Below are 144,179 nucleotides of genomic sequence, written 5' to 3'. Positions count from 1 at the left end.
TGTCAGAGAAGTAGTCAATGTTAAAGATGGCCTCTGGGTAAGGGATGTCATACTTCGCAAGGTTAGCATAAAGACCCGTCCCTGGTGTCCTGATACAAAAACAACCGTTAGCTGAGTGAAACAGTGGTTCAGAAGTGGTTTGAATGTTTTGAGCATCCACCTGAAGTCTGGTATACCGCTGGCCGTGCTGATACCTGCTCCAGCAACCACCACAATGTTTCGAACCCGGCCCAGCTTCATCAGCCGGCCGACAGTTTCCAAAGCCCCGCGCGGGACAGAGCTGCCAGACGGCGAGGAGAGGACGGCTTTGGTGCTGAGAGATGGACTCTTCCCTTTCCTAAAGAGAAGGGAGGGAAAGGCTAGAAAAATGTACATACTAAAAATAACATTTTAAAATATGGAAGTTTCCTTTGTTAGTTAAAGTGCGAAGGAAAAATAAAATAATGTTAACATGTTTTAAATTCGATTTAATGAAACCATGTTTTACGAATGCTGGTTCTTGCTTGGATACGGAGCTTTTGTTTGCTGGAAAGCCTAACAGTAGGTCGTGGTGTCTTACCGTGCTAATGAGGCCTGCTGTTCACTCACGCTCATGAGGCTGAGGTCATCAACCAGGCCTGAATCTGTGGGTTTAGAGCGCTGACATTCCTGAGGGTTATTAGAACTGCGAGTCACCCTTGAGACGCCGAGTGGAGCGATTCTTCGGTCCCTACTCGACTTCGCCTTGCTCATGTTCACACCTGGAAGGGGGCATTCATTTCTGTTTACTTGTATAACTGTATTTGATTTGCATTGTATAAACATTGTCTATACCAGAACAAAACACATTTCTCATTTAATTAAATAATCAGTCACCATCCATTACTGCCCTTTTAAATTTTGTTTAAGGGAGTCCTGACACTTTTAAACCATCTGAGGGAAAAAATAAATAAATTATACATTGATACATTTTATATTCTATAAAACAGAATTTTGAGCAATTTAAGCAGTTATTTGTAGACAATGACAAAGAACATGTATCTTGTAAACACTGTACGTCTTTAAAATCAGTTCTAATTAATTGCTTGTTGCTATTTTATATATACCTTTCCTAATTAGGTTCATTGCAATATTTACGAGTAATTAAAATCATAGCAGAGCTCTGCTGTGTCCTGCCTTTGGCTGGCGTAAAGCTACAATATATTAAGCCCGTCAAGCCCCAACAAAGCTAATGGTTGTAATATATTTAATGTGTCCCTCCACTTTGGTTCAACAGCCCACAGCTGTGGCAGCTTTACGGCTCGGGGAAGGGGTACAAGAGATGGGGAGGGGGGGTGAAAGTGTCCAGGATTGACAGTGTGTCAACAAACCCAGCTGGAGGAGAATGGAGGAGGCCATTTAGACCAAAAAAAAAAAAAAAAAAAAGAATAGAGATAGATGATGCAGAGGTAGAATCCAATAAAGAGAGTTTGTGGGAAGCAAGAGGTGAGGAAGATGCCTGGAGCCACGAGAGGCCATTTTTCAAGCCTCTGACGTCGCCTAAGGATGAATGACGAATGACTGGGACAGAAAGACACAGAGGGAGAGAGAATAAAAGGTAAGAGGAGTGGATACAAAGAGGTACATCCAATAAAACAAGGCCTGCATCACAGCATACAAATGCGATAAGATGGGCCTTTCAACGACAAACCTTATCACAGCCGAAAGAGGCACAGACATCAGGTCAGTGTCCAGACTGATAAACAACTACAAGAGTGAACAAAATCTGGCAACCTGCAAACCAAAACACTACAAGCGGCTATAACTCGAGATGCAACCGAATGAGTCATTTGTTGGTTATTTAATCTTTTTAGGAGCATCAAGGCTGGCCCTTATGAGATTCCCCTCTCCCACCTCCACTGCTGTAATGTCTACTGCCACAGAACTATTAAAAACAACAGGGGATGGAAGGTCACTGCCTTTGTCTCCCTGCTAAGCAAAGAGACACTGCTGCGCACATCCAATATTTCACAGCTGAGCTTATTAAGACTCGCACGAACAGCATGGAGATGTCTGCGCTACAACGCGTTTCTCTGTTTTGTCACAACCTGAGACTCTTAAATGCATGAAAACTTGCCTTAAGCGTGAAAGAAAACCCTTTTCAAACGATCAGTTTCACAAACAAACAGCAAGCTCCAGGCAAAGTGAATTTCACTCATGAAACACATTTCATGACTGAAGGACATAAATGTTCTGAACCGAACATAAAACAAAATCCTTTTAATTTTATGCGATGTCAGCAAAGTGATGTCTCACTTTGAATTGCTCATTTTAATATTTTTTTCCCCTCCAAATGAGTATATATATTTTTTTCTCTAATTATATTAATATTTAAATTGGATCAAAACCTTTTTTCAAAAGTTGTCCTAAAACCAAAATGATGTTCTTATCTTTTCGACTGCATGTGTGTGCATGTGTGTGTATGTATATATATATGTGTGTGTGTGTGTGTGTGTACAATTTAAAAAAATTGCGATAATATTGTGTTAGTTTGAAATTACAAAAATGATCGATTTATTATTAGCAGCTAACAGCTGGATTAATTACTTTATTACGCAAAGTTGAGAGGAAAAAAAAGCAGCAAAATTGGGGTTGTGGGGGCAACATGCAGACAAATAAGCAAAACTCTCGTCTGTCGTCTAACAAAGACTTCACTAATCATAGGCGCAGGGGCTTCACGCCAAAGAGGAGGCAAAAACCAACACGAGCGGTGGTGTGACTGAAACCATGGAGAAGAGGTTAGCAACGGGCAGCCAGGGCAGGAATGAGCTGGCTGTCAGACTCAGAGTTAGTAAGACAGCACAGAGTCATTGTGCTGATATTAGCACACATCTCTGGCCTCTCACTGCTGACAAATTGAGCTTAATTAGTTCAGCTGTTTGATGAGAAGCAGCTAAAAAAAGGACTAAGATGGTATGGAATGTTATGCTTAACCATTTCAGTCATTTTTAATATACAGGAAAGGAACACGCATTATTAGACAAAGCCTCTAGATCCATTTTAGCGCTTGAAGGTATTTCTCGAACACCAACAGCTGATTTTAACATAAAACAAAAAGGTAAACATACACTTCAATTCAGTTTAATCTGTTCGCTCTTGTATACAGCTAGTTTTTGATGTCTGCTGACCCCTCTATGCATGATGTGGAGAACCAGCTACAGTTACAGAGTTAATGGATAAGGGCCTGTCATATAGCGCCCCCTGCTTCAAAACACAGGCATGGAACCTACGTTCTTTTGAACTTTCTATTCAATCGAAAAATCTATTTCAGACAAATATTAAGAATTTATACTCAAATAAGCATATCAGAATTAATTCTGAAGGATCACGAAGACTAAAAAAAAATTCAGCTTTGCCATCCCAGGGGAGAAAAAAATACAAGAAACCCATGCTGCCTTAGTAACCATAAGATATTTAATCTTAACGAGCCCGACATTTTAAACGTTAGCGCACATACAACATTATTATTATTAAAACATCAAAATACCGTAACCACTGTGATTCAACAGAACGACCCTCATGCAAGTCATTTATGCACGAAATGAAGACATTTGCTTATTATTTTGTAGTACATGGTCTTTTCTCTGATTTTATTAAAATGAGACTGTGCTGAAAACAAAGTCACAAAACAAATAACAACTATTAGAACAATATCCAGTAGGATTAATGTTATTAAATGCTGCCACTCAGTGGTCAAAGTACAGCACAATGAGGGAGCAGGTTGGGACTAAACTGTGACAATATATAAAATATTTGGGGATAATCATTTCTGCAAAGCAATATCTCACTAAAATAATACAGAAAACCCTTAAAATATAATAAAAACACATAGGGCCACTTTTCATACAACAAATAATAATAATAATAATAAACAACAAATATATATATATATATATATATATATATATATATATATATATATATATATATATATATATATATATATATATTTATTTATTTATTTATTTATCATTTTCTTTTTTTTGTGACATAAAGGCAAACTACATGTAAATTTAAATGGGTTTTTCCTTTTAAAGTTTCCATTAATTTGATGTTATTTACAAAATCAAACCAAGCAGTGGCATGATAGTACCCAGGGTTGACGAAATACCTAACTGTTAATGTTAATTCACAATTATTTAGGCAAAGGCCCTAAAGTCTGATGCGTTTTATAATAGATTAATATTAATATGGCGCATTACCACAAATATGCAGAGCATCGCTTCAGGGTGCGTTCTTTATGTCGTAATAGTCATAAGGCTTTGTTACTCAATAACCTGCACATTCATACACTGTGTGATAAGTTGCAATTGATGCATTCAGCAAAATGATGAAGCGCTGCATTAAAAAAAATATGATCTCACATCCGAAGATGCATATTGCTTTAAACATTCAATGTGGCGGCCGGAGAACGCGAGAACTTGCGATTTTGCTTAATAACTGGAAATACGCTTTCCAAAGGTTAAACGCATCTAACGTTAGCATACGAAGCCAACAACTAAGTAATTAGTTACTTGCCTCTGTATTTGTTTACCAGACTGAGGAAGGAGGGAAGACAGTCAAAACGAACAGCGGCGGTTCGACGATATCCCTCGCGACAGAATAACAGACCGGGAACCACAAATACATCAACGTGATATCTACTCGAAAATGAATGTCATGTTTGATTCTATGCAAGTCCTGCGTTCCCGCAAAACATTACAAGCCGCTTGACAATGCAGGAAGTACGTCATTTTATGAATAAGAGCGGGAAAACATCCCTGTTACAGCTGCTGCGGATCAACAGCCAATGGGAAATGCAAGACGAATTTGTTTTAATAATAAAAAAAATCGTATTGTATGCGGTCCACAGTTTACTCATGTTATTTAAACAGTTTATGTCTGTACTGAACAGCACTGGACAAGATTTCTATGTATAACATAACAGGTCTAGCGAGTGTAACGCTATTAGACGTAACAAATAAAATATTTTACATTTTAAATGTTATGAGGGATTAATATTAGAATGTATAACACAGTTATCCCCTTCAATTGAATTTTCTCATTATTATACCAAACCCATGACATTGTCAGTGTGTCCACGGTGAAGAGTACAATCATTCATATGCTTAAAAAAAAAAAAATTAACGATGAAACAGATCTTTTTTTATGAAAAGCAACAACAAGTAGTTGTTTTACAGTGACATGCATGTTTCATGATTCAAAATTGTGTCCCCACTTTTTGTCAACACCGTCAGACATTCATTAAAATGTAATAAAATCAGGTAATATCAGGGGCAGCTGTCACTCTAAAGGACCTCCTTGCCACAGTTCCCCCCTGCAGAGTACATCACTGACAGGCTCTGCTAAGATTCATAGGTTTAGAATATTTTAAATCCTAATGTTAATATTAGTGTTTCACAACCATGATATTTCAAAACCATCTTCTAATTTCTGAGGAAATAATTTGAAATATTTAGATCGTTTTTTTCCCCCTGCAGCAGGTTCAATTAGCATCTAGCATCAGCAGCATTTGCTTTGTGAAAGAAATGGAAAATTTGTCCACACCGTCAGATGTTATAGCTCTAAATGTAGCTTTATAAACAATAACATACTCACTCTTTGTTGTTTGCTTTAATACAGTAATTGATTGATAATGTATTTGAAAGTTAAATGACTATAAATCAGTTTTTGTCACCACCTGCCAGATGTGTCATCTCTGTCAGATTAATATTTTGATAGTATTTCATTGTTATATTTTATATTAATATTCTTAATCAAATGTGAAGCTGTCTGCCAACATGGCAATGTGTGCTAAATTGTTAAAAACGTCTTGAATGCTGTTAAAGACAAAGTTTAAATATGTTACATATAAGATGCATAAATGTAGTTTCTTTTGTCTGAGTACAAGGGGTTTTTTTGTTTCAGTTTTGCACGCTGTTTTGTCCTGCTTCTCTAGAACGATGCAAAATTCAGATTCGAGAACTGACTCCCTTTTTAGTTCATGAGTAAATTGTTCAAAGCCCACAGAATGTTAAACTTGAATGACATGAAGTGGAAATCACTGCAAATGAAGAAATTGAACAGCCAGACAATTACAACAACTGGCATCCAGTGGTTTCATATCGAAGACCTTTGTGCAAATAAGTGCTTTTCCACAACATATTCCAAAATTCAAATAATAACTATTAAGTAAGGAAATGTTGACAACTTATTAAAAATGAAGAAAAGTAACGTGGTCACGAAACAGTGCAGGATATCATTCTGAAGGGCTTTATTTTGACTAAATGCTTAAAGGCTGATTGTAGGCTATGTACATTATCCCACGAATATACCTAAATATATATATATGAAATATTAATCTAAAAATAATTATTAGCATACTTGTAGAGAGCATTATCTAAAAGCAGTCATTGTTGCCCTATTATTCAGAAATATTTCACTGTTGAATGCTGTGATTAAATAACGATGTCATAATATGACATAAGATGACAGAAATACCATATATGTCCATAATGAAAATTGACATATATGGTATAAAAATGTTTATGGGTAACTGAAGTTTTCAAAAAAAAAAAAAATAATAAAAATAAAAATAAAATAAAATGTAACATTAACATTGAATTCTACATTATGTTAATTTCCTTTAACCTCAAAACACAACACAATGAAAAGCTTAATTTAAAATACAGATTAAACTCATGGGAAAATACTCATAAGCACAGCACATTGGGCCCTATTTTTTGACATTTCTATTTTGGGCCACAAGGCACAGAATTTATGTAGTTATCGGGGTAGGCTAAATATTACTTTGCATTTCTGTTACAGCTTTGCTGTCTGTCCTGAGAGGTTTTGAGTTTTAACTCAAAAAAGTTAATTGATTCGTGTCCATCATCAGATCTCAATCAGTGAAAAACAAAAAACCTCACACACCCTTCATTTTCACCATACTCTACTACACACAGTCAGAGTATAGTGAAGTCATTTCACACACAAGAGGGGTGAGAAGCAGAAACGTCACTTCCTCTCCTATGTGTCCACATTGGTACGTGGTTAAAAACAGCTAGGACGCCACGTACACATTATGCAAAGATAGGTCTTTATAAGAAAAGTCTTGTCGGGTCGCAGATCCATCGTAATTTTAGCGTGCGTCTTTCTGAATCGCCGAAGGGAGCAGCGTATTTTCCTTTGAAACAAACAAGGGGTGGAGACAGAAGTTTCCAACTTCATCTGCAGAAGTTTAGAGAAGCAAACTCGTAAAACTCGTAAGTATATACACGACAGCTGGTAAGGTTTTCATTCTGCGTGTTTTCCGAGGGGGTTTGGGTTTTCTTTTTTACTATTTACTATATTATATCATCGGATGCACAAGTTATATTGACTCGGTAGACAATGGCTGAATTGTCTAATGCATCTCTTACCTAACGTCATGTCGTTTGATGGGCTGCCGTCTTATTTTCACGCAATCATCTTCAAAGCAACATCTGCCTGTTTTTTTTAGTTTCCTAAATCGAAGTTCCTTTCGCTGGGTTAACATGTTTTCTTCGTGTCGTAAAGGTTACTATATAGGCTCTTGTTATTGTTCTTTCTCACCTAACGTGTACGTGTAGTGTGAATTGGAGTTAATACATGCCCAGATTATCACTATTATTAATTATTACGAGGGAAAGAAAACACTTCTCCCATAAGCGCCACGTCATATTTAGAAACATCTAAGGTTTATTACGATGTTCGGTTCACGAATGAATCATTCGTTTGTATCGTTTTAATGAGTCGTTTAGAACTGTTCACAAACTCGGATAAAACGATTCCCTCAATCTTCTTCTTTCGAAATGGTAGACTATCGTGTTTCACACTCAAAGGTATTATGTTATGAGAAATGTTGCAAATGAACTCACTGCAAGTATGTGTGTGACTTGATATTGCAGTTTTACACATACTAGTAATCTAATAAATGAAAAAATGTAAACGCGCTAGCTATTTTTGCTAAGATTTAAAAGAGTCGATGAATCTATTCTTGCTTTCGAACCGGTTCTTTTAAATGCGAAAGAATCGATTCAATGATACGAGTCTGACCTTCCTTTACTAAAGTTCGCTTTAGGACAGACTTGATATTAATAATGCTTTGGTTCGTTACCTCATAAAGCTGACCCAAGACCCTGATTCATTCACTCGTTTCCACAAGTATAGTTGTTGCTTACGTGTAACACGTAATAAAATACAGCTCAAAATACAGCTCTATTTTATCTTTATTGTCCATGGTAATGTTCCTTTAGCTACTTTAGACTTCAGGACAGTAAATGATTAAATTGGATATTGCATTACAGTGTTTCATATTGCATCTGCTGTGTGCTAATATTTAATTATGATTTCTTAATTACCCAATAATCTTAATATTACGGTTTGATAATGAAAATAAGGATTTATAATTTTAGTGTGATAGTCTGTTATCTCGTTCAAATTATTGCTTCAAACTATTTTTAAACTTTGGTATGGAGAATCTAATGTGCAATAATTTTATTTGAGCTTAAATAGTCCAGTCTGTCTGTTTGTAATGCTGACAGGGTGTTGCAGGTTGCTTTTTGTTGACAGAGTAAACTGGTCCGCCTTGTTCTGTGCCAGTGCTTTTTGGGTTGAAGCCCATGTCTATTGCCAACCTTTCACCTTGTTTTCTGTGTCTGGTCCCACCCTAGATTCTTGATTCTTTGAAGACCATTTCATATTTCTTCTGTGGAAAATGAAGAAGGGTATTCTAAATGCTGCATGTTATTGTTTTTTTTTTTGTTAATGTAGAGTAAAAATGAGTGAAACAAACCAGGAACGGGAGGAGTTGCCTGCATACTTGAAGGATGAGCCTCCTGCAGGCAAGTTATGCTGACATCTTTATTGTGAAAGTGACTTGCAACAGTCATTTCTTTTTGTGACAGTCAATCTTTTTATCTTAACGCATTCATGTCAAATGAATCATTTTATACAGCTGTCCTTAGTACATCTTCCTGCAAGAGAATGATCATGCTTTGTGCCACATAGTGGCGCTCTTGCACAATCCAAGACTAACACTAGGCCATTGCCCTATGTATTTTATCATTTTAAAAAATATACGTGTGTGTGTAATATATATATATATATATATATATATATATATATATATATATATATATATATATATATATATATATATATATATATATATATATATTACTAGATTTGGTTATAACATTATAAATATGCTCATAGTAATGGGTCTTGGTTTTAGATATCAGATATGTATGACTGGTATTGCTGTAGACAACTAAATTTCAAACCAGTGGCATTTATGTTAAGCACACTTTTCAAACAAACATGTAGCTAAACACAGTAACTGAATTTGAATTGATACAGTGTTAAAAAAAACTGGTATATGATAAATATCCCCAAAATCAACTATATTTTTTTCAACCATACTCTAATTGTTCTACTTATTGTAAGCGAAAGCTTTAAAACTATAAATGATTAAGTACTCATTAAATGTGGCTAGTATATTTAACTGTATGAAATTTTGTGCCTAATAATTTTTTATTTTATAAATGGAAAGTGATCACTTTATGAAATTTAATCTTATTAATCACTTTAATTAAAATGTGTAATTTTATAGTTATTCACTTAATATATTTACATTTTATTGAAATCAAAATGTTTAATTGAAGTATGATATTATACAAAATAATTACTACTTTGTGCTAGACATAAAAATATGTCTAGCACATTTATTGGCGCTTATAGAGTTGTTGGCTTCGTAGATTTTAGTTTTATTAATTGAAAGTGAATGCTTTCTTTGAACTATGACTATACTATGAATATATACTTTTTTTTTTTAATCAATGAAAGTGAAAGTGTTAATTAGAAAAATAGATTAAATTGAAAATAATTACTATACATACTATACAGATATTAAAATAATAAGGCTAGAATTTTAATTGCGTAAAGTTCTTCACCTAATAAATTATTTTATTTATTGAACATGAATGCTTTAAATATGGTTAACCTTTGTGATTTATATAGGTTTTCATCTCTTTTTCATCTCTCAATTCATCTTTTATTTTATTTTCATATTTTTTTTTTAGACAGCTTCTCCTTTGTCTTATCTTCTCTTGTGATGTTTTCAAAATTAACATTTAATTTTCGATCCCGTAGATGCCAACAAAGACCATCCCCAACCTCAGCCTGGCATGTTCTCCAGGGTGGCCGGTGGTCTCTTCAGTGTCACGAAGGGGGCCGTTGGGGCCACAGTGGGTGGAGTCGCCTGGGTCGGAGGGAAAAGCCTTGATCTCACGAAAACTGCTGTTACCTCAGTTGCAGCTGTTCCAGCGATGGGAGTGGGGCTCGTGAAGGGCAGCGTGTCCGCCGTGGCTGGCGGCGTGACCGCCGTCGGCTCCGCTGTCGCCAGTAAAGTTCCCATTGGCGGAGGCAAGAAAAAGGACAAGTCCGATTGAATCACGTGGCTCGAAGGTACTTTTCTCAGAGGCGTCTGCATCATGTCGTCGTCTTTGACTCCAGAGGGAGTTGAATATGGAGTTCACGCTAGGGTTACGAGCATATTTGGACCATATCTGTGAACCTGACCGGACCAACAAGACGACATTCGCAAGCCGGGTGGCCTTCACTGTTCTATAGGAATATGACATTAAGTGTGTGTGTTCATATTCAGAGTCAAACTGTTTGTGTATGAAGTATTAAATATCTGACCGGAGGTGGATGCGTGGACCTCTAAATGTTCCGTTTACGCTTTACTTGAGCACACACTTGTGTCTGACTGTACACACAAAGAATCGCATGTTTTAAACACACCTTACAGTTGAATTGCTCCAAGCCGCTTGTAGGGATGAAGATCAATCAAGTGTCCCTCTAGGTGCTTGGGGAAGGGGGACTCACACTGTAGGGTGCTGATGGTGGTGCTCCATCCATCTGATTGATTGTTTGTGAGATTACTTACTTTGTGCCTCTGGGGTCCGTGCTGAACTTCAGTGATCACTCTGTGTTCCCCTGAAAAAACTGAGAAACCACAAACACACACACACACACACATAATAATATACAGTCCCACGTTGAGGCCTTGTGTGTTTAGATTTTGTCAAAAAACTCCAAAAATTACAATTGTGAGCCGTAAATCTGAATGCTGATAGTACTGCATTTTTTGGGAAACGTGCATGACAATCCCCATCAAAACGCAAGTCTTTCTGTTTTGATGACTGTAGCTGTATTCCAACACCCAGTGACATTTTCTTTGTCATTTTTTCTGTGTGTCATTCCATCTGTCCTTTCGCTTCTTTCTGTTTTTTTTGGATGTTTTGTTTTATGGGCCAACAGAGAACCACATGAGGTGGCAAAGTACAATACAGTATTTTCTTCTGTCGAGTATTTGTTTTCCCTTTACCAAAGATTATGATTGGAAAAAAAAAGTTTTGAGGTTTTTCTTCTTTTTGTTAATATTGATATGCAGTATACTTTATGCTATTCAGTGTACTCTTTCATTTTAGATAGATAGTTATCAAATGTATCTTAATGTTTTGTTGTTGAGACAATCCATATTTCAGTGTAATAATGTGAATTCAAAGGACTTAAATAAAGAATCGTGGCAGTTGCTTCAATGTTAACTATTGTGGAACATTGTGTTAACATTGTGGACAATGACTATGACACGGCAACAATATTGTTGAAATCACATTAAACTTGTGTATTTATTGTTAACTAAAATGAATAAAAATCCTTTCTTTAATGGAAAGACATCTTAATATGAATATCAGATAATAAAAAAACAAGTGTTGCCATGGCAAAGAATTCATTTTAAAAAAAAAAAAGCTAAAAATGCTGCCTTGACCACTGACTGAGACAAGATGAATTTAAAATGAATAAAGCTAAAATAAAAATAAATTAAACTCTATATGCAGTAGTCAGCGTTAGAAGTGGATCAAAACCTTTCAAATTTTCGTAAAACCAAAACAATACCCGTTATTGTCTTAGGACGACTTTGATTAACTTTTATGATCCACTTCAAATACTATGAATACTATGTCATATTCCTGTAGCACATATGTAAATTAAACTGAAAATATAACAACAAAAAGCTAATATTAAATATTAATAAACATTCATTCACAATACTGCAGTTGTGGATGAATGTAAAAATGCAATGAAATTCATCCCAAATAAGTCTGCTGGGGTTCAGATAGCACTAGATACTGGAATGTGCCATTGCCCTATGGCCTCCAAACCTCTTGGCCTGAAATTGCTAAAATACACAGCTAAGAAAAGTTACCCAGATACTACTATTTTTGCATTAAATGTTAGCCAACATACATACATCCATATATATATAAACATATGGGTAGTTGATGTATCAGTGTAAAACAAAACAAAAAAAAAACCCTCATGCTATTTGTGCTATGGTGTGATATGCTATGTAACACCATATTTTTATTTGCAACAATATATATATATATATATAGTTTTTCTGTGTGTGTGTGTGTTTGGATGAAGTTGAAGCTGAAGCAGGACCAGAACCCATCAGTGAGGTGAAGTGAAAGTCAAGTTCTTCCACATCAGACTCAATAAACTATTGTTTTATGGACCTGGCTTTTTGCGCAGGGCAATGCTGAACCAATTTAACTAAAACATTTGTCTAACCTATTAGGAATGGGCATAGCTTCTTAATTAAAAAAAATACAGGATCTTTTTTTTTTTGGCCATGCAGTATGAACAGCAAACAGATCCATAGCCTTCCCTTTAAAGGGCTTGCTCTATTGCCCCAGAGTAAACCTTAACCAATGCATCAGTAAAAAGAATCAAATAAAACAATTTGGAACACAATATGTCCCTTTTGTGCAAGAAAAGTGATTTTTCCTTATATGGGTGGCTGTTCCTTGCAGGGAGAAGTGGCGGTAAAGCCTGTCAATGGTGAACAAACTCTTGCAATCAAGTTCCAGTCCCAAGGTCATGCCGGATGTCAGTGTCTAATGCTTAGGGAATGAGGCGACAGGGGTCTTCCCCACTCTGTCACCTCCTGGAACAAATTCATTCCTCACACTCCTGCAGCTTCTCTTTCAGTAAACACTTTAAATCAAAAGCAGACAGTCAAACTCACACTGGAGGAGCCGCAATCATTGACTTTAGCCTGTTGATACTGGGATGGTGGAGTTATGAATACCCTGTGAAGGACACAGAGTGTATGTTTTTACTTATTTGTAGTCTGAACAGACATAGGTGTCAGTATTGATGAAAGGTTTTAGTGCTTGGGCAATGAAGGTTAAAGGGAAATCCAATGCATCCAGACCTCAGATTAAGAGAAGACCTTGTGGCTATTTCCCGCCATAGTCTTAAAAAAAAAAATACTGCAACGTCCAAGAAAGAGCCGCGAGCTTGAGCCGCCAACAGTGAATCTATGGTGACAGTGCGCAGAGGGAAAGAATTAAACATTCACGTCCCGATTTTTCTTTTCTTTTTCAACACATCCACTTACAAACTCCATGATTCAGGCAGCCTTTCAGCAAATCAATAATGAGCCTGTATGTAACTCGCCATGAGCTGAAGGGGCTTTACACTTCAAAGACCAAATATAAGTGGTTGAGTTGTTACAGGAGGTGGTGTAAGTGCTTTCCTGGACTTTAAATAAATAAATAAAACACCCCTGACTGTTTTCAGAATATACTACACTCTATATGCTTTGGGGGGAAAAAAAGTACAATTCAGAATGCTGTCGTTTTTGTTACTTGCAAAACCTTCTGAAGTACGTTTCAAAAACTGATGCCAGATGAGAATGAATACTGTTTTCATGTATCATTCCCATCAGACAAAAACATAATCTAATCCTTCTTTGGAGGAGCGACATTTTCTACTTATATGCTTATATATTGTACTATATATGCCTGAATTTGTGACACCATAGGTGAGATGTTATGAAAAATAAATGAGCATAAACCTTTTTTCCCCTTACAGTGATATTTTCCTCATAAATAGTTTTTTTATATAAAACAAAAAATATATATTGAATATTCAGTATCTATTATTCAGCATTTATTAATTGTTTGATAATATTATATATTATTTTAAGACATTTTAGTATGTAGTTTTTATTTTCAGATATTATTATATATTATTTGAAAACATTTTAGTACAGTAGCAGCATCATTTATTTGATTTCAGTTAGCTGCCAAGGCAACATTTTGAATTTTCATTTAGTTTGTTTTTGTATCTGTTATTTAAATTTAATTGCAGTTTTATTTCAATTACCAACAATGTTTAGTTTTGATTAAGAATAAAAAAGAAAACATTCTCCCTCGGAGATGATCAGATTACAAACAAAATCAGAACGGAACACTTCATGTTAACTAATAAAAATCTCTGCATTATTCATTGCCACCATTTTACTTTGTTCTTTAGCTTTAATACCCACGTCTTAATGAATAAAAGCTTTCTTTCTTCCCTTTGTCACACTCTGACAGATGGATTGGAACTTTAAATCCTTCAGGCTTTGAAAGGTATTTAATCAAATTCTTTTTTAAGATAGCTTTTGATACAAAAAACCTGCAATGAGAGAGATACAAGCAAAATGACACCAAATATATATAAGACACAACCAAAAACGTACTATAATTGACAGAGTGCATACAGATTTCGACACTGATAATGATATATAATTTATATCTGTTTTCCTTTTTTTGAAAAGCGACTGCTAAAGGATTTATCACATTGTCAACCGTGTTTAGCATCAAATACGCAAGACATACAGTAATCTCTGTCGACATACGCATCCACCCATTCCACCGAGATGCATCTTAGTCTTCAGGCTCAGCATAAGGACTTCTGAAAGATCAATTACAGTGGGCGAGCAAAACACTACACAGGAAATTGAGGAAAGCATAATTTATTTACATGTCTGCTCTTTGATTAAAGTAGCCTAAAACAACAGGCAGCATGCAGGGAATTGATTTTTTTTATTTATTTTTTTATCATCTCTGTTTTCAACCAACAGCGCAAGAAACAATCAAAGAGTTTGCTTGGCTTTGATCTAGAAAATACATATCATGTTTTCTTATCAGAGCATGGCTGTCTAGAGCAATGTGTTAAATTGCCCCAAAGAAAGGGGATTATCAATGATATGTGGGTGCCTTGTTTGTTCTAAACTTCTAATATTTAAGAATCGTATTTAATGAGATGGCAGTGCAACTGTTTAGGGCTTTATGCAAATAAACCAATTACAAAATTACAAAAACCAGCGTTAATGTGAGAAACTGTAGAAGAAGGTCGTTTTTTCCTCTTGCGATCAGTGCATTCGTCTTTAAAGAGACATCCTCGTTCAAACATACAGGAAGTGTAAGAATCAGATTGCTCATTCCAGCATTAATGAAGCTGTTAATGTGAATTTGACAGTCCTCAGTAACGATCATGTGGGTTGCTGGAAATGTACATACCTTCAGGGTATTCAAGATGGAGATGAGTTTGTTTTTGCGTCACATGACTTGCTCACCACTGGATCCTCTGCAGTGAATGGGTGCCGTCAGAATGAGAGTGCAAACAGCTGTCAAAAACATCACAATAATCCACTAGTCCGCACGACTCCAATTCCATTAAATAACGTTTTGTGTAGTGACAGCATCAATCACCATGGCAACACTGTATATCAAATCACTCATCTGTCTATTTTTACTCTCATGCGACTACGCAGACTCGCTCTCTATTGATTCATACTGTAAAAATGTACCACAATGCACTATTTCATTTATTCATAAAAGCTTTAATATAATACACAGCACATATAAAATTAACTGACTGTATATTATCACTTACATACTGAATATAGATACTGACAATAGCAGATAAAATGTATTAAAGCCTTATGATCACTATTAGATCAAACCGAGCCTTAATGCATTCCGTCTTTCGGCTTTCTGCAAATGTCCATGTGTACTGCATTCATTATCTAAGCACTTAGAGGCTAAATCGAGAAAGCATGGTAAACAATTCACTGAACGGTAATGGAGCCTATTAACATGCTGCAACATCGTACAGTTAAGGAAACGGTTGTGAAGAAATGCATTTGAATGGGTTGTAAAAAATTTCGAATCATGGTAACATTAAAGGCCAAGAATTTTTTTTTAAAACTGTTTGCATACGGTTCTTTCTGGCCCTCGAATCCGATTGGCTAAGAGACTTTTCTTTCCAGCAGTGTGATATTCTAGTGTTAACAGAACACCTATTCACTGTATTTTGCAGTTTGCAGTATTTCTTACAGGTGAATGATAGATGCTCAGATACATTATAATTTTCTAAGTGTACTTTTGTTGTGTCATGGAATGTAGTTTTGAGAGATTTTAAATGAGAATGTAGTTGTTTAGACTTCATATATGCATTTTTTAAATAAAGGTCACATCTATTTGAAAGTTTGATGTGAGTGTGTCAGCGGCTCCAAACTAATTCCAAACACAAACTACTTTATTCCAAATCTCCAAAGGACCTGACAATTTAGTTTGTCTGAATACATGATAAGTGCCAGCTCCACAGCAATGGGTTCTTGCTATTGCATCCAGTGCACATTAACTTTTATCATTTCTAAGGACCGTTCTGAAATAAATATAAATGTCCTCTGTGAATGCCCTTTAAATCTTTTCAGAGTTAGTAAGAATCTCTCTTTTGCCACCAACAGTAATACAACAAGAAGATATAAGGATGCAACTGAAACCCAAAGGTATAGTAATGTACAGACTTATTGGACTAATTTTATTTATGGATATGAGATTTTTGACATCTGCATAGTAATTGAGTTATGGAGATTCAGCAGCCAATTTTCTGTATTGCAAGGTGCCTTCCCGTTATTTTCTCTTTTTGTTGTTCTTGTAATCAATTTTTAGCTAATCCAATTTGGCATCTCTGGTTCAGTTCACATACTTTAATCTGTTTCAATTATGGGCACTTTTATGTCCCATGGGTCGATCTTTATTTAAACTAACATTTTAGCTCTTTACATTTTGTTATATGAAGGTGACATTAAAAACAAAAATAAAATATATAAGATTTTTTATAAAAAATATATGCCATATGTCACATGTCATAGTGTGGTTACCTTGTTCCCCAGGCTCCTCTTACTCAACTTTTCCCTTTTCTCTCATTAAATATATGTTTTTAGTTGAGTGATGGAGGCAAGCTCAGGCCAGATGTCCTGAGGTTTGTACATCTGATCGGTCCTTTACATCAGCTCTATGACTCAGAAAGCTCCTCAAAGTTCAAGCTGTACCTGAGGCTGCAGAGAGCCATGTGCTAATTATCTGAAGAACAGGATTAACCTGGTCACAAGGGTACTTCACTGATGTGTTTTTGGTAAATTGTGGTTCTGCTATGGATGTACATACACTACACGTCATTTAGCGTATGCCATGCTTTTGACTTATTACTTATGAGCTTCCACCAGCTCCCATGCGGCTTTTAGCAATCTTGTGATGTTTTTTTTTTTTTTTTGTCATTTTACATTAACTCAGGTGCTTTGAAAAGCATCACATCCTTGAGAACTGCTGGGCTTGCTCATGAACCCCTATTTTTCTGCAGAGCTCTGAAAGGGAAATTCTCTTAGAGCTAATGGATTTACTTATGCAGTACACAAAAGTCTGGGGCGTAATATGATTTTGTTGGGGTCATCACTATGAAGGAAAAGAAAAACGCTGCCAGATCCTTTCGAAAACATCTCTGCATATACTAGTAAATGCTAAAAGCTTTGAGGTCTTGAATGCAAGACGTTTCGCTATAAAAATATCTACATATTGTTCCTGCATTATACCATTATATATATACACACACACACACACACACACACACACACATATATGTATATATAAATTAGAAGCAGTATATTCCAGCTTTTCTGAAGCAAGAAAGTCCTCCCAGAAATGCTAAAAATATATTTACCCCTAGGCCACCAAAGATTTAAAATAGATACAATAGAGTTTTTCAAAATTATTATTATAAATTTAGCGTTACATGCTCACTAATGGATCCACTGCAGTGAATGGGTGACATCAGAATATGAAACAGCTGATAAAAACATCACAATTAATCCATGACTATCAATGTTTTGTGAAGTGTTTTTGCAATCAACAAATTCAGGCGTTTTAAATTTAAACCATTGCTTGGGACCAAAATATGAGTCCATAATCCATAATAATAAAAACCCATTGCCAGTTGTCAAAATGCACTAGCATATTTGTTTTGGACTATTTTTAAACAGTACTTAATCTATGCCCGTTTCTCTTTTGAGAAATCAGACAAGATGTTATAACAGACATTGAGTTGAATGATTTGAGTGTTTCTTTATTACAAACATGGAGCTTTTATCTTTACCAGACATTAATTGATGGACTGGGGTTGTGAGGATTACTTGTGGATTATTGTGATGTTTTTATCAGACTCTCATTCTGACGGCACCCATTCACCGCCGAAGATCCGTTGGTAAGCAAGCGATGTAATGCTGAATTTCCCAAACTGCATGAATGTATCATGTTTATTCATGGACGGCATGTCAAGACATTTTTTCAACTCTTCTGTTTGGTACAGTGGCTTTTGGAAGGGTGATTTACTTTAAATAAATGTTGATGTCAAAGCTTTTGCTATTTCACATTTTTTTTCCCCTCATCAGTCTGGAAGTGGAAGTGGAAAACAGGATAAGTCAGAAAGTGTTGTGAGCAGCGGGTGACTGGGCAGCTCTACTGTCTTAATTGGGAGGAACAGCGTGTCTCTCCTAAAGCAGAGACAGGAGAGGACAAGAGAAAGACACTGACACATGAATGACAGAATCGTGAGTGCAAAGAGCCATTCATTAAGCCTACCTAAAGCTTGATGAGACTGCGCAGATGTGCTGATTTGCCATCTGTTCACTGTCCCTAGTATAATCTTTAATCATTAAAAAGAAATTCTCTTTGTTTTTAATCAGACAATGCAAAAAAAAATCTAATAGTTAACAGTAGGGGGAGCAGGGGTAATTGTAGTCTTCTTTTGTGAATAATTTCAAGTGACCAATCAGTTTCTTTTTGGAGGTTTAAGGGCAGTGTTTTTCTGAAAAAGAGTATATCACAATTATGGTCTGACCTGGCAAGAATTCTCCATGAACATTTGTACAGAAAACAGCAGGAAAATGACTGGAAATGCAATTCTTCAACATCATTTTTGACATTCATAAAGATACAGACTATTACATCTGAAAAATGTATATTAAAAAGTTTGTAATAAAAATGTAAATTTTATATATATATATATATATATATATATATATATATATATATATATATATATATATATATATATATATATATATATATATATATATATATTTATTTATTTACTTTTTATTTATTATTATTTTCTTTTGGATTTTTTGGTCACAATGCAATAAAAAGGCATGATTGTGAAGTAATATTAGAATTTAAAATAACTCTTTTATATATGACTATATTTTAAGATGCAATTTATTTAAATAATAGCAAACCTGACATTTTCAGCAGACATTATTCCAGTTTTCAGTGTCACATTTAGTATAATCATGTTGAAAAGTCTTTTGAACAGTGAAGTCTTTTGTAACCTTACTTAAATCTCTTTGACATCACTTTTGATCAGTTTGATGTGTCCTTGCAGACTATTCTTAAAAAAAAAGAAACTTCAGAAACTGTGTTAACAGTGTTAACAGACTGACTGCTCTGAGCATATATGATAAAAACACCCAATATGTATTACTTTATCTGTATCTGAATTAAGTTCTAATTTTAAGCGATTCACAATATCATATGTTTGAGGCAATACTTTAAAGCTATAGCAGTAGCAATAGCAGACCGCTGTGTAAAACTCTCAGACGTATTAAAAAGATTCTATGCCTCAAACTTTCATATACTTTTGAAAAACCAGCCTTTAGTTGATCCTGATGAGCGCTTGCTGTAACAGTTGTAACATGATAGATTTCTTCTTTCGTGAGGAGGTTTGGCGTCGCAGCATCTATGCTTTCAGGCGGAACATTAAAGAAACGTTCTGCCGGAAATCCTGTAATATTTAACCAATCTGACGACGATTTTGAAACTCCTGAAGTGCCATATGCATCTGACATTTAGCCAACGGTCCATGGTGTGACGTCTGAGGCTGAGACTAGGTTTCTCTTGACTATCAAAAACACATTCTGGCAAGTTAGGATGGAGGTTTGTAATTTTAGGTCACTGGTTTAAATATCCAACCCACATTCTCATTGATTAATAAAACAACAAAAATCTGAAAAATATATCCACATAAACATAACAGCGTGACCTTTTCAAAAACCTTGACAGAAGCACAAAATATTGATTAAGACTCTATTGATTAGGATTGTTCTTTCCCTCAAATACGCTGTGGAAGCACAACGAACCAGACATTAAAATAATACATTTCAACAATCTTACTTCTTCCGATTGAATTCCTTTTCTGCCGTTGCATGAATTTAGTTTTTTGTATTACCAAAACCATTTATTCTTTGTTCCTTATATTGAACGATTCAAATTTCCATTGATTTTAAGCAATGAAACAGTATAATACGCAGCAGCACTGAATGCAATGCTCAAGGGCACACAGATCTAGCTTGAATATGGATTTGAGGGATCAGGGCCATGTCTCTCAGTGGAAGAACATTGCTTTAGCATTTTTGTGATAAAAAAGCATATTCAGCAGTTCTAATGTATTCTTATACTTCTGTATATTTAATGGCCACTATGCTTTCATAAGCAAATCATCAGTCTCCTTTTGGGTAGAAGTGACTAGATAATGACTAGATAGTTGTCATACCCACAAGGGGAAATGAGCAACAACAGAAGACTATGGCACATGTCCCAGACACATAAAAATGTTAAAAAAAGGGTTTAAATAAGGCTTTTAAAAATGACAAAACTGAATCATGCCCAAACTGATCACATAAAAGCTTGGGTGGAAAGTGAGAGAGTTGTGTTTTGTTTCATATACCATGTCTTTCCATTGATTTTTGCCTAAATCATGTTGTCAGAATGGAGCAGCAGCATTTAATCTTTCCCATTACAGACAGGCTTTGTTTTTAAGAGCCCTTTCATATACACTTAGATTCAGTCCTGTATGTCCTCATATGAGCCAATAAACTTCCCTTGATCCATTTAGCTCCATTAGTCACTTGCTAGTGAGCTACTGGACAAAGATACCCTCTAAAAAAGCAGATGTCCATTTCCATTTCATGACACTATCAGGTAATCTGGAAGGATAATAGATGTGTATTTATTTTTAGTTCAGCATTTAAGTATGAATCCTAGGCTCAAATTTAAGAAGAGAAAGGAACTGATGTTCCTTTAATTATTCAAAAAAAGGTTCAACCTGATGTCATAAAAATATGTTTTTAGCTTACTGCATGTTTTGCAAAGAGAAAGGTCCACTGAGTGGCACTATAACACAGGTTAAATATGTAAACCCTGGCACAGATTTATTTATGTTGATATAGGTACATATTGCTTTGTTTTTATTATGTCACTTTTGGTGCCAGACCAGGTATAAAAGGTCACATCTTACAACAATATAGCACTTTTTAAATATAAATGTTTACAAAGGATGAAGTGACATTTAATACACATATAAATTCTGACAAATACGATCCATTTTATGTACAATATCAATTAATATCCTTTATTAGATACCATACATTATAATGTAAAGAAGCAAACTTATTGAAATTATTGATACTTATTAAAATAATAATACATTTTTATTTTATGATATTTACACCTGCTATTTTCAAAATATATTAAAAACTGTACCGATATATGGTGCATCTCTACCCTAAAAATTTACTGTGTTGAATTTCTCCAGAGCTGCAGGAAAATGATGCAACGATAGCGCTGAATGGCTGACGGCACCACAGAAACAACCTTTTCCTAAAGGCAGAAAAAAATTATGTCTGTTTCACCCTTTCAAGGGTCTTTGAAAATATTCAGGCACTAGTAAAACACCAACTGTAATATACTGAAATATTTTTGTGTTACATAAAAAAAAAAAATCAACTGAAAACACACATATTTCTGAATGGCCATAAAAATGATGATTTTTGCAGCCATACGTCGCAACAAAGGTTAAACTGGACCATGCTAACCAGCCAAACCTTGCACTAGTGCCATCTAAACAGACACTGAAATAACAAACTGAGCGGGAACAGATAAAAAGAGACTAGCTCAGGTGGCTCAAATTAATGCAATATGGCGAGAATAAAGTAGGTTCACTAGTCTGGAAACCCCAATGAAGCCCTCTGTTATCGAGCACAAAAGGACCAGAGCACAATAAACTGGGTCCCATAGACCAAGGTGTGTCAGTAAATTAAATGAGAGTTGGACTAATTAAATGTGCCATATGCTCTCATGCTCCTAAAATGGCATATGCTCTGGGAAACACTTGTCTGTGAGAATGGAACACATAACTGTGCTCACTGGCGTATTGGGAGATTTAGTTCACGTGATGTGCATCTGGTTTTAACTGGGTTTGGGGGAGAAAAACCAAGAAGCTGTGATGTTGGATGAGCCCTAAGCCAATAAAACTCCATTGGGAATTGATCACATGATGAGTTTACGGCTTACATCGGAGATCTGTTTTGGATGAAACTCATGCATCAAATGCTGAAAGTAACAATAAAACAAATGCAATAGATCTTGGATTTCTACATGACATGCATTCAATGCTAAAAGTAGAGGCAGAGTGAGCAGAAATCTCGATCACTTGAGATTTTTGTGAAAATATCCCTCCAAGTAAAGCACGCTCTTACTTGCTTTTCAACGTAGGCTAATTAAACATCACTGCCTCAGAAGCTCCACAGAACATCAATTGTGCCTTTGTTGTCAGTCTGTCCTTTCCAACTAACTGCACTGAAGCTCTGGTAGTCTGGTCGATTATGTTCCCATGTACAAAAGCTAGGCTTCTCAATCAATGAGCTATCTAGCTCAGATGCATCAGATGGGATTATCAGTGTTGGGACTTGCTTTGAGCCAGCCTAGAGTAAATCCTAATTAATGGCTGGCTTTTAAACAAAGCTTTTTTGAAGGATGATCAGATACAGAGGATATTATGATTAATGCACGGTAAAACAAACTGATTTAAAGTCATTTTTTATAGCAGGGCTGCAAACTCTTGAACAGGCTGTAAACTTATAGTTCAGGTGCACAATTAGCTTTAAAGTTTATCGTGGTTTGAGAAAATGGATCAGAGAACAGCTATTTGTGATGCTGGAAGCTGTGACTAATGAAACAAAGTCTAAAGCAGATGGAGTATAAATATTCAACGGAATCTCTCTGAAAATGGACAGATATTCAAATGATCTAATTAGCCATATATTAAAACAAACATCATAGCTTCTTCTCTCTGTCACTGCCTTCAGCTTGATATATTTAACTGAATATGCTTATAAGCAGCTTTGGTACACAAGCACACTCTCCTCATAGATATAAATATAGATAGATATATACGCCTATATCTTATCAGCCCTCTTGGAGTGCCTTTTGGACAATTCGACTTGGAAGAACTAACTGTTTATCCAATAGCAAATCATCTCAGATATAAACAAACACTGAAGTTTTTAGAAAAAAAAATATGACCCCATACTCAATCTGGTAATCATTAGAACCAATAGAGAAGTCTGTACTTGAACTATGAAGGATTACTGGCCTATTTTTGCCACAAAGCTGGTCCATATCTTTAAATCTGTCTGAATCGTATGTCATACCCTCCACAGAACAGACTGCAGAGATAGGAATCATTCAAAATTTATCATAACAGAGCTCTCTGATTATATTTACGGAATTCAATTATTCTGACACAGACAGATGGACTGCTTGTCCAGGAGAGGCCTGTCATTTGTTACCGTCAACAGTTGTGTCAGGCTGAAGGGCTTCTGGAGCTCAACTTCTGCGGCTGCAAACAAAAGAACAAAAAGTTCATTCAAATGAAACTAATCGAATGGCTAGCTGATGCGGTGTGCCTAAATAGTATATAAGCTCATATTTACTGTAGTTATGTGAATTTTCCATACCCTAAGATGTCTAATTGTTTATTATAATTAATGTCGCCAATGTATTATTCACTGGATCTCAACTGGAGGAAAGCCAAAAAATGGGTTGCAGATCTTTTCTAATTCTGTTAATAAAATACAATAAAAATTTAATTATGTAAGTGTATATATAGAATATCAAACTAAATATATAAACGTTTAAAAGGGAAGAGGATTGCTTCCCAAAACTTAAAAACCAATATCACTCTCACACAATCTGATAAAAACACAAAAACTTGAAGCTGGATAATGACACTGTTATGTTATCTAAACAATATCAGAAGAAACATCTATAGAAAAATGAAAAAGGTACTGGTCATTGTGAAAACTTTTAAAGTGATTTTATAATTGATGAACTGCAACTAGGCAATGATGTGCTAAAAATTCTTTTAAAAAAACACTATGCTAACACGTGATATGTATGTAATAAGTTTTCACAAAACTCATGTTTTTGTATTTTACTCTCAGACAATAATGGTATAATTTTCCCCCATTTGCAAAAGTTTGCATTTTCAGGCATTAAGCAATTTTTAACTAAAAAGGGTATTGCCTTAACAATTATTTTATCTTCTTAAAATGAGTTTATAAATCATTATATACTATATAAGCATAGTGCACAATTTACTGTAGCTTACACTCAACGGCATTTGAGAACGGATATTTTACTGGTTTGCCTTCCAGCTCATCGGAGGTCAACACCCTTTAATGGATGCAGCTAATAGCAGGTGCTTGAGGACACCAAACAATATACCTTCTCATAAAAGAAATCCCATTGGGCTTGATTATAAATTATTAGTGGAGTTTACTGTCCTCTAAAAGGCTCAGGGAAAATCCTAGCTTGACAGTTTCATCACCATGACTGTAGATATTACTGTAAACCGGTTTATCTTTTTGTTTAAGTCCTGGACAGAGTCTTTGGTATTTCCATCTCAAGGGCAAAAGGTTGTAAATGTGAAACATGCAACATGGGAGACAAAAACCGCATTTACAATGCATATATGCTTAATTTGAAAAGACCTTGAAAACTTAACCATAAAAGATGTCCTATATAATCAATCTAGTATTTCACATCACCAATAGCTCCCCCAGAGATACATTTTAGTCTGAGAGTTTTCCTTTCTCGCGTGTGTATATCATCTGGGCTAACACACACAAGGTAAATGTGGACGAAAGTCTTCTTTGAGTGAAGTTGTGTGTTGACGTCGAGGCTGAATTATGGATGAGTTCACTCAAAAGATGAGTGCTGTATGGAATTCATTGTGGATTTGCTGACAGTTCTGGTGCACCTTGATCCAGTGGGAGAGAGCGAGAGAGAAAGAGAGAACAGTTGGGGAGAGAAGTACTGTAAATCCTCACTGCTTCATCATACAATAGTCACTGCGATATAGTGCAAACCCTTCACTAGTCCATCCGATCGTTTTATCCCCTGTGGTGCATATGTATGGTGGATAAAATAAATCATAAAAAAATGATAATGCAGTGGAATAAACAACACACACAATCTAATGTGATCTCTTCCCAGTACATACCAGCCTCTGGGATCCTTCCGCTTCTCCACATTCATCTTCATATACAGACGAAGATCATACTTAAAGCTCATGTGATACAGTTCAGTTTAGAAAATGTACAGTAGTGTATATTCCTTGATAGTACGAAGTTTTGGAAGTAGGAAGATTAGTTACCACTTGTAGCACACTTGAGCCCACTAGTATATGATAGATATACTACAGTAAGTATACTAGAAGTATACTACAACTGGGAACAAAATACCTTTTATATGAGATAAAGCATGTAAAAAAATAAATACAAAAACAATTAAATATATTGCTGAATGTAATTGTGGCAACAGTTGTCCCAACATAAAATTGTGCAGGTCAGTGCAGAACTTCAACTGGGAAAATTTAGATGCAATGAGTCACTTGAAAATATTAAGCTGGGAATCAAAATGTTTTTGTTTTTTTACAGTGTATACTCATTTTTAGTATGTTAAGTACAAAATTAGTGCATGGAAATAGAGCACTGTAAGTACATTATGGAAGTGCAATTTTTTTGCCTGGGAAGTCACAGTGTGTATATCAAAATAGATGCTAACAAACAAAGCTGTGTTTGCCAGATGAGATCACCATAGCAACAGTACGCTTCCATTCACTTTTCATTGACATAAGCAGGATCAAGATTCAAGCATGACAAGTACTTTCATTACTTATATATCCCTTCTATCATAAAAATGTAAGCTTTTTGTCTGTAAAATGTACTTGTAGTGTGCTAAGGCTGCCATATAAAAATGTGTATAGCACAACGTGATACTTGACTGAAAATGACATTTCATAATTTTGTAGAGATTCATTTATAATTAATTTCATTTATAAATTATATTTAAAAGGTTACTTGTTTGTTGTATTTCAGTGCTTTCACACAATCTGTATTGTGGATTGAGTATTAAGTTGCTAATTTGTTCACTTTCTTTGTAATGTAATGTCAATGTTGATTGCCTTTGTTGAGTTACATCTGGTAAGTGTTGATATATTTGCATTCCTGGTTACTAAAGTTATATTAGAAGAACTACTCAACTCACCACACTAAAACTTAATTATTTATAAAAGACTATACTGTTTCTGTAACATATATTATAACAGTTGCATATTATAGACTGCAAGCTAGCCTTTTTACATGTAATACAGTGGAACTAATTTCTCTGTAACATCATCTGGGAGTCAATTAATTAAAAGTAAACACAACTTCCCAGCCAGAGGGAACACTAATTAGCATAATGGACTTTAAACAAAACTCTTCACAGTATTTTCCCACAATGCAATGTCATTGTTTTTATAGCCTTACATTCAAACTATGAATACAATATTTTATTGCAAGAAATCTACCGGCAATAAAAAACCCTGGCTATTTTTACATCGTTCTGTACAAAACAACATCAACAAAGACACCCAAGAATATCCAAACAACAAGAAGTGTGAAAAAAAGTGTAATATTGGAAACAGATTGACTGGTATGCTGTCAGAACGCATTGTCTCACTGCATGCTGCGGTTCACAATCATATGACGCTTGCAGCATATCTATTTTTGACACAAAGTTCATGGTATAATGGTCAAAATGAAGCATGAGTTACTGCTTAACCATGCCCTTTGCTGTAACAAATGCACATTAGTGCTTCTAAGCTAGCAATACACTGACAGATAGAGTGAAACACACTAGCTACTGTATCTGCGCATTTGAGAATATTACGGTTTACAAATTTGACTTGTGGGCAATCATCTTTTCGTGAAGGAAAAATTGTTTTGAAATGCCTAGAATGTGATTTTTTAGCCAAAATAAAGTGTGGGAGGAGTGAAAGTGAGGGTGCTGGGTTTGCTGAAAAACACTAACAGAACAGATGCTAAGTTTGCATAGTCGTATATGCGCACGCAAACTCACACATGCGCACATACATACACCTACACACCCCTTTACCGCTCGGTCCTGTGCTCAAGCTGCATTTCTTCCATTCCTGCACTCAGTTTCTCTCCTTTTTTAGCAGTCAAACATCATGCACTCCTTCTATGGCCCTGGGCCCACTAGAGACTATAAAAAGATACAGGCTCATGAAATATAGAGAGTGTTCGGGATTGAATTTTATGGTGCCTATTACTGCAAATTGTAATATGGCTAATTACTCCTCGCCGTGTAGGATTGCTTCAGCAATTGTCTCATGCCCCCATCAGACGAACTTTCAAGCAAATGGCACCTGAGGGGCGTCAATTGAGCATTTCATTATTTTAATTATGTAGACTTATGATTTACCTTCGCAGACGGAGAGAACAAGGCAATTTGAAAGTCTTTCGTTAGGCTATGCTTCCCTCATGGGTACTGAATCCATTTGTATTGCTTTCCAGATCTACCGATTTGTTCTAAAAAGGAGGCAAGCGAGATAGATAACACAAATAATTTTTCTCAAAACTACAGAGAAATGGTCTGAAGATTATGTCTTGGCCATTCATAAATTACACATATTTTTATTTGTACCCTGCTCGTATATTATTGCCTGCACAGTACTTGTCAAATCAGTCTTTGTGAATCACAGTGTTAAAGACAGTTAGCTTGGAGAGTGATTCATCTTAAGTTTTACGGCGGATATTGAAAATCTGAGAGTGAGATGGATGGAGATGGATTTTCAGACCGCTGTGATGGAGGGAGCAGAAAATATTGGATTTATTTCAGAAAAGTTTAGGATCGGTTTATGCCTTATCGTTTATTTCAATAAAACATGGTTGCCATGTATCTATATATTTAAAGACTGAACAGTTTGGTCCAAAAGCCTCGAACCAAATTAAAATAATTCTAAAAATGTCATGTAAAATTTTGTGTGTGTATAAACTATAAACATTTTTCTTGTTGGTCTCACATCTTTGGACCTGACTCAATGTGTGAGGAAAACTGACGATTTTAACAGATGGTTTTTGCATTGGCATAATTTCAAAAATGATTAGAAATCAGGATTAATATTTAAGAGTCTATAGCACAAAAAAGCTAATTTTTTACACATTCTATTAAATCACAAGCTGCGAGCGAAGAACAAAATAGCCTTTTTAACAGCCTTAGTAATTTTTATGTAAAAGAAAATGTAAATATAGTAACTTTTTGAGCAGCGACAATAGACCTGTATAAGATAAAGAGCATTTATCTCTGTGCTACAGTTCTCATGTTCATGATTTCCGCATCAGACTCATTTTCCTTTCCCACAAGCCTCCGCCTGACCTTTGTGCGATCATTTTCTAAGAAAAAAGGGGTCATTCGTAGAGAGCAGGTTGATTTTTTCCTCTTTTGTTTCTCTCTTGGCAACCGAGCATATGCTAGACTCTTGACCTGTGGCCACTTTACTTCCATCTTTTCATGCTAATACATTACTCACATGTACAAAAGCACACTGTACACCCCCACACGTTGTGGATTTGCTCTGAACATCGGTTACTGCCATCCTCAAAGGTCTAAATTTGTCAGCGGGGTTAAGAGGGACAGAGGGGGCTGATATTGGCTGTGAAGAGATGGGCGATTAACTGTGCGGCTGACTCAGGCGGCTGGTGTCTTTGTATGTCAGGGTGCGATGGAAAAGCCAATGAAACAGTTCTCAGAGGGTGTCATAAACTCTGCTTTATTGCCGGTTTGTGTTGCCTTTGCAGATTAAGTTCAAAGAGAGATGGCTTCTCTTCTCCCTCCATCTTAAATCCCGTTTCTATTGAGTTTCTTCTATGGATATATTCTCAGGGCCTCTGAGAAATAACCCTGCAGTCAGCATCTGCAGGGCAGAGAGTGATTGTAAATGAGGGAGGATTACTCCCTCAGGGTGCTTTTAACCCCTTGGATTCTGGGTAGAAAGTATGTCCTGGCACAGAACCCAGTAGTTACATTTACTTGGGCTTTCTTTAGAAGACAGTGACTCATCTCGCAGTATCCGTGTGGCAAGGTGTTTTTGCAACCATTTACTCGTAATGTCTCTCTTGAGCCAGACTTGTTTTTTTCTTTACCTAAAACTGGAAGTAATAACACTGTGCAATAATATTGCACTGTCATGAGAAAATCTAATTTTTTTTCATGTCACTTTTATAAGTAGACTATAACGCTGGGGAGTAACCAAGTAAAATAGCGAATAATAGCTAATTAGCTGTATTTTTCGAAAGCGTGAGGCTGATTCCCTGCATTCAAAACACTTATCTGGAAAGCAGCTCATTTGTAGTCTTACAATTTGCTACATTGCTGTTGTAGCCTATTTAACCCAAAGCAATTAGAAAATAGCGAGCAGAGTTTCTTGAAAAAATAAACCCACCTGAGATGTGCTTGATCTCACTTTTCCGTCATGTTTAGCACTTGTGAGTCTTACTTAATCAGTTCATTTGGATTCTCAAGCTACACATGGACAAAGTAAAAAAACAACAACAATTTGTACGTATTACATGAGTAATACATAAGAGATACATGAGTATTTAAGAGCCAAAAATCTTGGGTTTAGGTTTGTAAAAATTTCAGAGTTTGTTTTTTAAGTTTTCATCGTTTTCAGGCAGGTTTTTGAGCCTGTAAGTCACTACTTCAAACCACGACTCGTGACTTTGTAGCGTTCCAGGAAAGTAACGAGCTCAAGGAATTGTGGGAGCTGGATGTATGACATACTTATCGTTTCAGACACATAACATTATGTGTGTATTATTTATTATTATTATTATAAATGTTTTGTAACGTTATATTGTCCTAAAGTCTATCCACCTGCATAAACACCGCAACCGAAGGAGCTGCCATTGTTGTTTCATGGGATATCTATGCGATGTCAGAGTTCGGAACTGGGAGTACATCAATCTAGTACGAGTTCACGCTTTATTTGCACGTCGTATAAAAGACCCCGGCCATGTTTAAGAACTACGGACGGTAAGTGAAAGGGGATCAAATGTCTCGTCAATCTTTAGCTCCGCCCACACAGAGCACCTCCAGGAAATAGGTAAAGCTGTTAAGCTGTATCTTTCTTTTATAAATATGATAAAACTAAAGCATTTTTGAGATATTAAGTATGCAGTACTGTTCTATAGGTACTCAAGATTAACATTAGATTAGGTGAAACTGTGTGTGTTATGCCCCCTACTAGCTCAGTATTCTAGGAATAATTTTCAGATGCTGTTTGCACTATATATCTTTGGAAAATTAAATATTTCTGGTGATTTTGTATTTATGTCTTTGGAAATAGCCTATTTATCATCCCAGTGCTTCATCAATTAAATATGTTAATGTCAGGCATCCTTGCAGTTGACAACAAAAAGAACTGACAAAAAGGGAGTCTGAATTACGGCCACGTCCCTTGGTAGTCACTTTTGCAATTTTCAAGCTAAAGCTGGACTGCTGACGTTGAGAAGATGATCAGCACTTCACCAAATGCTCCAGCCTCAGCAGAACGCCACAAAAGTCAAGTATTAAAAGGAAGTGGAAAACTGATGAGAATAGCAAGCCACAGAGAATACCATACAGCAGCAACAACAACTACATCAAGACTAGTGCTTCAGATTCATTTCCATTTGCCCCCAGACCTGCTTAAATATTGATACCACAGGTCAATGTGTTCATGTGTATTACATAGAAAGTGTACATACAGACAACTACGCACTCATAATCATCATTAGTACTGCTACAATACACCAGCTCCACAGTGTCCCACATTATTCTGCACCCTTTTCCATCAATAAATAATTTTCCATAAATAAATAATTGAATGAAACATACAAACACATTATATCATTTTGAACCACCAATTCCAAATAAATGAAACAATATAAAAAAAGGAATACATTCCACCATATAGTTTTCCTCTTTTCTCTGCATATTTATTAATTGGCAGTGCGGCTGAAGATTTGCATTTAATCATTATATACCTGAGATGAAGAACTGTTGTTTACACAGCATATTTCCAATATGTAATTGAGTTGGCGTTTAAGGGCATTTTTCACATACAAGTAATAAATTGCTTAAAGGAACTAGCAGAACGGCTTGAGCAACAACACAAATTTACAAAGACATCCTGAAATGCAAGATTATTTTAAGGCTAAACAGTGGCACAATTTAATATTCCCAAGCCTCATAATCTCTGTATTTCTATGCAACACATGTATGAAATGAAATTACATTTTCATTACTTATTGTCAGATATTTCAGCTCAGACTTCCAAAATATGATGTGTTCATGGGTTTAGTAATTTAATCCATGATATGAACTAAAACGGTAATTAGCAGGGCCACATTAACCCAAGGGATCACATGGGCTGCAGCCAAAGGCTCAACCTCAAGGGGGCTCTGTGAACAAGAGATAGCATATTAATTAAATGAGGATTTTGATTTGTATAGTTTCATATCTGTTATCCACAAATTGTAAAGTGGCTGCATAGCTCCAAAGTGCTTTTCCCAATGTTGACACTGCACTTAGAAATAATCACTGACTCTGACTCACAAAGCCATCAGAGACAGATAATTTTTTGAAGTTGTGCCTTGCAAAAAACAACAACAAAAAAAATAATAAAAAAATAAAAATAAATAAATTACAGGACTTCAGTGGATGGAAACGCATTGAACTGTCTGCCAGTGATTTAAACTGAACACGACCTTCTGTGTCGACTTGATTTCATTAGGGACTTTGCTTTTAAAAAGAACATGGAAGAGGGCTTTTTGATAGCGGTGTGTGACATTTCAGTCATTTTAGATCTCTGTTTGACTGTTTATGGGCTTGTAAGGACATATTCACTGATAAACATTCGTACTTAAGGCCATTTAAGGGCTCATCCAGACGTTGCATGCTATTTATTTGATAATTTTACCAGCTTCGGCATTCTCATCAATGGCATATCTGCTGTGCTTTTTGTCAGTGGTTCTTTGGTCACATTAATGCACATTTACAGGCTGAAAATGGTGGGCCTGGGTGCTCATACTATTCCAAAGGCCCGGTTCATGAATATTAAATTTTCATGGTTAAAGCGATAGTTCAGCCAAAAATTTTAGTTTTTTCCCACCACAGAATATATATATATATATATATATATATATATATATATATATATATATATATATATATATATATATATTAGAAATACAGTTACCAAAACATTTTAGTTACATTTGACTTCAAATTTATGGGCAAAAATCACTGAGAATTGAAAGTAAGGGAATAATTACAGAATTATTTTTTGGATGAACTAATCCTTTAAGGAAAGGTACCAAGCATCATAATCAAAACCTAATTATTATTAATGAATAAGATTTTCACCAAATTATGATCTATAATGTTGCATTTACAGTACATGGCATTGACAGTTGGTATGCAAGTTGACAAAACAAACAGAAAAATATGAAAAATTCCATAACAAAATGTAGTTTGTTGGTGTATCCACTGAATGCAACATAAGCCATGAATTAGTACTTTGCTTAAAAATGACCTTTACCATGTCCTGGGCTCCATTAAACTTTTTGTTATATTCCTCAGTTCATCTACAGACTGAACAAGCTTATAACCTAGTAGAGAAAGAGTTCTGTTACAAAGAGATTGAACTGTCTTAACAATGTCAATGTTTAGATGTACTCTCCAGCTCTGAGCTGTGGCTTTCGAGTCTCTTGTAGTGGAGTACTTATAGTTCCACTCTGAAGAAGATGGGACAGTGCCATTGGTGTTATGAGCAACCCATGTGAGGACTCTTTGATGCAGGTCCAGCCCTAGAAATCTGTATATCTCCTTGGCCTTTTGCTCAGGATTCAAGGCCAAGTCTTCATAGCGCACCAACAGATACCTACCCCTCAGCCATGTGGGTTTCTGCAGGCTGGTCTCCACAGAATACTCAATATCTCTGCAGGTTCTCGTTATCTGCGTCAGGTCCACGTACCGTGGTTGGCGGCCGGTGGCGTTCCAGATCTTCCAGGCCCTGAATTTACCAGCAAAAGCAGTCATGCGGGAGGCGAGAATGGCTCGGGGGTCTCTCACCAAATGGACGATGCGCAAATCTAAACGGGGGTCTTCCGACAGCGTACGTAGGTCGCCTATCTCTGGGATACGAACTGTTTTTATGGCCACGTGGGTTCGTGCTTGGCAAGCCTGAGAGGCTAGTGTGAGGTTCAAGGCCTGGCATTTTTTCGGGCACCAGACTTCATCCGGTTGGCCTGCTAGAATCACCTCGCCACCTTCCTGGCAGACAGGTGGAGTGCACAAGGCGTGACTGGAGCTGCGGCGGAAAAAGGCCCCGGTCACGTGATCCTGCGGTTCGGGGCGAATGTAGCTCTCCAGGAAGCTGAAGTCACAGTTGTAGAGATTGAGTAGGAGGTCTCGGTAGGCTCCCAGAAGAGCTCTGCCATCCAAAGCCCTTTGCATACGACTGCTAGAATTGGTGAAGGCCTGTTGCACGTGGAAAAGGGGCTCAAAAACATAAAAAATGCCAGGATGTTGATTGAAAAGTTGTCCGGTAAATGAGGATCCACTGCGGGTTTGCGCAAACAGAAGGATGTGCTTCCGAGAGGCGGCAGCACTAGTCTCATCAGGGACACGGCTGTCATCGCATAGAGATTTCCATCTCTGCTCTGGGGAAGAGAAGAAGAGAAAGTGAGATAATACTGCGCTCTGAAACCTCAGAGGACATCATAAGGCCACAAAAGACCCAATTAGTTCAGCTTCATCTTTAATCAATCATTTATTTGGGTAGGAAAATACCTGGAGCTGTAATTTAGGGGGAAAAACACAGTATAATCTCAAGAAAAACTTTAATAAAGTCCAGTGCGATTCAAAAACCTTTTCTGCCCACAGAGAGGAAATGTACAGCAGTAGTAATGTTGTTTTGAAGGCTTGGATTGCCTCCTTCAGTGGTGGTAATCATTTCACCATTTTGAAGCAATATTTGAAAAAACTTTATCAAATTGAAACATGAACAATGAGTACATTTCTCCACATATGAAAAAAGATTATGTGACTTTTGCTCAAAATGAACAATTACTATATATAGCAGGAGGGTGGGAGAGACTGATAACGCTTGTAATTATGGCTGATGAGAGACTGATTGCGCGTGGCACATTAGGTTGTGCGAGTCGACGCTTGCTGGAAGTGCAAACAGCTGGTCCGTGAGGACATATTACGGCAGATTAATGATGAGATAATTGTAGAATTAATTATTGATATTCCATCTCTTGCTCCTTACAGCAGAGGGGGGAATTTCCAGGTTGCATTTCTAACAGTTCTCTGGTAATTTCATTCCTTACAAACTTAATCATTACAGAAGTGATGACCTGAGAGAGATAAGCTATAGAGAGAATGTCATTTGAATCCTTTAGGATGATCTTGTCAAACCAGCTAAAGCTACGTCCATAACCAAACATGAATTATAATTGAAACTAAATCTCTATGCAGACTATAATTTAATGGATGGCTTAAATGCATCCTGACACTTGGACTTGAATGCAGAATCAAAGAAAAAAAGTTTAAATATCTATCATATTTCTTGATGATTTTGTTTTTTGTTTGTGTGTTAGTCATTTATATATATATATATATATATATATATATATATATATATATATATATATATATATATATATATATATATATATATTTCTTTTTAATCCCTTCTAGGTTTATTTTTATCCAATATATTTGAGCATGAAATGAAAATTCACCCTATCTAAATTGGATTTTATTGTTTTTTTTTTTACCTTGTACTTTTTAATCTAATTGCCATAACCCACTCTTGGAGTCAATCAACATACATCTCTTGCAAAGATCTGTCATTTCATCCCAGCTTTAATAAATGCATCTGTACAGCACAACAGAAATGACTCGGATTTGTTAATCAGAGTAATGTAAATACAAACCATCAGCAGGGCATTGTAAACCTCATACAATTTGAATAAAACCACACATTTCTACTTCCAAATTCTACTTTTCTTTCTTCCAGTGATGGCACTGATCTGCGGAATGCTCAGGCAGAGTGAAATGTCATTGTGAAAATCAAATGCTTTGTGTTACAGGACAGTGACTCACCTTTACCCTGGCGTCCTTGGCAGTGGGCGGAGTCTTGGCATGGGCCACTGAAGGAGTCGTGGAGGGAGCGGATGGCAGTGTACTGCACCCCCAAAGACGTGCACACAAGCAGCAGTAGAGTCTTCCACGAGCACTCCATCCTGCTCCGTCACCATCACATACTTCACTCTGTCAGGAAGGCAAGCATGGACACTTATTTACTAAAGCATCCCATAAAGGAAGGAAGGATTACATGTTTTATTTTTGGACTTTAAAGCAAGTGCATTTCAAGAAGATTTGTTTTAGAATTTTAAATAGTGTGTCTGCTTTGCTTTGGGAGATCATTACACTGAGTGCTTGTGGAGTTTCATTACAAATAGGCAAATGTGGGATGCATTATTGTCCCGGGAGCCAAAAGCGAGGGGTTGGTATTACATATTTTTCGCATTTAATCATTCTCACAATGACAGATTAGGCTGCTTGGCCCTATTACCATAGTATTTCCATATTGAAATAATTGCAAACCCATAACCTAAACCACAGTAACAAGGTGGTCATTTCTGTCACCTGGACACACACCCACTGACCAATCCATTTGCTGGATGAATACCTAATGCATGCAGATCTCTCTTGATCTTTCAAGCTCTAATCTGATTTATTAGTCCACCAGGGAACACATTTGTGTTTACAAGGTACCAAGCTGATACAACAAGCACCAACAAGGATGAATTAATTCAAATAGTTTGCCAAATTTTGCCTATTATTCATATTAGTCTTGTTGCTTTACATATTGACATGCTGATTTTCATGTTGATCAGGCAGTTTGTTCCTATCACGGGTTATTATATAGCTATAACCATATTAAATAAAAACCTTCTTACTAGCAACAAAATAAATGTTAGTTGAATAAATATTTTATTACAAAAGTATTTTATTTCAGCTAGCTCCTAAAGGAAATACTTGTCATTTTCACTTAGTTTAAATATGAATAAAAAAAACTATCTTCAACTAAAGTTAAAATAAAAAAAAACATAAAAACTATAGTAGTATCTGATACTTAAAATAACAATGTTCTGTTTATGCAAGCAATACTTGGCCAGAATAAAATGTATTGTGGACCAGGCTTTTTGACTTGTTTTCAAAGATTTGGATATGCAAGACTAATGAGTTGGAAGCATTTATCTTTGTCCATTTGCTTGTGTTTAAAATTCATTTACTTTTGAATGCCCAGAATTCAGCTCAAAACTCATAGCGTCTTGGTATTAGTCACAGATGACAACCCAAGCTAGTTGGTCTTTTCTCAGCTAAAAACATTTTAAATTGCCCAAGCCTGCTCCAAAATCAATGTGTTGCTGCAGTTTTCAGTTCACACTTTTTGAGGTGTTGCTATTAAGATGTAATATCTGCAACATACTCTCTCATCACAATCTCATTTCACTTCAAATGGCAAAAAATAGCATCTTAAATAATGCAGTGCCTATTTCAGCTGTGATGTATGTTGCCACGTGTTTCTCTTGAGGAAGTCCTTAAGAGCCATTTCATCAATCATAGGTGGCACGACACTGGCAGTGATGGCCTCCAAGTACAATTTTCTCTCTTGTTCCCTAAACGAATACGGTCTGTGGTATCAATGTTTTTATAAGCCCTAAGAACCAGAAATGCCATAGAATTTTCTGCAGCCAATATAAACTAACATGTTAGAAAAAATGTAGCATGGCAATTTTGGACATTCAAACACATTGCTAAGGCAAAAATATACAGATATGGCAATCAAACACTCAAAAAACTCCTTATCAATGAACAGCCATGCCGCTTGCCTCAGGTTCCTTGAACTTTACATGAAAAGCTCTTGCTGGCCTGCTAATTGAGCATTCAATGAGGTGGTTTCCCTGTGCTTTTTATTAGCTACTAAGAGGGACTAGTCACCACTGCAGCTCTGTAAAAAAAGCGACAGTTATATACAGCTAATGGCATAAGAGGGCTGTGACTAAAACAGTCAAGCATATTTAGGAGATCGATCAGATTGCATTGTGTCTGTGACAAGCATATATCGAAATCAGTCAACTTATATCTGCCTTTGACCAGCTGGTTGTATTTTTGTGAATCTCTGGTTATGTCAGCTCTCTTGTTTTGTAACATGTCTACACCTTCATTTCCAAGAAAGAGAGGCCAAAAACACATTATGATGACTTCTGACATAAAAAAATGAATCAAATGTGACATATACTTTAGCGTCTAGACTGCAGCAAAGATTGTCTTTCTCTTTTCAATCACAGCAGTCCTAAAATCCTCATTGGCTGCAGCTCTTTTCAAACCATTTACAGGATTTTTAGGGTTGTCTCTTACAATAAACTCTCTTATGATTCAGCTTTTTCATACAACAAACTGATTACCACACTGGTAAAAGGCAATGTAGGGCGAAAATTTATTTCCATCGGTGTGCACACTGAGAGCTACGATTAGCTTTCTCTGCCATTTGACAAAATCGCTCCAGCCATCGACCAACACAATCAAGCACCAGTACTATCAGCCATCAGCTACTGGAAGAAAATTGATATCTATTTCTTTCTGTCAAATTTCTCATGTATATGTCTTTGGGTCTCTTGACCTTGCTGTCAATATGTTATTCTGCTTTTAAAAACTCTTTACAGCCATGTTAATGTCTCCAGCGATGAGCAAATAGTCACCCTTTTACCTGAAATACCTGAATATTCACCACAGTTTGAAACTAAAAGTTTAATTATTGCCAAATCAAAGTGTTGCCAAGGTCTATCTATAGCAGATATTTGACAACTTTAAGCGAAATGAATTCTTTTTTTTTTACTTTTATTATAATGAAATAGAATAATTTAGATGTTAATATAAAGTCTAGGAAGATATGCAGTATTTTAAGGTATGGTAAGTGATTTATTATTACATGTCTGAACTCTCCTAATGCGTCTATATGTCTACAGGCACAGCAGGCTACTATTCAAGGTTAATGTGTGTCTATGGCCAATATAGCTACAGGCAAGACACTAATGTGAGTGGCCAATCCATAATATAAAAAATAAAAAATAAAATAAACACCCAGTCAATAAATAACCATCAAAACGTCTATAGTGCATTGCCCCATAGCTGCAAGAATTTGTAATAATAAAAACAAATGAACAGTGATTTGCTGGTTTAGGATGGTATTCGGTACTCATGGCCAATCTGGTTTTAGAGACAAATTGAATGGAAGTGCCTTTAATCTTTTAACAAAAGAACACAGAAGACCATGTCTGGAGACCATGTATGATTGGCAATGCATAGTGTCTGGTGTTTTTCTGTTTTACAGAGCAGGTCTAATAAGCTTTAACAAGATGCAAGGAATGATATTTAACTTACGTTTTCAAATCATGGTTCCAAATGCATTTTCTTTTTACACTGACTAAACGAACCATACCAAACTCTTCCCACAAGATGAACTACACAAATTAAACAACTACTTGAATATTTTACCAGCACCCTACTGGAACACATCACTGATGTTCGCAGGTTATATGGCCAGCTTTTTCACAAGACTGAATCCAGTCACATACATCAAAAGCATGCCTTGTCACACAGCCTCCGGTGACACAACTTCTTGACCGAGCTCCGAGAGACACTGTATCTAAAGCATTTGCAAACCTATAGAAGTTATTATGATCAGTACCGCTGGTCTATAACCGCACGGCACAAACACAACATTGATGAAACCTGGCGAAAGCAGTTAGATGAGAACGGACACTGACAAGAGAACGATCCGCGCATCTCTTACCACTCACGACGTGCAGAAATATTCCCCAATAAAACACGCATGGACTCGATCCAGTAAAGTTGCTATCCAGCTATCCAGTCCTGAGGATCTGAGTCAGCCCACCGATATCAGCCAAAACGATACGCGTTCTGAGCGTCTGTATTAAGTGACAGATGGATAATGTTGGCTTTCTGTAAACGCAGGGGGTGGGCATCGCGCGTGGATAACCAGTGGGTTTTTCTCTTCCTCTGTCATTGGTTTGTCTGCGTTCTACCTTTGCTCTGTCAGAAACAATCGCTGAAAACGGGCATTATGGCAAGAAGTTTCTGTTTGTTTGTACCTGACGCAAACCAGTTGCTTCTTTCAGTAATTTCAAACAGTTATTCGCATGGTTGTATATGAGTTTATTAAAGGTACAGTTCGCTCAAAAAAACCAAACAAAACAATGTTGGTATTTACTCAGCTTCATGTCGTTTTAACCCTACGACTTTCCCTTATGGAAAACAATAATATCTAAGTAGGCTATAGCCTGCAGGTCAATATTTTTATGCAACGAATGGTGATATGATGGGATCGTAAAAGATCTCGTAAAAGAACAGAGACTATGGACGTTTCTCAAACGGAAGGCTGCATCCTCCGGAGGACGCATTTGTGGTTTATTTCAGTTAATTGAGCATTATATTCGCGAGTCATAAGCATAATGCAACAATTTACGCTTAATTAAGAACAATAGACATATCTTTGCACCCTACAAATGCAGAAAAAAAAATAGCATTGTATGGACCACACTTTCGAGTTGCTTTTTAAGGCGAAATCAAGATTCGGGTTTACATTTTCAGAGGATCAGTTTCAGAGCTATGTTTTCTGTGAATAAGTGCAAATACATTATGTGTAAATAAAAACATGCAAACGTAGTATGGCATACTGATTTCAAAACAAGAATCGGATTAGCCTGATTTGATTAGGAGCAGATCATACAGTTATTGAAACTGAATTATTCATAAACAATCCAAGACAGTTAGGGGCAATTTAAAGATTTTTAGTGAAAGCTAACTTAATGGGTTAGTTCAACGAAAATGGAAATTAGCCTGTGATTTATTCACCCTCGAGGTATCCTAGGTGCATATGACTTTATTCTTTCAGACAAATCCAGTCAGAGTTATATTAAAAATGTTCCTGGTTATTCCAAGGGTTATCAAGTCAGCGTGTTTTTATCCAACAATCTAAAGCATGTCAAATAAAGCGTGCGCATTCATAATAAAATGTGCCTCATGTGGCTCCGGGGTTTGAATACACCTTTGAGAAATGCTAGATTAAACTTCTAATTCATGACTAGTTAATCACGCAACCACAGTTAGCAACCAAAGTCAGGGGCCATTCACACAGAACGCATCTTTGCGAGACGCTTAGGATTGGTTGCAAAAAAGAAGAGCATAGAAAGCAAGGATCTTAAAATGCACTTTTGAGATGTGATGCAATAAGGACAATAACTTAAATAACAGTAATGCATGTCTGTCAAGAAAAAAAAAATGGAAAAGCAGAGCACTGGAATGTAAAAACGCATGATGTGTGAATGGTCCCTTAGATGAAGTAAAAGAGAAGAATATTACTTTTGAAATATTTCCCTTACAAACATGCATGTACTCGTGACAGGAGGCCTTTATGCATAGGGCTGTGTGAGGCATGTTTTATTGTGGATGCATGTGCTTTATTTGATATGATTTAAACTGTTGAACACCTGCCCACTGCAATGATTATGCTCGGATAATGATTATTATGTAACTCCGATTGGATGCGTCTGAAAGAAGAAAGTCATATACACCTATTATGTCTCAATGGTGAGTAAATAACTAACCCTTAATGTGATTTGTTCCCACACAACTGCTATCATACAAGACTTGAAAAAGTAGCGAAAGATTTGCTTTGACTACTTGTGGGCCTGCCAGTGCTTTTATGGTGATTTTGCATATCATTTTCCTTACGTCATTTTCTCATTTAGAGTATTGGTACTTTTGCAACCCTCATAGGCCAAGTGTGTGTCCAATTTATTTATCTGCGTGTGTGAGAAAGTAATTCCTCCCCAGATGAAGATTGCTCCGATTTTATCAAAAAGACACAAAACGCAGACAAAACCACTAGCAAAAATATAATGAATGATATATTTTATATGTTTGGAAGGTTGGATACCGTACATTACACGATCTCACTAAAGGCTTGTCTTTACTGTAGTAAAGCCACCAAAGGGGGAGCTGACAGACCACAGATTGCAGTCTCCAAATCACTTCAGAGGAGCCTGTCTGTAGAAAGATAAGCACAAACATACACCCACACATAAATACCCATGCAACAAGCTAGGTGCAATAATTATACCCACATAGCATGCAGGGGAAAAGAAATGCAGCCCGTGGCAGCAAGAAACAGAGCCTGCAGGTCTACAAACACCCTGAGGAGGCAGTCTACACAAGAAGACTAGAACAAAAACATTATTTACACTAGACAGTTGGTCATATTAAAAAATGAATAAAAAAGCCACACAATGCTTTAAAGGAGAATAGTAAACATTATGAAATCAATAGGATGAAAATAAATTGACGATCATATTGTATAATAAAAATCTTAACTAGGGCTGCCAATTTAATGTATAATTTAGTACAATTAATTATTAAAATTATACTCCCTGAACCATAAGTGAATTTCATAATAGGTAATATTCATACTATCTCAAGCTGGACTTGAAGTACCACCTGTGTGTTTTAAAATCACTTTCTGCAGTATCTAGTCAATGATGTACTATACTGGTCATGGTTTGAAATTATTTAAGTTTTAGTGAGTTTATCAGTACAATTGAAAATGAAAATGTTTAATCGGCACAGCATGTAATTATTTCAAATAAATTGTTAAACTGTTGAATAATACTGCTATTAGCACACTGGTTGATAAATCTTTCAGGTTTGTCAACCTCATTCATCATTTGAACAGCTATTATCTTACCTAGAAGCCCAGGACTCACATTTACACATTTATGTTCACATCTGTTTTCCTGATGATCCTCTCTCCTTAATTTCCGTCCCCTCAGATAGCAAGAGGACTTATGATGCTAGTGGCTTTTTTGTCCTGGAAGTCACTCCTAGTTCACAGTGTGTGTGTGTGTGTGTGTGTGTGTGTGTGTGTGTGTGTTGTGGTTCGGCTGTTCCAGGGCTATTTCAGGGGGCATATCCTGTCTGCACAAATACTCTTGGTTGGTTGAGTTTATTAATGTGATTTTTTTGATTTAGTGTTGCTGTACGGCAAAGTCACTTTGCCTCATGACACATATTTGAGTTAGAAACGTGTCTTGTCTCTAGGAAACAATATTTTTGGAAACAGTCATATTATGTGTCATGTTTAACATGTAATGCTTTATGAAAAAAAGAAACTGGATACCAAGGTCTCACAAGTCAGTGAACATCTTATGTTTCCCTTTCTGAAAAGAAAAACAACAATTTTTTCATGCATGCATTTTTAATAGAAATCAATAAAAGGTAATTCCTTTAAGGTTTGGTGGTCAGTTAGATCGCCACAAACTCAATCTTTAATTTTCTTTTCAAAAAGGACACCCCCCAGTGGACATGCACTTCACTACAGACCAGAAAAATGCACGAAAAATGCAAAATTGCAGCTATTTTATCAGTAGAGGCGCAGCAATTATTATATCTAAGGAGTGAGACATGTCTTACATGTCTAGGTGTTGTCTTTCAGTGCATGCTGCTGTTGAATTAGTTAAAAAAAAAAAGATAAAACCATGTAGAACTTAGTTCTAGAATCTCTTAGAATCTTAGAATCTCTTGAGTTAAGTAATGATGCTTCAAATAAAGGATAAAAGTATTAAAGCTGTAAGACAAACACAAATGCGTGTTGGAGCTGAAATGACACCCATGAAATACGACTCTTGCCTTTTGGCGTAATGCATAATGACAGTTAGGGAGGTTGACAACCTATTTTGACAAGTGAAAGCAGACATGGCCCATCTAAAAACCTGCCTGTCGAACTGGTCTACATTGCTGAATGATTCATGGTTAGGGACTTCGTTATGAATCGTTGACATATATCAAAAGACAAGAAAACAGTACACTAGAGTAAATTAGAGATTAGATGTGTTAAAGTGGCTTCAATCACGCAAAGGCAGTCTAATCAGTTGTTTTTATTTAATGATAACCATCAACACCTCTTTAAATCTGGCTATGTGTCTCACTCAGCATGTTCTGTTATTACGGTTATGTTGCTATGACATGTTCAGTTAAGTATCAAGATCGTTATATGATCCAGAATCACACAGTCTTTCTGAATGCAATCAAGGTGTTATTATAAAAATAAAACTCCATTAACAAAGCACTGGCCATTTATATCCAGTGGATACAATGAGAACGCACCTGTGTTGTAACAATAATGTAAAAATGGATTAAAGCTTTCAAACAATTCCAACCATTCCACTGTAACTCAAATGATTTTAACACCTATTGACAAAGATAGTACTTTGGCTGTCAGCCCAAGCACAGCAAAAACACACTGGTCATATTTGGAGAGCACATTAACAGAGCCGTTTCTCTAATCTGTTTCCACACAGGACCACCAGCGCAGCTTTACATGACATAACCGTGTCCATCAAATTCACAATGTGCTCTCTAGAGACTGTCAGCCTTTCTCTTACTAACTGCCGGTGTTTATGCAGCCAGCTGTTAGTCTAGGATATTAGTTTCTGCAGTAGATTCAAACTCTGCTGACACATTAATGGAAACCGAAGAAAAATTAGAACAGGAAGTGTTGTACATGTCCCCAGTCAGGAGAAGAATGAAAATGTTTACGGATGTGTTTGCACATCTGTTGTTTATCATTACCAAGATGTCTGTCTTGGGAGAGATGATGTTCTACTGGTAGCAGTTCAGTAGTGCTAAATGCCTCTTTGCAGTATGGGATATATGATTAATGGATGTGTTTTTACAAGACATTGTGCAATTTTAAACCATAAATGCAGAAAGGAACAAAAAGAAATGTATGTATAGGTATTATGTACACTATCATCAATAAAGCGTAAAGTTAAAGGGATAGTTTAACCAAAAATTACATTCTGCCATCATTTACTCACCCTCAGGTCATTCTGAACCTGTATGACTTATAAATCATACTGGTTTGGAATGAGATGCGAGTGAGCTTTTCTGTGAACTATCCCTTTAAGACCAATATGTTTGTCTTCATGCGAAATAAGTTTTGATGTAGGCTTTGTGGCGTGTTTATTTTTAAAGCACCATTTGCTTAGTGTGTACTCAGGATTTGACAGGGAAACAAACCAGCTGGTCTTGTCTTCGTTGCACAAGAAAATGTCACGTGTGCTAGCTGTTTTACATTACCCTCATGCCTGAGTCTTGCTGCGTGATCACTCAGAAAACACTTTTGTGATCCATTTCAACATTTACAAGGGTGACAATTGCTAAATGTGTATTTGTGAAATTGTACACCCTTTTTCTGTACTTGAGCATGTTTTTAAGTAAATCTTACAAATCAATCAGGTACTAAGGTGAAATTGTACTCTAAAGGGATAGTTTATTGAAAAATAAAAATTCTTTGATCATTTACTTACCCACGAGAGAAGATATTTTGAAGAATGTTAGTTACCAACAGGTTTTGTATTTTTGCGTTTCACAGAAGGAAAATCATACAGGTTTGGTATTACATGTGAGTAAGTAAGTAAATGATGACAGAATTTGTGGTCAATGTTTTTGGTGAACTTTCCCTTAATTTTAAGTAGTTTCCTCTTAATTTTCCTAATTATACTTTTAATGAAAATGAAATTTGTTTCTACATACTAATTATTAAAAACAAAAGCTGTGACCTTATACTCTGTTTGTCGAATTTAGTGCTATTCCTTCCTCTTCAGATGGTTTAAGACCTCCTCCTTGAATAGACGAAGACCTTTTCTTAGCTCTAATTTTTAGAACCACCACAATACAGACCACAGCCAGTAATAATAGGCCTACAAGCCCTGCACACAAAGCATACATTGTCAGGTTATTCTCAGGTTCAGGTTCAGGTTCAGGTTCAGGTAAAGGCTGAGCTGTAGGATCCAACTTTCGTGCCGTATTAGGTTGGTGAAACTTTAAATTGGTGACCTGTCTAAAGAGACACATGTCCATGTATTCTTCGTCTATTATCCATGAATTTGGCTCCTCCTCATCATCTGCATTACTGCCATCATAATCGCCCTCATCATCGCCTTCATAAATCTCCTCATTGTCCAGCAGCACAACGCACCAGTACGTCCCACTGTCCTCCTTCTGGGGATAAGTAAAGATGAGAGAGGAATCTTCCTGTGAAAGCTTTACTCGACCTTGTAAACCATTAGGTGGGGTTAAAGAAGGGTCCCCAGAGTCCATTATTTTGATGTCCTTCTCACCAATCTTTCGATACCACAGAACACTGGCGAACTCAACTTTACCCTTAAATGCTGGTAAAGACATGAAATTGCATTGAAGGACCACCTTCTTATCATGTGCAGAAAACAAAATATTGGTTGATTCATGCAAAGGGCACACATTCAAATAATAATCTTCAACGAGGAAGGTAGATAAACATTTATAGCTTCCAGAATGATCTGAATTGAGAGACTGAATGAATAGGGAATAGTTTTTAGATTCCGTTCTTGTCGACACAAACGTCTGGTTATCGGTTGTCCCTTCTGATGCAGATGAGTTAACTTTTCCAAAGGGTGTTTTCCAGTGATTCTGTCTGAGGGGGTCTACTGAACATGTAAGGACTACATCTTCTCCGTAAGAACGATAAATAGTCTTCAATTCAGGCTCCTCTGGGAGTCCTATGGTTTGGAAGCTCCTGCATTGCTCTCCTTCCATAACCTGACAGAGAAAACTAGGTCTGTCCTGAATAAACTCATCAGAAACGTGTAAGAATGAGCCTTCGTCATGCACACCAATGAGGTTTTGAAACTCCGCTTGTAATGGATCCAAAGAAATCTTAGTGTCCAGGAACAAAGACATGTCGTGCACATCTTTGTACCATCTTACTGTAGCATGCTTTATAGAATCCATATTGCATTCCAGATCTGCACCTGTTCCTGGTGTCAATGACATTTCTTTGAAGCTGAACTCCTTGTCGCAAACATAGAGATAATGTTTGCGATAATTTTCCATAATGCTATCACTCCAACACTCTTTGATGTAGATGCCAGAATCAGAAAACTGAAGATTTGTGAGCTTCAGACCAAGCAGCCCTTCAACTTCAGTGGAGAAACTGATCCGATCCTTAAAGGCATCAGGTGGTGAAACTGAGAGATTCGAAAACTGACCCAGCAGCTCCTTTCCATCAGCAGTCATTCTATACACAGCAATATCATCACCAAAGCAATAACCCATTTCAAGTTCCCCACCAAGAGCTTTAAAAATGGGCTCTGGGTCTTTTTCTGCAAAAGTGCTCACCAGCAGCAGAGCGAGAAATATCACAATGTTCCTGATTTGGATCATCCTGTTTTACTCTGTCCATCCGTGAGACTGCATTCAGTCTGTTGCCTTCCACACACTCAGAAATTTGAGTAACCTGTTTCTGAAGTTTGGCATTAAGATCCACCCACGTTGGGATGTTGTCCTTCTTAGGTGCAGGGTTTTTTTTCTTCAGCTTCTCAGGTGCAGTTTTTCCTCATGCCTATATCCTCCCTTATAACCCAGAGCACATGGTTATCTTTTATCTTGCCATTTAAGGTTCGTTTTTTAATCTTGTGTGCTCTTGTCAGAAATTTTATCTCATGCATCAAAAGCATTCTGAGCCACTGCATAGATGAACTGGTTATTTTCTCTTTTACACTTATCTTTAGGCTGTTTCTTGTGTGCGTCTGAGTATTCATTTCATAAGGCACTACGCAATGCATTTTAACCACTGTGTTAATGAAGTATAACAGAGAAAATGTAGCGTGTATAAAATAGTCTATGTTAGTTAATTCTGACATCAAGCTAAAAAAAAGAACACATCTGATACTTTGTAGAAAGTCACAGCTTCAGTCAACCATTTCAGCAATGTTCTGCAAGAACCTGAATGTTTGCATACAGGGAAAAACATTCACATGAGTGTTCACTATCGTACTACAACGACATGCAGTATCTGGCAGAGTATTTAATTTAATAGTGTAGATGAAAAGTATAATTGATTTGAGTTAAATTTATGTTATATTATACAGTCATGCACATATACACCAATTCCATTAAAGTAGGCTCTCTCTCTCTCTCTCTCTCTCTCTCTCTCTCTATATATATATATATATATATATATATATATATATATATATATATATATATATATATATATATATATATATATATATATATATTTTTAAAATAAAAACAAAATATAAAAACATTTTTAAGCTATTTTATACCTATTTTATGCTATTATATCTGTAAATTCTTTATTTTATAATATAAGTTTATTTTATAATATAAGTTTTAATTTAAAGCCATGTTTAAGTTTGTTTTTCTTTTACTTTTCCAGTGCACATTCGAAATATACGGCTTGTTAAAAACTTTTCTTTTTGTGAGTCAGAGATTTAAACATCTCTAAATAAGTTGTAGTCTTCAAATAAAGAAAATCCATTGTCTTAAACTGTACCTTGTCAGCCTACAGGTACCTAATAGTCTGTGGGGGCCGACTGAATGTGAAGCTCTTTGTAAGCCACCAGATTGTAGAGACTTCGAGGGTGGGCTGAGTGAACAGTTTGAGTAGGCAGGCATGATCCAGCATTGTGATTAAGCTCCAACTGTGACTCACTCTCCACTGCCGTTCAAACTAATTGCTCTCTGTGCTGATTATAGAACTCACAGTCCCTGATGCCATTTTAAGAAACTTTTCTGTTTTGAAATCACACAGTCCCCAATGACTGCTGCTTAAAATAGTATTGTCTGTTAAATAGTTTGGCTGTCATTCATAAATGTTCGTATTATATTACAGTGCCCGTTTTAATTATTTTGTGATTTAAGCAAAAGGTCAATTCATATTTCCCTTTGCTGTGTGTGTTCGTGTTATCAGTCAAACTCTGTAAATCAAAATGTTTTTTTTACATTTACTGGTTTCAGTGTATATAAAACACACTTTATATTATAAGCCTCACAACCAAAAAGAAGCGCAAGTATACTTACAGTATTGAAGATGTGACCGCGTGTTTCAGATATATCATCAGTGGTGTGCAGTGATGTTTAACAGATTTTTTAAAAATGCTTTTACTGTGTTTTTTAAACTATGGTTCCATTTCTCAGAACTCTACACACAAACTGCACACACAACAACGTACAAAATGACACACACATCTTACAAAACTATTTTAACTCTTCTAAAAATGGACATTTTGCATAGTACACAAACATAAAATAATAAACTAATCTCGTGTGCCTTTTGATTGTTCAGAGTGCAGTGGAGAGCAAGACTTTGTTATAGCACTCGTTCATAGGCTACATGCATGCGCGCACTGCACAGTAAGTATGAATTAATTTTACGCACAGTTATGCAACTGAACTTAATAAATACTCAAAGAACAAGCTGACTTGTAAGAGCTGCTTTACTGCAGAATGTGAGTTTGCCATCTACTTTTTTTTAGATTTTATCATTTGAAAAACCCTGCCCTGCAGACATGGATCTTATTTTCTTAAAGTATACCCATTTTCCCCCTTAGTTGTAAGGGCTGTGTTTAGTAGACCTCAGACCATTCTTGGGTCTCTTCTGAAGCTCAGGCTTTCAAAGCCCTTCGCTGAGGGGTTCAGGCTTAGTTCTGCTTGTGCATTTCCCATGAGTGTCAAGCGATACAACAAGAGTTCTTGTTTGACAGCGAACAGTTACCAACATAAACTTGGTTCGCTAATATAAGGGAAAGAGTGTTTTATAAGCTGTACGCAAATCGATGACTGTTGCATCACTCATTTAAATGGCACCCTAAGTGGGCTTATATAGCTAGGGAGCTATAAATAGATGAAATTCTGGTCATATTTTTTACCCAAAACAAAATTCATGTCTGCACAGTAGGTCCTCTACTGTGCAGACATGAATTTTTTCTTGAGTAAAAAACTAAACAAATTGTGTAAAGAATGCAATGAAAGAGAAGAAAGTTCAACACTATTCAGGAATAACAAAAATGAAACACAATTTTTTTATTTTGCTTAATATGGCTGAATTGGATCATCAGAGCTCAGTAGCACAGACGTTGTTTAAAGGAGAAATATTGCAGCCTTTTTTACAATATGTAATATAACTTTCTGGTGTCCCCAGAATGTGTCTGTGAAGTTTCAGCTCAAAATGCCCCACATACCATTCATTATATAATTTCGAGTGGAAGCAAAAAAAGGCTAATTTTCGTGCTTGTCATTTTAAGTGCAAATGAGCTGCTACTCCTCTTTTCCAGAGTAAGTCTGCCCATTACAGCTGGTACCTGCTAAAAACATCTGTTTAGATTCTGATTGTCACGTTTATCGAGCTGAAATCATGCGTTGTATACCATATTAGTTTACACATCTTATGTACGGTTTTCTGAGTGCACACATCTGAAGCACATGGACAGAAGGTTTTAACTATTTTAACTATGTCTGCGAATGTAAACAGCTGGGAAATAAGTCACACATTTATTAGATCTGTGTGGTAGCAGCAATATAAGTTACAGTAAAAAAAATCAATAAATCCACAGCTCTTTTGTCTCCTCTGAGGCTGTGTTAGCATGTCTTGCTGAAACGTTCGGGAATGGCATTTGAACTTGTACACTTGTTTTTTGCTTGCGAAATCAAAATGATGGCTGCTCAGGTAGAGATTTACAGATTAAGGAGTGGTGATATTATAATGAGATCCCTTTGCAAGGGGAGTGAGATCAGGCACTCACGTTTTTTTCTGAGGCTTTTAAAAAAAAGGCTTACTAAAACAATGCTAATGGCTTAACCTTTTTCAGTTGGTAGATACACTGGGCACTTAAAACCTGAAAACTCACCTTTAATAAAATGTGATTAATTCCATAAATAATAATTGATTACTGCAGGTTTGTATAATATTCTGAGACTGACTGTTGTTATTCTTTTTGAAGAATACTGATCCTGCAGGTGAGATGAGTAAATACATGTTGGCATTTATTTGAGAAAATTCTGTAGTGTTAATATAACTCATACACTGTCAGAAATGAACACTGCATTATATACATGCAACAGCCTATCACTACTGTCCCTTATGAAAATGAACCATATGGTTTTACTAAAATGACCATAGCTTAACTGTAGTATTTGTATATTTCTATGGTTACATGTTGGAAATTGTGTTCCAAATATAAAAGTAGAAAAATGTGATAACTTCGGTTTAGCCTGACGATACCAGCCGGTATCATATCGAAAACTAAATAAGTGGTATCACTAATCAAAACGATATGTTTACCGGTTTCAGTGTTCCTCCTGTACTAAGAGTGGCGCTGTTGTACACAGACCGCATGGGCGTCACAACCACAACAAGAGAACCAGAAGATCTAGTACTGAAGATGTGACCGCTGTCACTGCAGAGGTACTGGTCAGTTCATCTTATGAACGCGTTTCATATTATTGTTATTGACTAATAAATGCAAGCCGCTTTGAGATTATGCTGTTTGTTTCTTTACCTCGATTTCATGACTTTATATTTCATTAGAGAGGACACACTCCCTCGTGTTCTATTGAGATTAACATACTTTGTGTTTATATATAGATATATACTGATGTACCGAAGGAAAATCGTATCATATTTTCCATAACGGACATTTAATGTGTTCTAAAATTCACCAGTGCATAGATTGCAATAAAAAAATAAGTCTAAGAACACACATAAGTCTAAAAATGTATTTCTCTGGGCTGAAAGACCCCGAATAGAGCATGAGGGTTAATAATGCCTTCTCATAAATGTCATTCAAAAACTATTGGGACGTCTTGGCCCCTCAAGGTATCTAATGTGTGTGTGTGTGTGTCAAGTGTCAAGGTAAATATGTCACGATCTCTTTATAAAGAAACTGTCTAACCTGTTTGTACCTTTTTCCGTATGTCTACCCAACAGTTGCTGTTGTGTAATTTTGTCGTTTTCTTCAAAGCTAATATGTAACAGTTACCATAAGTAAATTATTTCAGGTGTTGATGTAAAATAACTCAGCTCTTCTGTGGTATTGTTACATTGCGGATGTTAGCAATAAGACAGCTAGTTGATTTAGTTGACGGCTCTTTATTCTGTTGGTAGATGGTTGGGTGTCTGAATGCTCACTCTGTAGTGTTAACTCAGATGGCTTAATGTGATATGAGTAAGTGGGAATGGAGAATATCAGTTAACGCTTTGAGACTTTAAGTAGATTTTCTGATATGTTTTTCCAATTGTTTCAGGCACGTTACTTCCATGCAATGCAAACAGTTATCCAACAGCCCCACCCACAGACCCGTAGGTTGTACAAACATGTTGCGTTTAGTCACGACAACCCTGTGTCTCAACTGCCAGCGGGCTCAAGCAACACCTTTTCTTCTCACGAGGCCCCGCTCTGCGATCGTTCAAGAAGAGAACCCGCTTGCTGTAAACGCCCTCTATGACTTATCTGTAGACATCAGTAAAGTCCGAAAGCTAAGGGGTTGGGTGTTACGCCAGAGTCCCGTGTACGTGAATGAGACCGCCGCCCTGCTACGGGAAATGGGGGCCAGCGGGCCAGTTATCGCCCGTGTTTTGGAACTCCATCCCGAGGCCATCCTCTGCACACCTGATCAAATGGAGGCGCAGAAAAAGCTGTGGATGTCGGTGTGCGCAAGTCAGAAGGATCTAGTAGGAATCATAGAAAAATTCCCCACCTCCTTTTTCACCTCGTCCTCCGATCACGACAATCAGAAAGCCAACATCGCTTATTTCCAAACGTTACATCTCAACAAACGCATCATTAGCAAGCTCATGGCCAGCGCTCCTCAGAGCTTCAGCCGCCCCATGGAGCAAAACGAGGAGATGATTCAGACCCTGCAGAAGACCTATTTGGACTTGGGCGGGAAGCAGAACAATATGAAGATCTGGTTGCAGAAGCTGCTTACACAGAATCCATACGTGCTTCTAAAGCTCCCGAAGGCCTTACACGATAACTTGGCGTTCCTACGCAACGTGGGCTTTACCGGCGATGAACTCTTGATGCTGCTCTCCAAACTGAAAGGATTTGTTACTGAGCTGAATCCTGGAAGTATGAGTCTCACCCTAAGCTACTCCCGGGAGACCCTGGGATGCACAGAAGCAGAGCTCAGGCGGATCGTACTTCATTGTCCAGCCTTGTTATATTATTCTGTGCCTATACTAGCTGATCGCTTCAAAGGCCTCCTTGCTGCTGGAGTCAGTATGGAGCAGATCATGGAGAGTCCCGCAGTGTTAGAACTGACGACGCAGATAGTTCAGTATCGCATTCAGAAACTGCGCTCCTTCGGTTATGATGTGCGTTCGGGTAGCCTAGAAGTCCTCAGCGGCACAAAGAAAGACTTTGAGATGAGCTACGGGAAGTTGCGTCTTAGACAAGAGAGGCCACTTTTTAATCCAGTAGCTCCGCTTCGAACGGAAGATTAAGCATGGAAGCCTGTTTCCAACATGGAAGTGAAAAATAAACTTTTAAATGTCAATTCTGACTTATTTCTTAAAATTGTGAGTTTACATCTGGCAATTTAAAGTTAACATCTCACAATTCTTTTTTTTCTTGGAATTGCACATTTTTACCACAGTTATTATTTCTTGCAATTTTGAGTTTCCCACAATTCCGAGAAAATCTCACAATTTTGAGTTAAGGGGGTCATAATGTTATCAAGATTTTTCCAGCAAAAAACTGAATTTAAAAGCAATAAGGCCTGTTCACACCAAGAATAATAACACAATAACTATAGAGATAACTGTAAAGGTAATGATATTAGAGTCCACCCCAGCGGACGATATTGCCTGTTTATTCTAAGCACATGCTCGATTGATTCTCGATGGATTCTGATCGGTTGTCAATGTTTGTATGGAGGTGATTCCAATGATATTGTTTCTCTGTGCCTTCATCGTTATAGTTGTGGTGTGGGCTCTGCTATGCTTTAATACTGAGAAAGATTTTTAGAACTATATCTTTATCTTTATAGTAATCGTACTTGGTGTATAGCCTAATAGGCTTTATTCTGTCCTGTTTTTGACCCCCTCTTCAGGACGCTCTGTTTGAATAGGTGTGGCTCATTGACTCAAAGTCTAACATCTTGTTTTAGTTAAAATCTCTCTGAACATCCTACATCGAATTGTGCCTTGTTTGTAAATAAAATAAATGTGCCTTAAAATAAAGTGAATCTGAAGAACTGGAACTTGATTAAAAATAGAGTGCACTCTCCTACGATTGGGATCAGAAGGAAGGCAATGCAAATGCTGAACTTCTTGTCTTTAGTGGCACCTTTATTGTTTGGTCGTAAACACTATTCGTGACTTGGCGGGCAGGGCTGAACAGGCAGTGATGTTGATCTTCTGCAGAGGCGGTCCTTATCCACACTATTACATCATAAAGTAGAGCATTCTAAAAGCAAAGTTTAGAGTTATGAAATAGATAACGTTTTTAAAACACAATGACCTCCTGTATGTTAAAAGATCAGAGGGAATTTTAGTTTCTCAGATCATTTTTTAAGTTCTATTTCAAGTTATGTTTCAGCAATTCTTATTTATTTTCTCCAAACTGTGTTTATATCGTCCAATTCGGAACTTCTCTCACAGAACTTTGAATTTCTAACACAATTCTGACGTTAATTCTTGCAATTCCATGTTCACATCTCACAATTTTGAGTGAACATTTTTTAAAATCAGAACTGGATGCTTATAAAACAAATAATAATGAGTCTCACTATTCTGAAAAAGAAAACCCTTTAAACACGTCACAATTACCTTTTTTTGTTTTATTGCATGGCAGAAACAGGCTTCCGTAATTAAAATGATATGTGCTGCATAAACAGTATATTTACAGCGGTTTCTTTTATCTGCTTTCTTAACTTATTGAATGTTTTGTTAACGTTGTGTATGCCAAATATAACGTCAACCTCAAGGAAAATGTCTCATGTCATTTCTCTCCTTACAACATTGTAAATGTACATTTTTGCCATTTGTGGCACTGAGCCATTGTTGTACTGTCACATACTGATGTGCTGTGCCAAGTAATTTATGTAGCTTTTGAAATTCCTCATCAAAGTCCTCAATAATGAGCAATATAAAATACCTCTCGGAGGTATGCATTATGCAGATAAATATTCAGATCAATGAATGTTTACCCATGTGCCGCCGTCTGAATCTCATTTGAAAGCATTCCCCCAATATTTTGGCCTCTGGGCAGCATTTTGAGATAATTTTACGCTTTTTAATGATTAGACTAAAGACTTCACTGGTATCTATAATGAAGTTACATTACATATTGCCTTGTGGCGTCTACTGTTTACGCAGTGGACTTTACGATTTCTTTAATGGTAAACTATTACATTTCTCACAAGCTTCTCATAGCATCAAAATAATGGATATTTTTGAGCTTGATGATTAAATTCATTTATGCATCACCTTTTTTCGCAGGTTTCGTCAGTATTTATTGCTCTGATTTATCTACATCTCTGAATTCTTCCCTCTGTCTTTCTCTTTGTTCTCTATTCTTTGTCCACTCCTCATGCGGGGCTCTAACCGGATGGCTGCTTTATCCTGCAAATGACACTTTGAGTTATACCCGAACACATAGGAGGTTAATAAGCGAGGATATAAATAGCTCTTTTTCATTTGAAATGTGACAGTGGGTATTATTAGCAAATGTTACACATTGATTTTATGGGGCATAACTCAGGGAAATTATGAAAATAGAAGACACATGCAATTAAAGTCTATAATTTCCTGCCCTGGACTTTGCATGCTAGAATATTAAGGTGGTAAATATTCCATGTTCTGAGGTCATGCTGAAGCGCTCCGCCGTCCTCTGTGCAATCTGCTCTCAGATCTTCTAATCAGAACGTGCTGTATGCGACTAAGAGCTGTTTTTATTGATGTCAGTGTGGACATTTTGGATTTAAAAACCAACCGGTATAAATGCCAAATTTGTTTTTGAAAAAAGTCTTACATTCACCAAGCTGTCATTTATTTGATCAAAGATATAGTAAAACAGTAATATGGTAAATTATTATTTGTATTTAAAACATCCGTTTTCTTTTTTAATATACTGAAATGTCAAAGGTGAATTTGAGCATTTTTATTATTAACATGAATTTCATAGTACTTGGTAGGCCTATGTCTATGTATGTTTTCACTGTTATCCAGCATGCTTTGAAAATTTTAACTTTTTTTTTTTTTTTTTTTTTTTAAGTATTATAAGGAATCATTAGTCGGGCCAAACTCATGTTTGAAAAGGCCAGTATGCATATGCTTCCTAGCTCCCGGCTCCATCTAGTGGAGAGAGCAGTTCATTCATTACAATGTACACTGGACATTTACTATATATAAAAAACTAATATCCCATTAAATGTGTTCAATAAGTTGCTGCACGTTTTGTATTTCAATTTGCATTAGAAACTAACTTTATTATAGCACCAAAGATTTAATGTCACAAAAAAAAAAGTGTATAGAATGATGTCACAAATCGGAAGTTAAATACACTGCCTACAAAACATACATGACGAAAAAAAGAAACTCAACACTAACTGCAGTAAGGCACGGCAGATGGTATATATACGCAAACCGTATATGACTCCCACCGTGTCCCATCCCCCCTGCTTTGATTCATCACACTCGTGTCACTATGGTGACGGTGAGATGAGTAACAGTAAATCTGGTGAGTGGTCATAAACTGTTGCATGTGTAATTATGAAAGAAGTGATGCTCATCACTGGCAGCATTGTCTGTATCCATTTGCTGTTCCAGGTCATGTGTGGTGTGATTTGTTATTTAATATATAAAAAAGGTCTTGTATGAACTCCCTGCTAAAAAAACTAAAACAATAGAAGCCCAATAAAAAAACATTAAAAAACCCTTATGAACCATTACTTTTTTACACATTAAAACAGCTTTTTCCAGTAAAACCAAAATGTATTTTTTGTAGTGTGTTTTGGGCATTTTTCCAATAGGATTTAACCTCCCGCCAATAGAATCCATCACATACAAGTATTATAGTTTCCATTAAAACCAATATAATTCCCATTATAAACATTGAATCCATTACATTTTCTAGTGTGTTTTGGTCAGGGTTTTATTGTTTTTTTCAGCAGGACTAGCTCTTTTGAAATGCTTATGAATTGGACAGTGATGAGGTACCACCAGTAGAGCCCAACCGAAGCTATGAGATAAAGTGTTCTTCTGTACAATATCGTACGAAGCTGACACAACTATATTAAAACCAATAAAATACTGTTTCATACAAGGGGTGCCCATTTCTGTTCCTGATCTACCCTCCTGCAAAGCTCAGCTCCAAACCTAATCAAGCACACATGAACAGGCTAATTAAGATCTCCAAGAACATTGGATAATTACAGACAGGTGTGTTAGAGCAGGTTTTGCACTGAACTTTGTAGATCTTCAGAAACGGAATTGGGCATCCCTGCCCTACAGTACTGGTTCTCTTTTCCAGCTCTGGGCTAAGGTGACCATACGTGACTTTTTCCTGACCAGGATTTCTATATTGAAGGATGTTTGCGTCATAGGTATGTATACATTGATGCTTCAATGGTGACCGTTCCTATGGGCTGCTATATATAACATAGATAAGCATACATAGACTGTTTCTATGAGCTGTGATACATAAGCCGTCCGCCATATTGTAGCGGTCTGACTTCATTCACTATAGAAATCAATGAATATACGAGAAGAAGCCATAATCCTGCACACAACGGCTCTGTGTGAATCTATAGTATGCTGACTGACATTAGGTTCACTGTTCCAACATGTCTCCGTGCCTGCAGTCCAATGTATGTCTATGACACATATTGTAATGGTCAACTTGACGTGATTTACCATAGTAAGCAACGTGTATTCAAAAGATGCCACAAACCTGCACAGAATGCTCAATGGCTCTGTGTAAAGTTCGCAAAGCTGTAAAGTTTGCAAAAATGCTAAGTTTCTCAGGGGAACAAAATGTTGTGCGAAAGAAAGCAGAATGTCTCAGGAATACTGCAGTACTTTTGCTAGAGAGTGCAATACGGAATGCAATATTTTGGGCCAAGAATACTTCTGCAAAAAACCTCAAAATGAACGCAATACTTTTGCAAGAGAATGCAAAATGTCTCAGGGGAACGCAATTTTTTGTAGGAGAACAAAAAATGTCCAAGAAAACGCAATACTTCTGCGAGGAAATGCAAATGTTTTTTGAGTGACTGCTAAATATTTTCAAGCATCGTTTTGCGAGAAAGGGCAAAAATTCTCAGATGAATGCAATACTTTTGTTAAAGAATGCAGAGGTAATGCAATGTTTGCAATATCTTTTGGGGAACCTAAGACTTTTGCTAACATTTTAAAGATGAACACAATATATGCGGAAAGAATCTTAAACTTTCTAGGGGACATTGGCGAAAAAATACATATTTTCTCCCATCCCATAGTGGCTCCGTAGTTTCAGATTATGTAAAAATAAAATTATTTTAGTATGGTCTTTGACAGTCTTGTCTCCTCCTGGCTTCAGTTTAAAGCTTCTTTCTTGAATACTTGAAATTGAAATTTAATACCATTTTCTTCATGAATTTCATCTGGTACTCCAGGAAAGCTTACATAAAGAAATTCAAAAATTAATTACAATGTATTTTTTGCATATTATGAGTCAAGTCTAATCAGTAACGCTTTACAATATGTTTCCACTAGTTAAAATGAATTAACTCAAACTAAGATTAATAAATGCTTTAAAAGTATTTTTCATTGTTTAATGTGAATCAAAATCTGCCTTATCAGATGATGCATTAACTAATGTTAACAAATAGGATCAAATTGTAAAGTGTTACCTTACCTTTGTAACTTAAATAATAAATGAGAGGATAATCCTACCTGTTTTGTTTTTTGAAAACATTGCGGTCGAATTTAGGGAAAAAGACATTGCAGTCAAAGTTGGCCATGATGTCGGTGAGATAGATGAGATCACACCATGGGTGCTCAAGACTTTCCTAAATAGCAGAATTACAATATAATCTGAATTACTGTATTAATTAACATATTTTATATTATGATGTTGCAAATCAGACCTCTCACCTTATATACCTCTGGACCTCCTAAAATCCAGATGGTCTCCACAGTCTGACATAAAGGAGGCTTAGAAGCCATGTGAATTACTGACCCGAAATCCTTACACAGATAGTGGGCACGTGGAGGCACTGCACTGATGTAACGCATAATATATAGATAGAGAATTAATAAATAAATAAAAAATCAATACTGTTCAAAAGTTTGGGGTCAGTATATTTTTATGTTGTTGAAAAAAGGCTCTTATTCCTCACCAAGGCTCATTTATATAAGTATACAGTAAAAATAGTAATAATATAATTATTATTATTTAGTTTTTTTAAATGTCATTTAATCCTGTGATGGGAAAGTTAAATTTGATCAGCTTAAGACTTAAAATCATTCTAATATGATTTGCTTCTTACTGACTTATCAATATTTAAAACAGCTGTGCTGCTTAATATTCTTTGATGAATATAAAGTTTCAAAGCACACAACATTTATTTGTAATATAAATCTTTTAAAACATATAAATGTCTTTACTGTCACTTTTGATCAATTTAATGCATACTAAATAAACTTGCTAATTGATTTCTTAAAAAAAAAAAAAGTCCCTGACCCTTAACTTTTGAATGGTAGTGCACATACACTAAATGTTTATAAATGAATATGCTTACGTCATTTTTTTGCTCAATACCAAATTTAAGCAGTTGGCCAAAGGGAAGGCTGTTTCAGGGCAGGAAAACCAGGAGGTTCGCCCCCAAACAAGTAGATTCTTCTTTCCTGATATGCACCAGAAAAACTAAACGGTTATAAATAGCATCGACTAATATAAATGAAACCAAACACGAAATTTAAAGCCACTCACCAGGTACCGACACAGCAGTAATTGTATCCAGAAAGAACTGAAATTCTTTTCTGTAAACAACATGAGCACATTAGACATATTGTGTGCCTTTTGATTAACTCGGCTTTGATAACTACGAAGTGTGCAAAATGCAATTTGAGCTGCATGAGAAATATCTTTGATGTGTTTGTAGCTATAAAAAAAGCAGCTGATGTGTTTGAAAAGGCTGAAAGGCTGAATATGGCTGAAAGGGCTCATGCTAACGTAAAAAGTTCTTATGCTAACGTAAAAATTATTATTATTGTTTTTTATCATAAAGATATAGAAATTCCCAATAGCCTATCATCCCTATACTATCTGCGCACGTGTTATCTCTTATCTGACACGGGGAGGGCTTTGGGAGACTAGAAGTTTCCTTCTCTTTAATTCAAAAACTGCTGACATTTAGTCATTCTGTTTGAGTTCTAAAGGTCAGTGACATATTCCACGAATAGGACAAAGAGAGAGAAAGTTTAGAAAATGTTGATTTTTAAAAAATAAATAAATAAATAAAAATTCACGAGCTGTGTTTTTGCCACACACTCACAACAAACATAATTTTTAATCTTACAATAACTTCTAATTTTTTTTTTTGTACCGTGGATTTTATTTGTTGTTTTAAGCCGCCTTCCATTTTACGATAGTTACTTTCTATAACATATCTAACTGGATTCGCAACAAAACATAGAATCATGTGCCTCGAATTCCAATTAAATGTGGATACTGGATTATCAAATATTCGTCACGTCGCGTGATCTGATTACCGCGTAAATGTTTTCGTTCATATCTAACATAACATAAATGGATGAAATCGCAGGCTTGGGTGATGAATGTCTTACGGAAGACTCCAGGGAAGCTGTCCGTTCTTTCCTATGCCCATGTCTCTGCAGGCAGCCGCGATGAGCCGGATTGGTTTGCGCATCTCCTCCCCCTCGATGTTCATAGTTTACGGCTTTCGTTAAGAGCAGCTTATCTGGTTTATGATACAAACTAGGCTACAGTCGTCCAGTTGGTTTAGAATGAGACGTTCGCATCCTTCTCGACCTCAACCCGTTAGATTATGGAGCTTTAAAACATCTGCTTGGTTCACCATGTGACTTCCAATGGGAGTGGCTGCCTGTAATCAGTGGTGTTTACAGGGTAAAGAACCACATAAATAAAAAAGTAACATTATTTTCACTACACCTTATTTAGCAATATACTGAGCCCTAAATTGTCCTAATTCATGAGAATTCACAGAAGTAAACTAGACCAGTAATGTTTTGTAGCCATTTGGAAGAAATTGACCCTTTGCAATCACAGGGGAAAAAACTGTGTATGTGTGTGTGTGTGTGTGTGTGTGTGTGTATATATATATATATATATATATATATATATATATATATATATATATATATATATATATATATATATATATATATATATATATATAAAATACTGAATAATAGACATGCTTTGAATAATCTCATAATCACTGCAACAGGTCTATCATGTTTTAATGGTGATTTACAACATTCAAAAAAGGTATTGTCTCTCATATAAAAAATATAACAGCAAGTCTGTAAATAAGAAAAACAAAAGTTATGTACAATGGTTTGTAGACTAAATTACTTACAGTATATGCTTATTTACATAGTAGGCTTTGTTTCTCTGTAAATGCTTCTAAACAAATCCACTTGTGCTAAAGAGCCACAGGCTTCAATGATAGTTACTCCATTACAAAAGGCAAACTTAATATACATACTTTTGCTCTGGACTTTAGACATTTTAATGGGTCTATTTATGAATTGGAATTGAACATTTAGATTTGAAAGAATTTACGATTCTCAATTAATGGCCAGTAGTATGCTCTCTGTTATCGCTAATAAGATTATGCATTTCCAAATAAATCCTTCTTATTACATAGCAGTTATTTCCAAAAAAACCAACATTGCACAAATGGACATCAAATGGGATGCCAGACATACACACACTTTCCGAGACAAACTGATGACTGACTTTCAGATTGCACGAATACTACAAAACATTTTCCTCCACAATATATCAATATACAGCTTTCAAAAATGTAGACATCTTAAATGCTGTAACTACATCATCATGCCAAACAGCTTAGTTTACGGTTTCCTGGGCCACCATGTTTGACCTCAATGCTACCTCAAACTCTACAAGCAGAATAACATCAAGGCAAAGCATAAAGGGAAAAGCTAAGCATGGAGGAGTAGATATGGCATGTGGAGATGTTGTCTTGCGTGGTACAGTTCAGGACGGGTCCAAGCACTAGTCGTGAGAAGGGGTGCATGTAAATGCTTGCTTCCGAGACGGCTAGTTACTTTCATGCCTCTGAATCTTCGATGCACCTTCTGATGCTCTGTCGTCATTATGTCGTTTCAAAGTTTTTGTCCCTCTCCCTGAACACAAAAAACAGGATGTCGGGTTATATGTTTATATTATATAAAACTGCTTTGTGGTTCTATATCTTGAGTCTTCTAAATCGGTTTGGATAGAACTTACCTCTCTGTGACTGTTTGTGAGCTTGTCCACTACCCGAGTAACCTAGGTTAGAAAGAGAAACATCCTATTTAAGCAGCCTAAGGCCCGTTTCATACTTCAGATGTCAGCAGCATTTATTATATTTCTAAACCCATGCCGCTGTCAACACACACCTGCTTGTGGCTGCACAGTATTTCCAGACTGCTGATCATATGACACTGGAAATGGTGAGAACTCTGGCTGAGAAGTTGCTGGTGATGGGTTCACTGGAAAATAGAGGGAAAAATATTTCAACACCGGTATAAATGAAAAGAACCAAGCTGCCAATACTCATGATGATGATATACTGTAACTAAATTTGCGTCAATTAGATGTTTCACAAAAACAGGGTTCAAAACAATAGTTTATTATGAGCGTTTTAAGATGTATGACAGGATGCTTGTTGGTGTACCTGTAATATGAGTGCTCTCCTGTGTGTTGTCTCCTAAAGGACCTGCTCCGTTAACATCTCCATTGTTGGTTGTGTTGGATGGAACAGTTGCAAGGAGCCCTGAAAAGCATCATTAGAAAACCCATTAAACCTAAGACCGTACGGCTAAACACCAGCATTTAATTAAACAAATCAATCAATAACAGAAATAAAGTTAAACTAGATTTTTAAGTGCTGGGGCTTTGAAAAAGCTTTGTATTTCTCACCGAGGCCCCGGTAGCAGGAAAGCTGCTGGTAAATCTGCTTCATTCGCTCGATGTTTATCCTGCTGGCCTCAATGTGATTAATCATGGGTTTAGGGTAGTGCACTCCGATTATGCACTTTGAGATCTTCTGAACACTTTCTGGGGCATTCCAAGGGTCATAGATGAATTTGGCAGGAAAGCCCCTCAATATGGGCAAATAGCGTCTGTAATAATAATAAAAAAATTAGATTGGTCTCAATACTGAAACAAACAGTTCAATTTTACTACTCCAAATATTAGTGAATGTAAGCAAGGGTCAAGAGTGGCACCTTATGTAGTCTCCATTAGGGTCAGTACGTCGACCAAAGCCCACCGGACAGTAACAGTGAAAGAACTGCTGGAAGAATGAGCTGCATGAAAGCCACATCCAGCTACCAGCATTGACACTCCAGTCTGCATCCAGCAACAACTCCTCAAACACCTTAAACAAACCAAACAAACAATGTCAATATGTATCCTAACGCAACCACTACAAATCTTTTACTTAAATTCAATAACGCAATACCTTCATGCCCTCTTCCCAGCTGATCCACAGGTCTCCACGAGTGAGGAAGCAAGCGACAGCATGCCTGGCCAGATGGTGGATCCAACCCTCCTGCCTCAGCTGGGTCATTATGGCATCGATCCACGGGAAGCCAGTCCGGCCCTCTGCCCACTTCGCCAGAGCTTCGGGGTTCCTGTCCCACGGGATCTGCACGCAGATGGGATTGTACTCCATTTTGTCGAAGTGTGGGTTGGTAGTGGCAGCCGTGTAGAAGAACTCGCGCCAGAGCAGCTGACCGTAAAGGGATAATGGTGGGACGCTGTTTTTCTTAACCTGTGATTGAAAAGACAAGGGAAAAAAAAAAGGATGAGAGTAACGTTTTATTTTATGATCGGTTATCACAATGATAAAAAGTACCTTAAAGGTCAGGGTAGGACAGGGCTGTTCTCTTTACCTTTCTGTAGAGGTCTGTGAGTTTGAAATAGAAAAGTCTGCAGGAGAGGCAGCCAAACCGGAGGTAAGGGCTCAGGCCTGTGGGGCTGGCCAGCAGGGAATTAGCATTCATTCTGGGACGTTCGAAATTAGCCACCCAAGCCTGAAAAAAGGCCAAATTTTTTGTGTTGTTGAAAGCAGTCTCTTATGCTCACCAAGGCTGCATTTATTCAATGAAAAGTACAATAGAAAGTAATATTCTTTCACTTTAAAACAACCGTTTTCTATTATAAATTTTAAAATGTTATTTATTTTTGTGATGGCAATGGAGAATTTTTAACAGACATTACGCCAGTCTTCAATGTCATAGGATCCTTTAGAAGTCATTCTAATATGTTAAAAACATTTATGTTATAATATTAAAAACATTTATGGTGCTCAATATATTTTTGTGGAAACCATGCCATTTATTGTCTTTGTTAAAGTTAAACAGAATGGCATTTACTTTAAATGGACATTTATTTGTAACATAATAAATATCTTAGTCAATTTAATCCACAAACTTAAATGCATAAACTATATTTAACGCATATAGTTTTTGTTCATATAATTTTTTATGGTCATTTTAGTTGAAGTTTTGTCATCTTTATTAGTTTTATTACTCGTTATTTTATTTTAAGTTTATTTAAATTAATCAGAATAAAGCAAGCAAAAATGAGGAATGTTGTTTTGGAAGGCTGAAATAAAAATTGTTACATTTATTGAACCTGCTTAGTACGCAATGATTGTTATCCTAAATATGGTGTAATACACTGAAAAAAGGAAAATTCTAAAACAGTTTTGTAATAAATGGATGTGTACCTTCCTCTCCAGGTGTCTCTCTAGTCGAGTCAGAGCTTCAGTCTCTCCACCAGGCCACACAGCTGAGGACAGCCCATCGGTTTCAAAACCTGAAGACACAAATCCTCATTCAAAATCTGATTTACAACAGACGCACGCATACGTACACAAAGAGAGGCGTCTCACCAAGCTCTTCAAGAGAGGGTACACCAAACTTGTCATCGTGGTCATCGGTGACCGGTGTGGCGCATCTGCCCATGACTTCAGCTGTGATGGTCTCCGGTGATATTTCCACAGCATCCATTCTACTGATGAGCGTCTGAAATCGTTTATAGGTGAGAGGAGACTGTCCTCCATTTAACTCTATGATCCTAGAGAGAGAACACATAATTAAGTTTTATACATATACATATACATACATATATATATATATATACACACACAATATTATGACATTTTAGGGTCATTACGATACAAAAGATGTTAATCCATAAATCATAAAAATCTAAATTTAATATTCTTGCAATTTTATTAATAACAATTGAAGCACTTTTTATATATTATATGCTATTAGAATTTGTCATATGATACAATCTATAATAATGTTATAATGTTTTCATATTTTTATTAAGTAAAATGAAAAATTAAAAACTTCCTATATCCTAAATCCTATAAATATTTTTAGAATTTTAGAACTTTAGTTTCATTACTTTGTACTAAACTATACATATAACATTAAATTACCATATTTAAGTACAAAAAGGAAAAAAACCCTGAATTGTGCTATATAATGAATTCAATTCTAATGATATTAATAACATTATAAAATGTATTCATACATTTCCTTTTTTTCTATTTTAGGTTTAATTTAGTAAATCGCGCATTTTCTGAGTATTTTATATGAACTCTTTCAAATGCCATTTCTTTTTGATTCATATGACAGAGTAAACAAAAACTATCTGCGTGATATTAGTTTCTGTCTGCATAACCCTGTCAGTGGAGAGTTAACTATCAGGCATGATGGGCAACAGCTTCCCACCGGACTGATGGCAGCGACGTGGGAGTCATATGGGCATATGGCAGTGATTACAGATACACTCACTTGTCCAGATCATAGAGTGTGTGGGAGATCCTGACGAAGACTTCCACCCCTGCCTCAGTGGCCAGCTTTTTTATGGCGGCATCACGATCCTTCCCGAAGGGCTCGGAGTCATACTCATATGACAGCCGGGTGATTTTCCACTCCTAGGGAGGAAAAAAGAAAGAAAGAAAAAGAGAGATGGAGAGTCAAATAAGGGGCAGACGCAGAACGGCATGTACTGACAGAGAGAGTGTACACAAAACTGTTGAACAGGCTCTAGGCGGTCTGTTTCCTGACCTTGAAAAGTCTTGGAAAGACATCCGTGGGTTGTCCCCTGATGACGAAGAGGCGAGAGTTAAGTTTGCGAAGGCTGGCGTCCAAGTCCTCGAGACACTGCAGCAAAAACCTGTAAAGTAATTCATCAAACTTTAATAGGTGATAAGCAAGCGAAATGATAGTTAAGATGGACACAGTTGTTATTTTTAATCTCTTGCTGGAACGGGAGAGAGATTTGTGACTTGTCCAGCAGAGGGCGCTAACAGACAATTGGTATGGAAAAACACACTGGTTATTTTCTGCATCACACGTGCTGTGTTCAGAATGGAATGGTATACTAGTTTACTGACAGTGTACTGCCTACTATTTCTTGAAAAGCAAAGTGGAAAACTCAGATATTATGCTATTATACATATATACACACACACACACACACACACATAAAGATGCTGTACAATTCAATGGCTAATAGCAACTCCCAACATTCATAATATTATTTTTGTGAAAAATGAAACTCACACTGGTCTGTATCCTCATTGCCCAACAAGATTCTACGGCCTAAACCCAAGCTGGAAAACACTTAATATTTTTTAAGAACGGCCATAGAATTGGCATGACCTCATTACCTTATTGTGTTGCATGGGGATAAAAGTGGCAATCAGTAGTTAAGGGAAAAAAATTGTGCTTCTGCATGGAAATAATCAGCATTTTTCTGGCATATCAAATTCAGTTTCTGAGCTGACCTTCACTGTAAAGAAAGCAGCACAGTACAAACAAATACAACTTCAGGTTGAGCTGGACTGTACAAATAGGCTGTGCATGTGTATGCAAAATCAAACATTACTAAAACATCAGAATCAGCTCAATCAAAGAAAAGTACTGCAGGTCAATTCAGGGGACAAATTATACATGTGGCCTCTCAAAAGAAGCCTTGGCGTGGATTGTAGGGATGTTAATTTTTCATGTTGCGATTCATTGGTAATGCTTTTATACCTTATTATCGCGATACTAAAATGTATTTACAAAGTGTTGTCATTAATAAAATATAACTGGTTTAATACCTTTTTTCTTATAACAAAAATATATAAACATTTAAATAAAATAAAGCAATGCACAAAAAAAATTATAAAATAAAACATTTTATATAGATTAAAGTGCAAAAGAATTAAAAGACCAACAGGCATCACATTACAGTTAGACGTCATTGGTTAACCTTAGTTAATGCATTACTGTTATCAATAAACAAAAGCTGCATTTGCAACAGAAATGATTCATCTTTGTTAAAAAAATTATTTACAACACAGTTTAAAATTACTTTCCAATATTTAATAACACATTAAAAATAATTACCTAAGTTTGATGAATGTTTTGAAGAATTTTTCGCTGGGATTGGGAATTTACTAAATGTTAAATAACGAATCCCTCATGTAAAGTGACAAAATAATAAAGAGCCTATTTGGACTAAATTAAAAAAGATCTGGCTCTGTGAATGAATGCCACTGCAAATACAAAAATCTGAATGAATATTTAAATCATTTCAATTAGAAAGCAGCGCAGCTGCTAAAACATTAAGATACTTAAAAATTTAACAGTTCTTAAAATGCATTACATTTTTTAATCATTTAAAATTATTTTTGGATATTACGAAGTGCCCACGATAGCAATACTGTGCACGTTCATTGACACGATATAATCGCATGACTCAATACCGGCACATGTCTGGTGGGTTGTAATTTTGGTTACAGTTTAGCAACCATAAAGAGAAACGGTGGCATACCGTAGGCGAGAGGCTGCTTGAAGGAGGTGGAAAAGTAGGTCAGCGCTGAAAGGGGAATGAGGTAATAGCAACTACTAACACACTGACCTCCTTCCTCACGTCCTGCACCGGGGGCCGAGCTGTGCATTATATCACAACTCTGCTATGAGGGGGACTATTCAAGCATAACTCAAAGATATCCCACCGCTATAGTAGTAGACTCTTATAAAGATACATCCACACAGCACTAACAGTAGGCCAGAAGAATCACAGTTAGCATTTACTGAAAGGCTACTAATAGCCACAAAGTAAAATTTCAATTGAAAAAATCATGCATATAAATAAACAAACTAGCTTCTTTCTTACAATAAACAAACTTTCTCATTACACTGCATGGCAGAGTTTACAGGCACTCTCCTATATACTGAGCTATTCATAATCAAACAATGAAACAAGATAGGTGGGTTATTCCCTGTCAAATAAGGCAAATCTTTCCGAGCTCAATTTTTTTGCGAGCTTCAATTGTTTTTTTTCTGAAGAAAAGATAAACGCGTATAGTGATGAAAGGCACATCGCTAAATGTCACGGATGAATATTTACTGTGTAATGCACTATTTTGTAGAGGGGGCGCAAAATGGCCATTTTCAGCTAAGATTTAAAGCCAAATTAAGGGGGTTAAAAACAGCTTTGGAAAGACAGCAGCATCATAATGTTATATTTACTCAGCACTGTTGACTTCAGCAATCGTTGTTACGTTGTGCGCCAATGACGACCATTCAGATTTAGGGAAATGACACTTTCGGTTTTTCCTTCAAAGTTTGCATGCCTGAACCTGAAGAAGTATTTGTATTTTTGTAATCAAAAAGTATGCATTTTTAATGCGGTTCGTTGGTTCGGTTCCTGAGATTCTGGAATTTCAATATGGCCTCCAATAAGAAGTAAATCGTTGAACTGCGCAGCTTTTTAGTAGTCAACCCCAACGTGGGCCAGTTTGCAAAAATATGATAGTCTTCTTTTGCCGAGAGATCCCAAATGTGAAACTGAACTTGATATTTTTCTGATGAAAGATAGACATGTATAGTGATGAAAGCTAGAATATTAAATATCACTGTGTGACAATGGTGACCATTCAGGGAAAAGTAGGGAAACAACTCTTTCAAATGCAAACTTTGGATTTATATGTCTGTAACTTAAGAAGTTTTAAAGATTTTTACATGCCCTTCTAGACATTGTATCTCACCATTCAGATGCAGATCTTCACTCAATTCAGCTTTTAAAATCTTTCTCTCAAGTCACTACACACACACACACACACACACGTGTCTGTTAATTAAACAAAATAGATATTATCGACTAGTCACTATGTATGCGTTTAGAGAGAGACAGAGAGTCTAATATTTAATCAATAAAACTAGTATACATGAGAATAAATACTAGTACGTTACGAAAGACTAATTACTAGTATTGCGGAAAAAAGGTACTAACAACAAGTATACATACTAGTATGAGCAGTTATTATCTAAACCACAGACCGATAGTTATTTACTACTAGCAACTATTTCTAAATTAATAGCGTCTAATTCAATACATTATTAACATTTAAATTGTGACCCTGGAACACAAAACCAATTACAAGTATAATTTTTATTCATTTATTTATTTCCCCCCACATCATCTGAAAGCTGAATAAAAAAATCTTTGCTGTTAAAATAATAATTTATGTATGCTTTGTATGCAACTATTTGAAAACCAGGGCACAAAAATATATAAATACTCTTTTAAATGTGTTCACATAAAGTTCTTCATTTACAATTATATAAATGGTAGGACATTTACAAAATATCTTCATGGAACATGAGCTTTACTTGATATCCTAATGATTTTTGGCATATAAGAAAAATTGGTGATTTTGTGGCCACTAGTTTACCGGTTGACGTGAAATACATCAGTTACTATACTGGATTACTTAAAATGACAAATTAGCACAAGTGGCAAGCAACTTGAAAGTCGTCCCTATAGTGAAAGTGGAAATATACTAGTTACACAAGCAGTGCCAAAGGATCTGATGTCTGCTCCTCTCGGTTCTTTGCACACACGTGTTCAAACCCTGAAGAAACTCACCTCCATCTGCTGATTCCCACGTTGGACGATCCTGCAAACCAGGGGTCCAGTATGTAAACGCATCTCAGAGTATCGGCTCTTATTATAGAGTCCCGCAGAGATGGGTTATCGTGGAGCCTTAAGCCCTTCCTGAACCAGTGGATCGTATTGACCACCATTACTCCTAATGTACCGCGGTCCCTTCCGAGATCACGAATGCTCCCGAAACAAAAACTTGGAAAACCCGGACTTCTCGATTGAGGTGTAAAGTCTGATCTGGTCACGTCTTCTTCAACCCTGCTCGAGAAAAACTTTTGTCATGTTGAAGCTGTATCTCCGCGCTCGTGCCTGCTGAACCGCAAAGCTAAAATTCATATAGCTGCTCCACACGCCCCGTGATTGACGCGATGCGCGTGCATTAGCGAGTTTACAGAGCCTTCAGACCGAAGCACGCACCACGGAGCGTAAAACTGGCGGACTGATATTAAAACAAGCACGAGAAAACCCCAACAATGAAAACACGCGAACGTCAACGTGGACTCGCGAAGACAGAAAGAAAAAAAAAACAACAGCAGCCGTTTAACTTCTTCCTGAAACGTTAAATATTTGCATTTTCAGGTTAAATCCACACGCAAGCACGCGTTCTCTGTCCGTGCGACGGCACAAGCGTCGATTAGCGGTGGATATTCACACAATTGTTATCCTTTAGTTGAATGTCAATTTTAATTCACCCCGTGAACCGTCAGCCATTAGGCGACTCCGCCTACTCGCTGACGCAAACTGGCACCCAAGCAGCCGATTGGTTAGATCCTCAAGGCAGACGTAATAGACCATCACGTTTTTGCGGCGTGCTCGTGCGGACCCGCGCTTTTTTAGCACCGATAACATCACGTATGAGGTGGATATTGCCAAGTCAATGGCATATTCTTGATTATTTTAGACCATGCAGCGTAAAAGTCACTTAAAATAATAGCGCATTTAGATAAATGCGAAGAAAAAGCTTTTCCATGCCATGTTGCTGCTCGACTCTGATTGGACAGGGCGCGAGTACCCGGATAGGCACATGAACAGGCGCACAAGGGAACAGATGAGTTTTGTTATGGTAAATATTTGTGCACCAGTGGTAGAATGTGACTTAACCTGCATAAGATATTACGGCCACGGTTTTCTTTAACTTTATGAAACTAGTAGCAATCTAATAATAAATTATGTAATTGTTATATAATACATAATGAGCTGCTATATATGACTGGTCTGGGGATAGTTTGTCACGAGGGCTTTATCGCAGTACATTTTGAGTTAAAAGTCCAATAACACATCTGTTTTCTCTATCAATAATTTTGCCTGTTGGTTTTAAACATCTTGTGTAAACCATTCCAGAGTAAGACTATTATTTTATACTGATATGGGGAAACAAATAAAACCTCACTGGCATACATTGAGGTTAAAAGCAGGATGTGTTGTCGAGGTTGTCGATACATTTTTTTAATCAAATGTATGCCTGTGTGTGTGTATATATATATATATATATATATATATATATATATATATATATATATATATATATATATATATATATATATTATTATTATTTTTTCATTATTATTTATTATTTTTATTTTATTATTATAATTTCAATATTTCTGCAATTAAAGCATGTTATTATAAAAGGTCGACACTGTACATTATTCATAGTATCTTTTTTCATGAAATCAAACAAATGCAAAGGTGTTGACATTCAAAATACCCAAATTAGGTTCATGTGCAGGACAAAAAAAATTCAAAAATAATAGAAAAAGAAAACATTATGTACGCAACACTGAAATTACAACTCTAAAAATATATTGACCAAACATCAGGTCTTTTAATCCTAGGCAATGAAAACACCTTGATTTATCAATGTAGCATAATAGTACTATCCAATAATAAAATACATATGTATTTTCACATTTTAGTCTGATATAACTTTTCTTCACATCAGTATTGATGTTCATTTGAAATACATTTGGTGCAAATCTTTGGGGACAATAAAGAGTCTAATTAAAAAAGTCATTATAATGATCAGTATGTTGACAAAACGTTGCAAATCACAAAGAGAACTACTACATTGATCCAAGGCATAATTGCTTTATTGATTAGGTCTCTGCGTTCCTTCAGATGGAGAGAACATTAACATACAACAAAGTGAATTAGGTCATTTATCCTTTAAAGTTCAAGCCTCCTTCCTACTGGATTACTGCTGATTTAAAATCAGGGATGGCCATTTTAGTTGTCAGTCATGGAAATTAGTCTGAACAGATCTAAATGTCAACCAACCTGATATAACCTGTCTTTTATCCTTTATGAAGTTATTGACAGATTTCAGGTGTATGCAGGTCATCTGTAATGTAGCTGACTGATGTCTGAGGTCAGATTTTTTGTCGTTTGAGTGACTAAAACATGATTGTTTTGGTTGAACACTAGATGGCAGTCTACCACGACAAAATACTAAATTCAAGAGTTTATTAATCCGATACTTGTTAATAGAATAATTATAAGATACGAATTCATTATCAGATTAAAAATAGAATTGTAATGAAACTCAGAGGTTCAGGGCGTTTCATTAAGTTTCATTTCATTTTTCTTTGCAGAAATAACTTTCAAACTGTTATATCGCTTATGGTTTTTGTTGGAGTGCTGTCCAAAGAGGTCAGTGTTGAGTAAAATATTGTCCCCTCTTTATTTAAGTAGATTTAAAAACACTTAAGTAATAAAGTGCATTTCAGCCCTAAAAGCATTTTGTTTTACTTTCCTCTTTTACAGTCAATGATTTATGCTATTGCAGTTTTTAAGTATGTAAATAAAATGTCTTGATACAGAGTTTTATTTATACTGTTATTTAGTATTTTTACTGTGTAATCTACTCACTGCATTAGTCCTGGCTATTAGAAAAATAGGAAGTGTATCTTGACTCACTTTTATCCTTCGTTTTACGTTAAAAACATGTGACCTTTTTCAGACTGGGAGTGAAGTTCACAAGAAGCACAGCTCCATTCAAGATGACTGATATATTATGCATACTCTTCATTATTAATGAACAGGAATCTCGTTACTCTGAGCCCCATCTGAAAGGGAGAATGGGGAAGAGGACAGGTGTTCATTTGATCCCTTGCTTTTTGTCCTCAAACATGCTGCCCTGCTTGGTCTACTGGATCGGAGCTGTTTCATGCATGCTGACTACTAGTTGTATAAGGTTTATCTTTTTGTTTTGGCCACTTAAGACCACTAGATCTAAAGCTCTGCTTTCACTCCAGAGACCAATTGCAGTTTATTTACTGATGGAATTCTTAGAAAATCGGATGCAGTCTGATCAAAGCAGTTTATTACTAGTTGAAAGATTATATTTTGAAGTAAAATCCCCAAAACATCTATCTATCTATCTATCTATCTATCTATCTATCTATCTATCTATCTATCTATCTATCTATCTATCTATCTATCTATCTATCTATCTGTCTGTCTATCTATCTGTCAGTCTATCTGTCTATCCATCTATCCATCTATCTATCCATCTATCATGACCTTTAATGATCATAAGAAATTATGTAGTTAGACATTGTTTTCATTATAATGACTTAATATTTCATATAGTCTAAAGCTGGAGTCAGCATGGGACTTTAATTTTCTCTCGATCTAAGATTTCTACTTGACCTTTTTAGAGGGGATCTCCAGATAAACGGAAGCACACAGAACCATCATGCAGCACTGTGCGAATTCAAAACCAACTGTACGCAGCAATGGTCCCGTCAGCGCATTGGACGCAGTACTGTATGTGGCTCCTCCTCCAACTGATGCTTCTCAGCCTTCAAACACACTGGTGCGTGCCATAACAACACCACCGTTCCTTCAAAGTTGGGGGCGCATTTTCAACAGTGAACGCAACAATTTGGGAACTCGCCTGCGCTTTTTCAGTAACACTGTGGACAGGAGAATAAAGCAGCCGACCAGTGGCGTTTGTTTGCAAAGAAACGTTTCCCGTTGCTTTCAGCCTTGTGGACAATATGAAGTGCAGTTATGGCAAAAAGGGGTAAATCCGTGGTGAGGACCCTGGAGGATTTGACGCTGGATTCGGGTTACGGTGGAGCCGCGGACTCCTTCAGGTCATCCAGCTTGTCTCTGTGCTGCTCCGAGGCGCACATCTCCTATGCGCATGGAGGACACTGCTGGCATCTGACCGACTCCATGCGCAGTCGACACAACAGCCTAGACACCGTCAACACCGTCCTGGCTGAAGACGGCGAGACCCTGGAGTGTTCCGGACACTGTGCGAAACTTCCCGAGCTTGAGGATGTGCCCTGGAGCCTCGGGGAGGTGGAGAACGCGCTCAACAAGGAGGAAGAGTTGAGGTTCGGGACCGTGTCCGCGGACCTGCTGGCGCGTCTCTCCACGCTCGTAAGCCGCGCGCTGGTGAGGATCGCCAGGGAAGCGCAGCGGCTGAGTTTGCGCTACGGCAAATGCACCAAATACGAAGTCCAAAGTGCCATCAAGATGATCCTATCGTGGACCATCTCGGTCAACTGCATCGCCGCGGCGCTCAGCGCGCTGTCCATGTACAACATGAGCACCGAGGATAAATTCAGCCGGGGGAAATCGGAGAGATGCGGCTTGGTCTTCTCCGTGGGCAAGTTCTTCAGGTGGATGGTGGACAGCAGGATCGCGGCGCGCATCCACGAGCACGCGGCCATATACCTGACCGCCTGTATGGAGAGCCTCTTCCGCGAGGTCTTCACCCGGGTGTTGAACAGCTCGGTGGTGGAGAAGGATAACGGCATCCCCAAATTCACACTGGAATCCTTTGAGCAGGCTCTGAGCAATGATTCGGAGTTGTACGGCCTCCTTTTGCCCTATCAGCACCTCACATGTGGGAAAAATGCCAATGGTAAGTTCAGCACTTGAAAAGCAGTTCAACAGGCTATCAAAAAAAAAAAAGAATTTCTTTTTTTATTATTTTTATTCAGAAAGTGAACGCTTAAAGCTTGTTTATGTTTTTATGCCTCAGGTTCGGGTCAGATTTTGATTATGGTAACTGTGGGAGAAACGTAACCAGCTATAATGTTTACACAGTGACATTAACTTTTAGGCCCATTGCCCAGAAACTGACATCATCTGTGTATATATTATTACACAGCCTCAATGACTGCGTTTACGTGCTCAATAATATTACAGCATTAATCAGAATTTGGTCGTATATTCTGGTTACGTAAGCATCAGGAAAGTGCATTAACCTGATTGCCATTATCAATAATCAGGTTAAAGATAGTTGCGAAATGTTAGTCTACTGAAGATGATGCGCGTGTAAAATGACTATTGGCTCCATTTACTTGCGCAAAAAATTAAAATGCTGATATTCTCTTGTGTTTTGTTGTTAAAGACATCAATGAGTTTCTGTTACGGATGCCAGAATATAAATACAATCGCAAAATAATGTGCATGTAAACACAGTCATTATGATGTTTGGCCCAAACACTTCAGAAATGTGAGATAACTCAATTTATCAGGGATGTGATTTGATTTATGTGTTCATGGATGTATTTATAGATGTGTATTTGGCTGTGTGTGATGCGCACTGTGTGTAATGCAAGTGTGTGTTAGAGAGCGGTTCATTTTTAATACCGAGCTCAGCTGCATTTTCCATGGGTAATTAGCTCACAGTACCATCTTGTTCTTTTTAATGTATCATTTGTACAGTTATGGTACTTATGAATGTGTCATCCAGAATGTTTCCAGGCTGTAGTTTATGTACAGGATGACATAATCCAAATGACAGACCCTGGAGCAAAGGGACTATTCAATGTATAACTTCCAATAATGCTTGTGCAACAATGTGGACTTGACAGTATTGCATGGCTAAATAGAGTGATGATGTCATTGATTTAATACAGCTGCCTGACAGAGGGGCTTTTCTATAATAGTCTAAATAGTGTCCATTTTAACAATATATATGGACTGGTGCCACTTACAATCATATATTATTATTATTCTGTTATTTTATTCTGTATATACTATGAATATATAACAAATGTATAGGATATGTAAACTTAAAATTATGTGGCACACATTTCATTCAGTCATGACATTAATGTTCAATCTTAATATCTTAATATCACATTTATTAGATTAGAGCTGGGCATTAGTTTGTGCAAACAGGCAGCAGTTGATATTTTCTGTATATATTATCCTACTTTTTGTTTGTTAAAGCAAAAAAAAAAAAAAAGACAACATGAACACTTTTAAGCTGAAACAACAAAATAACACTTTTTCTTTACATAATATGTGTGTATACTTTGTATATTTATTATGTATATATAAATACAAACACATGTATGTGTGTATGTATATATATATATTTATATATATAAATATATATATATATAATATATTATATATATATATATATATTTTATATATTAAATGTATATATATATATATATATATATATATATATATATATATATATATATATATATATATATATATATATATAGATAGATAGATAGATAGATATAATAGACACAAATCAAAGGAATCTCAGAATAGTTTTAGCGTATAATAGACAGTTTTCAGTATCCCATTACTGAGTTTTCTCACCTCTGTCAGAATGCCTCATTTTACATAGATTAAGAGGTGAGCGTTTCAACAAACCAATTACATGAAGATTACATCTCCTCCATAGTAAGGTACATTTCTCCCTCAAGGGTGGTATCAAGATGGGCTGCCAGATAATAGCCCACCCTTTGTTCTTCTCTGGAGAACTGTTTTAATTGCACTAGGGGTTCTTTTTGAGAAACGGAAAGCCTTCTTTCGCTGTAAATTGTGTTAGAGTTATAGTAAGTGTACATTTTAGACATGCAACCGTTACACAACCTCTTAATTTTCCTTGAATGTGTATAACTGCATTAAATGCATTCCATAATGCAATCGGCAAGCTTTCTCCAGTGGTGTATAGATGTGGAGGCAGCTGGTTCAGCCTCAGAGGTGGCCTGCTCTGAGTTACCAGGTCTGCTGTGTGCCTTGTGTGTTCAGTGCCAGGCACTGAGGGGTGTTTAAGGGTATGTTTCTGTGTGTGTGTGTGTGTGTGTTAAGCGAGGCAATGTTAGGGAGTCCAAGCATGACACAGCTCTAGTTGTACCAGGCTGCCCCGGTACACAGCAGGTTCTTTACTGTCTGGTGCTTTGGGTGTCAGGCATTTGTTCTGCAGCGGGTTTGCTGGAGGCATTAGAACAATTAAGAGTAATGTTGGAGGATGAGGTAACTGGGGAGTCTTGGTTTCACAGATTATTGTTTTAATACTTCAAATCCTTATCTGTTTTTATATATCAGGAATCACTGAAGAATGGGAGAGCAACACATTTATTGTCAGAATTCTAGAAGCTATCAATCGTTCTGATCTTAATTATTCAATTCAATTTGTCACACTCGAAATCCATCGAGTCTTGGCTTTGAATCGATCTCACAGACAAATTAGCTCTTGTCTTAGAAGAATGCAGGCAGTTTTTTTTTCCAGGTTCTTCTGAAGGCTCTTGGCCGTCACATTCTCTGCCCACAGACTTTCTGAAAATATAGATGATAACATCACTAGGAAATTTGCATTCTGCTGTGCAGGAATCCAGCAGGATAGACAATATAGATAAAAATCAAAGGTAACAATACAGACACACCTCCTAGAGAGAGATGCCTGCCTAACCTGCCTAACAGTTTTACTCAAAGCAAGAGGACGCTTAATGTAAGAGATTAGCACAAACCTGTACATTTCATTATTGCACAATGCTAATTTAAAGATGTCAAAATAGGGTTGGGTTGGTATGACGAACATTTCCTGACATGACTAATATTATGTCACAGTTTACATGTCAAAATAGATATTTTTAATGTGGAGAATAGGGCCAGTACATTATGATTATATGTTTTTTCTAAATTGTTAAAATTCAAAGTAGATGTAATGACAGTGATAATTGCTGATGATAAATAATGAAATAACAAAAACCCTACTATTTTATTCAATTATGCCAATTGATTATATTTATGATTACATTTATACAGTATGTGTGTATATATATATATATATATATATATATATATATATATATATATATATATATATATATATACACACACACACACAGACATTATATATACACATTTTATATTATATATATATATATATATATATATATATATATATATATATATATATATATATATATATGATCATAATTAAGCCTAGTTAATATAAGTAAGCATAAGTGGATAATACAATTTTAATAACAACAACAATAATAAGAAACCTTAGAACATTTATATATTAGTTAATGATGCCATTTGATATTTTTCTTTTCTCTTTTTTTAATTTTTTTTTTTACATACAGGCTATATAATGACAATACGTTTTGTTATATTAATAATGTATATATAGATAACATTGTGATCATGTTTAAGTCAATTTATCAGCAGACATAGGAGAAAATATTATTTATATAATACTTCATATTATATAATATTATATAATACTTAATATTATATAAAAACTAATTAATAATAATACTAACAATATTACTACTACTACTACTAATAATAATTGTGACCATTTTACTAGATAGTTTCAGAACTGGATCTTATTCTGTCCTGCCATTGTGATATTTTATATATGTATATTACAATAGATACATTAGAGCGTTAACGGTAAAGGCACTGATCTCCTGTAGGCATGAGATGTAGTATGCATGAGAGTGAAGCCCAATCGCACAGATGGCTCTCAGCGTGACCGATGTGGCAGGTCCTGAGAGAGGGAACACTTCTCTATTCATCAAAATTTACTGAACTATGAAACATAATGAGCTGAGCATTACACACTGTGTTTCTCACTCGAGCACGAGTATGAGCGGATTCACCCACACACATATGCACGCGCACGAATTCCAGCTCTTGTAAATAAACAGACACACATATGGATGCGTGGCAGGAGCGGGGGCACCCACATTCACACAAACACACACACACACACTCATTGACAACATACTGACAGTATGTATGAGTTTATGGGTCAGTGATGTGACACTCAGTTATATATCTGAATTAAATAATGTATTATTTAAAAAAAGTATTATAATGGAGTATATATAGAACATGGCTTGAACTATCAACTTATATATTTAAATTATATCATGTTATTTATTTATTTAGAAAAATAAATAAAATGCATGCTGACTTGAATGACTCAAATACACATTTTTTATAATGAATATGTTTTCAATTTGTGATATTTTATGAGACAAAAATGTCAAGGTCGTATAACTTTGCCTGAGATCGTAAAAAAGACCTCATTAACAATTTTAAAACACTGAAAAAAAGTACTTAAAGGAATATTTCACCCAAAAATGAAAATTCTGTCATCATTTGCCCACCTTTGAGTAGTACCACATCTGTATGGATGTCTTTGTTTTGAAGAACTTTTGTAACCAGGCTGTTTTGGGTAACCTTTGACTCCCATAGTATTTTTTTCCCTACTATGGAAGTCAGTAGTGACCCAAAACAGCCTGGTTACAAACTTTTTTAAAATATAAATGTTTTTGGTTGAGCTATTCCTTTAATCTGCTCCTTAAATGCATTTACTAGTGACAAAAAGGAAAGAAATTTCAAAGTTGAAGGTCAGGTAATAATAAATATTAATTCACTTATTCGCTTATCCCTTTCATATTTACCTACAGACTAGACAGAGACTGGCAAACACGACATGACAAACATTGCAGGAAAGACCAGATTTTCATCAGTGCTTTGCAGTGTATAGTTCATGATTCACCATTACAACATTCCAAAGGGAGAAAAACGCAGTTGTGGAGAACACTCTTAGCTGCAGACAGTAATGACAAAGATCTGTTTGTGGTACAAAGTAATGAACACATTTCCACAAGCCCAAGGTCAAACAAAGGTCAGACAGCCTCCTTCAGTAGCAATCGATACCACTAAGGGTTTCAGCTTACTAGTTTGTCGCTTTGTTCAATAGTTCCAACAGGCTTCTATTGCTGTATTCCATTTGGTATAATTCTTATCATATATTAAAGAAATGTTCCTGGTACCATTCAAGTTAAGCTCTATTGATTGCATCTGTGTCACACTCTCTATTATCACAGACAACTCATTGACTCGTCCCTTGGGTGAAAAACAAAAACCTTGTTTGCAATTCACTTACAATAGCAGTCTATGGGGCAAGGCATTGGGTTAGAGAGTTCATTTTTTTGTGCTTACATTCTTTAAAACAAAAATGTGTTATTTCATTTGAACAGTTATCTGAAAGTGACCTTTTAGTGGTGCAATGCCTTGTCGCATAAATGTCTCTTTTAACAGCATTACTGAAATGTCACTAATTGGTAACTATATAGTGAAACAATTTTCAGATAAACATTAACAAAGAAGTTACACATTGAATTAAACATAGAATTTTTGAAATAGAAAACTAAAATAATATTATAATTCTGGTAAAATGTACAATATGTACATGTTGAAAAAACTGTAACACTTTTTATGTTTAATTTAATATATGTAATTTTATATTGTTTGTAAGTTTACTGTAAAATGCTGTCAAATTTGTGTTTTTTGTCAGTAAAAACTATGAATTACCATATAATTTATGCCGAATATCAGTAAAGGGATATCCCCAGAGAGCAAATTCTAAAGTAGGTGTATTAACATTATATAACTTTATTATGAGTTGTAAAATATACAAGCTTCAATACTGTAATAACTGAAACATTGTCACTGTATTTTTACAGTGAACAGCACAGCTGCTGTTTTTTTAAATATAATATATTATTTAAATATATATATTACACATGATCACATTCTACATCCCTAATCTTTCCCAATATCCAAACTTAACAGCTACCTTACTAACAATATTAATAAACAGAAAACTTAGATGTTATTGAGGAAAAGTCTTTGTAAATAACGACAATTGGACATTCTGAATCTAAAAGAATATTTTTTCCTATTATAAAGAACCTCGGAAAGGTTCCATGGATGTTAAAGGTTATTAATGAAAGCACTCATGCCAGTAAAGAACATTTACTTGTAAGTGTACCTAATTTAATCCTTTTTGTATTTTACCCAAAAGATGTGCTCTTAATTTTTTTATAAAGAGCTGAATCTTGAATACTCTGTGACATTCAACACCCACAACAAGACAACACATTCAGACAGGCACTGTGGTGGCAGACCTGTACCTACTCACACCTGTTTCACTGGCTCTTCACTACTTATCTAGAAGATGAAATTTCTGCTCACATCTCACAGAGATCTATTCTCTGCTAGTGAATAGATTGGTGATCCTGGAAAAGAGAAAGACATAAAGAATGAAAGAAAGCCACAAAAACAGTGAATGTAGTGGTGCTCAGATGAAGAGGTACTGCAGACAGCCAGCACACAAAAGCCTGATGAAATTCAGGGCTTTTTTAAGTGGAAGGTTTCACATTAAAAAAACACCTTTTTATGTCGAGCTGCCATGGTATGCGTTTCGTCTGTGTGCATGTATGTGAAAGATTTGTGCGTGGAAAGCGCCACATGTGCAAGATCACATTTGTAAACGTGCACAGTGAATCAAAACAACAGAAACCATAGTTCATATTAAGGTGTACAGGGTTCTTTTACTTTGGACTTGGAAAAGCAAAAGTCTGTCATCCTATGTGACCGATTGCTACAGCTTCATCCTGTGCAGTTGGCATATGGTTTATGTTATTTCAAGGTGTGTGTGTGTGTGTGTGTGTGTGTGTGTGTGTGTGTGTGCATGTATTTTTTTTTGCTTTCGTGACATTTTTATTGCAAACACATGCTAGTTTCAGAATAAGACTTATTTAACGTAAAGAGAGGGGCCGTACCATGTATCATCCTGGGTCACATTCTGGAGAGGATGGACACAGATGCGTTCAATTAATGGTGCAAATCGCCACAAGTTATACCGCAGAAAATGAAGTTTAGAAAGAGCCCACTGCTTTTTTTTTTTTCCAGTTACATACACGGTGTGCAATCACTGAAGTTGGCATGTCTTGTACTTGATTCTGTTTTTCATTAATGTTGGTACTTATTACAGTACTACTTTGTTGCTTACTCAAATGGCATTAGGTATAGGTGGAGACATTTATGAAATTTAGCAAAGCTATAAAGTCTTCTGACCCAATTTGGGTTACACACCAACAGTTCAATTTTACATTTATGTATTTAGCAGATGCTTTTATCCGAAGCTTGGAACATTTGTGATGTTTATAATGTGATGTTCATTATTTTAAGTCTAACAGTATAAAATCAAATTTACACCCTATTACCTTTTCCCGGCAACACTTTAAAATAGGTAACACTTGTTAACTATTAACTACGACATTTCTCAGTAAATTCTTAATTTGCTGCTTATTAATAGTTAGTAAGGTAGTTGTTAAGTTTAGGTATAGGGTTGTAGTATATGGTCAGGTAGAATGAAGCATTATTATGTGTAATTAGTAATATGCATGCTAATAAGCAACTAATAGGTGTAACCATAATATAAAGTGCTATTTTCCTACTACACTGGTAGTTTGCACAACTTGATTTTGTTGAGTTCCACGTGTTCCTTGATCAACATTTTCGTTGACCCTGGAACAACATTGTGATCAGCTAATCAGATATGAAGAAGTTGTTTATATTTTTTGTGTGAAGTTTAGGCTTACAATCAGTGCTTGTACAGCAGTGTAATAATTCATCTATGATTAAATGTGATTTTAGGCATTACTCATGGATAAGGTTAGGTTTAGGTGTAGAGATATGATCAAGACAAAATCTTTGGTTTAAAAATGCTGTTCGGGGTCAACAAAATATCTCAGACAAACTATTCGGACTCTGTATGTAGTAGCTTTTAATTGTCTCATTTGCACAAGTTTTATGGAGTTTTTTTCTCTACTTGAAAGTATTCCAGAAAGTCATTTAAACTTGAAACAACTTCTCTGTACTATCTCTTACAGCCTTGTTTTTATTCCTGACAAAAATTAAATATGGCGTCCTGATAAGGTAAGGCAAACCAATGTTTTATTGAAGCCCATTGTTTCAGTGTTGGCTGTTTAGTTGTACTGCTGTATTTCCAATACTTTAGTCTGTTGAAATCGAGGTTGCCTCAGCAATGTAAGAGCTGTGTGTATATTAGTGTATATCGGTCATTCTATTCTTGCATTTTGTGTTTATCCCTTGGTGTGTGTGAATCTTAGCCATGGGGAAAGTTTTGTGGCTGAGTCATTAGAATATTCATATTTTATGCCTCAGCCGTGGAATCCTGGCTGGCCTGGTGTCGGTGATTAAGATGATGGATGACAGAGGGTGTGATTTATGCAAACAATGAATTGAATTATGACTATAAAAATACTGCAGCAGAGTGTTTGAGATCTTTTTGAGACATTTGGATTAGTGTAATTTTATTGTGGGATTTTTGAACGTGACTGATAGTAAGGACTTATATAAACTATATATATATATATATATATATATATATATATATATATATATAAGGACTTTTTTTTCTAAATGATTAAGGGTAAATTGGTCGATCTTGCTGAAAGTTAAAAATAAATCTCTACATTATCATATATATGTATGGGGTTTGTATGGGTTTTTTTTCCACATTGTTTTGAAGGAAGGATATTTGGAAAAATAATCAATACTGACAGTAATGAAAAACAAAATTTGTTCAGTTAAAAAAGTTAAATAGGATTCTTCACCAAAAAACCCCCAAAAACCTCAACATACTTGTACATTGATATTAATATAAAATGTTATTTGTGCACCGAATCAGCATGATTTCTGAAGATTCTTGTTACAATGAAGACTAATGTAATGGCTGAAGTCAAATTCAGTTTTCCCACACAGAAATAAATAGCTTTTTAAAAATGCATTCAGATAGAAAAATTTTTATTTTAATAACATTTCAAAATATAGACTGGTTTACATAAGACACTCTAAAAACATGACAAAATGTATATATGTGGTCTGTTTTTATGGTGTATTGTTGTGTATTTGTTCTATCACAGAAAAGAATTGCTTAACTGTGTCACGACCCATCCTGTCATCTGTCTGTGGTGACTCACTCTGCTCTCTTTCTGTTTTCCTCAGAGGTTTCCCCTTTTAGGACTTTCCTCTCATAGTTTGTTAGGAAATCTTTAAGGAAGTGCCTCTTAGCCGTTACAAACATTTAAGAGAACTTTGGGTAATTTACTGGTTTCAGGTGACCTGCCTTTGATGCAATTAGAGGAAGCGCTTCACAAGCAGATGGCTCTAAATCACGTTGTGACCATTAATCACATGCACATGGGCATCCTGCCTGAAGGCTAATGCTAATGCTGATTTACAGTTAACCAGTTGTTTGAAAGTATGACTGATGGTTTTCATTTCTTCAGTTATGTAATATTTAATAGAAGCTCAGCTTTAGGTACCTCACTCTCTGAATTCAATTTACAGCGCCGGCTTTGAGGAAGAAACCTAACAAGGGGCGCACACAAAATAAAATTACTGCACGCCCAGGCATGTTAGCCAGCATGCTACATAGCGCTGCATTAGTTAATAAGCAGCATCAAAGATGCACAAGCTCGTAAAATCAGACTGGCTTGCTGTGTTTTTAGCTTTTAGACTGTCTGTGAGGCCACTGCATAGCAATTAATTACTGTTTACACATACCCTTAGGTGTACCATAGCAAAATGAAGTGCTGTGAATCACGTTGACTAAGCTAACTCACTGCTCTTCTGAGATTAGCCCTTATCTCCAAATCAAAATACAGCCCTGATGTGGTTATAGCTGCAGTTTTTCAGAAAGGTACCATCTGAGTCTCAGGTTTCTCACTCTATCCTTGCCATCTAAAGCTATAAATAGGTTTCTACTCTAGTATATCCAGAAAAAAACTGCCATTTTCTGTTAGTCTTCAGAAAGTATGCTCCCAACTGTGTCTTGCGCATTTCCCTTAGGAAGTAGGTTGTAGCGTCTGCAGCACATAAGAAAGAAGCAATATTCCCGTGTGTCTGCCTGACCAACCAAAAGCCTTGTGGTGAACGGTCAGAGTTGCACAAACGAGTAAAAACGTTTCCATCCAATTTAGTCCATTCACTCTCATAGCCGAGGCCGAAAGTAGGGCAGCCAATGGCTAAATGCTGAGCTGCCTGGGTAAGCCTTTATGCGAATGGAACGATGGGGTTGAAGCTGGCAGTCGTTTCGATCTGGAAAGGATAGTGACATAGTCGAATCAAACAGACGCACTGAAAATCCACTCACCGTAGCCGCATGCACCAGACCGCATTCTTTAATGAGCCTGTCAAAAAGAGAGTGACCATCTGGAAAACGAAGTATTGGATGGAGAATGTCATAAAATGTTGAACTTTTCCTCTCCACATCAGCTCAGGCGCGCATTACCGAGCTGTGCTTTAAAGGAGTTATTTGATAAATTCTTAAGAAATTCTCCTTCATCTTTTGAGATAAAAGAGCTTGATGCACTATGAAAACATACTTCAGATTTCAAACATTCAAAACTTCATTTCTGTGTGGAATGTAATTTGAATCTGTCAAAATATAATGCAGGCTTTGCGAACTGAAATTCATAGAAGGATGGAGTTGTTGGAAACTGTATTGGAGCTGACAGCAAACCCAAACTTTACTGTGAGCACAGGAAAGTGCTTTTATTGGTATTTTATATGAAAACGGGGCTTGGATTAAAGCCTTACAGGTACAGTAGCGTGGAAATAAAAAACAAGTTGTCTTTTCTTTACAGCAATGAAAAAAAACAGTAATGTCTGGTTTGTAAACAGATTATTCTTTCGAATTAATCATTCATTTTAAGCTGAATCAGTTCCCGCAACTGATCTAGTCAGAGTGTTTTACAGTTCACTGGAAAGGAAGATTATAATTATTCATCAAAATGTCATCTTTTGTGTTTCACAGAAGAAATAAAGTCATACATATTTGGAAAAACATAAAGATAAGCAAGTTGTTATTTTTGCCTGAACTTCACTGGTCAATGGTCAGACAAGCTCACGATTTTTTTTCTTCAGTTTTTAAGTTAAGAGTGTGAATAATAAGGAAATTAAAGAGCAGTGTCAGTTAATTGTAGAAGGTTGAAGCGTCTCATCAGTGACTCATATACACTATCCTCCCACTCCTACAGGCATTCATAAGAGGTGACAAACGTGCTGATTTCTGTTTTCTTATTTCTCCAGAGAAGTTAGTAAATTCTGTGCTTGCACAAGATCTGTGGATTAAAAGCTGTCATTGTTTTAAATCACACCTGCAGAAAACTGTCAGATGATGAACTGATTCTCCACTGAATCATGACTGATTTCAAAATGTGATGAAACTGAATGTAAAGTCATTTTAAAGGAAGATCTGACTCATTTAGAAATCACCATGTATTTATCAGATGACCTATATTTGATTTTAAGGAAACATTTTTAAAAGAAGAAGTAGGGGTTATTTCGCGTCTACTTTGTGAATACCCTTTTATTTTAAGTTTTTATTCTGGGCCTCCCCTTGGAAGACAAAGTTACATCAGTGAACATCAGTTTGTGTTGGCAGCATCACAGTTACCCGCATGATGACTGAGTTCAGTAGTTCAGCATTGATTTGTGTGACTGTCCTAGCCTTTATAGAAACATTGCGGTGTAGAATCTGGTCATGTCTTGTCAGAATAAAAAGTGCAGTACATGCAGTGAGATCTTTGTTGTTTCTGTCAGCATTACGTACAGTTAAGTGAAATGTTTCAAGGGTTGGTGACAGAACTGGTTCATATTTAACAAATAGTGGGTTTTCAGATATGTGGCAAGAAATATTTTTTTAGTTGTCCAAGCCGAGGTGATCTAAGAAATAAATCACTGTCATTTCAGATGGCTAGCTGGATCAAATGAATACTAATGAGAATGAATCCATAGTCCGATGATTGAATGTTCCACGGCACTGCAGCATACCCATCCAAAACACAAACCAGTGTAATTGTTTATATTAATGTCAGATCAGTTTTGAAATTGGTTCATTAGCAGTGTTTTTGTCGAATGTGAATTTTACCACAGTCAATACTGATGGATAACAAGCTGTACTGTGTAATGTGCCAGGAAAAACAACGCACACTAACATTCAGAAGTATGGAGTCTGTCAGGTTTTTCACCAAGGGTGCATTAAGTTCATTAAAAATGACTGTAATGAATGACTTTTAAAAATATTACTATTTCAAATAAATATTCTTTTTAATTTTCAGTTCATGAAAAATCTGCTTTGCCACTCTAGGAATAAATGACAGTTTAAAGTAAATTTAAATTGAAAACAGTTATTTTAAATTATAATAATCTTCCCAAATATATAAAAAATGCATAACTGGTCATTTTCTGCCAGGACGTTATCTAGTAATTTTATGGACACTTACGTTAACCCTAAAAAACATCAAATTGGGTTTCTCTGAAAGTGTAACAATGCCAAAAGCTTTTCTGTAAGGGGTAGGTTTAGGGGTGGGTTAGAGAGACTAAAACAATATCCATTCTTGTCTTATAAAATCTCAGAAATAAAGGTATGAAAGCTGTCACTGGGACAGTACCTTTTCCAAAGGTACACTTTTGTACCTATTAGGTTCAAATATGTACACTTTAAGTATTAATATGTACCTTTAAGGTACCAGAATGGACACCACAAACATGTAGGTACTGCCTAGGTACTGTCCTTACTGACAGCTTTTACTTTTCTTTCTTTGTTTCTGAGAGTTTATAAGACAAAAATTTTGAATCTTGGAACTTTTTGGATCCACTTCAAATGTTGACTATATATTTATATACACACATACACACACACACACACACACACACATGCAGACAATTCCATTATGTACATTGTGGTATGTTTGATCAAATACTTTTAGTCTTGATGATCATAAGAATCTGGTTTTAAAATAGATAAAAAAAATCCTACCAACCTCAGGCTTTTGAAAGGTACACATGACAAACGCATTGCACACAGTATTTCACACTGTTACACCATCACCAAATGAAGTTGTCAAACCTTGCTGGAGTTTACAAAAAGGTTAGTTTTGGTGATTTGATAGTTGTTTTTTGGGATCCTTGTCAGAGTTGGCCTCTCACTTGCCACTCCGGAGACGTTTTAGTCTCTTCTCTGAGTACGTCGATAGATGTTTACACAAAAAATAGCTCAACACGCTAAAGGGCCCACTTGTCAAAAGAAATCAGCGAACAATAAAGCAGTGCCCCTGCCAATCCCTCTGGCTTTTGTTCAGAACTCATGCAACCAGCCCATCTGTCCTGAGATGCTCCCTCTGAAACGCTCCTGCCTGGCTCCCTTTTATATTAATCTTCCTGCCAAGCGCAGCAATTCCCTATGGTAAAGTTGCACTGTAGATTGGAAAAATGTGTTGTGTGTATGCTAATGATGAACCACGCACAAGGCCTTTATGAGACTTCATCTCCATTTCTGAAGTGAGATGCTTTTAAAGCAGGTATGCCTACGTATTACAGGCTATTTACTTTTGAACCTCGCGACAGGTGCCTTATTCAGTATGTGAAGGGATTCTGTGATCATCGTTCTAAAATAAAAATGCAAGACTACGCTACCTGACTGAACTCTCTCTAACTGAGGGTCTTGTGCAAGAGGCAGCAGCACCTGTCAGCTGTAATTCTTGCATTGATATTGTTGTTTAACATCGGTTTTCTATACGCTGCCTTTGACATGGTGGCCTATCGCCTTAGGATGCATTACGCAGAAGAAAAGAACAAGCTTGTTTGAATTACGTTCTGCATGAGGGTTATGCCACTGCAGCTCCTCCATGTCTGATGGATGTGTTCTGGCAGCATTCTGTAACAAAATACACATTTTTTCTACAAAATTATGCAGATTCTTGGTGGTTAAAGAAGATCAAAATAGATATTTGTTTATTTATTGCTTCATTTAATTTGCTCATTTCTTGTACTCAACCTCTCCAACCTTCCCTGTTCCACTGAACATCGTGACATTACTTTAACACTTTTCATGTCTACATATGTCTTAAGTCTGTTGTACAAAGTTGCACTTTTTTGTTGTTTACAAGTCTTGCTTGTCAGATTGCTCACTCCAGTGAGATCTTGCATAAAAATCTATGGCAGACTTTTTGCCACCAGATGTCTGTATGTCAGACTGTGTGATATACATCTTAATGAAGACTTTGGTCACGACTGACAGCATTGACTAGGCTTTCTGCCATCCTTGCTTTGACGCACCGAACTGAAATCCAAGCAAGCCGTTTGAATAATGTTGGCAATGATTATCTTGGAAAAAAATAGTATATGTAGTCTGTTATGCGTGACAAAAAAAAAAAGAATTAGACACTTTTTGAAATATATATTTATAAATATTATTCTACAAAATATTTGAAAAAATATTAATTTTGAAATAAATTTTCAATATTATTTTTACATATAATCTATTACGAATGAGTTTGAATGAGTTTTAAACTTGTGAAACCACGTGTTTCACCTGTGTGTAAATATATATATATATGAGAGAGAGAGATTTTTTTATTTTTTTATTGTAATTTATTTAATTTTATTTTATTTAAATTGTGTAGTTTGTAATTATTATTATTATTATTATTTATAAAGGCTTTGGCCTTATATATGCTAGAATATTACATGCTATTTATATGATGTATGTTATTTTTTTATATTTTACATGAAACGTGATCACAACAAGCATTTTATAATATATATATATATATATATATATATATATATATATATATATATATATATATATATATATATATATATATATATATATATAAAACACATTTTATAAACACTTTTATGAATATATTTTAATTTATATTATTTGAATATATCATGTTTTTAATTATATAGAATGAATAATAAAGCAATGAAACAATTAGTAATAAATAAATAAAACAATAAAGACATTAGATGGCTTTCTAAATCAGATTTACAGCCAGTGCCTTTATTTCCTGAGCCGGTTTAACATCCGCCATACTTAGATTGATCCTTGTTTGTTTGACCACATAGTGCTAGCTTTAAAAATAAACCGGCAGCAGGCAGTTCGTCCCCTGCTGCTTAGTTCAGTGTGTGTGAGATGTGATTTAATACATACGATATGAGTTTTCTCTGTGCTGTTGTTATCTGGTATGGCCTTATATCAGCCGATAATTAAATATTAGATAAAGTAAAAGTAACTATGTGAAGGAGCTTTTGTCTTTTGGCCAAAGGGTATGGAATGAGTCAGAGAGGCTAATTTCCATTATTTGATAAGAGACAATGACGACATGCTTGATTGGTTCATTCACTTCATTGCTTTGTCATTTGGTAGTCTAATGTTAGTCATTCAGTGCCAGTGGGAGAGCGTCAGAAACATTTAAACTCCATTTCAGCAGCATGAGGAGCTATTAAGATTATCCTCTCTTTGTTGTAATTGCTTCATTTACAGTTGAATGAAAATAAATGATTTATTTGTGGTCAGATACAACCAACACAGATTTCAATTTGGGCAAAAGCTTAAAACCACTGGCTTTGGATAAAGGCGTCAAGCGTATAGACTGTTCAACCATTTATAGGTCTGTATTTGTGATTAATATTATGTTCAAGCTTTATTTAACTCTGAAGTCACTATTTAACCCCTCCTATAGGAACAGAAACACAGCATGGAACGTTCCATGTCTGTGGCCACAAACACTACATGACTAGAAACCATTGAGAATCCTCACTAACACCCAGCAAACTGACATCATCCCTTAAATATCCAGAGTAAACAAAGTTTCCCAGACAGCACCATGGAAGAACTCCATGTGCTCAGAGTATGTAGAGTTGAATTTACAGCCTCATTTTGTGTTCGCCCGCTATTATGCAGTTGTAAAACTTCATTAGCTCTCTTTACTTGGGTTTCTGAGGCCCTGATAGTGATGTCATTAAAAAAGTACTGCGTTCAAGTTATTTCGGAATTGCTGTAATTATAAGATGAGCTGAAGTTATTCATTTCTATGGTCCCATTCTTATTGTGGGTGTGGCATTAGTGCGCCTCTCTATAGTTGTGCAAAATGGGAACAGAAATAACCTTAAATTGCATAAATGTACCTGGGTGTATTTTTAGTGAGAGATAAAATGCGTACCAACAAGTGCCTATCTTTGCAGTTTCCAAAAGAAATGAACACTAGAGGCAGTAAAGCTCTGAAATCTTTTATTCCTTTTCACATAAATTGACAGAGATTCCATTGATACATTTTCGAGCAATTACTTGAAGAATATCAAGTTAGGACTTCAAAACAATATTAACATGCTAAGAGATTTGAAAACTGATGCTTTTGAATGTTAGCATCACACACATCCATCTTCATATCTTTGGGTTTTCACAGACCCTAGGTTTGATTGGTAGCTCGCAGAGTATAGAGGCGTATTTGAGCCCTGTGTTTGACAAAACAGTTCAAATCTGCATAAAAGGAGGTTTAAATGACATGGATGTATTAACAAATGCCTTTTTATGCCAGTTTTGCATTTGTTAACATTATCTGGTAGGTTTAGGGCTGGATTTAGTGTAGGGCATATTTCCAACATGACAGAGCATTAACTTTTAGCAGCAGTCCAAATTTCAATTCTGAACCCCTGCAATACATAGGCCTATCTATATCAACGTAATAAAAATATGACAGGGTTCATGTGACCTGTTGTTTTAGCGACCCTCAGTGGACATTTGTATTTAAAACTGTGGCAACTTTGTTGCACAAAAAGACCACAGAGAACATATTCTTATGAGAACAGGTTGTAAAAGAAACAGAGGTTGCTAAAGATTGATATGCTTATGCTTAACAGATTGAATAAATATATACAAAAGATGCTGTCAGTCGGTTTATTAGTGGTGAAGAGTTTTCATTGAATTGTATATTCAATCATTTGTTCCTTAAACTGATCCTTTCAGCTGATTTGTTCAAACATGTATAGCCCCTGAATTAGGACACATCTGTTGATTCTTATAGGGGCTGAGCAGTAAGTCTTATGGGTAAGTCACTGAATCAGTCACACAACCTATTCATTTAAACCTGCTGATTCATTTTGAACCAAGTGAGTCTATAAACGGTTCATTAATTCAAGGTTCATTCAATTCAAAACGCAGATTTATTCGGGAACTAAAGCAGTGAGTTGTTCAAAGAGAGACACGCAAAGCGCCTCGGCTTTGTTTAGATCTGTTTTAATTTACAGAGCAATATTGCATTTACAAATATAAATTCCTCCGAATAAACTTGTTGTATATTGAGCTGTTGTGTAAAATAGTGTCACACCATCAATCATGCTGTTTTTCTGAATATTCTTTGGCTGTCTGCAAGAGGTCACGCTGTCACAGTGTGATATTGCTCAAGCTATTTTGTACTCTTTTAATTTGTTGGTTTATGTACGCATGCATAGTTTTTAGAGCTGTCAGTTCAAAACTTTATTCATTTATGATACATCTGACTTGGTGTGAATGCAGTATGAGCTTAGGATCAGGTCAATTTCTGGGCTCCATGATGCAGCGTTTACCGGGAACACAAATTCAGAAAGGTCAATGCAAGAGGTCCAGGACATCATCACTGATTTTGCTTATAAAACTCATGTTTTAATGAGGTCTGCCGAGACATTCAAATGACTATGAAAACATAAAGAAATATTGAGAACATGTTCTGCCCTGATGAGATCTGTAAGATGGAGCCGGTCCACACAGTGAAGCCTGCTGACATTGGGTTTCTCTGTTACCGAACAAACTTCATCCTGAGTGTGTGATTTGATCTCTAGAGACTGAATTTTTATTCCTGCTCTCATAGATATGCCCGTGCTAGGCTGCTTTCCCACACTGTTTGTCAGCGCCATATGGAAATTATTTCACCAAATCCACCTGGCAACTCGTAAGGCCAAAAGTGATAAGAATATTCCCTTAATCTAACCGGACATTTTTGCCTTTATGTAACTGACAAGGGTTCATTTTCAACTCAGCACACCTGTCAGCTGTCTCTGCATTATGTGGAGGGCATGTATTCAGTGTTCATGTGCCTATATATATATATGATATATTGTCATCTGGAGCATCAGTAATAAAAAGTAGCCTAGGATTTTTTAATCAAACTTTCACCATATAAGCGTCTCATCAACAGCCAAAGCTGTGGCTGTCATATTTGTGGTGTACTTATTTCTTGGCCAAACCCCAATATAACCCCATTATACTTTCAGCAGATGACCTCATGGGAATATCAGTAAGCTCAAATACTTTAACTAAGGATGAACATGCTTCCAATTTTTCCCAAAACAGTCTTGTAAAAAAGAGAGAAAATATTCTGCCATCATAATCACCATTATATCATTTTAAACCTGACTTTGTCTTGTTCTTTTTGAAGAAAATCCTGGCCACTCTTTGCAGTATAATGACAGGAAGTGTGCACTGGACTCCAAAATGCTCTAAAATGATAAAAAAACACCATTAAAGTGTCACAAAAGTGTGGGAAATGCTTAGTTTTTCTAGACTAAATCGGTATGACTGCATTCAGTGTCTGAACTTGTGACAAATCATTCTTTTGAGTCATCTGTTGAATGAATCACCTTCTCTGTTCACAAAATGGTCTGAATGATTCATTCACAAATCGGACTGATTCAGTTCTCAAGTCCAGCATTTAATAGTTTGGAATTCTTCAGTCCTAATTCATTGCAACATTGCTTAGAAATGAGCAACATTATTCAAAATGTATCCTTTTGTGTTCCACGGAAGAAAGAAAGTCATTTGGGTTTAGAATGTAAAAATGAGCAAATGATAACATTGTTTCATTTTCTGGATGAGCTATAGCTTTAATTTGCAGTGTGGTGCAGAAGATGTTTTAAAATTAGTACAAATTTCAAACATTTCAAAGAGGTCTCAAATATGAACAATAATTTCCTTTGAAAATAGCATGTCTGATCAAATAATTACAGTATTGTGAATGAATTTTAATGTTAAAGAATTTAAAATGAAACAATGGACTCGTTAATCAACATAGCAGTCAGGATTCTGTGGTCAAACGCGTTTTGAGAAGGTCATGGAGGTTTTTGTGTTTTGTGGTTTGAAAAACTGCTGATGGAGTCAGCTCTCTAGCTGACAAAGGGCCGATTGTATTTCATATGCTCCAGCAACAAATCTCATGCTTTTTCAATGCAGGCACATCTAATGCTTTCTATGCAGACATGTTTTATTTTTAGACATTTTGTAAAGAGTAGTAGTAGCACTTTCCACCTCCTCTTAGCATTTTCCCAGTGATCAAAGTTATGATCCAAGATATTTCACATACTCAGATCGTGACTGATGTATACCTAGAGGTGCAGTGGACTGAAGATGTGTTCAACAAGACCCCACCTGCACTGGCTTCTGTAAAGTCATAGAAATGAAATACTACGAAAGACCTAAAGAGACCTATAATTAGGACATATTGTAGGAAGTAGGCTAATATTTACATGCATGATAATGGATAAGATTAATTAGTCTTTTTTTTATTCCGAATTTTTTCTTGTTATTTGCAAATTATCACCAGTGAGGAGAAAATAAGCATATACAGGAAAATCAAGTTGCTTTTCTAAATGATGTGGCAGGTGTTGTCAGTTGAGTCATTAAGCAGGCAATTTTCCCCAGATTTAGTCAGTGTTGCCCTCACACATGTAGTAATTTGCACGTTATTGCAAGTTGCACTGCTTAGAAAGTACCTACTGAGAACATAAATAAGTGTGTTTTGAGCTATCTGCTAGCACGTTTGCTGCAAGTGATTATTTATTTGCTGGCAGTGGAGTGGTTTGTTTTTTATTTCATCACCTTGCTCAAAAAATCCTTTTTCATTGCCATGCACTTGACTGTATAATAGTTGTTTGTCATAGCTTCCTCTCATTTCTGTTCATTTGCACTTTACTACGCTGTTTTACTACACTGCAAGCAAGCGAACAAAAACAGAACAGTCTCGCTATAATCAATGGAGCTGTCTGTGCTCCAAGCATGCAACATTGATTATGATGATCTCTGTGTAGACAGCATGTTAGCCTGAAGATGAACCGCAGGTCTTTCAGCAGAAGCAAGATCTCACATTTCCTGTTGAAACCCATTCAGTGAAGTTTTAGGAGCAGAATTAAAAACAGAAGTGAGAGAACCACAATTTAGCCCAAGGCTGATGTTTTGTGATATGGGGAAAAATAACACTAATACCGTCATGTGACATTGCCAGTTGGCTTACTTTGTTTCAGATGGTGCTGTATGTAGATTGAATTATGGCCAGAGATGGAAGCTGAGAACATATACTTGTCCGCAAACACTGCATTCTGTATTTATAGTCCTCCTGTTATGGATTAAAAATAGTGGGGTTTTTAAATCTGTTTAGTTACCTTTGGCAGTCTCTCTACTCCGATCACTGCAAATTTAGGAAGTCTGTAATTCTATCAGGTTCACTCAGTCACTGAGACCCAAGAGACGGACGGTCAGTTCAAATCCACTCAGGTCTGTTACGCTGCACAGTATTAAGTACGGATGTCATGTCTCGGCTCACAGTCACAACCCTATCATGTTTAACTACTAGACGTTTCACTCTTGGAAACATTTTGGTGTGTGTTTTTGATTTTTTAAAGTTTCATAATACTATTCTAAACTTGGTTTGCTTTTGGCATTTAAATGGATAGTTGACCCAAAATTCTGACTTTCTTTGTTTTTGTGGAGGACAAAAGGAGATATTTTAAAAAATGTCTTTTTTTTGCCCAGCTAAGTCAATAAACACTGAAAATAAAGGCTCTTTATTTACTCTCCCTGGTGCAGTACCTTTTCAAAACATACTTTTTCAGTAATGATATGCACACTTTAGATAACCTACTGATTTGTACGTTTAAAGAACCAATATGGGCCCTTTAGGTACAAAAATAAGTACAGCACATAAAAAGGTATTGCCAATGACAGCTTTTGTGCCTTTTTTTGGGGGGGTTGGCAGTTTGTGGTTCAATGAAGAGCCTTAAACATCCGTAGAACCATAATTGTACAAAATTGTCTGTATTGGGGACAAAAAGGTTCTTTATAAAACTTTTCACTGAAAGATTATTTGGTTAGGATCCAATGTTCTTCAATGCTTTTCATTTTTCCTTTGTGTTCCCCAGAATAAAGAAAGCCATATAGGTTTTTTGTATTTTTTATTTTTGGGTAAACTGTCCTTTTATATAACCAGGAAGAGTTAACAAACCCTTAATGTTCCAAGTTAACCAAGCCGTATAAGCATCTAAAGGCCTCATTTCTGCCCATTCAACAAGGTTTATAAAAAACATGTTTTAGTAATTAAGATTAGGAAAACGGGTCTAGTCTTTGCCCTCTGACTTTGAACCTTTTAAATTTTCCACACCTCTGGAAAATAAAGAAAGCTTTCCAAAATCATTCACAGTATTAGTTGGTCTCTGCTCTTCCAAAAAAGTCCTTTATTCTTGAGGAATTTTCTAAAAATCTCGTGCCTTGTAATTACAGCATGAACTTTTCCCAGTCTTATTCTTCTCCGAGCTTTCATGGCTCATAATTGCAGCAATCACGTTTTATGAAAAGTGTGGTTTGGACCGTTCTCTTTAAGCTTAATAGTGTGTGTTGTTTGGGTGGGAGTATGGGGGAACGAGGCACGATAAGATGAGAAGGACGGAGGAGATGAAGTGAGGAGGGGTATTGGTTGTCATCGAAGCAGAAGCCGTCCTTTTCAACACATGCTGTCACTTGCGAGCGCTAATCCGCAAAGCTGTTGCTGGTGGGTGTAAACAATGCCAAAGCGGCGTGGCACCCACATGAAGTAATGACAGGGCGATATTTCTCACGAACGTTACAAGCTGATTCCAGGTGCTGTGTGTATTTCTGAGAAGCCGGTTTCTCTAATTGACAGGCCTTAATATTCACTTCCAGTATTTTGATGAAATGGCCGCTTAGTCGTATTTGTGCGTGTTTGTAAATCACTCTGATTTGTCAGGAGATCCTTGGAAATGTTGTTGGTTAACTCCTTCAGGAGGCGTTATGTAATTTCTGTGCAACACTTTTTAACCATCTCTCCTTCGAACATGTTTGTGACAGCAAGTTTATGATGTGTTTATGATGGCAACGCTGTTGCTCAATTGAATTAAGCCTATGATTAAGTGTTGAATGATGTCATCGCCACCGCAGTTTCAGTAAGTGGATTTTGAAGCTGTTTTCTGAAGCTTCACTGATACCAAAACTGTCATCCAACAGCAAAATTGCATTGGAAACGTAGGGAATAACCTGGAAATGATGTAATATGTAGCCAGCAGTGCTGGTTAATGTCTACAGACAGTGAGGATTAGAGCTCCAGAGGTTGGGAAGTATTAAAAATCTCTTTGATTTTATATAGATCTTGTTACTTAACGTATAATCTGCTTCAGGATTTAATTGGTCTAGCCTTTAGAAAGATTTAAAATTGGACCTAAATATTGAAAGGCTACCATCCAAACAAGAATAATCTCAGAAAACTAAAAGAACTTCAGTTTGGTCACAGGAAGTGAGAATATTTAATTTTACCACTGGTGACTTCAGCTTAGAGCTTATAAGGGTTTATAGCCTCTTTTCCCTTTGTGCTTGCATTTTGCTATATATATATATATATATATATATATATATATATATATATTGTTATTGCATTGTTGAATCTTCAAAACCATACAGACGTTTGCTATAAAATCTCCTTATTAGGTTAAAGGCACTGTGTTACTTGTAGTTTTTTTTATTTCATTAGTTTTCTTAATCACTCACATTTTATTAGATTTTATATATTTTTTCTTTATATTTCTTCTTCCCCTGTCAGAATATACCAGCATTTTTTTATTTATTCGTTCACTTTAAAATCACCTTTTAAAGTATAAGGCACTGTTTCATAGAATGACTCATTTGCTGGCACACACCACTTATACATTTCACGATAGCGGTCTCTTAATATGAAACCTTTTGCCCACCAATCCACCATTATTTTGATCTACCCAAGATAGGACTCAAATTTCAAATTTGGAAACAACTCCTGGAGACTGGTCTGATTTTCTTAAGGGGTTTCCACCCTCTTTTCAAACAACATTAACTGTGACCTCTTTGGCAGTCGATTCAGTATTATGTAATGCATGTGAATATGCCTTTTGAATCTCTTTTAGCTTGGCTTTAACTGTATTTGTCCATCACGAGCAGCATAAATAGAGAAAAAGCCACAATCAGCCATCAGAGGTTTAAAAACATGCCTAAAAACACTTCTTTTTTTTTTTTTTTAGTTTGAAACGCTAACCTTGAGCTGTGCATTATAAAAAAAGGTTTCAGCAGGGAGCCACTGAATGCTGAACTTTAATCTGTAGTTAAGAGCTCTGTTTCTAATAATATTTTTCATCAATGTGTTGCATAAACCTCACCCAGTTTTGGCTCTCAGCTTGGGGAGTTTGTTCAAAGGAGAGGAATGAGGCAAGTTGAACATTTGGAAAACAAGTTAACGCTTCATCTACTCCGGGTCTCTGGTTTGGAGCTGGTTTCTGCTAGACTGCGAGCTGGAGCTGGAGTCAGGATGACGCTAGTGGAGATCCGCTTCCAGTGCGCCTCACGGCCGAGATCACGTCAAATAGAATAATACTTACACCCTTGTTCCATAAGCACAATCTCTGTTGTCTTAATGGACACGATTACCTTCCAGCCCTCTCGCTTGCCGTAGAGAGCACCAGCTGTTGTTGTGCATGCTCAGCTAATGTCGTAGAGTTTGTTTACAAAGGTCAAAAAGTGTTGTGTCTCTGAACACACCAGAGCTGATTCACACCATCAGTCAAATTCATTAAACAAGCACATTTTGCCAGCTAAGCCCCGAACATGTTCTGCCATACATTAGTTTTACATGGGAATTGAAGCAAAATATATTTAAAAATAACAACTTTTAAAAATATCTACATTCACTGTGTTTGTGTGTATGAAAGGGTTTTTGCTACGTAAAAGTGTGTATGATAAGATATGGTGGCAAGAGATAACTAGTCCCTTTTTCCCATCATATTGCTATTCTTTGTGTAATTGTGTGTGTGTGTGTATTTGTACAGTATGTGTGTCTGTGTTTATGTATGAGAAGAGACGAGCGACAGTAATGTGATGGAACGCTATTATTTATGCCTGGAGGAAATGCTGTGACAACAAGTAGGTAAGATGCATTTGTGTGGCCACATGCTGAAAAAAATTGAATGCACGAGACTAAATTTCATATATTTACATGCTGATTTTATGAGAACAGAGGTTTTACTTGGAAATAAAAAGTCATGACACCATAAAATGATCAGGTCCAATCACTCAGCTATAAAAAGCTCATAAGCCTATTTCTCCACTGTGTATGACAGGTTTTATTGGTGCATAATCCCACAAGTGTTCAGGATATAGTGTTATCGAGTAGTTGGATGAAGAGGTCAAGGCGAGGCCCTCACGAAATCTGTTCAACAGATTTCCAGAGAATTGGAGTAGCCTTCATTCACAAAGTTCTGCTTCATCTGTGTTGTAAGAAATATATCAGTTACAAGAAATGCAGTTACAATTGCTGCATCTTTTTTCTTCTACATTTTAATTCATTCTGCTGAATTCCACATATATTTTCACCAAAATTAGCACAGAAAATTGCTATTTTTGAGTGCAACCAAATAATTTGTTAATAGGATTGTTGGCTTTGTGTAAATACTTTAGTCGACCTGATCTAAATGCAATGGGGCTGAAAGGGGTGGTGTAGACCTGAAATAATATTATCAGTAAGAAAAAACTGAGCATTTAACCACCTGAATCCTGAACTATTTTCTTTGGTTATTATTATAGTTTATTTGTAATGTTTAATAAAAAATAAATAAATAAATAAATAAGACATTTTTAAACAGAGCTTTTTAAAATCCGAAACCATGTTTGATTTTTAATAACAAAAATTTGTGCTTGTAAACATACCTAATGTGAAAAAGCCTCTTTACAAAGCTCTCTCATGCTTTCTGAACAATAAGAACATAAATTCCAGTAACTTTACAAAATAGACAGACGAAAGACTGGACAATGAATGCATTGATACTGTTTTTGATTAAATGCCAAGCAACTGGCAGACTTTCTTAAAAATTGGGTGTGCAATTAGAAAATTGTAGGAAAATATTAACAGTTGGGCAGATGCACTCAGTCTTCTACTGGAACTGGTAAAATATGTTTTTTTAAGTATATGAAATGACCATTTTAACTACGATTGATTGGTTATTCTTCTGTGCAGTTTTATAAAGTCCTGCATAAGGCCTCAATCAAATCGCTCTCTGACGTCGCGTGCGACCCGTGTTAAAGAGCCAGTAACCCAGAGTGCCTCTCAGCGAAGTCAAAATGATGAATCACACAGATCCAGTCAAACAATTACTATGCAATTTGGAGCCCAGTTGCATGCAAATTACCACTCAGCACCGGGAAGAATGCAAAGAGTGATGAACAGGGACTTGAAATAAAATTAAGTTTTCCCGTATGAATGCCTCAGAGGAAATACTCACTAGAATCTCCTCAGTACTGTTGCACGGTTCTTCCAACAGTGTCCCCCTCTGTTTGAATGCCCAGAGATTGGTCTTCCAGGGGGTCGGCTGATAACAGACTGTCCCAGATTGCTGATACGAGAACAACGTGTGTTTTTGATTGTTAGTGACAGCAAGGCTTACTTCAGCAGGGGAGAGCGGGGGGCGACACGCGTGCTGTTTTGGTGATGTAATCGAGGTCACTGCAGGAGGTAGCGCTTTCCATTACCAGTTGTTTTGGAGTTTTCCGGAGAGAAGGACCACAGGGCATCCGGGCTAGCTATGACACAGACACTTAGCTCAGTATCACTTTGGTGCACACAGCAGGCGTACGCAGCATGGTCATTACCCAGCATTCATCGACAGGACATGTTTCCACATGCAAAACACGACCATGTTTGTGTTTTAGCGCCTTTCATCTCTTCTGATAACAGTTATTGATATAACAAGATAATATGAATTGTCTTGTTATTACTTTGAAAAACGACTAATTCAGGAAAGGTAATTTTTAAAAATCCATAATAAGGGCACTTAAAGAAAAATACTGGAGCAAAATTAAAATCAGTTAAATCTATAAGTCTAGCGTGAAACGTACATTCTGATTCACAAAAAAATCCTCTTATAAGCTGGTCCTTAGTGAATCAAAATGTACAGTATAAACAATGTAGTTTGACTACCAAAATGTATGACTCTTATTAACTGATACTTTTTAATGAATCAAAACAAACCGAACAACCATTGTAGTTTAATTCAATAGTTTAATGGTTATTTAAGACATACAACCAGGGCAGTTAAATTAATGATTTTTTATTTTCAATTTTCTTTTTTTAAAGGTAGTTACTGATACTGTTAAACTAGTGTTTGAATCCCAATAAACTGGATCTTTTTTAGTGACTTAAAACCATGTATAGTTCAGCCGATTCACAGACAATTGAACATGTTCTTTCTGCTGAATCAAATACACAAAGCATACATTTAACCTATATATTTGTGAGAAATATGAACACATTTCTGTTGGCTCAATATTTAAGACCAGATAATAGATTTGCATTTATGCCGTAACTATCATTAAATAGTCTAAACACACCTTTTTCTGGAAGTGTTGTAAATGAATGCATTGATTTATTTCAGTCATTTGGAAATGGATTTGGGAGACCGGTCTGAGACGGTTATTATTTCTCCATTATATAAATTCTATTTGGTGAAGCTAGTGGCTAATAAATTACACATTTCACCTTGAAAACTCCAATCAATGAAGATTCAGAAAAATAGTTAAAAGCTTTTGTGGGCTTTTATTTATGTGACCAGCAAGTCAAGAACCAGTTTGGATTATTTAGAAGTCAACACACAATCTGTTCATCCATCACACTGTTAATAGGGCTTTTAAGGCAAATGTTGTTTATGTACACATCAATGCTATTTTCGTTTCAATGTGGTCTCCCGTATTCACCTAGTGTTTTCCTGTCCTTAGTATGTTCCAGTGCCTTCATGGGCAGTGTTACATGCCTTGAATACTAATATTGCAAGCATATTTGCATACATTACTGTTTAAAACTTTGCTGTCGATAAGAATGTTTTTGAAATGAGTCTTTTGTTCTTACCATGTGGATCATTTATTTGATCAAAAATACAGTAAAAAGTAATGTTGCGAAATTATAGTAAAATAACAGTTTTCTATTAGAATATATTTTAAAAAGTGTAATGCATTCCTGTGCACAGCTGAAATTTCAGCAGCCATTCGAATCAGAGTCACACGATCCTTCATAAATCATTCTAATATGCTGATTAGGTGTTCAAGAAACCATGAATAGAACATAATATATTTAAAGTAGCAATATGTTTTAACATTATAAATGTCTTTACTACCGCTTTTGATCAATTGCATCATTGCTGAATAAAAATATTAATTTCCTAATGTTTTTAGTGTATTTAGGCTCTAGGCACAGTTGCTTAGTGGAAATATTTGAGAGGTTTGTGCTGACCGTTTCTCTGACAGGCATGTGTGTCTTAAATTCAAACAGACACATGCCGTCAGCGACAAATCCGAGGTCCGATCCAACTTTCTGATCACTGAACAACTCGGAGCAAATCCTGGGGATGATTCCAAAACCATTAAAGCTCTGCGGTCAGCCAGTACTGAGACATACTGCACAGTCACACGACGCATGTAGACACAGCCGCATCCCTCTCCTCAAACTCCTCCCTCCGTTCCCCAGAAATGCAGCATTCCTGCTTCTTATTGCCTTACATATGGACTCCATCTGCTTAGGGCTGCCAGAATTCAGCATGTGCGATTTAACCTATTACAAAACTCTCTCAAACTATCGTTTCAGTTGTCCGCTATATGGTTAAACTGTTTTTGGAGGGCGTAGGATATACCGCCATTGCACAAGTCTCTAGTGTGTCACTAAAATACCATGAAGAAACGTTGGATATTATTTTGCTCATGTGTGGGTTTAACCTAGCATAGAGGTTAGTAAAGGAGTTGACCAAGCGCAAAACTGCGTGAGTGTAATAGGTGTTGTGGGTGTAGGTTTACATGGTGTGACTTGAATCACTTTCTAGCTTTTGCATGTTGGCATTGCACTGTGAGAAATCCAGGGAGTTGTTTTTCCACATTTATACTTGGAGAGCGACAGAAAATGTGTGTGTGTGTGTGTGTATGTGATTTCATCTGCATTCTCAGGCTAAGTGAGCAGGCCGGGCTTCACAGGCCTTTAAAATAGATTTAAATACAGACTCTAAGCTCCAGTGAGGTCAGTGGCGTCATCCGCACTCGCACGCGTGCATGGGGAAAGCTGGGAAAGCTCCGGTATGTCCCAGCGGTTCCTCCCCATTGACTGCCCAAGCGTACTAGATCTTCTAATGTCCCCTTGTCAGCCTGTCAAAGCACTTTTGGTCGACGCGTCCACTGTGAAGCATGCGATAAGTACTGAAATGCAATTCTGGCACCCTAGAGGTAAAATGCTAATTATTTTATAGAGCCTCTCATCTGAGCCAACCTGTGGATGCTGTGTTTTTCCAAACCAAAGCCTTTGGTTTTGGCCAAAAGGAGTGTGTTGTAAGTTGCCAATGTGAATTCATAGGGTTTTGACATTGTTACAGGGCATTGACGCCTGCACACCCACAATCCTCAGCTGGTTTAAACCTGGCTGACGCCTTCATTATTCGTTCTCTGTTGCTCATCGGCTTGAAAGCAGCATGTATTGAAATCTGCTGGTGTATGTTTGCTTGAATAACAGTTTTCAGCATTTTAAATTACTTTTGAAATGTATAGATCTATAAAGAGCAACCTCAGAAATATTATATATCTGTAGCATTTACATATATTATATCTATAGCATTTAAACACTCACACCATATGTAAAATGTGTACATTTTAAATTGCATTACATAAATTAACGTTAAACCAAGTGACAATTTCTCCCTTGCATCTGTGTAAATATAATATTGTAACATCTGAACACTTAAACAACACATATAAAAGATATGAATGTCATTGCATTAAATTATATATATATATATATATATATATATATATATATATATATATATATATATATATTTTTTTTTTTTTTTTTTTAGTGCCATATTTTTCCACTTTTGCAATAACTCTTTTGATTTTATTTTATTTATCATTCAACCATAAAGTATCCATAATTTTGGATAATATGCATTACTGTTCAAAAGTTTAGCATCAGTAAGTACGTCTTTTAATTAGTACTTTTATTCAGCATTTAAGTGTCACAAATATTGCATGTATTGATTCTCCTAGGTTCGCTTTAATAAAAGTAGTTTCAAAGTCAGATTTTACGGAAACCTCTGCAATTTGTGGTCAACCAAAAGCTTTATTAAAAACAAACTACATCACACAGTTATGACTTATCGCTCTATCATAATAACACGCTCCCGCTGTAATGTGGGCACTAAACCAAATTCCCAGCACGAGGAGGTCTGTATCTTTTAGGTCAAATGTCCAGAATAAATCCACTGATGTCCAGCAGACAGTCAGAATAGAGAAAATGTGTGTTACAAGTTGGAAAGAAAAGCTGGAGGCTCTATTTTTCTCAGTCTACTTATGTCATCATAAACCAAGTTCCTTGAGAATAGAGATTTTTGTGGTATGGGTATCACTTTGGACACACTTTTAATGGTTTCCAAACCCACAGGCCTTTTGGATAGTGAGCTGGAGTGAGGGAGGTCTTAATCTGCAGTGGCATCACTGGCAGATACTGCACACTCGAAGACGATGAATAAGGAGCTTAAGGGAAAAACTTTTCACTTCATGACCTGGCATCATGATCATTTATTTATTATTATGCAGCATTATGCAAATGCATTTTCACACTGGTCGCCATAACTCATTACAGCCATGAGTGAAGTAGCGGAGGAGCTGTATGAATGACAGTATGGTTTCAAGCTTTAGGCTTTTCCTTGCACTCTAATGCTTTGCTTGTTCCGGGACATCAGCTCTATTTTAATTCTTTATAAATTAAACATTTCACAATCTTTGATACCCACAAAATACAGATTTTCTTCTTTTTAATAAAATTCCTTTTCAATAATTTAACTGCAGGTAATTATTTTTGTTGCAGTCACAGGATGCTGTTACCTGACCTCTGAATGACCTGAAAATATTAATACTAAAATATTAATATTATTATTCTACATTCTGTTCAATTATTAATTGAATACACTGACCCGGGATCTAAAGAGTAACCTCAGATATAAACATTTGAACATTTTTTTATTATGAATTTTATTGCAGAATATTTTTTTTGCTTGTAATTTGACTTCCATAAAAGTGTAATATAAAGTAATATAATTTTGAATATTATTATTACAAGTATGCTCAACAATAAACATTTAAAACATTTATTTTGATTTATTAGTTCTGTATTTTTAAAATCAACAAAATCCTGAGTATTTTTAAAATACATTTAAAAGTTGTTTTAACAATTTTTTTAAATATTACTATTTTTACAGAATCTTTCTCAAATAAATGCAACATCTGTAAGCATAAGATCAGAAATATCAAAAAAATCTTATTGACCCCATTTTCTAATGTTCAGCATGATTGTTGTGAAATATTTTTCTATAAAATAAATTGTACACTTCTTCATATATATTTATCTGAAGCATTGACCTTCAAAACGTATTAAAAATATATTTTTCTGCAGTAGGCCAGCTGTAAAACCTGCCATCAAGTGTTTCTGAACACGATTTCCTTTTTAAGAGTAATCGCACAGAACAAAAGAAGGCCAGGATTTGGAAGAAGCCAGGCTTTTAAAGTTATTTAAAGTGCGTGTGTGTGCATTTCTCTACGTGTGAAGTCTTTATAGCCTACTGTAATTTGAAAAGTTTACCCTGACCGATGTTTGAGGAAGTGGAGCTGAAAGGAAATCGAGCGAGATGCCAGTCTTACCACCCGTCGCTTTAAGTGTTTCAGGCTGGCTGTGCATGAGCCTGGCACACTCATCTGTCACAGAGACCCGCTGAGAGTTTTAATAAGAGCTGTGGACTCAGGAGATTATAGTGAACGAGGGGAATTTTGCTCCGCTCTAGGATCGTATACACCTGTCAGTCATTCTTCATTGAGCTGAGGCGAGTGCAATGGTGAGCAAGATCTTATTATGAACATCTGCAGGGCTACGAATTAGTTTGTATTAATACATGGATACAATAGCAGACTACTAGGCCCAGGACAGTGAGGTGTGGTCTTGCATTGCTAAACACCTGTACTTCCTCCCATGCCGCAGGCAAGTAACCCATCCTCCACCCCAGTCTTGTCTCCATGGCAACCTAGTTCAAATTCTATCAGGATGCGCCTTATTTTTATTCCTCCTGAAGCACTTACTGTAAGGTGAACTGCATGATCTATGTAGCAGCAATTACATAAGAGTGCATTTTTAATAATAATAACATGCCTTGGAAGATCTATGATGAGCTTGTCGAGCAATATATTTACATTATGATACGCAGCACATACACTGTCATGTGAAGCTGATTAAGAATTTACATCATTCCCGCTCTCGGCAGGGCCCTAAAATTACATTTGCCTCACGAGAGTAAATGAGTCGGTTCAAATGAAAGCCCTCTGTCAGTGGAGGACGACAAAACAGAGTCATTTGTTTCCGCCACATCATAATTTAACACGCCGTCGGCTCCAGGAGTGTTTGGCAACAATGGAAACTGATGGAAACATAAGGATGAGAGCGAATCCAATTTTCGAGGAGCCCAAGCATCCTGTTAAAAACAATAACCACTGTGATTCAGACACTAACGAGTCTCACCTCTGCGCTTCGACTGTGAGCCGGGATGAAAAGCTTTGTGATGGTGCAGTAGTGCTGAACAAGCGAAGCCTTCAATCTAATGTTGATTTCAAGGAGACTGTGTGATGTGGAGTCTGTTTCATTTATAAAGCGGAATCCTTTCAGGTGTCATCATTGAAACATTAGCATTAAGTTATATATGCGTGTAGACCTGTCTGTGTTCCACAAATAGAGGACGGCAGTTCTTTACAGTAATTGCTGGTTGTCCGGAAAGGTGATACGCCTCCCTTTCTCCTTGTAAGCAGACAAAACAATCGGCCGGCCAAGTTTATCACCTGTTACAGCCTAGAAGGAAGTCCTGGGGGACCTGTTATAAAGCTTGCCTGCTTAGTATTATTAAAGAGATAGTCCATCCAAAAATGGAATAATTTGCTCACCCTTATGTTGTTCTAAACCTGTATGACCTTCTTTGTCTTTTGGAACATACAAGAAAATATTTTGATAAATGTTGACAACCAAACAGCTTCGCCTCCATTGACTTCTGTAATAGTCAATGGGAAGCTTCGCCTCCATTGACAATGATAGTCAATGGGAAGCTAAATTTGTTTGCTGATATTCTTCGAAACATCTTCTTTCATCTTTCACAAAAGAAAGAAAGTTATATGGGTTTGGAACGACGTGAGGTTGTATATATAGTGTTGTCATATTTGGGTGAACTATCCCTTTAAATGAAGGTGACTATCCACTGCAGTGAATGGGAGTTGAAACAGCTGATAAAAATATAACTGTAATCCACAAGTAATCCACACCACTCCAGTCCATCATTTAATATCTTGTGAAGTAAAGTAATATCTTTGTTAGAAACACATCCTCCATTAAGACATTTTAAAATACTGCTTCTGGCCGAAATATGAGTCCATAATCCATAATAACACTTCCTCAAGACTCCAGTAAAAAAACAAACTCCTGCTGTCCTCTTACATTAATTCCATCTGCATACACTGCAAAAAAGGCTTCCATTCAAAAAATGTCTTTGTCTCGTTTCTAGCCATAGTGTCTGAAAATGCATAAATCAAAGACAAGTAAAAAACAAGTAAAAGTTTTCTAGACAAGTAAAAAAAATGTTTTGTTAGTCAAAATTAAGTGACTTTCTTGTGTCAAGTACAATTTCACTTAATTTGGACATTTTTTCACTGAGAACAGGACAATATTTTTTTCTTGTGTCGAAAGTCCTTCTTGATTTAAGAATTTCTAGATATTTTGACTCATAGGTTCTGTTCCTGAGGGTATGTGTCTTTGATGTTATTACCATTATTATTATTATTTTATTATATACTTGTCTTTAATGTAGGATAAAAATGCGTGCTAAATAAATCAGTGTTAAAATACACGTTTATCCCAAGAGTTCCCAATGCTCTACTGGTAGACTGGAACTTTTTGCATTTAGTTTACTGAAAGATGAACCGCATGATCTCTATTGCAGCAATTATATAAGGTGCATTTTAACAACAATAACATGCATTTGTAACAGCTGCATTTAGCTGAAAATGTTTTCTTTCTGTTCAATTCTGTGCAGGAATCCTCAGTTTGCCGGACAGTTTGAGCCTGCACAGGAACCAGCAGCGCTCGAATAAAGCAGGAGACGCCTACAGTCAGTCCGAGCAGCGTACTATCGAGCAGTCCCTGCTGGCCACGCGCGTGGGGAGCATCGCTGAGCTCAGTGAGTAACCAAACCTCTATTTTCAACCTTAAATTAAAGCTCTTACTTTGTCTACCAATAGTTCCTTGTTCAGATAAGTGGAAGCCACTATCATTCTTTGGTTAAATATTTGTTTGTGTCTGAATGTGTGCACACACCTCCTTAAAGTGTTTTAAGCGGTACTGGTTCTGCTGGTTTATCTACAGCTCTGTTTGATCTGCATGTACAGCACACTTTCACAGTACTGAGCAACAGCAGTATGATGGTGCGGAGAGTTTAAAGATATAAATTTCAATGCAAATTCATTTCGTTTGAAGTAAGTATTAGCCCCAGGTTAGAGCATTTCACACCAAAGTGGTATGTGTTTACTAGGAATCCATCTGCTCAGGATTCAGTTCTCCATCTCTCACCTCAAACGGGCCTTTAGCTCTCAACATCCCATACAGCAAAATCCACTCTTAAACGGGTCCTATAAACTGTATTTGATTTTCCCATGAATTTAATGTACTGCTTTAGATATATCAGTTTTTAAAATGGCTGTTTAACAACACACTTAGTTAGACAGCATGCAGTTGTCCTATCTCCATCTTCTTTAACAATGGTCAAAAAAAAATGAAAATAATAAAAATAAATATAATCTTTATTTTTTTAGCATTTATTTTTGTTTTATGCATGATTATGTCATGTATACTGTATATATAATCTATGTTGTCATGTAGATTATATATCTATATTTATTTTGTGTTTATTTCTGGTAACACTTAAATGAAGGTATAAGTCACACATGTAAGTTACTTGTATTTACTATCATAAGCCAAACCCTAATCCTAACCGTAACCATACAGTAAGTACATGTAGTTAAATAATAGTACTCAGTACTTAAATGTATAATTTAGTGCTTAAATAATCGCGTCCAAAATAAATGTTTTTGTGCACATGTGCATATATATGTGTACTGTTTATATTTATAATGTATATTTAAAGACAGACACACATGTAGAAAATATCTGTATGTATGTATATATTTATATTCATATATCTTAAAAATATATCAATATATATCAATATATATATATATATCTATATATATATATATATATTATACTATATACATAATAAATAAATGTGAACAAACATATATTATGTAAACAAAAACTTCCATTTTAGATTTATGACGATTAATCATTGCCCAGCATATAATTATAATGTAACAAGGACACCTTAAAATAAAGTATTAGCTTTACTTGTAAATATATATTATATTTAAAATGCTCCATATTTTTTGAACACTGAATTATAAAAGCTCTCATCTCACTTGTGCACATCATGTTATAGTTGCTTTTATTTTACTGCACATTGACTTGTGATGTTCAGCCATCTGACAACAAGATCCACACTGAATGTAATGACAACAACAGCATTTCCTTTAAGCAGAATCTAAGCCTAAAACTCAATCTTGCCTAAAACTTTTAACATTTCCGGGTTGCCTTCCAAACGCCGGTATTTTCTTCTGAAACAAAAATCTAATTAGATGTAAAGCTCTTTTACTTAGGAGATTGGTCATGTAATTCAATATATTTTACAGCAGAAAGCTTGTTCTATTCTTGAGAACATTGATTTTAAACGCAATTCTATATGTGCCGCAGGACAGACCTTGAAAGCGGCAAACACTAAAATGCAACAAATAAGCACGGCCGTTTTAATATTTGAAAAGGAAATGTAAACTTCTCATAGCGGAGCCTGGAGAAGCAGATATGCATAAAATGCTGCAGTTTGTTCTGTCAGGAATGTTTGTGCTCTTCAAAACCTAAATAAAAAAAATCTCCATTAGGACTTTTTTATAGATACAGTATCCATGGAGATTTCCATAAAATGCATCGTCTATTTCCAGCTTCTCTCTCTTTCTCATGGATGTCCCCAGTGACCCTGCAGGGGAAGTTGAGGGCATTTTGAACCCTGTTTAGGGACAGCGGTCCTCCCCTGATTTACACATTCAGTATTCCGCCTCCAGCAAGGGCAGGAACAACAACTGTCACATAGAGACTCTTTCTGCTTTTGGACAGTCACAACAGAACACTCTCACTCAAAGGGCAGAGTTTATTTTAAGAGAAGGCTGAACTTGCAGAATGCAGATCTAATTATACAGCTTTTAATGACAAATGCGTTTTTGTATGTTACTGATTTATTATTTATTTTTAAATCTTACAGAGTGTGCATATCAAGAAATATAGTATAAACTTGATGTGAACAAGCCTCAAGTCTGTATTTAGAAGAACTGGATTGTTTTATAATATATGCTCTACTGGGAAATAAGTAATTAAGGTTTTTGAAAGAAGCGCAGTTAGAAATATACATTATGTGATACACTACTAAGATTGGAAATAATTAAGATTTAGTAGAAACAGTAATAATGTGAAATAATGCAAATTAAAAGAACTGGTGTTTTATTACATTTATTAACATTACATGTTTAATAACTTTTTGGAAATAGTGATTCATTTATTTGTTATACTTAAAAAATATAATAAAAAATAAAGTATAGCAATGGTTCACAAGAATCTTTATAAACCTGTGTATCATGGTTCCCATAAAAAATACAAAGCAGCAAAACTATGCACTAAATTATTATATTACAAAGATTTTAATATTACTATTTTACTGTAATGGTTTTAAATCAGATTTTTCTCAGATTTTTCCCGAAACCAAAGTCATAATTTTTATTCCCAATATTTGACTGCTTGTGTATTACATAATGTGTATTTATAACTGTCTTTAAGTTCAGTGTTTGTACCAGGCTTTTGCAGTATTTGCAGGATCAGGGTTATTACAAAGTTCAAAGCTGTATGTTATTAAATCGGAATGGAAGGCATTCAGACTCTCAAAGTCACTGCCTCTCACCAAATCACTGTACATCTGAAGTACATGTGACCTTTTGTAGGCTTGTCACGATCCTCTCACAGCTGTATATATCCAGGGGAAGCCTGAAATCTACAATTCCATACGGTAATAGTACTTTAATGTAATTACACTCATAAAATCCCATAACAGCAGAGCATGGCGTTAGATTAAATCTTCTTACAGTACATAGGTTTTTATGAGTCCCTCATGAGCGGGTTAAGTAGAAGACATCATCCCCTGCAGAACACGAAAAGGTCAAAAGGTCAATGCATTAACAGCCTTTTTTTGTTCGGTCCTTGTCTCTTTAAATTCCATTGTGTCTTCGAGTCGGCAGAGCAGATCTTGTTCCTTAATAATTCGCTCTCCAGATCTGCACTGAAAAATCTCACTCTTTCTGGGGTCAATTTAACAGTAATGCAGATTGAGCAGCTATTGCTTGCTGTATAGAAAAGATAAGTGGTGCGTATTTAAATTTAGTTTCTATTATGTGAAGTAAAATCTAATAACTGAGGGACAAATGACGTCCAGAAAAGCTAAGCTCCACTGCACTTCATGGGTTTTCTCTAACATACTACATTTGTTCATGGAATGGTTTGTTTGATCTAAATAAGACCAATTCTCTGCTTTCAGCATTTATGTGTGTGTGTGCAAAAACTTTACCTTGGGCTATGGCAGTTACTTAGCCATTAACAGCTAATTGGGTAACGTACATTTGTTGATAGTCATTTTCGCATTAGTCTGCACCGATTCTAAAACAGCCCTAAAGGAGAATCGACTCTTGTGCAGAATATATAGCTGTTTAAGTGTCTTACATTAGGCTCTGTCTGAACGAAACCTGCACAACAGTCAGGAGTTTCTTTTTTCTCTTAGGCTGGCCAGACACCAATCAACAACCTTCACGGCTGGATTGCCATCACTGAGTGTTTCCATGCCGCATTATAACATTTTTTTCCCTGTTTTCCTGAAAGTCCCTGTTTCTCCCATAGCTGCGCTAATGCATTTATTCCCTCTTGCTTCATAAAACGCTCATTACGTTTCATTGCTTCATTGCTCTGGAGCACCACTGGAGCCCAATGACTTCTTCTTAATTGTTTATCTACACTTTTCTTACAGTATATACAGTAATTCTAGTTAGCAGTGAGTTTTCTGTCACCGGAAATGTAGCCGTAACCTTGCTGAGATATACATTTCTTTGGCATGTCTGGAAAAGCCAACCTCATTATGTTCAGTAGGTGTGAGGAGACCCATACTAAGTATTTTCAACAGAAGAATAGGAGAAAACTTTGGGTGAAAATCATGAAAAGGGTATATATACATTATCTGCACTTTCAATATATTCAATATATCTAAAATAAATGAAAACTCAAATGTTATTAGGATCTAAAAAATTTTTTTATTAATATACATTACAAACCACAAAGTAGTATTACTTTATTATTTACTATTTTCTAATAATAATGCTACATAAAAATATAAATATTATATATATAAAAAATATATATATATACAAAGCATCCTATATATTTCAATAATATAGAATAGTTTTTTCCTCACATTAATTACATGATTAGACGATGATAGTATTGAGAATATGACGTTAGCTTTACAGTTATAAGAAATATGCTTAATTGTACACTTAATTTAGCTTTGAATTTGATGTTTTCAGTAAAACTAGTCAAATTAAATGAAATAAATAATTAATTTAATTAATAATGATAATGATACTAATTTTTAAGATTTAATAATGATATACAATTGGATTTAATAATGAAGAGTGTGTGTGTGTGTGTGTGTGTGTGTGTGTGTGTGTGCGTTAATATTTTTACATTTTACACACATGAACACACACACATATACATATACCAACATTTTTGTCATAAAATTTTATTTAAAATGTACACTGATTTCTATCTATCTATCTTGATTTTGAGATACAATTTTTGATGTTATACCCATGATGTGCAATTTTCCAGACATTTAAAAAAAACAACTACAGTTAATCCAACTAATCCCAGTCTGACGTTTCATAAAAAGACAGGAAATCTGTTGTGTTGCATAAAGCCAAGCGGACCGCCTTCCTCTCTCATGGCCTTTCCTTGATAATTTATGTCGTGGTTCAGGGAGGACAGCCAATCGATTCTGCTCAGTTTTCACAGTAAAACACCATTCCGCATCCTCCATTCCCTACATCTCGTTCTCAGTCTGAGGATGAAGGGCACCTTCTCTCTGCTGTTACGGATGAGAGTATCATATTTAACCCAACACGCTCGAGCAAAAAGAAGCTCTTCTGCGCTGTTGTTATATTACATTGCCACGCATATTCATACAAATACCCTACAGTACCTGCAGATGATTGGCTCTGTTGGTAATGAGGTTTAAAGTCATGACTAATAGACGAAGACCTTTTGCCATGGCTGTGTTTGTTTAGATGGTTAATCTTGAGCATATCTCTGAGTTTGTTCCTCTGCTGCCCCTCCGACTTGAGGAAATGTCACACGCTATCATGAATAAGAGATGAGTGTCGGTCACAGAGGAGCCCCAGGTGGCTTCCAGCCCCTCTCCTCCTCTCGAGAGCCTCCCGCTACCACCTCCGACTGCAAACGGCGCGTGCTTCTCTGCTGACAGGTGTATTCTTGCACTTTATTGTTTGTGCGTGTAGCTGCCACGGCTGCTGATAATGTATTCCACATAATCCTGTAATTATTGTGTGTAATTACAGTGCATATCTTTGGCCTCCGCTGTCAGATAGTCCACATAGCTTCCGCTCAAACTCATCAGTATTCCCTCTTTATAATTCCTGCATTCTTGCTTTATTCTGTCATTATGCACTCACCCTCATGTTGTTCCAAATCCAAAGCTGTTAGCTGTTTTTGCCCAAACAATGAAAGTCAATGGGGTCCAATAAAACATTGAATCGCACTTTGACGCAATTCTGATTTTGCTAATTAATTTCAGTTGGTACAGTTGTTTTGTATGACCCACTTATACCCCACTGACCCCATTGATGCTTATAGCTTGGAACTGAGTCATGCTTTCATGCCTTTTCTAAAAAACTTAAATTTTCATGCTTAATCATACATCCATGTAAAATACATTTACTTGTGAAATCAGGTTGGCTATTCCTTTAAATCCGCAGCCTTGGCAGAGGAATTACAACAGTTAAACAAGTCATTTATTTTTTAAATGCATGCTCGTCTTGCACAGACGGCCTCGTTAATTCATTAGAGTAACAGAGATGTGAAATGTTTTAGAGAGAATGAGAGCGAGTGCTGCAGTCATTTAAGTTGCAGAGCAATAGATGAGGCTGTTTCTCAGTGTTCCTCTTAGAGTGTGTTATTGACTGAACTGAACACAGTGTGGTTCAGTTGAATGCATTCAGAAGAATTGGGTCTCGTGGACTAAATGAGACCATAGATGACCTGGAAGTTTCACATATGAAAGGCAATAGTCATTAGAGCGAGAGGAATAGTGTTTAACTTTCTGTGTAATAAATCTAGAGCTTTGTGTGACCTTGTTTGAAAAGAAGTTTGTGACAATACACACACATACATACACACACACATTTAAATGAGATCAGATAAATAATGTGTTTCTGTGTGTGTTTTATACATACACACACACACACATATATATATATATATATATATATATATATATATATATATATATTTGTATACATGTACTTTATATACATTTTATATATAACGTGTATATGTATGTATATATATATATATATATATATATATATATATATATGTGTGTGTGTGTGTGTGTGTGTGTGTGTGTGTATAAAGTATATGTATACACATTAAAATATATGTATACACACACACGCATTACACATATATATTAGTGCTGTCTAACGATTAATCAAATGCAAAATATACAATTTTGTTCACATAATATATGTATGTGTATTGTCTATATTCATTGTATTTATTAATGCAAACACATGCATGTATATATGTAAGAAAAATGTTATGTTTACATTACATATATATATATAACAAATTATATGAATATAAGTATGTACATGTAAATATTTTCAAAGTATAAATATTTTCAAAATACTGTATGTGTGTTTATTTATGTATACATATAATATATATTTTGGTTGCAATTAATTAACACACATGTTTGTATATATATATATATATATATATATATATATATATATATATATATATATATATATATATATATAAATTAACACACATGTATATATATATATATATATATATATATATATATATATATATATATATATATATATATATATATATATATATATATATATACACCAACACATATATATACACATATGTGTATACTCAAGTAGCATTATTTTTGTAATGCAAAATATTACTGTTTTTGCTGTTTTAAATTGAAAAAATGCAGCATTTATGAATTAAGAATAAGAGAATTCTTTAAAACCATTAAATTACTCATTAAATTACTTTGAACATATTTTATATATATATATATATATATATATATATATATATATATATATATATATATATATATATATATATATATCCTCTTATAAAGTCCTGACAGGTGTACTCTGGCAAAATTACATAACCGTTTTGTGTAATATTCAGTTGGACTGACTGAGAATTTCATTACTGACAAACGTGCTGCTGAGGACCTACAAACAGCTGACTGGCAGAGAAAGATTGACAGAGCAGCTAATTTTTTATGCTGTAGCATCAATGTGACGAGAGTACTGTCCTTCACCATTTGCATCATTCCCAGCAAACCAAAGGTCTCTTGTGCCCCGACAGGTGATTTAGTGTCCAGAGCCATGCATCACCTTCAGCCTCTGAGCGTAAAGAACCACAGCAACGGCACTCCAGTTCCTCAGAAGAGCAGCCTGATCCACTGGGAGCCCGAGGCTTTATATACGCTCTGCTACTTCATGCACTGCCCTCAGATGGAGTGGGAGAACCCCAACGTAGAGCCGTCCAAAGTCACCTTACAGACCGAGAGGTGAGGGGACATCCACTGGGGCTGGGTATTCTTGTTAAGGGGCTTTCTGATTGATGCGGTGGCTCAAGGTACTTACCTTTAACCAAGTAGTCGTTTATTCAGCTTGACACTGAAAATATGATGAAATGCAGAGGAGTGTAAATGTGAAATACAGTGCAACAGACCGCAAGGCAATGCAATGAAATGAAGCCACATTATAAAAAGAAATGAAGAGTGGGTGAACTACTTCCTGCATCTGATGGAAAATTATGTTAGTGTCATTTTTACAAATATTAAATAAGTAAACATTTATGGGTTAATTTGTCTGCTAAACTTTGATCTTGTTTGGTGTAAATATTCTTAGGTTACATTGTGTTTCTCAGCTGCTAATGAGATTTAGCTTAGAAACCTAATTAAAAAATTTCATCTTCTGAGGTCAAGAAAAGGGCGTTTTCTTAGTTGAGCTGATATTAAATCAGTTTCTGTGAGATTAAGTTCAGTTTTGTCTTTCAAAGATTGAAGTATTTAAAGAACAAAAACGTTTAACTATTTTTTAAAATTGAAATAACACTAATATTATTGTCGATTAATATTTAATGAAAAACCTATAATGAGAAAAAAAACTGATGGTGCAGCTGACTAAAATTAGTTTTAGTTATATGAAGTTTATTTGCAAAAATTAGAAGTATTCAAACGCATAGTTTTTTACATTTTCAAAATTATTTTTATGATGTAATTGTGTTTTGTTGTGTTAGTTAGCTGTATAGTTGTTTTTGAACCTAATCAGAATAACCCCACCGCAGTTTGATTGAGATTGTACAATTAAGAAAACATTTTTTGGTTTGATCAAGTTATCTGTTTTTTCATATATAAGCATATAATATACACTACAATAATATAATATAAAATACATACAAAAGGAATAAATTACATGTAATATCAATACAATATCAAACAACGTTAATTATTTCAGATTTTTGTATCAAAGATTATATAGGCTATATACAAGTAGTGTATATACAGTATATGTATTTGGTAATATAAATAGAGCTGAAATAAATCAAAAATAAATATTTAGAAAAATGAAATGAAAAAAATGTAAACTAAATAAAAGTACATTTTGCTTCGGCAGATAACTAAAACTTACTGAAGTGCAACTAAAACTGAAATATGGATACTGAAAATGAATATATTAAAAAAAAAAATAAACATAAATGCAAATTAACCAAAAATGTAAAATTAAATTTAAAATGAAAACTGAACAATTTTTAAGCTAATTTAACAAATTATTCGATACAGTAATACCACCAAAACTCATTAGTGAAGACAAATTATGTGTATTCGTTAAATAACGCAGTCATTTTGTCTCCTCCTGCAGGCCATTTCTTGTACTGCCTCCTCTGATGGAGTGGATCAGAGTAGCTTTGGCACATGCGGAGCACCGCCGCAGCTTTTCAGTGGATAGCGATGATGTTCGGCAGGCGGCCAGGCTCCTGCTGCCCGGGGTGGATTGTGAACCCCGCCAGCTGAAGTAAGCGTGCTGCCATTAAATTAACATCCAGCAACCAGATATTGCTACCCATCATGAGTGAAATGAAAATGGCTCATAAACAGTCTGTACAGGGAAAATAAGCACAGTCGACCCAAAATAAGGCATGCATCACGCCATAACTGCTGTTTTATTGCTATTAGACCAAGTGTCGTAATGAAAGATTCGCCCGTGCATGAGTGTTTCACTTGGAATATGTGACTCAAGCTTTTTTTTGCAGAGGATTAAGACATTAGAGGATGTTTTTGTATGTGTGCCGCAGGACCGATGACTGTTTCTGCGTGTCACGTAAGCTGGATGCTGCCTCTACGGAGGCCAAATTCCTGCAGGACCTGGGCTTCCGCATGCTCAACTGTGGCCGCACTGACCTTGTCAACCAGGCCATCAACTTACTAGGACCCGGTGGAATCAACAGCATGAGTGAACAGGTTCAAATGATTCTTATAACAATCATGCACACAAATGCAAAACTTGCCATTGTTTTTGTATTTAACGGCATGTTACGGTAGGGTTTTGACATGTATAAAACATCTATAATGTGCAAGAAAAATGCCAACTGTAATATTATATGTATCTTTGCAAATGTTTTTACAAAATTTGATACAATTTTGAATGTGAATGTGCAAAAACATTTAGATGTCAATTTTGACGGCCCTTAAAAAACTTTTTTTCTCAAAAAATAAATAAAATAAAATAAAATAGACAGATTTCATTTCCTGTAGGTCATTTTGGGTAATTTTGCGCTGGTTTTGGCCTGGTCTTGCAGAGTTAGACCCTAGAAGTGGATTGTTCATGACGTCCTTTCTCAGTACAAATGCAGGTGCAACATCAGGTGCAAGAAAATTATTACACTTCACTTTAAAAAGATAAACACAACCAAACTCGAATGCACAAGTTGGTAGGTTGCTGCTGACTATCAATGCTTGCACACATCGCTATATTTTCCATTTATGGAAGCCCAGACAGAAACGAACAGATTTTGCACAGCAGGTTTCCCTCAATATTCACAGTGCTTAACGGTTGTACCGTATTAATCAGAGCCCACACCAATGCGCTTTCCATCACTGATTGCTTTGCTCCATTATTGACCTCAGGGAGTGGAAACATTTGCCGTTGCCTTTATTTCACAGCTAATTCACATGTTATCTGATTTTCCATCTCTTGATTTGAGTAACGCTATGGGTTTCCAGGAGATTGGTTCCTATCAACACAAGAAGACTCTTTCAGCGATTGAATTTTGTCTGCATAGAGCGATGCATTTAAATGAAATGCTGCTATTGTCAAGTTGCAATCCCTCGTTACTCCACAGTCAGAAGATATGTCTGGTGTGTGCTCAGCGTGACTGGTCTTTTGTGTGTTTTGCAGGGCATGACCCTCTGATGTACGCATGTGTTCGTGGTGGCGAAGCCATGGTTCAGATGCTGCTAGACGCAGGAGCCGACATCAACAGCGAGGTTTGTGACTACATCTGTGCTGCGCTTTTATATACACATTCTGTACACCCATCCTCCCGTCATGTAGTTTGATGTAGTGTTCGTGTTTATGTGTTGTAGTATGACAGGAGAAAACTCAGACTGCTTTGCATGCCCATGAGGGATTTGTCTGGGTAGATTTCCTCTGTGTTTGTTGGAAGTCACTGTCACTAGGTGCTGTTCTGCCAAACTCGGCCCTAGAAGCTGGGGAAGACAGATTTCTCTACTAATATACACGCTCACTATTTGTCGCTATTTCCAGCTTGATAAAACACGCCTCTGAGAGATATCACCCCAAGTCACAGTTTCAGTCACTTGTAGCTGGGAAGTAATATTGTTTACAACTGTGTGTCATAAAAATGTGAAAAGTTCATTGACGTTTGCTATGAATCAGGTTTTTATGCTCTCTCTCACAAAACCTTGCACCTTCTGCCTCCGCCAACAGCATACGAGAATTTAGATTTGTTTTTACCTTCAACATATTGGGTCAACCTTCAGTTTTTATAAATGGAAATGCAAAAAAGAAATGTATGGTGTCCATATTTGATAATTGTAAAATTAATTGCATTTAGCAGAAACGACTTGATGAGACAATATAGATGTAGTTGAAGCAATAATATGCAAAGTGCTGCCAGTTAAAACCTCATGAGTGTGTTATTATTATGTTAACCTTCAGTTTGCTAAATACAAGGTATTAACATAATTTAGAGTATAAATAACAGAAATAAAATATTTAGACTAAATTTAATATACACTAATTCACACAAATTCTATCATTAGCATAATATGTTTTGTTATGTTGAATGGAAGTTTTTTATAATTAATGAATTGAAAATAATATTAATATGTGTTTTAGTAGGTCTTGTTAAAGAATGTTATGGTATTTCTAATGCTTTAATACTTCTAAAAAAGTATAAACTTTTCTTATTGCACATTTTTAAGATTTAATTAATTAATTAAAGAATAATTCATAAAACTGATTAAGGATTGTTCAGTTAAAATACAGAAAGATTATTCAGTTCAGTTTGATGGATTTGTAGTACAATCTTAAATAAAGGTGCCATAGAAAACCTTTTTTTTTTTTTTTTTTTTTAATAGTTTCATAAAGACCCTTTAACAGCTGAAGAACCTTTCTGTTTCACAGATCTTTTTATAAAAAGGTAAGAAAGGGATGGTTCTTTAAAGAGCATCAGACTTTAAAGAGCATCAGATCCTTTAAAGCACCTTTATTCTTAAGAGTGTATTATTTAAATTGTATAATTCTTAAAAATAGGCCTATTTTTTGGGTATTATATCAATGTGGAAAATATCTAGGCTGCTTAATATATTTGTGGAAATTTTCACCTTTGATCAATTTAAGGCATTCATTTTGATACTGTACAGTCAGCTCCTATAAAGAGACAAAAAGGCCAAAGATCCTCTCCTATCTCCATACTTTGAGCTGAGCGCAGCGCCTCAGTGCTTTTCCCAGGACAGATTTTTAAAGGTCTCCATCTCTCTGATTTGTGCCCTACTCTGTCCCCTGTACCTCCCGTAGGTGCCAAACACAGTGCAAAAGTACCCCTCAGTCTTCCCAGAGACCCGGCAGGCCACGCCTCTCACCTTCGCCCAGTACTTCACCAGCACATCCCCGTGGTGCAGGTAGTGACCTCTCTCTCCGCCTGACCTTTCGCCAACACTTTAAGCCTAACTGAGTCAGCCTACAATTCCTGTAGCGTATGCATCAGTTTTCTCCTGAAAGCCTTGTCTGCATGAATTTATATTCTCAGCCTGCTCTCATTTTGTCACGGAGTCGTACACCCATTATGATTCATTATGTGTTTGCTTATTTCATCGTCATTGTCTCCAGTTCCTCAAATTAATCTTAGCAAGAATTGCTTTTCATTAGCTTATTCGCTACAGATGTTCTCCATAATGGAAAACCAAATCTCTTCTCTCTCCTTCCTCAGTTGCTTCTAGACGCTGGAGCTAATGTGGAGGGCTCTCTGCAGGACGGGATGGAGAACTACACTGAGACGCCTTTGCAGTTAGCTGCCGCTGCAGGTAAGAAAGCTCACACTGCAGACCGGACAACAGTGCCACTTCCTTCTCGAATTACTGAATTATAAGCCAGCGAGACCACAAGAGAGGACTCAGCAGTTTGTGTGCTGTAGGGAACTTTGAGCTGGTCAGTCTGCTTTTGGAGAGAGGAGCGGACCCCATGGTTGGGACCATGTACCGCAACGGCATCTCTACGGCACCGCACGGGGACATGAACTCCTACAGCCTGGCTGCAGCACACGGACATAGGTAACACACACACACATGCATTAGGCAAATACACACACGCGCGGTCTCGTAATTTATTAATAAAACTGCAAAATCGTATCATCCTCACCCTCGTGCTGCAGGAACGTGTTCTGCAAGCTTCTGTCGCAGTCGGAAAAGGGGAAGGCAGATGTTCTGTCTCTACAGGAGATCTTGGCTGAGGGATCAGAGATGGAAGAGAGGAACTCCCTGAAGATGGAAGCAACACGCACGGGGAAGGCCAAACTCAAAGCTCTGAGAGAGGCGATGTATCACAGCTCTGAACACGGCTATGTCGACATCACATTGGACATCAGAAGTCTAGGTCAGTACTGATCAGTCTTGGGCACGTTACTTTAAAAAAGTAATTAGTTATAGTTACTAGTTACTAGTTAGTAACTGAGTTACATTATTAAAGTAACTAATTACCAGGGAAAGTAACTATTCTGTTATTTAAAAAAAAAAAAACTAAACTAATATTTTAAATAACTTGGATGTCTCCAACATTAAATATATTAAATAAATGAAATGGACACTATATAGAATACATTATTTTTATAAAACATTCTACATGAACCTACATTGTCATGTTTCTGTGGGACAATGGGATAGACACCTATGAAATTCTGTATTATTCTAAATATTAGCTTGGCAATAAAATCTTCATATCAGTTTTTTTTAGCAATTTAATATTATTTTGTTTATAATTTAGCATTATAAGTTGACAGAACTTTAGTAATTGTAATAACCATAACTGCATATTTGCCATTTTGACTGAGCTTAGGACTGGTGGTACTTAAGATATTGTTTGCCATTAAGTGATCTACTAATAACAATATAAAATGCACTAGGATCAATGAGCTGCTGGGTTCATGAATATTAATTATGTTGTCTGCGTTCGCTCAATTTGATTTGCTGAAATAAGAGCAGGAACGAGATTGTTGTTTGCGCATCAGTTCCGCCCACTACCAGAGAAACCGACAGTGATAAAGAATTCCAAAGGAACTCCGTTATGTTGACAGGGAAAAGCAATAAATAAAGAATATAATTTACATGTAGCTTGTCAATTCAAAAATGTTATTGTTGTAATGGGGGAAACAGTAATTCATTTAATTACTCAAAAAAATAGTGCCGTTTATTTATGACACTGTTATTCCCAGCACTTTAGATACTGTATCTACGATCATAAAGCAATCATATCACAGTAAATTTGCATAACATTACGTTGCTTGCTGTATAGCTTAATAAGTAATGAATGGCTTGTTGAATAGAGGTATGCTGTGAAAATAATTTATATGACTTACAATAAAAATTTCATGGAATTGCTATATATATATAGATTTTTGAAGGATCATGTGACACTGACAACTGGAGTAATGCCTGCTGAAAACATTTGAAGCCCAAAACTTTTGAATGGTAGTGTATACCATTGTGAAAATCTGAAAAGCAACTAACATCATTTATAAGACAACATTCCTTCTTGTTAAAAAGTAAAACTATTTCTGTGTATATTAGGGGTGCCCTGGACGCTGCACACCTGGCAGGAGTCCCTCCGAACCTGTTTCCTGCAGCACCGGCGGCCGCTGATCCAGGGTCTGCTGAAAGAGTTCAGCTCTATTGAAGAGGAGGAGTACACAGAGGAACTCATAACACACGGCCTCCCACTCATGTTCCAGATCCTGCGCGCCAGCAAGGTGAACAAAAACACGCGTGCCAACACAGGGTGCAAATTTCCATAATTGACATCACATGTTTTCTCTGGGATCAAACCTCTGATTTAGCCAGAGATACACCAAGTAACTTCCTAGGGATACTTCTCTTAGAATCCGGTACCCTTTGAAAACATACTGCTTCTGTAGAACAGGAAGTGAAGGAAGAAACTTGCATAATTTGAATTGGGCATTCTGTTGACGTCCTCCCACAGCATTATGCAATAGTGAGCTTTGCTTTGAAACCTAGGGTGCTAGAAAGAATCCTTAGACACTGACCATTACATCTGCTTCGCGCATCCAAACCTACTCCCTCTATAGCAGATCAGACAGTACAGGAAGTAAAGATAAACGTGGATTTCCTTCTGTTGGGGTTACAGTAGGTGTATGTGTGAGCGTGTTTGTCGAGGCTGATCTATGGTGGAGTCAAGGAACCTTACTCTGAGCTCTGCGGGGATGACTGACAGTTTCCGCTCCCTGCTCAACCTTCACAAGTAATGTGTGTCTGCTTGTTAGTACAAAGAGAGAGAGACTAAGAGAAAGAATGGCAGAGAGAGTGGGAGAGAGAGGAAATAGCGGCGCTATGCTGACAGCAGGTGATTTGTACAGGCAGAGGCAGGCCGGGGCGAGAGAAATGTCAAGTTGATGAGGAACCTCTAACAATCTTTCAGAGAAGGAGCGAACTGACAGGGATTTAAGAGTTTTACTCCTGTCTCGTTCGTAACAAAGTACTGATCCCAAAAAACACAATGCATTGATACTTTTCAAGAATAGATGGTGCGGTTTTGCTATGCAAGCTCACACATATACATAACATTCACACAACTCAGGCGCTGTAACTCCTTCAAGGCAAGTCAAAATGTGAAAAATTGTTTTGTATTGGGGCTGGATGAGAGGGTCTTACCTGTTTCTCATGGTTTGCAGAATGAAGTGATTAGTCAGCAGCTGGCAATGATATTTACCCAGTGCTACGGACCGTATCCGATCCCCAAACTTACAGAGATCAAGAGGAAACAGACGTCAAGACTGGGTATGTAGCACCAGAATATCAAGTTGCGCCGTGCTGTCTGTAAAAATACAAACAACTGCAAGCTTTTCATGACCAGCAGAAAGTGGCATTTTGAATTGAACTGAAATGAGCACCGTTTTTGTTAATGAAATGTCAAGTGAAAATGTCATTTGTGGGTGGTTCTGCTATTAAAAATATTTTAAATGCAGGTTGAAGAGATGGTTCAATCAAAAATGGGAATTCTGTAATTGTTTGGTCACCCTCGTGTCGTTCCGAGCTGTATGAACACTAAATTCTGAATAGTGCACTGCAGTTGAATAGTTTTTTTTTTTTTTTGAGTGATAGTACTTTTAAAATTAAAAACCTTTTTTAAAAAAACAGTTTGTGAATTGTAATCGTCTGAAACGCCTTTGCGTCTTTCATGTATATCGCAAATAGATTTAGGTTGGCTGTAAAGAATTTCATTGAGCAAAGTCATGCATTTCAGTCTTTTTCTCAGTATTACATTATATACATTTCAGTTTTTCTTACATATATAGTGTTCAGTTTGAAAAAATATGAGAGTAAAGTAAATATGACAGAATTTTTATTTTAGCATGAACCTTTGGAGTTCTGTTGGCAGTGACTGTGGCATGCTGCTGATTTCCACAGTTGCAACTAATGAAATGCATCTGTTATATGTTTATGTCAGATCCTCATTTTCTAAACAACAAGGAGATGTCAGATGTGACCTTCCTGGTGGAAGGAAAGCCATTCTACGCTCACAAAGTTTTGCTCTTCACCGCCTCCAACAGGTTAGTTGATGCACTGCATCGACCAGAAAAGAAACACTGTATAGTGCAGTTCCAGTGTGTCTTTTGATTGCAATACCTTATTAATAGCAGGATTATTTTAATTTATTGTTGCTCTTTAAGCAATATTGTTATTGTTTTAACTTTTCCTTCTTGTGCCCAAGGTTTAAACTACTTCTGGCAAACAGACCAGCTGCTGAAAACACCTGTATTGAAATCAGCCATGTCAAATACAATGTATTCCAGGTACTAATGCTCTGAAAAGATGCGAGCGTGTCTTGCTATTTTTATGCTGCTTTTATTTAGAGGGAAAGGAGAGCTCATCATTTTTATATTGTGGTCTATTGAGTGTCTGACTGATGCATGAAACATTATATTTGCTTTCCTTATAGCTGGTGATGCAGTATCTGTACTGTGGTGGAACGGATGCACTTCACATCAGAAACACTGAGGTCATGGATGTATGTATTAATAAGGTTATGCAAATGTATTTTTATTTTTAAAGGGATTTTACAATGTAAAGCAGTCCAACTGATTCTTATTGCAGCAGCAATATCAACACGTTAATTTAGCAATTGAAGTTATTATTATTTCTTCCACACATGATAATTAACCTCACTATGACATTATTTGTATTACACCAGTGAAAGTATTTTTTGTATGTTTTATACATTTAGTAGTTTCTGTAAATTGCTGTTTAAACATTTGTTCAAAGATTTGTTTCATTCGAAACGTTTATGCTCACCAAAGCTGCATTTATTTGAAAAGAAATACAGAAAAAAATTTTGCAATTATTACCATTTAAAATAACTGTTTTCTATTTTAGTATATTCTAAAATGCAATTTATCCTTGTGTTGGTAAAGCTGAATTTTCAGCAGACATTACTCACTCAATCCTTCAGAAATCATTCTAACATGCTGATTTGATGTTATGTTATGTCACTTGGCAGCCATCTTTGAAATGCCTCTCTGGCATTTAAGTGTAGCTCCTATCTTTTTGTATTGGGTAACATCAAATTCTGCCAAACCGTTCACTAAGCTTACAATTAAATTTCATATTTGAAATCACTAATAAAATCTGAAAACTGGGCAATAATTATTTGTTTTCCTCAAATAAATCAGCCAGTGTGCAATTCGCAGTCCTAGGCGCACATAACAGAATGCTGTTTCTATAACAGATGCGGTCATGTGCTTACGTCACAGATCAGTGATTGGCTATTTTATTTAGAAGGCAGGCTTCTTCGATTGATCAGCCATTTTAAACGTTGCATTTTTCCCCCATTTAAACTATATGAGTGACACGCCTTGGTTATTCTATAGTCTTCTAGCAGTTGAGTTGCTTAATGTTAAACCATAATTCTTTTCAGGATTCTTAAGTTCAAAAGAACAAAATTTTTTGAATATGAATATAAATATTGTTGCATGACCTAACTTACATTACTGTCACTTTTAATACATATATATATATATATTGTGGCGAGGCAGAGGAAGCACAAGAGAAACAGGTGCAGTGAAACCCCCGGAGGGTGTATTTATTAGATAATACACAGAAGGTGCGCGGTGAGTTCGAGGCGTGCGGGGAATGCAGCGGTGCGTCCGGGGGAAGTGTAGCGGTGAGTCCGGTGAGTGCAGCGGAGCGTTGTCTTCAGTGCTTTCCAGTGCTCGGAGTGGTGAGGAGTCCACGGTGAGGCAATCGGGAATTAGCTCAGGTAGGCTCGTCACACGGTGAGGCTTCTGGGAGATAAAGAGAAAGACAACAAGTTAGTGTGCAACCCGAGTCTCGTGGCTCACTGAAGCCGTCGCCTGGCCGGGCTTATCTGGCCCGCGGCTGATGAGCTCCAGGTGTGGCGAATCCTTCGTTGAGTGGCTGGTGAAGGTGTTCCTGGTTTGTTCCCAGGGCAACGCTGATCCGCCTCGACGCCACACACTCCCCAAGCGCTGTCCTGGTCCTGGTGGATAAAGCAGAACGTAGTAACGGGAAATTTGGGGTGGGTGGGGAGTGACCCCTGACAGACCTGCAAAAGCCGACCACATCCGTGATAGGCCGTCGGCGTTGGCGCTGGCTGTCCCAGCGCGTGTTGCACGCCAAAGTGGAAGTCCTGGAGCGCGAGGAACCAGCGGTCACCCTGGCGCTCGTGTCCTTAGCCCTGGCCATCCACTGTAGGGGTGCGTGGTCGGTAAGTAGGGTGAACCGCCGCCCAGGAGGTAGTACCGCAGTTCCAGGACTGCCCACTTGACGGCTAGGGCCTCCTTCTACCGCGCGTAGTTCTTCTCGGCGGGGGGGTCAGCTTCCTACTGATATATAGGACCGGATGCTCCTCACCCTCCTGGATCTGGGACAGTACGGCTCCCAGACCCACATCAGAAGCATCCGCCTGTAGCAGGAAGGGGCAGCCGAAGTCCGGGGCTCTCAGGACAGGGTCCGAGGTGAGTGCGGCCTTAATCCTCCGGAACGCCTCCTCTGCGTCAGGGTTCCACAGAACCTGCTTCAGGCTGCCCCTTCCTGGTCAGGTCTGTCAGAGGGGCGGCTATGGAGGAGAAGTCGGGATGAAACAACGGTAATACCCTGCCAACCCCAAGAAGGCGCTGCACCTGGGTTTTGTTGGTGGGCCTCGGGTCTCCTGGACCGCGGGCGATTTTGCTCTCCTGTGGCCGGATCAGTCCTCTCCCAACTCGGTAACCCAGGTACTTCGCCTCAAGAGCGCCAGGTGACATTTCTTGGGGTTGGCGGTGAGTCCAGCCCGTCGAAGATCGCGAAGCACCCTCCGCAGGCGCTCCAGATGGTCCTCCCAGGTCTCCGAGTGGATCACAAGGTCGCCAAGATAGGCTGCGCGCACTGTTGGTGGGGTCGTAGTAAGACGCCCATTAGTCGCTGGAAGGTGGCTGGTGCCCCGTGTAGACCGGCGGGAAGGGACCGGTATTGCCAGTGGCCGCCGGGGTGGAGAAAGCCGCTTTTGGCTTGGCTTCCTCTGACAGCGGACCTGCCAGTATCCTTTGGTGAGATCGAGGGTGGAGATATACCGGGCCCTTCCAAGACGCTCCAGCAGTTCGCCTACACGGGCATGGGATATCCGCCAAACTCGGAGACCTGGTTGAGTCGCCGGTAGTCATTGCAGAAGCGGAGGGTGCCGCCAGGTTTTGGAACCAGGACGATGGGGCTGACCACGGGCTCGCCGATGGTTCAATCACCCCCAACTTCAGCATCTGATTTACCTCCTCCTCAATAGCTCGCCGACGAGCCTCAGGGATCCGGTAGGGCCGCTGCCGGACGATGACGCCGGAGGGGTCCGGATCTCGTGCTGGAGGAGGTTAGTCTGCCCGGCGTGGGCGAGAACACATCCGAGAACTGACCGACCAGATGTTGGAGTTCCGCCTTCTGTGCGGGAGCGAGCAGGGCATTGGTGTCGACGATCGGGCCCTCCTGAACGGTGAGTGCGGATAGGTGTTCCCTAGTCCCCACCCACTTCTTCAACAAGTTAATGTGGTATATTTGTTCGCACGCCGACGGTCTGGTTGGCGGACTCGGTAGGTAACCGGCCGATCTTTTCCAGGACGGTATATGGGCTCTGCCAGGTGGCCAGGAATTTGCATGCATTGGTGGGGACCAGTACCATGACCCGTCGCCGACCTGGAATTCCCGGGTTGTGCAGGGCGGTTATAGTGCCGCTTGTTGTTGCTGCTGGGCCTGCGCCATGTGCTCCCGCGACGAGGGGCATCACCCGCTCAATCCGGTCCCGCATGGCTTGAACATGTTCCACGACCGACCTCTGGGCATCCGGCTGCTGCTGCTGCTCCCAGGCCTCTTTGCCACGCCCAGCAGGCCTCGCGGCTGTCGACCTAACAGCAACTCGAATGGGGTAAAGCCGGTGGAGGCCTGGGGCACCTCACGCGCACTCAAGAGGACGTGGGGGGAGCATCTGGTCCCAGTCGCGCTTTGTCCTCGGAGACAACCCTTCTCAACATTTGCTTCAGTGTCTGGTTGAACCGCCCCACAAGTCCGTCCGCCTGGGGTGGTACACTGAGGCGCGCAGCTGCTGGATCCGTAGCAACCGGCAGAGGTCGCCATCACCCGGGACATGAACGGGTGCCTTGGTCGGTCAGTATCTCCCCGGTATCCCCACTCTGGTGGACAGGGTGAAGAGCTCCTGGGCGACGCCTTTGGCGGTGGCTTTGCGGAGTGGGATGGCTTCGGGTACCGGGTGGCGTAGTCCACGATCACCAGGATGTGTTCGTGGCCGCGGGCAGACCTCGCAGCGGGCCCACCAGATCCATCCCGATGCGCTCGAAGGGCACCTCGATTATGGGCAGCGGATAAGTGGACTAGGGGAGGTGGCCGGGCGAGGTCTTCTGGCACTCTGGGCAGGCCTGGCAGAAAAGTTTCACGTCTCCGTCGAGCCCCGGCCAGTGGAAACGGTCCCGGATCCTCTTGATAGTGTTGGCGGCCCCGAGGTGTCCGGCCAGCGGGTGGGCGTGGGCGAGCTCCAAAATGGTGTCCACTTTCCTCGGGCACCACCAGGAGCCGCTCCTCCTCCGCCGGGCGACACAATAGAGCAGGCCGTTTCTCCACAATAAAGTGGGGAAGAGGATGGGGCCGGGCCGCGCTTCTCTCTCCATCCATGAAATGTACCTGGTTCCAGCAATTCTTGAGCCGGTCATCCTCCCGCTGAGCCGGCCGAACGAGCCCCCTCCGACTACCTGTTGGAACACATCAAAGAAAACATTAGTTGTAGGAGGAGGGGACTCACCATCTCTTCCGCTGTCCGATGCTAGGAGAACGGCAGGGCGGCGGTTTCCTCTCCTTCTCGCCTCTTCCGGCGAGGGTTTCGGGGCTGACAGGCTGTGTCGCGGTGTGTAGCGCCTCCTCGAAGCCCGGCCAGTCCCGCCAAGGATGATTGGTACTGGCAGATCCCGTACGAGACCCACCTCCAGGGGCCAGCTTCCTCCGGCCGTCGCCACGGTGATGAGGCGGGTGGAAACTTTCCTGGTGTCCCCGTGGACGCAGGTCAGTGGCAGCTGTTTCCGTGGTTCCGCGCGGGGTAGGAGGCGGACTGAACCAGGCTAATGGTACTGCCAGAGTCAAGGAGGGCGCTGAACTTCTGTCCATTCAGGCCGATGGGGATTTTCGGTGCGGGCGTGGGAAGCTCCCGGTGGAGGCTGCAGCCTGCCAGCCACGCTCTAGGGGGGTTTGAGGCCTCTTCGGTTGGCATTGGCTCATCTCTCGCGGTCGGGACCGCCGCCTCTCCATCGGTCGCCGGTGCCCCGGCGCGCGCCGCTTCCTGGGACACCCTCCGGGAAAAGATGGCGCCCGCCCCGGCCTCGACGCTGGGCGGCTTCCGCCAGCTCGACCGCCTCCACCAACTCCGCAACGTTCTTGGGGTTTCTCATACCGACCGCCTGGCGATAATTTCGGGGAAGAGCCCGCAGGAGCCGGTCTATCACCACTCTTTCCACAATGATGGCGGGGTTGGTGTCCCGCCCAGGAGCCAGTGTTGCGCCAGCCGAGTAAGTTCGGCGGCCTGGGTCCTTGCCGGCTGGCGAGACTGGAAGACCCACTCTTGAAGGCTTGGGCTGCGCAGACCGGTGACAGACCGACCCTGCCCAAGATTTCCTTCTTCAGGTTATCATATCCCTTCGCCAGGTCGGCCGGCATGCTGAAGTAGGCGCGCTGGGGCTCTCCTGACAGCAGCGGGGCCAGCGCGCGTGCCCAATCCCGCCGGTCCCATCCTCAGTGGTTGCGACGCCTCGAACATCTCAAGATAGATTTCGGGTCGCCGCTGGCGGACATCTTGGGTATCAGCTGTGTGGCTTGCATCCGGGGATCAGGCACGGCGGGGCGTGGTCGAGTGGCGGCACGGAGGGCAGCGAGCTCCTGCTCGGTCTCATTCTGGCGGGTGGCCAAATGCTCGACGATCTGTTGCTGGCGAATAGAAACCTCTGAGAGGCGTTGAGGAACTCCTCCATCTTCGCCGGGAAGCGAGCGCTTTCCTGGGGAAAACAAAGAGAGAAGTTGATGTTGTGGGGACCTTTAATAAAGGCGGCGACAGCGTTCTTCCTTTTTCTCTTTGTTTTCTCTGTTCTCTTGCGCTTTAAAACTGCGCGCATTCTCCACCACTTGTGGCGAGGCAGAGGAAGCACAAGAGAAACAGGTGCAGTGAAATCCCCGGAGGGTGTATTTATTAGATAATACACAGAAGGTGCGCGGTGAGTTCGAGGCGTGCGGGAATGCAGCGGTGCGTCCGGGGAAGTGTAGCGGTGAGTCCGGTGAGTGCAGCGGAGCGTTGTCTTCAGTGCTTTCCAGTGCTCGGAGTGGTGAGGAGTCCACGGTGAGGCAATCGGGAATTAGCTCAGGTAGGCTCGTCACGGTGAGGCTTCTGGGAGATAAAGAGAAAGACAACAAGTTAGTGTGCAACCCGGAGTCTCGTGGCTCACTGAAGCCGCCGCCTGGCCGGGCTTATCTGGCCCGCGGCTGATGAGCTCCAGGTGTGGCGAATCCTTCGTTGAGTGGCTGGTGAAGGTGTTCCTGGTTTGTTCCCAGGGCAACGCTGATCCGTCCTCGGGACGCTCGTCACAATATATATATATATATATATACACAGTATACAGTATATGTATTTAATTTTGTATGCTTTTTCGACATTTATTATTGATTACATAAATGTTGCATACAGTATTGGGCTTTGTTAAGTTTTATTTCTTTTGGTCTCAACGTCTCTCTCTGCTCCACTCTCTTCCAGCTCCTCTCTGCATCTAAGTTTTTCCAGCTGGAGGCTTTACAGAGAGACACTGTGAGATCATCTGCGCCAAGAACATCAACACCGAAACTTGTGTGGAGATCTATAACCATGCTAAAGTAACATACAATTGAACATGCTCTCAGATTTCATTTTCCATGCATATCAAACATTCTTTACATTCTCTGTATGTTCTTTGCTCTCCTTCTCTCTTAGTTCTTGGAGGCACCTGAGCTGTCCACCTACATCGAGGGCTACTTTCTGAAGAACATGGCAGTTCTCATAGAGCTTGAGCCATTTAAACAGTTGCTCTATAACACCCCAGTGGAGAACTGCTGCCCGATGTGTTGCATGACCTGGAGAAGACGCTGCCACGCGCGCATTCGCTCCATTCATCTGTCCTCCTCGAAAGGATCCATCGTCTAAAACTGCCTCCAGACTTCATCAAAGCATGCTGAGATCCTAACACGTGCACTTCCTCCAGGACTTTAGCGGTGCGGTGTAAATGTGTTCATTCAGTGGCAGTAGCAATGCACTCGTAGTTCTCCATCTAGGACTGTGGTGATCTCTTCTCAACAGACTCGATCTGTGCTTTAGATAACAGCCATAAAGGAAACAATGCCATTTTCAATTTCTGTCTCCAACCAGAATAACACCTGTGACAGATAATGGTTTTCTTAGATGCAGTACCTCTACTAACCTAAGAATATTGCAATTCCAGTAACTCATTTTGAAGAAGTATGAGAATGTGATGTGACCCAAAAAACAACAACGTTGAGATCGATCTACAGCAAGCAGGTCATGCTTTTTTTGGTGCTTCGTGGCTTAGAAGTACAAGGAGTTAGTCCTCTGGAATAGAAAAAACTCAATCATTGTCAGCACTGATTATAGATGTTACTAAATATGCTTCCTAGATTTGTATTTTCGAGCATTGAGATGATGCTTCTTAACAGTTGTACAGATATTGCTCTTGTTATCAGTAACCATATGTTTAAAATGTGGGCAGAGAATGTGGCTGCCAGTGTAAATACTGATGGAAATCTCTCATATGGAGTAGTTTGATCTCCAGCTGTAAGTAGATGTATATAAGATGTCACCATCTTAAGACTTCCATCAAGAACTCACAATAATGTATTATAGAAGTGTTCTTGAAGTCTTGTTGACTGTTGTAATGTAGATGAGCATGTAAGTATTTTCATGCTTGGGTTTTGTTGCTGTCGTCACGTCTTGCATTGACTTTACACTCTTCTGTGTGTGTGTGTGTGCGGGGGTCTGTTTTGTCTGGGAAAATGAACTATTATCAGCATGGACTTGCAGAATTGTAGCTGTGAATCCCCGGACTGAAACGACTGATTCAGAATGTGCCTGCAATATGTTCTGATGTGCTGTGTCTCTAATGACATTTGTGTCACTCGATGACTAAATCAGTGTTCTTTATAAAGATTACTACAAAATACTCACGCTTCTCGACTGGGATTTCATCATTTTTGTTTGTTTGTATTGCAAAAGCCAGCTTTTGCCAACTCAGTTTATACAGTATTTTTTTTGTTTCATTTGTTGTTTATTGCACAAAATAGGCTAAATAGAAAAACTGACAGATTTTATTGCTTGTTGAATTTAAATGCAGTGGTTTGATGCCCTAAGCCAATAAATAAAATGTTACCATGAAATAAAAAATAAATGTCAAGTAGTAAAGCATTTAGTCGTACATTTTTAAAGTAAACCCTATTTATTGTTACTGTAATTTCTTAAATTTGTGATTTCTTAAAGATGAGGTAAAATGTTCTATTACCATTTGTAATGTAATAAGCCTGTTTATTTTGTTATTATAATTTGTGAGATTATTAAGATTCGATAATTTAATGTATTAAATTAATAAATATAAAATGTAAAAATATTTTCTCTTACAACATATAAAAATTATTAAGTCTATTATAATTTTGTTAATTAATAATTTAGTTAAATCATACAAACTGTCAAAAATATTAAGCATTTTCTCATATAGCTTTTGAAATGTAATAAATGTATATATTTAATTATTCTAAGTTAAATTAAGATACAAATAAAACATCCAACTTATTAAACATTTTGTTCTTTACGTTGTCAAATTTCATATTATTTTATTGTTTTTTTTACCTATGACTATATGCTTGCATTTTATTACTTTATATTTTTCCCTCTGCTGTCCACAATCAGACCGGTGACCCACAAACACGACTTACCAGCTGAGAACCATTGGGCTTAATAATTATAATGCTGCTTACTGAATTTTGACGCTGTTTGTTAGCTGATTCAGCAGCTCAGAGATTTCTTTTGCTTTCTGAGAAATCTTTTTTGTAACTTTAGAGTGCAACTTAGCCCTCAAGTTGTTTGTACTGTGTTAAAGAAGACTTAATCTCAGCAAACCAGACAATGTTTACAGGCACAACAGATGCGAAAGAGGGAGAGGGGCAGGGGAGGAGGGAAGCATGAAGGGTTGCTCTGAAAAAGCCAAAGATATATGAGTCAGAAAAGTGAAAAGAAAGGAAAAGAACAAGAGAAGCATTGTCCTTTTATCTGGGAAGTAGTTGCCTATTGGTGAAGCATCTGGGTTAATGACACAAAGTTTGCCGGCTACTGCATAGGAAGGGGTGACCTGTGAATTTGAGATTTTAATTCATCCAAAACAGCAGATTTTAAAACATGTTGATGAATTGATGGTGTGACTGATATGAAGATTAATAAAGCAGTGCATCGAACTTGCCTGTCAATGACTTTGATTCGTTTTCGATATGGTTCTTGGAAATCAATCGTGACTCTGACACTTGATCAGCTGACTGGCCGCGAACTGTGCCAATCTATTCAGTCTGATTTTGTTTACTGGAAAGAACAGATTCAAAATGGAGATTGAGTGTGTAATTTATGACTTATCATGTGATATTACGGCAGGACATATACCCTATGATATTAGGCAACAGACGACTGCAATCAGGGTGAAAATACGTACAGTGTTTATACATACGTTGGCTTCTTTCAGCATCCAGTACCAGGTTTATTTTTTAAATGAATAATCAGTTATTGACCTTTATGTCTTTAAATGCATTTCCTAAAATCACACAATGAATGTAGCCTATGTTTTAGGATAGCCAGAAATATTACAGCTGTTTGACACCCTCCCATATTAAAGGGCCACTGGGCATTTGTGGTGTATGGGTTTTCCTATCAGGACCCTATAAAGAGATTTTCCTCATGATTTTGGGTGAAAAAGAGAAACGTTAAGGTTTCTCCTTGCTACAGCTCACAAACCATAGACTTTCTCTCTTTGCCTCATAAACCCCTAAAATGACTATTGAAAGCTGAGTTACAGTGAATCAATAATGCATCTGCTGGGATTTCAGTGGCTTGGCATGCCTCGAGTGTGTGTGTACGTGTCCACATGAGCGTGTGATCTTTGTGTGGAGCATATTCAGGGGGCAGTGAAGTGTGGTGGCCAGCCAGTGGAAGGGGCACTGTTTAAAAGGTAGCCATGGATACTGCCTTTCAAGGACACTTTTGAACAGTAGCATTGATGTGGACGATTACCGCCGTGACCACTTTTACATATACGCTCTCGCTCGCCTCTAATTTATCTCTTTTGTATCTATAGGCCAAAATATGGTAATCCACAAAGTCGCATTTGTGATTCTGATATGAAATAGATTGGATTTAGTCCCTTCAAAAAAGTATGATAAAATCCTCAAATCTTCCGAAATGTGCTAGGATTAAAGAGCCTGTTTATGAACACACTGGTTGCTAATTTCAGAAGCACTGTGGGACGTCCCAAATCTCTGAGTTTGTTTTTTTCACTTCAGTAAAACGGAGGCCTAGGTGGGAGGAGTCAGTGAAGTGCAAGACTGCACAGCTTTGAACTTGTTATGCAACCAGAACTGTGTGTATCTTGTTTGTTGAGTTTAAACCTTTTTCGATGTTTTTGAAATAACAAGTATGCTAAATACAGTAATAGTGTGAGATACTATGATTTAAAATAACAGTTTGCTGTTTTAATGCATTGAAAAATCTAATTTATTCTTCTGGTGGCAAAGTTGAATTTTCAGTACTCCAGTCTTCAGTAAAACAAGATTTTCAGAAGTCATACATTTTTCAAAAGCCATGGATCAAAATTATAGATTTTTGTTTTATGCCATCGTCAGATTACTGGGATATTAAGTAAAGATCATGTTCCATGAAGGTATACTTTAAATTTCCTACAGTATATATATTAAAACCTAATTTTGATTAGTAATGTACAATGCTAAGAACTTCAGAATTTGGGCTTAATATTGTCCTGTCCTAACAAACCATATACCAATGGAAAGCTTATTTATTAAGCTTTCGGGTTATGTATAAATCTACCCTAAAGACAGAAGCTGCTGAAAATCCAGCTTTTCTGCAAACACAGAAATAAATTACATTTTATAATATATTTAAACTGAAAACTGTTATTTCAGATTGTAATAACATTTTATAATATTGCTAATTTCTGAAAATAAATGCAGCCTTGCTGAACATAAAAGACTTATTTTTCTAAAAACACAAACAAACTTTGGTTTGGAATGTAATCACATGCATGAAGAAAAGAAACATTTGTGGGTGCCTGATTATGTGTAGATGGGAAAACTCATTCTGGCTTGCGTGCATTCTTTCTGTGTGTATGGCAGCGAGGGGGTGTTGATTTATGTGTGAGTTCTCTCATTGAGTTAAACAGAGCAGTAAGAGGCTCTGGTCTCAGCAGCCCCTGATCTGAGCCCCATCTCTCCGCTCCATTTGCATTCACCGGCTAAAACTGGCTGGCAGGGCAACACTCTCAACTTTCTGTTCCAGGCTTTGAAGCATTCCAAAAGTTTTTTTATTGACTTGGAGTGGAGGGGACAGAGAGAGAGAGAGAGAGAGAGACGAGAGAGAAGAGGAACAAGAGGAAGAAGACAAAGATAAAGTACAGCTAAAACCTTAGACTTCCTCAGGAACAGGGGAACAGGTGGGCCAAGCTGAAATAAACGGTGTCTCGAAGCTGGAGGCAGGTGAGTGGGAAGCAGAGATTAAGATAAAGAGGGCTGGAGAGATAAGATGAATGAACGGAGGAAAGGAAGTGAGGCTCAGAATGAAGTTGAGGGAGGGGTTGGTTTCAAACTTTTTTATGAATCATTGCCTTCATGCATTATCCCCGCACTGCATCCTCTTTATTGCTCTGTGTTCCCGTGGCTGTTTACGTAATACAGTGAAAGTGCTTTATATTCATTGTGCGTGTGGGTTTTCAAGAGGGAGCAGTTTGATTGCGCTCTATTTCTTTGCTGTTGACCAAAAATATACTTTTTTTCCCCCTGGATGCCGAGATATTGGTAGTTATTAGTGACATGTAGCAGTGGGAGCTCACAGGTGTCGTATGATTATTTTATCAGTGCAGAGAAGAAAATGGTATTTTTAGCACACTTTCGTGTTCTTGAAGCACCTTCAGTGCCCTGTTTTTTTTTAATTTGTAAAGAAATATAAATGCTTTTTTTTGTAAGACTCAGCATTTTGTGGTTATGTAACTTTAAAGCCATTGTTGTATGGTCCGTATGTTTTCTCAGCAGTGCCTAAATAATGATGTTTTCATGTAGATGTATTAAATGAAGCAAGACACTAAAAGTAAATCTTTACTTTGGCACTTTTTATGTTAACAAAATATTGGGGAGAATATAAACATACTCTATTTGTTGTTATTAATAGTTAGTTTATTATATATAGACATCTACTATTTATATATTAAAAATTAGTAGTATTATTTATACACTATTGTAGCATGTCTTAATATTTTCTATTGGATTTTGTTTTTATATCATCAGTTTTCATTTAATTTTATTCAAAGTTTGAGGATTTTTGTACATTTTCGTATTTATTTAAATTTTTAAAAGGTTATTCTAGTTTTGGTAATTGTGCTATATATAATATAGTTTTAGTTGAAAATAAAAATGTTTAGTATGAAATAACAAAGTACTATTTTGTATATATATCATTTTTTTTTATGTATTTAATGCTACAGGTGAATTTAAGCTCCTCAACACAGCATACTGTACAAAAATTATATTTGCTGTTTAACAGTGCTACATTATTAACATATTCCAACACTGTTAGATTTACATTGATGTATTTGGCAGGTGCTTTTATCCTAAGCATAGCATTCAATGTACATTTTATCAGTTCACACATTCCCTGGGAATTCAAAAGATGTGTTTATGATTGAATGACCTTGCAAAAGCTGAAAAAAAAAACAGGTATAATGTGCACTCCATTGGGGAACTAAAGTTAGCTCAAGTGGTATAAAAGGATCATATGGCAATCTGTCAATAGTGCATAAACCATATTCTTTACCTCCGTCTCTAAATGTTTGCATTCCGAGCATTTTTTTTCTCACCTAGTCAATATATGTGATTTATATGGATTGGATATCTAGGGGTCATGGATATCAGGATGCAACGAGAGGAGGCATCGGCTCAGGAAGTGTTCAGCTATGCCCAGATGTCCACCCTGGAGCGAAACAGCGGAGTAGGAACGCTGAGTCGGCATCTGGAGCGGGAGAGGTTGGAGAGAGACAGCTACACGGTGGATGTCAGGGCCAGTGACCTGCAGTTGGATCAGCCTGGGCCATTACATCCCTGCTTTAGCTACAGAGTTTGGCTTTACAGCGTCGTTATAGGGGTAAGAGCTTTGGCTCAGCAGATTTTCACTCCTGTAGCTAAGAGATTTAAAAGACTAGCCAAAAATGAAAATTAGCTTAAAATGTACTCACTCTCAGGCCATCCAAGATGTAGATGAGTGATCAGAACAGATTTTATACTTAGGGCTGCTTTATTTGCTTACCAATGGATCCTCTGCAGTGAATGGATTCTGCCATAGGTAGAGTTCAGTCGGTTGATAAAAACATAATAATAATATAGAAATATTCCAGATGGCTGCCATAAATGTCCATAAATGAAGTGTAAAGCTGCATGTTTGTAACAAACAAACAAACGCATGTCACTTATATCTATAATTCGAGTCCTCTGTCCATAATATTGCTTAATCGTGAAAATGAAAAATGAGAGGTATGCACAGATCAAGTACATTTATGTATTAAAACTTTATTTATGCATCCAAAATGATTTATGGAATTTGATGTAAGAGGAAAAAAGTAGATAAGCACCATTTTCAAGTTAAAACACCACCTTAATGATGTATTTGTTTCTTGCATGCAGCTTTTTACTTCATAAAACGCTAACTGATTGATTATTATTTCGATGTTTTGAACTCTCATTCATGACGGCACCTATTCACTCCAGAGGATCCACTGATGAGTGATGAGACGTAATGGTACATTATTAAAAATCTATATTGATGAAGAAACTAATTGACATCTTGGATGGCCTGAGGGGTGAGTCAGTTTTCAAATGTGAGTCAAATATTCAGTTAGCACTGATTTTCTGTGGCTCTGAGTATGTTTATCTGTATCTGACCCCCAGAGCAGCTTGCTGATAGCATCAACGTTCTCCCTTTACATGGGTAATGTGTTTCCAGGTGCAATGGACTATCTGCGTTGTACTGCTGGATCAGTAAGTGTTTGTTCTGAAGGAATGCTCATGGACGAGGCACTGCTCAGTTTGACACTCATATATATGTTGTGCTTCTGGTTTGTAGAGCATACCAGCTGCAGTGGTGAGCTTCGCTATTGCCAGGAACAGACAAGTTGCAGTAAGTGAAAGTGAACTTTTTTCAGAGAAATCCGTTTAACCAGTTCAGCAACTAACTCAAATTTGGTGGCGCTTAACTACATTTTTTTTTAGTTTCTCAGCTGCATTTACTCAAACTAGCTTTTCCAGTATAAATACAGTGTTTAACCTGCATTATATCCACAGGTCTCAGACTTTCAAATGGTCTACGTGTCGTCATTTGCTGTGACAACCACGTGTCTGGTGTGGTTCGGATGTAAACTCGCAATTAGTCCCTCAGCCATCAATGTGAGAAAATCACTCTAATACCCTTAAAATGTTCGTCAGGGACTTAAAAATTAAATGCTTTGACTCATGTTTAGTATATTATATGGTATGACAATGGCAAAGCAAAAGTAATTTTAAAGGATCTGGTAGAAGTATGTTTATGCATTTGTAAGTAAATACGCTACATGTTCAATTTTGTCAAACGCTAAGCTATGTGCATGTAAAACATCTATACAATTAAAACAGTTACTGCTGTCTGTCATCTTAAAGATTAACTTTAACCTGCTCCTGCTTATTGTGCTGGAAGTGCTCACGGCCAGTACGGTTATCCTGTCTGCACGCTCAGCCGACGACTGCTGCAGTCATGCAAAGGTACTGCCTTACCATTTACCATTTTTATGTGTAGAGACTGCCTGTGTTACAATTACTTTGGCCTGTGTTTACACATATTGCGTAATCAATCAGAAAATAAATATTCTACTTGCAAATAATAATCTACCATCTTTCACAATGAATTCTGCCTTAAAATCGAGATTTCTTAATTGATTGTACATTTTTGACTGTAATATCTTCCCTTCATGTTTTAAAATAATTACATTTGCATTATACATGTAGAATATTTACTTTTTTAGCTTTCACTTGTTATTATTATTTAGTTCAAGGCAACATTTCAAAGCGTTATTGTCTCTTCTTATATTTTCGTATTGGTTTATTTCAGGTTTGTTTCAATTTGCTAAATAATTGCAAAATCCTTTTATGCTGAATCCCAGCCAACAGGATTTTATCAACGTGTGATATATCTATGACCAAATGTATTTGTCTCTAGCTCATATGATTTACATTTTATATGCTCTCCCCTGTGCTCGTGTCTCTCTGCTCTTTTTCTTTTCCTCTTTGCTATCATCCATCTCATTCTTCCAGCCGGTGTCTGATGGCCCTGTGGTTGTGACCCCAGCTTCGTTCCCCACTCGTCTTCTCAAGGCTTACGCCGTGAGTTGCCTGCAAATGAGATTGCGTGTATGCGTGTGTACGGACTGTATATCAACACAATTTTCACTGTAGATCTGCCGCTGTTTCTCTGCTGCAGGTAATTGAGGTTATAGTGGGCATCTCCGCTGTATTCGGAGGAATTATTGCTCTAAATTTGGGTGCTCTCCTCCCAGAGCCATATCTTTCTGTCACTTTCTTCTGGATTCTGGTGGCTGTGAGTTCAGTTTATTATATTAGTCTAATTCAGATTGTAAATTATTCATAGTAATTAACTGTTATTGTTTGCTTGTGTGATACCTCTGCAGTGTTTCCCCAGTGCCATTGCCAGCCATGTGGTGGCAGAATATCCCAGCAAGAGTCTGGTGAGTCACCATCAGGGTCTCTCCAGCAATAAAGTAGTGCAATCGAACGTCCCTAGAGGACATTCAGCAATCTCATTCATTTAGCTGTCTGTCTGCCTTCTCTATAGAGTGATTTTCTCTAAAGACTATCTCGCCTTTTTTCTCTCTCTCTTTTCCGCCTCTCGATTTTACTGCTATAGGTGGAAATGCTGATTGCTATAAGTAGTGTGACCTCACCACTGCTCTTCTCAGCTTCTGGATTTTTGTCCAACAGCGTAATTAATTTTATTGAGATCTTTCTGCATGAAGTGCCATTAGAAAAGGTGAGTCATTTCCGTGCACCTCACCAATCAAAACAGTTCCAATGTGTCAGATTTTTACCTTTTTGACCCCTTAAAGAGGGATCACCCAAAAATGACACGGTGTTGGTATTGTTCACAAAACAAAACTATTTGAGACGCTTAAATAAAGCTGAATTAAAATAAAATAAAATAGAATAGAATAAAAAAATTAAGAAATTGAAAACATTTATGTAAATATGTTAAATGACAGAAATTAGGCCAACTGAAATAATAACTAAATAAAGTTATATATATAGAACTACAACAAAAACCTAAAACTAAACTAAAAATGAAATTTAATTCAAAATATTAATGCAATAAATATAAAACTATACTGAGCTGAATAATAACACTATCGTCTTTTGGATCTGCTTCGCAGCTGAAGTTGTATTTGTTTCATAATTGTATCTTTTTGTAAATTTTATAATAATTGTGTTTACTTTTTGTTGTTGATGTAATTTTAGTACTTTATCTAATAATGTCTAATATTTATATTTTATTTCAGCTTTATTTCAATTACCAAAAAAAAAGGTTTAAAAGTTTAAAAACAAGTAAATAACTTGTTATGAACATGTTATGAACAACATTTTTTACTTTTAGTTGAACTATCCTATTAAACCCATCTTGAAGGCTCTTTGATGCATATTCATTTTGTGAATGTATTTTGCACATGCAGCAGTCCTACGACATACTGCTGCTTGTCCTGATGGGGCTTCTGCTGGTGCAGGCGGTACTAACATTAGCCACCGCAATAAAGTGTGCTTCCTACAAGAGCCAGCTGCGCACTGAATGGGACACACTTCACAAAAACACTCTGAGGTAAAAACACAAACGTACACACTACGAAATGACTGACATGTCTCTTTGTAAGAGTACAGGAAATGCGTTGTGTATGACTGTGCGCAAGATGTTAGCCGTGAGAGACTACTAAATGAAAAACTGCACTGTACAGTGCCAAATGTAGCATGAAAGACAGTCACAGTGGAATGGCAGAGCTGATCCGCCTCGATGATTTCATCATAACGTACATGGAGGATGTCGTGATTAACATAGAGAGACCTCAAGGTCACTATTGGGTCATTTCTTTTCTACCATCTCATTCTTTTCTTACAGCAACAAACGTTAAACGGCACGCTAAGGGACTTTGATAGAGAGAAGGCTTGGAAAGCAGTGGTGGTCCAAATGGCACAGTGACCAAAGATACAGCCATCAGAAGGAAAAAACAGAGAGAAAGTTACAAATATGGAGTATGATAACATCAGTTGGAAAAGAATCACCATGAACCCTTTTGTCATAGTTGTCAGCTGACCTGTCATATTAATGAACAGTTCACTACCGTTCAAAATTTTGGGGTTAAGATATATAAATATGGCAAACATGCACTAAATTGATCAAAAGTGAAACATCGCGTTGTTACAAAACCGTTACAAATGAAAGCTTTCTATGAAAGCTTTACAAAAAAAGCAGTATTTTTACAAAAAAAAGCAGCATCAGTAATGGCATCTTGAGTCGTAAATCAGAACATAATGATTAGAACGCTTTCTAAAGGATCACATGATACTAAAGACTTGGCTAATGATGCTGAAAATTAAGCTTCGTCGTTACAGGAAAAATTAAATGTTAAAATATAGTGAAATAGAAAACTGTTATTTTAAACTGTAATAACATAATATTCATATATTCGTAATATTGCACTTTTTACTGTCTTTTAAATCAAATAAATGCAACTTTGCTGAGCATGAGAGTTCTTTCAAAAATATTTTAAGTCATACTGACCCCAGATTTTTGAACGTTAAAGTGTATGCCTGTCAGAGATATTACTGAATGACAATTTGGTAAAGAAAAGCACAAACAAGCCAAAATGTGTGGTTGGTTTGGAAAGTCTTTTGTAAAGATCCTTGTGCCGCAATCATGAATATAGCCTACCATACCAGATGAAATTAGAATCATTTGTGATGAGCGAATGGCTGAGCAAATTGATATGCAAATAAACGTGTACACACCATGCATGTACAATCTACAGCACTTGTAATGCATTATCTAGAAAGCCCACATGTCAGAAGCTGGAAGAGTAGGGGACCTAATTTATGATGCTTTCAATAAATCTAACACACTTTAATGGACCATATTACTGTTCAGTGCCTTGCTGCATGCAAGCATTTTTACTTTGTTAGATTTTATTTTTGTATAAATATATGCATTTTGTTACATTATTGTAGATCAATAAAATCCTAAAGCTTGTTTATGTGAAATGTTTGCTCATGTTTTAGACCAAGTACAGTCTATGACTTATATAATGGTAAATACAGCAAAATATAGAATATACGTATATATAGACAATTTGAATATATGCCATTTGAAATGTTCTTCTAAGATGAGCAACGTTTTTTGTAGATTCAGTAATTTCACTGAATGTTCTTTGCCATTGAAGTGAAATAACTGAACATAAATGTAGGAGCCTGAGAAAAAATACAAATTTTAGAAGAAAATTTCAGACAGCATATAGAGCCTTTGGCATCTAAACTATTTATAATAGAAGGATAGTTCATCCAATAACCAAAATTCTGTCATCATTTATTCAACCTCAAGAAGACATTTTGAAGAATGTTGGCAACCAAACCATTTTGGTGACTTAATTTGTATAGACAGCAAAGTTTCATTTTTTGAAGTTAATTAATTAATTAATTAGCAGGTAAGCTGTATGTTTTGCCATACAATACACAGCCTATAATAAGACCAAAAAAAAAGCTACTGCATTGCAACCTAAACATCTTATCAGATTTCATTTCCCCTTTCCCTATATATATATATATATATATATATATATATATATATATATATATATATATATATATATATATATAGTATAGAATAGAGTATTGTTCAAGAATGATTGTATTTTAATGCACAACAGCGTACAATTCAATGAAAACAAATCGATTATACAGTAAA

At 37.0% G+C, this 144,179-nt stretch overlaps 8 protein-coding genes across 12 annotated transcripts in view; 4 read left to right on the top strand and 4 right to left on the bottom strand.

The window, feature by feature from the left end:
- The window catches only part of si:dkey-103i16.6 (uncharacterized protein LOC557125 homolog), an 11,267-nt gene extending 2,483 nt beyond the window's left edge, over positions 1 to 8,784 (bottom strand). The window contains exons 1-4 of one of the 2 annotated variants that reach the window (XM_043264268.1): positions 7,419 to 8,784; positions 560 to 740; positions 161 to 337; positions 1 to 89 (exon numbers count right to left, since the gene is read on the bottom strand). The exon at positions 1 to 89 is cut by the window's left edge and continues 144 nt beyond it. In XM_043264268.1, the coding sequence (XP_043120203.1) occupies positions 1 to 89; positions 161 to 337; positions 560 to 740; positions 7,419 to 7,428 (457 nt within the window). In that variant the 5' untranslated portion in view covers positions 7,429 to 8,784. Of the gene's footprint in view, positions 90 to 160; positions 338 to 559; positions 741 to 4,536; positions 4,752 to 7,418 lie in introns of those variants that run through there. The other variant, XM_043264269.1, reaches the window with a different exon arrangement.
- tmem263 (transmembrane protein 263) lies at positions 6,967 to 11,630 on the top strand. The gene is made up of 3 exons (XM_043264270.1): positions 6,967 to 7,262; positions 8,791 to 8,861; positions 10,171 to 11,630. The coding sequence occupies exons 2-3, from the start codon at positions 8,798 to 8,800 to the stop codon at positions 10,467 to 10,469; spliced, it is 363 nt and encodes a 120-aa protein (XP_043120205.1). The 5' UTR covers positions 6,967 to 7,262; positions 8,791 to 8,797; the 3' UTR covers positions 10,470 to 11,630.
- A 21,064-nt stretch (positions 11,631 to 32,694) lies between these two features.
- si:ch73-62b13.1 (Carbohydrate sulfotransferase 1-like) lies at positions 32,695 to 39,499 on the bottom strand. The gene is made up of 3 exons (XM_043216488.1): positions 39,367 to 39,499; positions 35,607 to 35,774; positions 32,695 to 34,156 (listed from the first exon to the last, which is right to left on the bottom strand). The coding sequence occupies exons 2-3, from the start codon at positions 35,743 to 35,745 to the stop codon at positions 33,030 to 33,032; spliced, it is 1,266 nt and encodes a 421-aa protein (XP_043072423.1). The 5' UTR covers positions 35,746 to 35,774; positions 39,367 to 39,499; the 3' UTR covers positions 32,695 to 33,029.
- A 10,060-nt stretch (positions 39,500 to 49,559) lies between these two features.
- mterf2 (mitochondrial transcription termination factor 2) lies at positions 49,560 to 53,682 on the top strand. The gene is made up of 2 exons (XM_043264093.1): positions 49,560 to 50,898; positions 51,738 to 53,682. The coding sequence occupies exon 2, from the start codon at positions 51,751 to 51,753 to the stop codon at positions 52,936 to 52,938; it is 1,188 nt and encodes a 395-aa protein (XP_043120028.1). The 5' UTR covers positions 49,560 to 50,898; positions 51,738 to 51,750; the 3' UTR covers positions 52,939 to 53,682.
- Positions 53,683 to 56,215: 2,533 nt separating this feature from the next.
- Positions 56,216 to 60,537, bottom strand: zgc:153031. The gene is made up of 6 exons (XM_043264094.1): positions 60,268 to 60,537; positions 59,411 to 59,460; positions 59,220 to 59,325; positions 58,573 to 58,699; positions 58,372 to 58,487; positions 56,216 to 58,096 (listed from the first exon to the last, which is right to left on the bottom strand). The coding sequence occupies exons 1-6, from the start codon at positions 60,369 to 60,371 to the stop codon at positions 58,012 to 58,014; spliced, it is 588 nt and encodes a 195-aa protein (XP_043120029.1). The 5' UTR covers positions 60,372 to 60,537; the 3' UTR covers positions 56,216 to 58,011.
- Positions 60,538 to 60,899: 362 nt separating this feature from the next.
- Positions 60,900 to 70,393, bottom strand: cry1b (cryptochrome circadian regulator 1b). Its single transcript, XM_043264087.1, has 13 exons — positions 69,644 to 70,393; positions 65,788 to 65,896; positions 65,512 to 65,654; positions 64,596 to 64,780; positions 64,431 to 64,519; positions 63,592 to 63,732; positions 63,159 to 63,470; positions 62,923 to 63,074; positions 62,615 to 62,817; positions 62,370 to 62,468; positions 62,092 to 62,184; positions 61,940 to 61,981; positions 60,900 to 61,836 (listed from the first exon to the last, which is right to left on the bottom strand). Exons 1-13 carry the CDS (start codon positions 69,799 to 69,801, stop codon positions 61,751 to 61,753), a joined length of 1,812 nt encoding a protein of 603 aa, XP_043120022.1. The 5' UTR covers positions 69,802 to 70,393; the 3' UTR covers positions 60,900 to 61,750.
- Positions 70,394 to 73,199: 2,806 nt separating this feature from the next.
- Positions 73,200 to 132,217, top strand: btbd11b (BTB (POZ) domain containing 11b). The gene is given in 20 exon segments (XM_043264095.1): positions 73,200 to 74,540; positions 108,050 to 108,193; positions 115,858 to 116,062; positions 117,420 to 117,572; positions 117,853 to 118,018; position 118,100; positions 118,956 to 119,044; positions 120,600 to 120,671; positions 120,674 to 120,703; positions 121,012 to 121,105; positions 121,216 to 121,351; positions 121,453 to 121,673; positions 122,864 to 123,042; positions 123,982 to 124,087; positions 124,758 to 124,860; positions 125,022 to 125,103; positions 125,250 to 125,318; positions 131,592 to 131,633; positions 131,636 to 131,707; positions 131,805 to 132,217. Coding segments are annotated over 20 exon segments (3,039 nt in total). The 5' UTR covers positions 73,200 to 73,675; the 3' UTR covers positions 132,015 to 132,217.
- A 4,270-nt stretch (positions 132,218 to 136,487) lies between these two features.
- LOC122362563 (membrane protein MLC1-like) lies at positions 136,488 to 143,215 on the top strand. Of its 4 annotated transcripts, XM_043264092.1 has the most exons (13): positions 136,642 to 136,942; positions 138,037 to 138,281; positions 139,082 to 139,171; positions 139,257 to 139,310; positions 139,475 to 139,576; positions 139,826 to 139,927; positions 140,477 to 140,545; positions 140,643 to 140,759; positions 140,851 to 140,907; positions 141,087 to 141,209; positions 141,904 to 142,046; positions 142,106 to 142,112; positions 142,341 to 143,215. In XM_043264092.1, exons 1-13 carry the CDS (start codon positions 136,675 to 136,677, stop codon positions 142,419 to 142,421), a joined length of 1,458 nt encoding a protein of 485 aa, XP_043120027.1. In that variant the 5' UTR covers positions 136,642 to 136,674; the 3' UTR covers positions 142,422 to 143,215. The 4 variants fall into 4 exon arrangements, with proteins under 4 accessions (XP_043120024.1, XP_043120027.1, XP_043120023.1 ...); XM_043264089.1 differs by lacking the exons at positions 136,642 to 136,942; positions 142,106 to 142,112 and adding an exon at positions 136,488 to 136,624; XM_043264088.1 differs by lacking the exon at positions 142,106 to 142,112.
- The last annotated feature ends 964 nt before the right edge of the window (positions 143,216 to 144,179 follow it).

The sequence above is a fragment of the Puntigrus tetrazona genome, chromosome 18, assembly GCF_018831695.1.
Source record: "Puntigrus tetrazona isolate hp1 chromosome 18, ASM1883169v1, whole genome shotgun sequence".
NCBI lineage: Eukaryota > Metazoa > Chordata > Actinopteri > Cypriniformes > Cyprinidae > Puntigrus > Puntigrus tetrazona.
Note: the sequence above shows the minus strand (reverse complement) of the source record. Positions and strands in the feature narration are given on the sequence as shown.

Excerpts from the sequence above, each read along its gene's own strand:
- LOC122362563 (XM_043264092.1), top strand. The coding sequence starts at position 136,675 with ATGAACGGAGGAAAGGAAGTGAGGCTCAGAATGAAGTTGAGGGAGGGG. Across the intron at positions 140,546-140,642 it reads GTCTTCTCAAGGCTTACGCC|GTAATTGAGGTTATAGTGGG; the intron begins GTGAGTTGCCTG and ends TCTCTGCTGCAG. Across the intron at positions 140,908-141,086 it reads AATATCCCAGCAAGAGTCTG|GTGGAAATGCTGATTGCTAT; the intron begins GTGAGTCACCAT and ends TTACTGCTATAG.
- mterf2 (XM_043264093.1), top strand. The coding sequence starts at position 51,751 with ATGCAATGCAAACAGTTATCCAACAGCCCCACCCACAGACCCGTAGGT.
- cry1b (XM_043264087.1), bottom strand. The coding sequence starts at position 69,801 with ATGGTGGTCAATACGATCCACTGGTTCAGGAAGGGCTTAAGGCTCCAC. Across the intron at positions 63,075-63,158 it reads GCTGGGAAGAGGGCATGAAG|GTGTTTGAGGAGTTGTTGCT; the intron begins GTATTGCGTTAT and ends GGTTTGTTTAAG. Across the intron at positions 61,982-62,091 it reads TACTGTGCAGCCACAAGCAG|GTTACTCGGGTAGTGGACAA; the intron begins GTGTGTGTTGAC and ends TTTCTAACCTAG.
- zgc:153031 (XM_043264094.1), bottom strand. The coding sequence starts at position 60,371 with ATGAACATCGAGGGGGAGGAGATGCGCAAACCAATCCGGCTCATCGCG. Across the intron at positions 59,461-60,267 it reads CAGCTTCCCTGGAGTCTTCC|AAAAGAATTTCAGTTCTTTC; the intron begins GTAAGACATTCA and ends TGTTGTTTACAG. Across the intron at positions 58,700-59,219 it reads GTATTGAGCAAAAAAATGAC|TGCAGTGCCTCCACGTGCCC; the intron begins GTAAGCATATTC and ends GCGTTACATCAG.
- tmem263 (XM_043264270.1), top strand. The coding sequence starts at position 8,798 with ATGAGTGAAACAAACCAGGAACGGGAGGAGTTGCCTGCATACTTGAAG. Across the intron at positions 8,862-10,170 it reads GAAGGATGAGCCTCCTGCAG|ATGCCAACAAAGACCATCCC; the intron begins GCAAGTTATGCT and ends TCGATCCCGTAG.
- si:ch73-62b13.1 (XM_043216488.1), bottom strand. The coding sequence starts at position 35,745 with ATGGAGTGCTCGTGGAAGACTCTACTGCTGCTTGTGTGCACGTCTTTG. Across the intron at positions 34,157-35,606 it reads CCAAGGACGCCAGGGTAAAG|AGCAGAGATGGAAATCTCTA; the intron begins GTGAGTCACTGT and ends TCTCTTCCCCAG.